At 44.5% G+C, this 129215-nt stretch overlaps 3 protein-coding genes across 11 annotated transcripts; 2 read left to right on the top strand and 1 right to left on the bottom strand.

Moving 5' to 3' along the window:
* Window positions 1-43244: 43244 nt before the first annotated feature.
* On the bottom strand, window positions 43245-66501 carry Trip13 (thyroid hormone receptor interactor 13). The gene is made up of 13 exons (XM_034523431.2): window positions 66212-66501; window positions 65081-65246; window positions 60060-60189; window positions 57671-57726; window positions 57045-57135; window positions 55320-55392; window positions 51137-51200; window positions 50362-50448; window positions 50008-50114; window positions 48479-48632; window positions 46236-46348; window positions 45263-45332; window positions 43245-44141 (listed from the first exon to the last, which is right to left on the bottom strand). The coding sequence occupies exons 1-13, from the start codon at window positions 66301-66303 to the stop codon at window positions 44046-44048; spliced, it is 1299 nt and encodes a 432-aa protein (XP_034379322.1). The 5' UTR covers window positions 66304-66501; the 3' UTR covers window positions 43245-44045.
* Window positions 66502-66511: 10 nt separating this feature from the next.
* Brd9 (bromodomain containing 9) lies at window positions 66512-90326 on the top strand. 4 transcript variants are annotated; one of them, XM_034523429.2, is made up of 16 exons: window positions 66512-66672; window positions 67216-67430; window positions 67638-67770; window positions 68868-68928; window positions 69294-69438; window positions 70571-70681; window positions 71319-71431; window positions 73393-73525; window positions 76147-76222; window positions 77561-77656; window positions 80144-80276; window positions 81563-81674; window positions 84115-84153; window positions 85017-85119; window positions 87180-87347; window positions 89676-90326. In XM_034523429.2, the coding sequence occupies exons 1-16, from the start codon at window positions 66621-66623 to the stop codon at window positions 89774-89776; spliced, it is 1791 nt and encodes a 596-aa protein (XP_034379320.1). In that variant the 5' UTR covers window positions 66512-66620; the 3' UTR covers window positions 89777-90326. The 4 variants fall into 4 exon arrangements, with proteins under 4 accessions (XP_034379320.1, XP_034379319.1, XP_034379321.1 ...); XM_034523428.2 differs by having other exon boundaries at window positions 71316-71431; XM_034523430.2 differs by having other exon boundaries at window positions 71256-71431.
* Window position 90327: 1 nt separating this feature from the next.
* LOC117723957 (palmitoyltransferase ZDHHC11-like) lies at window positions 90328-121595 on the top strand. 6 transcript variants are annotated; one of them, XR_013105109.1, is made up of 10 exons: window positions 90328-90444; window positions 94876-95097; window positions 103211-103389; window positions 104116-104217; window positions 107632-107756; window positions 109599-109805; window positions 113298-113465; window positions 116209-116249; window positions 120616-120708; window positions 121238-121595. XR_013105109.1 is itself a non-coding variant. In XM_076916319.1 (10 exons), exons 1-9 carry the CDS (start codon window positions 90370-90372, stop codon window positions 120704-120706), a joined length of 1104 nt encoding a protein of 367 aa, XP_076772434.1. In that variant the 5' UTR covers window positions 90328-90369; the 3' UTR covers window positions 120707-120708; window positions 121238-121595. The 6 variants fall into 6 exon arrangements, 5 of the variants coding, with proteins under 5 accessions (XP_076772434.1, XP_076772433.1, XP_076772436.1 ...); XM_076916319.1 differs by having other exon boundaries at window positions 109650-109805; window positions 113298-113410; XM_076916318.1 differs by having other exon boundaries at window positions 113298-113410.
* Window positions 121596-129215: the final 7620 nt, after the last annotated feature.

The raw sequence follows: 129215 nt of genomic DNA, 5'->3' as shown, positions 1-129215 counted from the left end.
CTCCCTGGGACCCTGGATTTTAAATGTCCAACTGTCCTTTGAAATGCTTACATGGTATCACAGAGAACACCTCCTACCCCACCTCCAAGGCTTCTCAGGAACCATTTATCAGCTGCCTCCAGGAGGGGATCCAGAACAGCCTACTTTTTACCCAAGGGGAAAAATAAATGTGTTCTACACTCCACCCTCTGAGCCATCAGCTGTCCCCAAATCCATTAGACCCACCAGCGCCCCTAGTGGTCAGTGCAGCTGCACCACAGAGCATATTCTTTACCTCTCAGCTTAGGAAGTATTCTTCTGCAGAGTAGATTCCTGCACAAGTATATCCTCTTAAACAGAAGGCCAGGCCACTCCTTGCCAACACCTTAGTATCTCCAGTCTTTACCAGGAAGATCTGGAGTCCTCCATTCAACCTCAGCTCTTTAGGACCAGGTCATCAAGGACACTCAGTGTGACTGTTCAGTCCTGACTCTGTGCCCTTGCAAGTGTTTCACTCCTCAGAGGACTTTTTCTGAGATCTAGACCTAGACCTTGTCAGGCTCCTGGTCCCGTCAGCACTCATGGAACTATTCACAGTTCTCCTGTCTCACTACACAGCAGTATCTAGTGCCACAGAGGCCTGCTCAGTGCCCAGCAAAGAGCCAAGTTGAAGTGGAAAATTGTCCTACTTCTGTATGTTATGAGACAATTCGAAGACCCCTCTCCACTCCCTTGGCCTTCCCCCTCTGTTCCTGGGACCTTCCCAGATCCATTCTGAATCTAGGTCTGTGCTCTACGGTCAGTTAAGATAGTCCCTGTCTCTCAGACCTGCAATCCCATCTCCTTTTCTGCAAAGAAACAGAGGCTCTTGAGGCTTGGGACCTTGTCTCACTCACTTTCAGAGGCTGGAGGAGCTAGAAAGACTGAGTGCATACAAGGCATTCTGGAGGGTGATGAAAAGGGAGGGAACCAAGAAGGAAGGAGGGATGGAGGGGGATTGACGGATAGGCCATGGGTTCTCTGATTTGGTGAAGGGTCAGGCAGAAAGCAGGCTGCGGTGGAGCCTGAGGCCATGGTCATGTCTGGTGTTACTGCTGAGGTAGCTGGGGCTGCTGTCGCTGTGGTTACTGGACATGCTTGAAGGAAGAGTTTTCAGTTAGTGTCCTGGCTCTGATGTTCCAGAAACCCCAGGACCCTGGCTGGCTTTTAGCTGACCAAAGACACAGAGTTGTGGAAACTTGTACCTAGGGTTCCACAGAAGGACCCACAGCTGGGAGACTGGGACTGAACTGGCTCCCAGCATGTCAACTCAACCCCAGAGGCTTCTTCCTTTCTGTGCCCTCATATGGAAATGATACTGGCCTCATAAAAGACCCAGGTTCTTATTTCAAATTATGAAACAAACATTCTCCTCAGATAATACCATGTGGAGCCATGGTGAGGTTTTGAATTCCAGCTTCAAGGGGAACCTAAAATTAGTTCTAAGCCATAGCGTGTAAGTTTGTAATAAATCGGGGGTCATGCTCTGCTGCCAATTAAAAGTAACTGTTGGATCCGTTTCTTCAAATTATTTGAATTTATGCTCTTCAGAAACCCTTAAGTTGTGAACAAAAGTATAAGCTTCAAAAATAATTAATGCAATTTAGTAACAATAAATAAACTTCAAAGTCTTGAAGAAAGAAAAAAAAAAAAAAAACCCAGTACTTCTTCATCAAAGCAGAAAAAACAACCACGCTTCCAGCTCCGATTTGGAGCCGGCAAATGCCTGGTGATTTTGTCTCGAGGGAAGGGATTGCGAAAGATTGTGGAATGAGGGCGTGTGGGCCTTGTTCAATGTCATTTTTTCCCCTGGACAATGAAACATTGTCATCAGCAGACAGACACCTTGTTCCATAAAATGTCCTCAGCTCTAGTTTTCTAAAAGAGAAAGGCATGTTCTTCTACAAATCTACCCTTGGACCTCCCAACATTTAGCAAAGCTGCCCTTCAAACTTTTGTTTTAACTGTTGCTACTTTTCAAAGCAACCAGCTTCTCTGCTTTTAGAACTTTCTAGTAAACTTCAGCTCAGAGCCTTTTGATTGACAACCATGCCTCCCTTGGCTGCCTTTGGAAACTGAAAACAAAAGATTCTCCAACCCGAGGAGTTTGTTAAAACACACGAAGATTAGTATGGGGTGTTTATTGGCTTGAACTTCATAGAGGTGGCAACCTCCTCATCCTGTCTTGCATCTTCCCACTATTCTAGAGGTAATTTTATGTGTATAAATAAGAGCATTGTCCTATTTCTTTTGGTGACATCTGGCACCAAAACCACCCAGTTTCAGGCCCTCAGGATGTCTATCTTCCCGACTTCTTTTTCCGGCCACAAATATGACTGCACAAAGCTGACCAAATATCCTCCATGGAGTCTCCAGAGAGGAGAATAATGGAGCCTTTCTTGGAAATTCTTATGTGTGAGCCCCTGACTGGAGGCCATTCTTTCTGTGTGTCTCCATGACACCAACACATGAAGTCGACTGAGGCAAAAATTGAATCATTGCCCCATTGTGTGTCTGTGAAGGGCTGAGTAACTGGAGTGTCTGCCCTGGTGGGAGGTGATATCACTTTAGCTAAGTTCTGTCTGGACAGGCATTCCCTTGGCAGAACATAGATCAGCTTCTCTCTCTTCACTGCAGCTCAGGGTGCCATGAACCTGGGGGCCTTGGCACCCTGATACTCCAGGAAAGCTGTGCTTCTCCAAGTCACTCAAGAAAATGGACAGCTAAGCAGATCTCAGAATCTGTGCCTGAACCCTGCAAGCCCATCCTTGCCAGGCAGAAGTGTGGTGTTCTCCTGTGAAGGAGATAGGAGTACACTGAGTTTGAAGACCCAATTCCAGTTCACTATGACTGGGAGGTTCCAACAGTGCCATAAATCCACCTTTCTCTGCCTCTTGTCCTTGCCATTCATCTACCCATCTTCATCCATGAATCTATTGATCCAGCCATACCACCAGCACTTAATGAGTCCCAGCAGTATGCAGTCACTATGGACTGAGAACTTGAGTTTGCCTGTTTCTGCTTTAAGAGACCCAGAAACCGAGGAAAGGCGAAAGTGACAGAGGATAACAGGGTCCCTTGCAGCCTTTATGGATCCAATGACTCCCTTCCCCAGTCTTCTGGGATTGGGACACCAGCAGAAATGCTGTCACTACCCATATCCCAGCATGATTGCTGGCCCTTATCACCTCTTTTCCAAGCAACCTGCTGAGCAGACAGGGGAACCAAAATTTGATTCCTTTATAGACATTTTTTTTTTTTATGCCAAGGAGACCTGAATGATTCTCTGCCAGCCAACTTTATTTCCAAATTGAAACAACTTAAAAGTTGACAAAAATAGGCAGTCAAGGTCTGTGTACATGTTTGTGTACATGTTTATGCATGTATGGGCATGCCCATGTGTACTCATGCTTGTATATGCCTGAGTATGCATATGACTTGGTATGTGCTTAGGGAGTGTGTCTGTATGTGTGGTGAGCGGGTGAGTGCATGTTTTTTATGTCTGTATTTGTGTAAACTTGTGTTGCACATGTGTACAGTTTTATAGTAAACCTACAGTGTTGTTTTTATGAGACTTTCCTCTGAGGCCCACTTGGTAAAGTCCTTGACTTAAAGGCACGAGGACCTGTGTTTTTGTGGCAAATATTTGTTATCTCAGTGCTGGGGAGGTTCAAATGGGTAGATCCTTGGGGCTCACTGGTCAGTCTACCCAGACAGAATGGGGAACTCCCAGCCAAGTGAGAGACTGTGTTTCAAAACACAAGGTGGATGGCTCCTGAGAAATGACATCTGAGGCTGACTTTTGGTGTGAGCAAACACACAAGCATGCACGTGCGCACACATACATGCACACACACATACACACTCATGCACACACATGCACAGGTGTACATCTAGACTTCATCTTTTTTCTTCAGAGCAGTGATCATAAGGGTGGGATGTTCTGAACCTTGAGCTTTTTGACCCCAATTTACATTAATTGCTTGGATATAGTTCCTTGGTGGCCCAACACTGGGGCCACAGACCCTATTGTTCACCTAGACATATGGAGCCTTCAAGACTCCTTAGCCTCTGCACTCATTTGACTTTGGGACTTCTGAGACCCTTGGTGCCCTGTGTTTCCACTGATGCTGCCCATCAGTATAGGCCCCTCTGCCTTCATTTATTTCACTGGGATCATGAAAGATCATCAGTGTTCTAAAAGCACAGAGGGGTTACTGGTATTAAGAGAGCATTGGGAGCTTACAGCAGAGATGGAGCAGAATCTGGGGTCTCAGGTCCTCATGTAAGACTGTCTCCCATCTCAGTTATAGCTCTTCCCTTCCTGCTCTGCTCTTTATATGGGGACACCTGGTTCAGAGGGAAACTCACTCTCTTCCACATCCTCCTTTTACTCTTGGCAGGCAGGGGTTCCCCTTTCACCTAGGAGAACCATGGGAACTTCCCCTGGACTCTTCAGGCCCAGTGTTGTGGCAATCATAGACAAAGTCCCCATGGCATCATCACTTGGCTGCATTCTAGAAAGTAACTCCCTGCACCCCATCAAGCTTGGTCTCAGACAATGGTCACCCATTTCTTGCTTTCAGTTTCCACACGGAGTCTGTAAGTCAAGGGCATGGACCAGTCAGGTAAAAAGGACTGACTCTGTAGCCATTTTCAAAGTGATAGAGCAGCAGCAGACAACATAAGATATTTCATAATGCACTTCCTGAAGGAAGATCTCAGCAAACAGACTCATTCAGGCTCAGGGTGATCTTGAAGGAGAGGCAGGCTTGGGATCAGAACAGAGGGCTCAATATTCCAGAGGCCACAAATGCTGAGGCATGAGTAGAGACTTTGCTGTTTTGCTGGTAGGATGGAGGCATGTGTCCTGTACAAATAGAGGGAGTAGATATTTCATGAAGGATGATTACATGGGCCTGTGGAGATGGTCCACATCTACAAAGCTCCTTAGAGTTTCCCAGGAGCCTCCACCCTGACCTTGGACTCCTGAATCCCAGTGGTTCCAGTCAGGCAGTGAGAAAAGACTAAAAGCATCCTAAAGTAACAGAAAACTCCCAGAACTGAAGCATGCAGATGTCAGTAATATCGGTGGCTACACTTCCGTTTACAATCTGGGAAACTGGACTCTTGCAAAAGAGTGTGGGATTTTTATTCAATAATCATTTTAGACAGTCTCCAAAACCACAGGATGACTTTGTGCTGAACCTGAGGGTGGCAGCAGGGAAGGTTGAAGCCGGGTTGCCGACTCTCCAGCTCCCTCAGAGGGTATATTCTGTCCAAAGCTCTAGGCCTAGTCTCCTCCCAGTGACTAGTGGCAGCCTTGGCTCACATCGGTACCATCTTTCCCTCCCTGTATAGTACAAGGTAACCTTTAGCTCCAGTACCGTGAATTCCAAATCATCTGCTCAAACCTGAGGTCTTCAGACCCCCGTGAGCTTTAAATTCTAGTCAGAAGGTCAGAGGTGAGTTTCTCTCAGCAATGGGCTTCCCAACCTGGCAGGCACATCCATCCCGGAGAAAAGAAGACGGGAGTAGAGAAGCCAGCTACTGCCGTGAGTCACTGGCTTCTGCATAGCACTGTTTTTGGAGTCAGAGGATAGCAGGATCTTCTGGTTGGCTCTCTGGCCCTGCACATCATACTCGTGGCCATATAATTGTGAAGAATAATCACTGGGGAAAGTAGGGGAGGATATATGGATATTTTATCTATATCCCCTGGTCATAGACCAGTCCTACTTAGAAGTCTAGCCTGAGCTGGGCACATCTTTAATCTCAGCATTTGGGTAGCAGGGAGGCAGAAACAGGTGGGTCTCTGTGAGTTCCTGTATAGGCAGAGCTACAAACAACAAACAAACCAACCCTTCCATAGAGGATATGGATGCAGTTGGCAAGGACCTTAGCCCATTCCTTTTTACAGACCTCAGCACCCGATGCTACAGCTGCTTTATGTGACTCAGTAGACTGTGAAACGAGAAGGTGTTAACAGGTGCTAACATCTCCCTGTTCCTTTTTACCCCTTCCTGACTTCCTCTTCCCTTCCTTCCGCCATGGCTCCCTCTCTCCCTCTCTCCTTTCCTGTGACTGGGCATCCTCTAGACCAGGCAACTTGCCAAGGAGGAGCTACTTCTGTATCTCAAGACGCCCCGGTCACTACCAGCAGCTAATGCCAGCATCATTCTAGAGGGAGCTGGGGGTGGGGTTGGAGATTCCCTGCTCCAAGTGGAGAACAGCAGGCAGCCAGAAGTGACTTCAATAACTGTGAAGGACTCTGGGTCTGAATCCCTCAGCTGAGTCGTTCTTGAGGCCGGAGCTAGCAATTGCGCTTGGCAACCGAAGAAAATAGCCATGTACATTACTATTTATTAAATAATAAAATGTTTATTTGCTAAATAAGAACTGAACTCATCTTTCAGAACTGCTCCAAGAAGTCCAGCTAAAAGTCCCACCTGCATGACCCAATCCAATAGTTTTGCCACAGCAGTTCACCCTGCCCCTAGTTCATAGGTAGGAGACAAAAGGCTTGGGAATATGTGCACAGTCATGTGGCTGGGTTTAGAGTCCTACCTTTTCATCCTAAGTCTGTGTTTGTGTGACTGTGTCCTGGGAAGGGTAGGCAGCCCCATTGGCCTTTCTCAGTGGCTGTTTGTATCCCATCTCATATCACAGCATATCCCCTTGAGTGTGGTAAGGGCTGCCCCTTTACACATGGGCCCAGGCTTCTGAAAAGTGCGCCGCCTGCTATGCCCACATGTACTGCCTTTGTGGTACAGCCCTGTCTGGTGTGGAATGTACAGGGTGACTAGAGGTGGCACCCACACTCATCCAGGGTCCCAAAGCTCTACCAGTTCTTTGTAAGCCTCCTGGCCTGTTGTGCACTTCCCCTGCTCACAAGATGACATGGCTCCCTGATCTGTTTTTCCTTGCTCTGTCCTGTTCTTTGGGATTTGCTAAGCCCTGTGAATATGCAGTGTGTGTGTGTGTGTGTGTGTGTGTGTGTGTGTGTGTGTGTGTGTTGCAGCTCACTGTCCTGAGCCCAAGCCACCATATGGCCCTCACTAGTGTGTCAGTAGCCATTCATGGGTACTTTGCAAGCCTAGTGGGCCTGTATCGTGTACTCCAAAGTCAAGGCTGACAGGTGAGGAGAGGGAGAAGCTGCCCAAACCATAGTCTGGAAGATGCAGGATTTTCACAACTGTGATGTATTGGCCTGCTCGCTTCTCAGGTTGCTGTATTGCTCATGTGGTTATTCTCTTCAGTTTTCAAATACCAATAATCAGCACGGTGAATCTTTATTACCTCTTATGCATTTCTTTCCATGATTATTTGTATTATTGTTTGCTCCAATTGTTTTATTTGCCTCTTGCATAGAGTCCGAGACCTGACTGAATTGCCGTGACCTGAGGCCCTCGGGGTATAGAATAATGTGAGCTGGAAGTTGAAGATATGGTATCCACAAAATCAACTACACATGAACACAAGTCAAGTTTGCAGCTCGGTTGATTTTATGGCAGTGTAATCTTCTCACAGAACTGGAGAGGAGCAGGCTTTGTAGGGTAATTCCACTCCAAAAGCAGAGGTTCCTGGCTCCTCCAGAGCCTCCTGACTGTATGGTGCCACCCACTGTCATCACATGAGGAAAGAAGAAGGACTGTGTTGGTTGGCTGCTGTCAAATGTTTATAACCACTTGAGCCCCACAAGGCCAGGCGTGTGCACTTGGACTGTGTTGCAAATGTTCTGAGCTGGTCTGTGGACATTATTTGGAGCCATACTCTGTTCTACATGCCACCATTACCTTGACTGGTGAAACAACAGGGTCAGATTTGTAGAGCAGCTGGAACCTGTAAGTCCAAGAAGTCAAAGTTGGGTTGTCCTGTCACAAAGCAGTGGGAGGACACCCTAGGAGATTAGGACTGTCCCACTCATACTGTGAAACAGACTGATGTCTCTAGCTTTCATCAAACACCTGCATAAAGATGGGTAGAGCCACCTGATGCAGCTCGTGGGATTCTCAAGCTGCACTGAGTAAACACTAGTGTAATCTAGGGCACAGCCCAGGGGTCCTGGAGCTGCCACAATCCAGGTTCTGCTCTTGTTCTTGTTCCTCGATTTGCATGAACGGTAACTTCCTAGAAAGGCCCCTTCACAGCATGGGCTGCTTTGAAGGAGATGAACTCAGGTGGTCTCTGGTTTTATTAGGAGTATGGAACAGAGCCTGGGCTCTGCTTTTCAGCTTTTTCCATAAGGGAAACATTTCCATCTGCTTTGTTCTTGCCGCGGTGTGTAATGAGAACCTTATGTCTGACTGGCTGGGCTGCTTTTGTCTGGACACACTGGTCAGGGAGTAGCCATCTCCAGAAGGGCCTTACTTGGGACCAGGCCAGAGCTTCAGGCATCTGGACTTTTTCCCTGTCCCATGACAACTCTTTTCCCTCTGGGAGTTTAGAAGTGGGAAGCTCAGAGAACAGCCGCCCTCTATTCAGGCAGGGGATGTCAAGATGCTGGTCCATGTTGTTGGGTGTGCCATATGTGGCAAGAGAGCAGGATGCTGTCTGGATGGAGTGACTAGTGGACTGTATAGGGTCAGGGGTAGTTCTAGAGAGGAACTATGTCCAAAAGCAACTAGCCACTATGGCTCAGACAGGAAAGAGGATGTGAGTCACCCCTCAACAGGTAAGGTAACCAATGTCTCCATGAGATGTGGTTGTCAAGAGAGGTAGTCTGGGTTTCTAATGGTTTGATCAGGTGGGTAGACACACTCTTAAGGTTTCCTCACCTTCTGACTCTACTAGAAAATAAGGCATAAATTCAAATGTCAAATGTGTCTAGAACAGTGGTTTTCAACCTGGGGCTTGAACGACCCTTTTATGGGCTCACTTAAAGCCATCAGAAAACACAGAATTTTAAATTATGATTTATAACAGCAAGATTACAGTTATGAAGTCTCAACATAAAATAATTTTAAGGTTTGGGGGTCACCACAACATGAGGACCTAAATTAAAGTGTGGCAGCATTGGGAAAGTTGAGAAGCACTGCTCTGGAAGCTAGATTAAAGGTGCAGAGAAGGCTTCCTGGAGACTAACCCTCACACAGAACAGTGCTGATATAGGAGTATGATATTATGGTCTGGATCCCAACATCTCAGATGAAGCTAAGGACAAGGAGCCAGGGGAGAAGGTGACTATGGGTGGGCTTATGGCAAATTCTTGAAACAGAGGGGTGTCTGCTTGGCTCCATGAAATGAAACAACAGCCACACTGTTTAGTTATTTTAAAATGACATGAGACAAGTCTCATAGGCAGAGTACAGTTAGGACCCAAAGTACTCATTTCTCTGATTTGAAGGGCAGATCAGAACTGAGGGCAGCTGCAGATACAGATAGACGTAGCTGTTCTCAAAACAGGAGCTGTCATTGAAGGGTAGAGGTAGATAGCTAACCCTTCAGCTACCACCTGCTCCTGATAAGGGAAAAGGGGCCTTGGCAGTTTACCCTTCCTCTGCAGGAGGGATATGATACGATCCCAGCTTGCCATGGAGGTCTGTATTCACATGAGCTCAGATGAAACTAGAAATTCTTGCTTGAGGAAGGCAGGAAGGAAGACCCCAACACAGAGAGTACTAGGATACCCCAGTTTGAATCTGTGTCCAGGCCTGTGAAGACAGGAGTGGGCATCAGAGACTTAGGCAAAATCCTGTACCTACAGGTTTGCTGGCCAAGAGGGTACATGAAATATGGGTACCAAGGAGGCCTAGGGAGTGTGGCTGCCGGCAGCCTACCCTTGGACCTAGGTGTGACCTATACATGGCCTACAGCTACATTCTGGGGACTTCATCAGGAAGTTGGTGGTGGATGGTCTACAGTAGAAGGGTTTAACCCAAGGGATGGACCTATACAGTAGTTCTTCTGTACATGGCAATAGAGGCTTGGATGAAAGACAGGATAATCAGCTCAATAGAGTCCCATATACCCCATGTCTGGCTGACTTGGAGCCGCAGGGGAACTTCTGACTCTTCCTGTTATATTGCTTCTAGTACCTGTGGCCTGGTTGTTCAGCCGTCCTTCTGACACTGTCCTGGTGGATACATCCAGTCTTATTTAGTTACATGATGCCCATAATGTCCCTAAAGGGACCCATTTATCTAGTAGGAGAAGCTAAGGTCAGAGAAATCTGCTTTATAGGCAGAAGCTCTGAAGCCAGGGAAGGCCACAAGAAAGGCTGCTTGATATCCTAACCTCACACCGCACACTGGAGAAGACTTTTACTGCTTCCATCTCTGGATGTGTGATGGATGACCATAACATGGTTACCTGATGTATAGGGCTGGTCAGATGGTTAAGTGCTGCCCTTGGTAAAATGCCTGGCTCAATACTCTAGAACACTTCTCCCTCCCTGTCTTAGTCAGGGTTTCTACTCCTGCACAAACTTCATGACCAAGATGTAAGTTGGGGAGGAAAGGGTTTATTCAGCTTACACTTCCACATTGCTGTTCCTCACCAAAGGAAGTCAGGACTGGAACTCAAGCAGGTCAGGAAGCAGGAGCTGATGCAGAAGCCATGGAGGGATGTTACTATACTGGCTTGCTTCTCCTGGCTTGCTCAGTTTGATTTCTTATAGAACCCAAGACTACCAGCCTAGGGATGGTGCTACCCACAAGAGGCCCTCACTCCTTGATCACTAATTGAGAAAATGCCTTACAGCTGGATCTCATGGAGACATTTTCTCAACTGAAGCTCTTTTCTCTGTGATAACTCCAGCTTGTGTGAAGTTGACACAAAACCAGCCAGTACACTCCCCAATACTGAAGCTTTTTTGTCCAGCAATTACATTTATCTAAGTAAATTAAGTCTAGTCTATGTCATTTCCCCCAGTTGAGTCACCTGTTCATGGAGAAGGATAGAATATAGACCATCGTTGGCCTTTGGGCACAGTACATGAGTTAGGTAGCAGTTGTGACTTGTCCCCTATATCCTGAATATAATACCCTTCAGATAGAAATGCTATTTGGGCACCAGAGGAGCTGAGATTACACTGGTTATGCTTCTGATCACTGACACCCAGAAAGACTTCCTTGTGGCACAAGACACCTGGAGCCATGTTGCCAAGGTCAGAACACCCTAAGTCATAACTGGAGCTGCTCAGACTTCAGCTACAGAGCTAAGCATGTACCTGCATCTATTTGGTTTACTTCATCATGAGTTTGGGTTTGTATTAAAGGGAATGTAACACCATCCTTGGCTCTGTAGTCCTTGTCTACAAAGGGGCATATGTGCCTGATGGAGAGCAGACTCTTATGTTCCCAGCAGCTGGGAAATCTCCTCCATGCCTAGTCAAGCCAGCTGTTGAGAATAGCAAGTAGAAAGGGCCTTATCAAGAAGGTTCCAGAAAACATAGAATAGTTGTTTTTCTATTGTACAATGCCCTCCTCCACGGAAAAGAAACTGTGTAGCCCACAGGAAGATGTTGAGTCCTTGGACCTTGGGTGGCTGGGATGTGATGAACTTTTGTGGTCTCCAAGGGATACCACCATGGTGTCACCCAGGTTAAGCAAGGGTGCCTGTCAAAGGAAGGCTCAGAGAAAGACAAACAGGTGATCCTGCTCCAAACTGTGGGAAGCTTCAACAGGGCTTTGCTCATTCATTGCCCTGGTAAGCTGAGCCAGCCACCTCCATGTTATTTGTTTCTTTATAAGCCCTGAGCCTGGATACAATGGCTTACACCACAGTTTTTACCTAAAGAAGCTCACTGCAAGAAGAGTGTCAGAGTCCCTAGGAACACATCATGCAGCTCTATGACCAGCCCCCTGATTTATATTCCAAACGGGGGTTTCCTTCGTGGACCAATACCTCAGTCCTGGTTAGAGCTAAAGCAACCACACAGAGCTGAGGTATATAGTTTGTGAGCTGGGCCCTACTTCATTGCCCTTCAGAGATGAGGCAGAGGCTGACAGAAAGGGATGAGATAAATAGGCTTGGTGAAGCATCTTGGAAATGTCTAGCACAACTGTGGCTGAACTTGGATGGTGTAGGTAGCACAGAAGTCTGCTAGCCACTGCAGGTCTGGCCTGGGCTAAACAGTGGTTGGAGAGGGTAGGGTAAATTAGCAGCAATCACAAGAAACTATAATACATCCAGGATGACCTGAGGTCACCCAGGACACATGCCACAGCCCCTTTGAGAAAAGAACAGAATCCAAACAGTTGTTTGATCCTATAGTTTATAATGACAAATCAGACTAGCAAAAGTTGCCAAATTAGGTTGACACAGGGTGCCTGTCAAAGAAAGACCCAGAGAAAGACAAATGAGTGACCCTGCTCCAAACTACACAGAGCCTCATCAGAGATTATTGATAATCCCAGAGCAAGTGGAGGTGATAGCCAACATCTTAAAACCATCATCTGAGGGGTAAGATACTGAACAAGAGATCCAGGGAAAACTTGACAGTACTCTAGGGGGTCTCTTGGACCTGAGGTGAGATCAGCCCCAGGCTGCCTCAAGAGTGGGCATCATAGGACCAGAAACTTGTCTCATTTGGGGAATCTGACAGGCACCACAGCTCCATCATTTCATTCTAAGATGCCACAGAAAAGAGGTATTGTACAGCCCCCAAATAAATGGAAAACATTCCAAGAATCTCAGCATCGTAGTTGTGTTTTCTCTTGGCTTTGCAACAGTTTAAGGAATGTGTAATTATGAAATGCCATTGCACTGGCTGTGGGGGTACTGTTTGAAGGGACGGCAGGGTACAGTGGAGCCCCTCATTCTCCCAGGTCACAGTGCTGTGGATATTTTGCCTCAATGGCCACAGGCATCAGCATCTTCAAAATACGAAGAGCTGGATCCACGTACTTGGTGCTTGCTAGGAACAGATGATGATGGCTCTTCCTCCATGATGCCCACCCATGCCCTCTGGGCACCTCATCCCACCGTATTACCTGTGGTCCTGAGCCAAGACTGGCAGACCTCAGCACTGCTGAGTTTCAGTTGGGGTGGGCAGAGCTTGTTCCAAAAGATCTTGTGTCTTTACAGGCAAGTCCAGAGAGTGTGTGGGTCTCTCCTGCTGGAGCTCTGGGATGCCCCTTCAGAGGCAGCTTCTCAGGTTTGTGTCCCAGATGTGGCTGCTGGAGTGAGGTTAAGCTCCTCAGCTGGTTTATCTCCTATCCCTCCTAAGCCCTGACATCACCTCAGCTTGGCCTAACAAGAGCAACCGTGGGACCCAAGTTTCCATCCATGGTCACTGAGAGGGACCCACTGTTCAGATGGAAAAGTGAAGATGCAAAAAAAAAAAAAAAAAGAATGGAGCACAAAAGGCACTTTGTAACTGTGTCCATCTGAGTGGGTTACTAAGGCTGAGGGCTGCAGTAAAGGCATAGAAAGACCTACTTCCTGGGGCCCACATTCACAAAGGGAAGAAGGAAAGCACATGACCACCCTAATAGACACAAGCCCACATCTGGGAACACTCAGCTTTCATTCATGAAAAAAAAAAAAAAACAACCCTCAGCAGACTAAGAATAGAAAGGAATTTCCTTAGCTGAATACAAGTCTCTTCAAAAGACCTTCAGCAAGCACAGTATTAAGTGGAGGAACAGCAAACATTCCCATGTGACCAGGACATGGTCAGGGTGGCTTCCTTCTGACATTTCCAGAAAGGCTGCTGTGACTGTCATCTTAGTCAGAGAGGTGGTGGGGAAAGCATAGGAGGGCCCTGATGTCACATACTGGGAAAGATAGAGAGAAAACCATTTTTTTGAAAGTGGTATCAGTATGCAAATTAAGAAGATGAAGACAGCTAGAGGAAATAATAAGTGTGAGAAAAATAGATTACATGATGGAAAATCTAAATGAATTCACAGCCCAGTTGTACATGATCCAGTACCGCCTCCCTTGAAGACTGCTGGATTCCACCCACACACTCACCATGGAGTCTTTATGCCAGTGACCAGTGGTGCAGAAATCCCCAGAACTATGGCCAGGAAGCATTGGGGATTCAGGGACCCTATTGAGGTAATACTTAACATTTTCAGAGGCAACAAGGAACAGTAAATGAGCTGGGAAGATGGCTCAGGAGGTAAAGAAACTTACTACAAAAGGCTGGAGTGTGCTCTCCAGGACCACATAAAGGTCTAAGTAGAGAACCAACTCCATAAAGTTGTCCTTTGGTCTATAAACACACACACACACACACACACACACACACACACACACACACACACACACGTACGTACGTGCACACACTCTATGGCATGTGCATGCCCCTCTTCCACACCACTTACACATACAATGAATATATGTAAAGTTTAGAAAGAAGTAGCAGTAGCCAGGTGTGGTGGTTCACACCTTTGAATTCTAGCATTTGGGAAGCAGAGGCAGCCAGTGGATTTCTGTGAGTTCAAGGCCAGGAGGAGGAGGAAGAAGAAAAGGAAACTTAAACTCAACTTCCAAGTCACAACACCGGCCTTGGTATCCATGCATATAGAAGCAGATGTAGTTTTGACTCCATCCTGGAACAGCGCCCCATTGTGGTAGGGGCTGAAAGTACACTCATTGTGATCCATCTTACAGAACCTTCCAGCATGTCCAGCAGCATGGTAGAGACAGGGTACTCAGGGTCTTTAAGGCAGGTGCCTCTATGTTGGCAGGTGATCCCTCCATAGAAATTAGTGGCAGTTTTACAGTTCATTCCTCAGTGCCCAGGAGGACATAGGCACAGGAAGCCCCTTTCTCCTGGCATTTCTTTGGCAGGGACTGGAGAAACAAGGATCTTTTAGATCTTCACAGTCTTTGTCTGAATTATTGGTTATGTCTAAGCAACAATTCTCTTGGGGAAAACCCTTGCACATAGAATTGTTTTGGCAAGAATTCAAGAGACACCTGGTACTTTTTTTTTTTAATGGCAAAATGAATACTGGTACCTCAAGTCACTGCAGGACTAGGCACATCCTTTCCCACTGAGACCAGACAAGACAGCCCAGTTAGGAGACCAGGATCCACAGGCAGGCAACAGAGTCAGGTCAAGCCTTGTCTGTAGTTCTTGGAGGACCCATATGAAGACCTAGCTGGACATCTGCTACATTTGTGTGAGGGGCCTAGGTCCAGCCTTTGTTCTTTGGTAGTTCAGTCTCTGGGAGCCTCCGAGGGTCCAGGTTAGTTGACTCTGTTGGGTCTTCTGGTGGAGTTCTTATGCCCTCCAGGTTCCTCAATCCTTCCCTCAACTCTTCCACAAGACTTTCTGAGCTGCTGTGGGGAGCCTTTCAGAGAATAGTTATGCTAAGCTCCTGTCTGCAAACATAACAGACTATCATTAATAGTATCAGGAATTGGTTCTTGTCCATGGTATAAGAAGGTACATGTGTGTCTGTCCTCAAGAGTATTCTGGTGTGAACTGTGACTTGGAGATTGATGAATGTGGATCCCAGTCATGACTACGTAGTGCCATGAGTCAGGATGTTCTTGGGGCTTACTTCTGTGACCATGCACCTAGACTCCTTGGAGACCACTGCGAACTCAACTTTGATGAATGTGCCAGTTAGACACATCTCCATGGAGACATGTGTGGATGGAAGAAACAACTACCACTGTGTCTGCATGGGGAGTGGATTCACACTGTGAGACCTTGATGCCTCTTTGTTGGTCAAAGCCTTGACACAATGATACAACATGTGAAGATACTGTTAGCAGCTATATTTGTCACTGCTGGCCTGGATACACAGGTGTCCGGTGTGAGACAGACATAAATGAATGCAGTAGTAATCCATGCCAATTTTGGGTGTGTGTGTGCCAAGCTATCCTTAGAGGATCAATAGGGACACATTGCAGACCTGCCTTCCTCCTTCAACTACCTTGGAGCCTAAGGCTATATTTGTACCTGTCAGCCTGGATTCATAGACAGGAGCCTAGCATAACTGCTCTCTGGGAGGCTCCACCTAGCAGCTGACTGAAACAAATGCAGAGACTCACAGCCACATGTTAGACTGAGCTCAGGAAGTCTTGTGGAAGAGTTGGGGGAAGGATTGAGGGACCTAGAAGGCATAGGAACTCCACAAGAAGACGAACAGAGTCAACAAATCTGAACTCTTGGAGGCTCCCAGAGACTGAACCACCAAACAAAGAACAAAGGCTGGACCTAGGCCTCTCACACAAATGTAGCAGATGTGCAGCATGGTCTTCATGTGGGTCCCCCAAGAACTAGAGACAAGGCTTGACCTGACTCTGTTGCCTGCCTGTGGATCCCCTAACTGGGCTGTCTTGTCTCAGTTGGAAAGGATGTGCCTAGTCCTGCAGTGACTTGAGGTGCCAGAGTGGGTTTGTTCCCTGAGAGGGACCTCTCTGCTCTCAGAGGTGAAGGAGGAAGAAGGGGCCCTGTGAGGGGGGACTGATAGGAAGGGCAGCAGTGATTGGGTTGTAAAGTAAATAAGTAAAATAATGGGAAAAAGAACTTAAACACAAAAGATACACAAATCTCAATGTTATAAAGACAGTCACACAACTCTCACCCTAATAACCATTGTTATAAAACTTGACAAATGACTGTAATGTCCATAAGATGAGGGTAAGCCCCAGGAGGAAAGCAATGTGACTGATTGAGACTAGGCTACCTCAAAAGAATAGCACAAAGAGACTTAAACAGGCAAATGTGCAAAAGGACTGAAGTGAGGGTGAGACAGAGACATGTCCCCCAGGCAGTGGCAGATAATGGGTCATGCTAGGGACAGATTTTACAATGACAACTGTGAGAAAGTTAGTCATCTGCTAATAAAAAAAAAAAAAAAAACACCAAAGTTGTGTTTCTACTTCTTACTATAGATATAATAAAGACCCAAAGGATACATAATGAATTAAATAAATTAGAGATGTCATGGAGTGAAACATTATGTTTCTCAGAGGAATTTCATAACTCAAAAATGTACAAACCATCAAGGAAGGATGAATACACTCAGTCTCATGAAAATTAAGGCAGTAATGCACATCCAAAGACATCGCAGGCTCTGAGGAGACAGCTCAAGCGAATATGAGGACCTGAGTTCAATCCCCAGCACTCACATTAGAAATAAATAAATAAATAAACAGCTGAGCATAGTGTCCTGTGCTTATACTTCCAAGCACTGGGGAGGCAGAGACAGACAGGAGGATGTCTGGGGATTACTGGCCATCCAGTATAGCCTCAAGGCAGCTTGGTGGCTTCAATGACTGTGGCCCTGATAGGCTCATATATTTTGGTAACCAGTTGGTGAACTGTTTGGGAAGAACTAGGAGGTGTGGCCTTTGATATGTTTTGTAAAACCAATGATATATTTTGTAGAATACAGTATGGTGCTGTGGGAGGGGGTGCCTCTGTGGGCCCATGTTGAGGCATCCCTCCCCCCTGAGAGCCATGAGACCGGTCTAGTATAGAATGAAGTTTATTTGGGTGCATGGGAATGGGGGTTGAGAAGGGAGTATAGGCAGAAAAAGAGAGAGGGGGGAGGAGAAGAAAAAGAAAGAGAAGGAGGAGGAGGAGGAGGAGAAGCAGCCAGCTGGGAACACGTGGTGGGGTTCAATAGTTTGTATATGCTCGGCCCATGGAGTGGCACTATTAGAAGGTGTGGAACTGTTGGAGTAGGTGTGACCTTGTTGGAGTAGGTGTTTCACTGTGGATGTGGCTTTGAGGCCCTCATTCTAACTGCCTGGAGGTCAGTATTCTGCTGGCAGCCTTCAGATGAAGATGTAGAACTCTCAATTCTTCTGGCACCATGCCTGTCTGGATGCTGCCATATTCTTGCCTTGATGATAATGGACTGAACCTCTGAACCTGTAAGCCAGCCCCAATTAAATGTTGTCCTTATAAGACTTGCCTTGGTCATGATGTTTGTTCACAACACCTAAGAGAGAAGTTGGAACCAGGGACTGGGGTATTGCTGTGATAGGCCTGACCATGCTTTTGTTTGGAAGGATGTGGATTTTGGGACTTTGGATTTGGAAAGCCATGGAATACTTTAAATGGGGCTTAATGGGCTATCCTAGTAGGACTATGGAAGACTTTGTTGCTGTGTGTGACTTGAATTGTGCAGACTTGGCCCAAGAGGTTTCAGTGGAGAATTTCAATATGTGGGCTAGAGACTGTTTTTGAAGTATTTTGATGAAGAATGTGGCTACTCTTTGCCCTTGTCTGAAGTGTCTTCCTGAGGCTAAGGTGAAAAGATTCAGATTAATTGCATTGACAAAAGAAGTCTCAGAAATACTGATCATAGACTTTGTTCTTTGGTTAAGTCTCATGAAGAACATTTTAAACAAGCATAGCAAGTTGAGAAAGGAAAAATATAAAATATATGATTTGACTATTAAATATATGGAAGTGAAATGGAGCTGAATCCTGCATTCAAGGGTATTAAACTGAATTAAGGGAGTAGTGACCTTGGGGCAAGATCCCACCCAGCTAAATTTAGGTCCAGGTATGGTAGTACAAGCCTTTAATCCCCGGAGGCAAAGACAAGCAGATCTCTGAGTTCAAGGCCAACCTAGAATAGAGCACGTTCTAGGTGAAGAAAAACTTAAATCCAGGCTTGGTGGACTATACCTTTAATACCAGTGCTTAGGAGACAGGCACGCAGCTCTCTGAGTTAAAGTCAGTCTACAGAGAAAGGTCCAGGACAGCCAAGCTTACGAAGTGAATGAGTTGGAAAACAGAAAGCTTGTGATAGTGTAATAGAACAAGGGGGTCCATGTTCCAACCCCAGGAAGCAGCAGAACTCTGCAGCTTTAGTCATGTGGCTCTGGCTTTAGAGTCCAGAATAGAAGGGACAACTGGGACAATTGATGCTGCTTGACTAGAGCTAAGAAATTAGTGGTGATTAAGAAGAGACCAGCACCACTGGGGTGAAATCTTGTGGGAACTATTTTCTGAGAGCACAAAGAAGAGCTGTGTTCCAGAAATAGCCAAGGTTGGACCTCATGCTGCAGCTGTACTTGGTAATGTGTAAGAGTCATCCAGGTGGTACTGGTTTTGAAGGCATGAAGGGGTCATGAAGAGCAGCTGAGGTTTGGCAGTGTGAGAGGGCATGGAAGGCCATTGGTGAAGGTGCAGCCTCAGTTGCAGTTGATGGCCCAGGACCGAATGGGTCATGCAAAGCATTCGAGGCTTGGCACCATGAATGGAGCCTATGAGAGGCTATTGGTGAAGCCTAGTTGCAGCACAAGACCCCAGCATATTGGAGATGCCAGTGCCATGGGATGATCACCAAGAACAGCAGTGGCAGTGAAGTGGATCAACTTAAGAGTGCTACAGAAGGCAGAGCTGGAGAAGTGATGCCAACCCTTTGGAGGATGCTGGAAGATCATGTGTGGATCACAGACATTGAAACAAGCAGCTGTAACATTGAAATTGTCTTGGAGACTCCAAGATGTTAAAGATGCCAGAGCCGTGGGCTATCTGCTGAGGAAAGCTGCTAACAGGGAGTGGAACCAGCCCAGGAGAAAGAAGTTTGTTGCAGTCAACAAAGATGTAAAAGGAGTTCGAGGCTGGGCAGTGGTGGCGCACGCCTTTAGTCCCAGCACTTGGGAGGCAGAGGCAGGCAGATTTCTGAGTTCAAGGCCAGCCAAAAAAGGAGTTGGAGATGTGAAGACGCCTTTGACATCAGCCATGGAGATGCAGAGTTTGGAGTTGCCCAGCTGGTTTCCTGTCTTGCTTTGGGAATTACAGTTAAGAGATTGAATCAATCTCAGAAGAGACTTAGAACTTTGGACTTTTAACATTGTTGAGACTACTATAGACTATGGGGACTTATGAAGTTGGACTAAATGTATTTTTTTATTTTGATACGTGTAGGTAGGTATGGCCCCCATAGAATCACTATGTTTGAACAAGTCTATGTGGGCCAAGGAGTGGAATGTGATGGTTTGTATATGGTTGGTCCAGGGAGTAGCACTATTAGAAGGTGTGGCCCTGTTGGAGTAGGTGTGTCAGTGTGGTTGAGGGCTTTAAGACCCTCACCTAGCTGCCTGGAAGCCAGAATTCTGCTAGCAGCCTTCAGATGAGGATGTAGAACTCTCAGCATCTCCTGCACCATTTCTGTCTGGATGTTGTTATGCTCCTACCATGATGATACTGGACTAAACCTCTGAACCTGTAAGCTTGCCCCAATTAAATGTTGTCCTTATTTGAGTTTGCCTTGGTCATGGTGTCTGTCTGTTCACAGCAGTAAAATCCCAACTAAGATGGGGTGGGGTAGGAAGAAGGAGAGAGAAGGAGAAAGGAGAGAGGGAGGGAGGGAGGGGCAGAGAGAGAGAGAGAGAGAGAGAGAGAGAGAGAGACAGAGAGAGAGAGAGAGAGAGAGAGAGAGAGAGAGAGAGAGAGAGAGAGAGAACGTGAAGAGAGGCCAAACAGCCCTCTTTATAGCCAGTCAGGCCTACCTGGCTGTTGCTAGGCAACTGTTGAATGGAGCCTAGAAGGAATGCTAACATGCTAACAGCCTTGTTGGAGAAGGTGTGTCACTGGGAGAAGGTTTCAAAAGCCCATGCCAGGCTCAGCCTCCCTTCATCCACCCCACCACTTCTGCTTATGGATCAGATGATAGATAGATAGATAGATAGATAGATAGATAGATAGATAGATAGATAATGTAAGCTCTCAGCTACTGTTCCAGTGCCATCTCTACCTGCCTGCTGCCATGCTCTCTGCCATGATAGTCATGGGCTCACCCTCTGAAACGGTAAACCCCAATAAACTCTTTCTTCTATAAGCCTTTACAGCAACAGAAAAGTAATGATGTCAAAAATTAAAGAAGGATAGAGGAGGTTGGAGAGACTAGTCAGTGGTTAGGAACCCTGGCTTCTCATCCTGAGGACCCAATAGAAGCAGTAATTTAAAACTTCTCAACCAAAACAAACAAATAAAACCAAACTAATGAACAACACACACACCAACAAACATACAAACAAATCCACAGGGCCAAATGAATTCAGAGCAGTCCTCCAAGAAGAAATAATACCAATACTTCTCAAATTATTTTTCAATTTAGAAACTGAAGGGACATTTCCTAATACTTTTTATGAAGTTACTATTATCCTGATACCCAAACCATACAAAAATCTAACAAAAGAGCATTATAGACCCCATATCTCTTATGATCATAGATGCAAAAATTCTCAATAAAATACTTGCAAATTGAATTTTAAAAACACAGCAAAAGGTTATCCACTGAGGTCAAGTTGGCTTCATCCCAGAGATATGGGGTGATTCAACATAAATAAACAAATAAATAAATGCAATCTACCACATAAACAGACTGAAAGACAAAACAAATAAAGGAAAAGCCAAATGATCATTTCATTAGAAGCAGAAAACACCTTTGACAAAATCCAACATCCACTCATGATAAAAGTAAGTCCTGGAGAGAGCTCGGACTAATGGCACACACCTTTGACCTCAGCATTCTTGGGGAAGAGGCAGAGGCAGACAGATTTTTGTGAGTTTAAGGCTAGCTTAGTCTACATAGTGAGTTCCACATCCAGGGCTATGTAGAGGGACCTTGTCTCAATTTCTTTTCTTTTCTTTTCTTTTTTAACTTAAGCCCACAGCCAACATCATCTTAAATGGAGAAAAACTCAAAGCATTTTGATTAAAATTGGGAACAAGGCAGATGTCCACTCTCCGCATACATAGTCAATATAGCACTAGTGCAGCTGAAAGAGATAAGGCAATACAGAAAGGGAAAGAAGATGTCAATCTATCTTTATTTGCAGATGATATAATTTTACACATAAAAGGGCTTAAACACTTCAGCAGAAAAGTCTACAACTGATAAAAAACACTTTTGGTTAGCCGGGCAGTGGTGGCACACGCCTTTAATCCCAGCACTTGGAAGGCAGAGGTGGGTGGATTTCTGAGTTCAAGGCCAGCATGGTCTACAGAGTGAGTTCCAGGACAGCCAGGGCTACACAGAGAAACCCTGTCTCAAAAAAAAAAAAAAAAAAAAAAAAGAAGGAAGGAAGGAAGGAAGGAAGGAAGGAAGGAAGGAAGAAAGAAAGAAAGAAAGAAAGAAAGAAAGAAAGAAAGAAAAAGAAATGGAATTTCAGGCTGGAGAAATGGCTCAGTGGTTAAGAGCACTGACTCTTCTTCCTGGGGTCCTAAGTTCAATTCCCAGCAACCACATGGTGGCTCACAACCATCTGTCATGGGATCTGATGCCCTCTTCTGGTGTGTCTGAAGACAGCTACAGTGTATTCGTATACATTAAATAAAATTTTAAAAATAAAAAGAAATGGGATTTCATGAAACTAAAAGGCTTCTGTATAACAAAGAACGTCACCATTAGAGCAAAGTCCATCCTCTCCTTAAAAGAACAGTCCCTTATTGAAGACTACAAAGGTAAGAGAAGAGACCACACTTACTTAGAGCAGCCCATCTATTTGCTGGGATCAGTTACCAGGCTGCTTTGTCAACCGATGACATAGTGACCTCTTAGCTATGCCTGATGGCTTCAGTGTGGCCAGGTGTGATCTGGACCAGGGATTTGGATTTGGATCTGGGATCTTGTTTTAATGAAACTGATGTGATCATGTGGGCAGTCTGAAGCAGGTTTTCCAGCAGAGCCTTTCACTGCACAGTTCAGACGGGGACACTGGTAAAGTGAGGCTGGGGCATGGCCAGAGTGGTCTACTTTTGGGACTTCTATTGGGCTTGGCTCAGAGATGCTAGTTGGCTTCCCAGATAGAAGGATAGCTGTAAGTTGTCTCTCTAAGGGTGGAGCTGGACTACTGGGAACAGAAAAGGGAGTCTGGGCTATCTGCTGAGCTCTAGAGCTCTAGAAGGTAGTTCTGGCCAGTTCGTCTGAAGATCAGTTCCAAGGGTGAGCCCCAGACTTGGCCAAAGTCTGTTCTTTCTCCATCTTTCCCTGTGTTATAGTCTCTAACCTCTGTAGGATCACACTCCTTTACAAGTTCAACTGATGATACAGTGACAGACATCACAGCCACCCTCATACTATTGCCAATCTGAGAAGGAACAGTGCTCCCACTAGAGGCTAATAATGGAAGTAGACAGCCCTGTACTAAGCTTACTTGACACTGTTGCTTAGGGAGAGCCTTTTGTGCATTCTTCTTAGTGGTGAAAGAAAAGCTAGGAAGATCTCCAAGCAGTGCTGAGGAGCCATGGGAGACCTCTCCTTTACTGGGGAAAAGGGGGGAGGGGAGAGGGAAGGAGAGAGGGAGGGACTGGGAGGAGAGAAAGATGTAAAGTGAATAAACAACTTAGTCAATTAAAAAAAAGAAAGAGAAGAGAGTTATTTGTCTCACAATTCTGGTTTACAGTCCAGCATTGCAGTGGAGTCAAGGCAAAGAAACTTGAAGCAACAGTCAAGATCAGAGCAGAGAGCAATGAATTAACACACTCATCCTGACACTCAGCTCGCCCCCTCTTCTTCCGTACAGAGTCCAGCCCATGAAATGGTGCAGCTCACATCAGGATGGTCTTCTACCCTGAGAAGAAAGGAAGTAAGAACTCAATGGGGTTGTAGGGAGGTGATCAGAGAGCAGAGGAAGAGGAGAAAGAAGAGCCTAGATCAAGGAAACATGGCCGTGTGTTTCATACATTCTCTTCGTCAGGGTCTGTAGTGGGCATAGAGCTCTGTCCTTAGAGACTTACCCATTTGCTCCAGACAGTCCTTCACAGCTCTAGCTTGAGTGGTCTTGCTACGTGTTAGGGTCAGTCACTTGCCTTTGAGTGGTCCAAAAAATGTACTTAAACATTTTGTGAACAGGGTTGGGTTCTTTCCTTTAAGTGGCTAGTTCCCTGAAAAAGGGTACTTCTGATGAACACAATTCCTTTTATGGACTGCCCCACTACACTGCCTTTCACCTTTGCCTTTCACCAAGCTGTCCCACACTGTAACTACTGAGAAGCCCAGACTACTACTTAGGGACTAGCCAACTTCTTCATTTCCACTTAAAAATACAACTTTACTTTTTGGCTGTGTCAGTTCTGAATTGTCTTCTGCTTTGTCCAGACACTGAGAAGAGGCAGAGTTACTGGGGACAGTGTTGCCCCTGCCTAAGTGCACTGCTCATACCCCAGGAACTCAAAATGGTGAAGGGGAAATGACTTCTTTTACAAATGCACACAGTGGTCAAGAATGTTTGGTCCTTACAGGAGTCACAGAAACTCTTAGATCCCATATTCAGACTCCAGCCGCAGATGGGTGTGAGACTGGGCCGTTTCAGCTTGTGGTTTGTCTCTAGCACCTCACCCCTAGCTCTTGTCTTTGGTTTGGGTTCTGAAAGCCTGGCTCAGGGTGTCCAGGGAATGAAGAAAGGTAGACCCATAAAACATACAGAAAAGTTAGGATGGGTGTTTTGGGCTCTCAGATAGAGAAAACAGCATCCCAGAAGTTCAGCATATTTATTATATACAGTTGAACAGGGAGGCAGGGTTACTGCATATAGATAAACAAAGAGGCAGAGGTTTGTATGTAGTTGAACAAGGAAGCAGGGTTGGCTAACTTGTAGGAGCAGTTTCTGTAGGTGCAGAGTCTTCAGGGGATGGCTATAGTGGACATTTTCTGCATACATTATCAACACTCAAACCTAGATCAGAAGGCTTTGCCATCCCCCCCCCCCAGGCTTATCTGGGGAAGGTTCTGCCACCCCCAAGGGTCTAAAACATTAGGGTCCTTGACGTGACTAAGTCTGTGTCAACAACACAATTCATGAAAGACTTCACTTGGTCTCCACAAGTTCTCACACTCACAAGACTAAAATTTGCCACAATGGGCAAAGAGCTAGAAGAAGTGGAGGAGAAATGAAGAGACAGACATGATTGGGGGTTTCTGGGAGGAGTTTTGCACATGGACTGTGAGTCATTCTGAAGGTCTCTCCTAAAATCAAGAATATGAGAGTAGCATCCCATTTGCCCAGGGAAGACCCTGGAGGCCTTTCCCTGCATCTTATATATTGGGTAGTAGCCTCTCACAGCAATAAGAATACCTGAACTGGTTCCTCCTCATATCATACTATGGACTGTGCCAGACCTGGGAGCACTGTCTCCCTGAGAAAGATGGCATGGCTATCAGTCAGCCTGGAGAGACAGCTGCAGAAGACTTTAAGAATGTGTATTTAAGACTTATCAAACGTACACAGACACAGGGAGCAGAGGAAACAGTGGCTGGGTCTTGCCTAAAGCCACAGTATGCTGGGTAGCTGTGATAGCACATTCCTAGAAGCATTGCCAACCAGCGAGAAAGGGTGTCTTCTGCATCCCCATCCTGAAGAAATGAAAGCCAGACCAGAGCCTGTCTTACCTCAGGAAAGTCTGCCACCTCAATGATGCAAACAATGTTTATTTTCTAGAGACTGGGGGGTGGGGGTGAATTCTGAAGACAGGCAATAGGAGAAGCATCCAAAGAAAAGGTGGTCACAGTGGAAGGACTCAGGGTCAGTCACAGAGTGGTACCAATTTCAAGGTCTAAAGAGATGACAAGCTTGGGAAGAGCATCTTCTCTGTAACTCATAACAAGTTTATGGGCCAAGTGAGCTTCTGTCATTGTAGTCACCTTCCTGGGAGTCTGATGTCCAAGGTCTACTTGTTCGTCTTTATGTGGTTCAAGGCTAGCATTGTTTCCAGGTTACCAAAAGAAGTAAAATATCAGTTTCCTATGTAGGGTACCATACTCTCACACACGCCTCTTCTCAAGGCCTTCTAGAAAAGGAGATTCAATAAAACGTAGTAGCTTGCAATGAAAGTCCTTCAAAACAGCAGACAGGATACTACTATCTGTTGACTAAGGAAACAGAGTCCATGAGCGTCAGAGGTTAAAAAAAATAAATAAATGGGCACCACGTGCTTTTAGACATGTAAAAGAGACTTGAAAGTAGTTTAAAGCCAGCTGAACCTGAAAAGCAAAACCAGGAAATTAAGCAATAATTGAAACTTAAGTCAGTGAGAGGTTAAGTATTATATTAAACACAAGACAAGAACTTGAGATCCACAGGAAGTCATGAAGAAACCATCTGGAATGAAGCCCAGAGGAAAAGCAGAGTGACAGTGATGTTCAGGACCAGAGCCCTCAGAAAGAAATGAGAGGGAGACTGACAGCTCAAGGCTCCCAAAGTAGACTGAGTCTACAGCTCCCAACAGAAGAATCCTCCCGGGTAAAATGAGAAGGACTCTGTCCTAGAATATCCAGCCAAATGGAGTCCTGGCTGGCTGTGGGGCAGCTGACTTCAGAGAGTAGGCACAAGTATGCATCAGGCTGCAGAAACACACTCGAAGGAGGACAACATAAAGATATTGTGATACAGCTAAGCAGTGGGGCTAACACAAGAGCCACCATACGGGAAGAGCTGAAAGGGTACTGTTGACAGAGAACCAGGATGAGGCATCCTGGGAGTGGAGGGAAGAAAATAGAGAAGGTGTGAGCCAAGCTAACAAATGGTACAAGTGAAAGTGTAATGCCTGGTGGGGTCATCAGACCGCACTGCATGGGACTGACAGACAGGCCATTTAGTCATTAGGATTATACCTCAGAGGAGCTCCTACAGAGCAGTCAGCATATGTAACTTCCTTTTGAGTTAGTAAAAGGCACAATGTGAAAAATCCCTAAAGGAGAAGACTGTACCATGAGAGGCAAGTGTCATGTAAGGGGACTGACTGGAACCTTGGGGCTACAGTCCAAAGCAATGGTCACATCCACATAGGATCCAGGGGCAGAGGAAAAAAATAAGCGAAAAGAATGATATGGAAAAACTAATAACCAGCTAGTTTTTAGGATAAGAATAAGACTAGATTGACTAGATGTATGGACCACCGAGGAGACCGATAAAGGTCCTCACCACAACCTCTGTAGGAAAGCTTCAGAGATCGTGGTCTGGGAGAAGAAAGCACACTATCCAAGGAATGTAGGTGGAGATCAGAGTCAGGTGAGCAGAGCCATCTTCACCATGGACTTTACACAAGCTACTCCATAGCTTAGACACAGGGATGCTATAGGCACCCTGGGGCATGAGCCTCATGGACACACAGAAACCCCATGTGAGGAATGCTAGTCGTGTAGAAACTGAGAAGCTGATAGGAAAAAGTCCAAATGTGAACCCAAAGCTAGGGCGACAGAACAACAAGGGTGAATGCATCCTTTCACATATCCTGGAGGAAGTGAGGTCCAACATGAAAGCAGAAAATGCCATCAGGAAGGCAGAACATGAGGTCTTCCCACAAGGGATTACCTGTAAGCCCTAATGCTTGACTATATCAGAAGGAAGAGCCTGAGTGTGCTGAAGACCATCCCTGAGACCTGTGGCAAGCATAAGGCTTCCAGAAGAAATTCTGGACACTTCTGTCCTAAGAAGATAAGATGGTTTCCCAGGTGCTCAAAATTGTCAGCAAATAGAGGCCTTGGTGGCGTTGGTATTGAATGGAGTTATTGCCTTTTGCATCTTTGTGTTTGAATTATTAAGACCAGGAGGATGTTGGTGTGGATGGTTCTGTCTCTCAAGCCCTATGCTAGCCTTGGAATGGCTCTTTCTCTGTACAATTGTCCCTTTCAGTGTGATGCTGTAGTGCTGTTTTAACTGTCACTAGTAGAATATTCGGAATCACAGTAACAGAGAAATCTAGAAACAGGGTTTATGTAGGGATCGATGGGACCATACTCATCCAGGTGGACAGACATGCTGCCCTGCATGTTTTCTGAAGTATCTCCCTCAGGTCATCAGTGAGGTCAAAGATCAGCCACGATTCCATTATTTGGATGCAACATCCTCAGGAAAGGAGTCAGCAAGTCTTTGAAGGGTCAAAGCAATGTTCTTCTCTGGGTCAGATGCAGAACTCACTGTAAGTGGTTCCAGTACACCATCTGTCTATAGCAGTGTCTTGGCTTGTGCTTGGCAACACCTGCCTTCTTGGGGACCCTGATGACAGAAGCACTGAGTTCTGTCAGTAGGCAGCAATTCCATTTCCCACAAAGAGGAGTTGAAGAGTCTTACTGGTAGTTATCGACAGTGTAAGATCAAAGCTTTTGATCATTTAAAATTGACAGCTAGCCGGGCAGTGGTGGCGCACACCTTTAATCCCAGCACTTGGGAGGCAGAGGCAGGTGGATTTCTGAGTTCGAGGCCAGCCTGGTCTACAGAGTGAGTCCAGGACAGCCAGGACTACACAGAGAAACCCTGTCTCGAAACAACAACAACAACAACAACAACAACATAAAATTGACAGCTTGTTGTTTGTTGGCTGGAAGTTCAGATCCCAACAATTAAACTCTCTTCTTTCCTGTAAACAATGAGCTCTTCCTCTCTGGAGGAGGGAGAAGTGAAAATACAAAGACAGCATTAGTATGGTTCCACATGGAATGGAGGCTGCCCTGTCATTGGTCGCTAGCTTCTTGTCAGAAGTCCTGCTTCCCCTTGCACATTCAACTTCTCTGCTAGGCCAAGTTCAGGAACAGCTTCCTTTTCACCCTAAAGTTTGAGCCAAACAAAACTAGCCAGAATACTTGGCAGTTTTTCTCCCAAAGTAAAATATAAGCAAAAGCTCAGCAAAAAGTAGATCCCTACTCTGAGTCAGCACTGGGTCCATGAGTTGGCTTTCTGTTGGCACTCATGTGCTCTGACTTTCTTGGGCACAGAAGACTTGAATTCTGATCATTCAAAGTCAAGAGCCACCCAAGCCACGTTCCCCACTGGCAACACACTGTAGCCAGAGGTGGAGGCAGGTTCTCTCAGCCCACAGAGGGGCTGGGAAGGATGGATAAATGGTAACCATTGTCCTGTCGTTGTCTGAGCATCGCTGTTGATGCTTAGATCAGCCGGGAAAGTGGCTAACAAGGCCTCAGCCATGCAGCCTGGATGATCCCATATATACACAGTCACCATGTGCAAGCACTGGAAGTACTCAGCACACTATGGCAGGCTATCCTTTTACTTCTGAAGAGGGGGAATGTGGCTGAAATACTTCAGACTCAGGACACAGGACCAGCGTGAGTGCGGTGGTAGTACTGTAAGGCCCCCACGAAGGGAGGACCTCACCCAAGCTTCAGGAATTCTTGGCCACCCATTAACTCACAAGACACCGAACTTGATGTAATCAGCATGAGGTATATTTCAATCAACATGTTGAGGTCAAGACCTGTAGCCCACGCAGGGGCAATGGGGTCTGACCCCGGGGCTTTGGAGACAGAGAGAATTTAAAGCCAAAAACCACAACTCGGGGGGGGGGGGGAACTGCAACCCAGGGGGAGTAAAGGAGAGCTATTGGAGAGTACCTGTGGAAAGTCCCAGTCCATTATTCAGTTTGTGACAGGGTACAAGGAACAGTCATGGGGAACATTTTATATAGGCTATTCTCTAAGAGCCTATTCGTAACCAACCATCTATCTTGTGGTCAGCCAAGTTCCTGAAACACAGAGCTCACGACCAAGCTGATCTGCACTCTTGGTTCTGCTCAGTCTGTTAGGAGTTTTTGAAATTTTTTAACCCCTTCAGTACTATCTCACATCCAACACCTCACTACAAACCTAGATACAGACACATGAGGCCCAAGAGACTCTGGTCTACACTGAGACCATCAGAAAAGAAAATGAATGGAGCTAATTGGCAGGTTATTGTCCATTTCTACACTCAGCCACCCTCCCAAAGAGACCCCAGAAGCCCCCTATGGAAAAGACCTTTTTGATGGAGTGTGGCCTGTCTCCAAACTGAGTGTGACCTAAAGTTTCCAGAAAAGAGCCATATCTATACTTATTATTGTACAAGAACGACTAATTAATTTAGGATTTTGGGACTGTGGAAAGTTGAAATACTGAAGACATTACAGCAGTGATTCTCAACCTGTGAACTGCTACTCCTTTGGGGGTTGAAGAACCCTTTCATGGGGGTCACATACTCAGATATCCTGCACATCATGTATTTATATTATGATTCATAATAGTAGCAAAATCACAGTTATAAAATAGCAATGAAAATACTCTTATGGTTGGGGGTCACCACAACGTGAAGGATTGTATTAGGACAGTTGAGAACCACTAATCTAGAGCAAAATTATATTGGGCACCCTTTAGTCTCCTTCATTGTTCACTACTGTGTCAGATACAATATCCTTTGATTATCAAGTAAAATCTTTTGAAATGTAGTATCTCAATAGTTGACTAGCTTCTACCAATGTCATCATTGCTCAAAGATCAGAATGTCATCAGATAATGTGAGTCCTATAGCTGACTTCCTTTGCCAACCTTTCCAACCTGATGCTTCCAGCAGCATATTTGAAAAAGACCTTGATTTATGACTTTTAAACAATTCTATAAGCATAAAAACTGTAGAGAAAAAAATAAGGCTGGGGATCCCAGGGTTCCTCCCGCCATGCTGTGGGTAGTCGGCTGGGAGGCTGGGAACTCTCTGGGTTCCTCTAGTTGGAAGTTGGGCATGGCTGCTCATTAACTAAAAGCCTCTCCCCGGCTCCTCACGGTTCCTCATGGCGGTGCGGCCCCAACACACGAGGAAGTCCTTGGGTTTCCAAAACCGGTTTCTTCACATGGCGGACGGTGGATGGATCTGATGCATACCCCCTCAAACCCAGGATCGAGTTAAAAGGGGGAGGGGGAAAAGGGGGAAGGGGCTGGGGAGGAATGTTTAATTGACTCCACCTCTGGCCTTCAGGTACCTCATTAGTATGTAAATCTCTCTAGGGCCTGTTCACGCCCTCCACCTGTGTAGGTGACTGAAGGGTGAAGGTGGAATGGAGATTAGACCTCCTGTTAGGCCTGACAAAAAACTTGGCAAAATTGGTGGTATGTGGGTTTATTGGGGAGGGCAATCTGAATTTATGTTCTTGGGTCATGATTATTTCTGTTTGGCTCAAGAATTAACTCTTCTTTCAGGTAAAAGCTGTGTTTTGCATCAACATGGGTGATCTGCTTTAAAAGAGAGTTGGGCCATGAGCTTTGCTGATGTTTCAGTTCCTGAAGTCCACACCCTGTCCTCAAGACCCACGACTAGTTGATGTAAAACTGTTTGCAGATGGCTTGCTGTTTTAATTCTGAGGAGCAGCTTCTCTTAAAGTGTGGGATCAAGAAGCCTTCTATGTTCTTTCATGACACCATGTGAAGGAGTTAAGACTATGGTGAGTTCACAGCACTTAGAAATTGCAAATGTGATAGCCTCACTTCCGGATGGTCTCATTCTAAGAAGTAGGAGGTGAAATTCCGTGGGAGGAAATACCAAAGGCAAGACTTTTTTTTTTTAATCAGCAAGGAGCAACTGTTAAAAATCACTGACCTTCTTTTAGCCCCTCTCAAATCTCCTACTGTCCTGATTTGGCACATGGGTGTTCCACTGTGCCATCAGAACTCCTTATGAAGGTTCCTATGCTTCTGGAAGCTTTAATGGAAAAAAAACACATGTGTGTTTGACCTGGTCATTTGCCTTTTGTCACCTGAGACTGTGTGTATAAGTAAGTACACCTGTAGGTGAATGTGCTAGTGGCATTCCCTCCCAGACACAGAAGACATGAGAAGTTCACACTCAACAAGTTCTACTTCTACTTATAGTTTTAAAGTGAATATTCACTTCTAGACACGACTGACATTAGCCAGCACTCTCTCCAGCCCCAGACAAAGCTTCTTCTAAGTAGTTCTCAACCTTCCTAATGCTGTGACCCTTTAATATAGTTCTTCATGTACTGGCGACTCCTACTCATAAAATTATCTTTGTTACTACTTCATAGCTGTAATTTTGCTGCTGTTATGAATAGTAATGCAAATATCTGATGTGGAAGATATCTGAATATGTGACCCCTGTGAAGTGGTTCTTCAACCTCCAAAGGGGTTGTGACCCCTCAGGTTTGACCTACCCTTCTAAGCATAGGAACATGAATTCTGTACTTCTTAGGTGGCTACTGGCAGAATGAAATGTAAAATATCGCTGGGCAGTGGTGGCACATGCCTTTAATCCCAGCACTTGGGAGGCAGAGGCAGGCGGATTTCTGAGTTTGAGGCCAGCCTGGTCTACAGAGTGAGTTCCAGGACAGCCAGGGCTCTACAGTGAAACCCTGTCTCAAAAAACAAACAAACAAACAAACAAACAAATAAACAAACAAAACAACACAACAATAACAACAAAAAAGTAAAATATCCCAGAAGAGGTTGATTGTTTAAACACATTTTTAAAAACTAACAAATCAATGTAAAATGTAGTAACATTAGAAGGACTCACTAGCAGCTAAGCCAATTTGAGGCAGTTTCTGTCCCACAAGAAGCCAGCTGCCACTCTGGCACCCTGTAAATGAGCACTTGTCTTTGCAGACTGAAGGAGTATATGCAGCAGCTAGGAGGAAGGGGAGGGAACTGAAGCTAGGCCTGTTTTTGAGCAGAAGCTAGGTCTGTTGCTAACATGCAGAGTGAACACAGGCTGGCCATGGTATGGGATATATTCCATACATGGGATAAGTGGGAAACCTCAAAGTCACTGGTGGCACCTGCTGTACTCACCATGGGATATATAGTCCTGATTATGTCATTTCCTCTGGGTGGCCAATGGGAACTCCACTGGGAAATCAGAGTCAACAGAGAACTACAAGAGGTTTGTATCAGATCCTAGTGAAGTGAACGTCAGGGCTATCAAGCACCCTAAGACCCAGGTTCTGTGATCACATTTCAGGTAAGGCCAAAGGAATTATCAGTTTAATCTTCATGCTAAACTGTCCTTGGTGATGAATGAAGAGAATGTGGAGACATCAGGGCCCAGCTATGCAACCGCTAGAGGAATGAAAGGCAGAGAGAGGAAGGCAAGGTGTGTCACTGGGGAACACTTGGACACCAGAAATGAGAGCAAGAAGTAAGGTGTAGTGGCACAGACCTGTAATCCCAGCACTCAGGAGGTAGAGGCAGGATAACAGTGAGTTTAAGGCCAGTCTGGGACTGCATACCAAGTTCCAAGGCAGTCATTGGTACATAACAATCTCCTGTCTCAAAACAAACAAACAAACAAACAAACAAACAAACAAACAAACAAGGCAAAGATAAGAGGAACCAATGAATTGCCTCGTGCCTTCCTGAAGCTAGGAACACTGTGATTCCCTGAAGCCAAGAGAGAGACAAAACAAACACCCTTCTACCTAGCAACGGTTCTCAAATGCAAAAACTCCTTTCACTTGAGAAATATGGTAGAGGACCTTCCCCAAGTTTTAGTAGGGTCTTTCACAATTCAGTGTGGAAGCTCAACCTTAGGCATTTCTGGCTTCCTAATGTCCTAGCTGTGTGGATTGCACAAGTCCCTTAAGAGCTAGTGATGTCCCTGACCAGCTGGTGTGAATTCTGGGCTCCTGAGTGAGGTGTAAATAACAGACAGGGAAGAGTCAGAGGCAAACTTAATCCACCAGGATGATACGCCATCCAGAGGAAAGCCCATGCAGATAGATGCTCTTGTATCCTAGTGCTAGTGCTGCTGAGTTGTCACTCTGGGGGCAGCTTGGGATTGTCTAGAAAAGCTATTGTGATTATGGTTAAGGAGTTGAGGGAAACATGAAGATAATGGAAATAAAACCTTACTAAGAAAGAACAAAATAGAACTTTAGAAGATATATGTGTGTGTGTGTGTGTGTGTGTGTGTGTGTGTGTATTACTATTGCTAATATTATATATAAGCAATATTATATAATATTTGCAATACTAAAAGCTCTCTACATAGCTTCGCATTAGCCACATGGAAGACAAGCTTGGTAAACTTTGCAGCAGAAAAATAGCAACAAGTGAGTGGTGCCTTGAGAGAAAAGGATGGATCTTGAAGTCTCAAAGCCTAACCCCAGTGATATGTTTTCTCCAACAAGGCCTATTCTAACAAGACCACGTCTCCTAGTTTTTGCAATCCTTTCACACAGTTCCCCTCTCTAGTGACTAAGCATTCAAATATATGCACCTATGGGGGACAAATAACCATACAACATTTTTGTCTTATCATCTGAGTTATTCTTTATGGCTAGATAACTTTGCTGCCTGAATTATAACTTACAATTCACACTTAGACAAAACCTGGGTTGCCTTCATGATGAAACCTTTCTTTCTTTATAATCTTCTCTTTTTAATTGGTGGAGTTATCATTTTTACTGAAAAACCATTCATTCTTCTTCACTTGAGTCATAACCAATGAACAGAAAACATGTCATCACCACTGATGACTAAAAGCCTTTCTCAGACACCCAAATCATTGCTTATGACTAGAACATTTTCTCCCCTCATCTGAATTTGTTTTTCAACTAAAACTGTTCTCTTCAGCCATCTTTATGACTGAAGAATTTTCATATTTTTATCACCCAGAAAACATCTTAGTCACTCTATTGTATTGCTGTAGAGACACCATGACCAAGGCAACTCTTAGAAAACACTTAACTGGGGACTTGCTTGTAGTCTCAGAGGTTTAGACCCATGTGAGCAGGTGCTAGAATAGTCAATTAGAGCTATATTGTGACCCATAGGCAGAGAGAGAGAGAGAGAGAGAGAGAGAGAGAGAGAGAGAGACACTAGATAGGACTGGCATTGGCTTCTGAAATCTCAAAACCCACCTCCAGTGACACACTTTCTCCAACAAGGCTACACCCACTAAGCCTTATAATCCTTTCATACAGTTCTGAAACCACCACAATAGGTTTGTTGTATCATGAAGACCTTCATCTGATTTGAGAGTCTTGTGTTCTCTGCTAGTAACTAGTCTAAAATCAGAAACTTCATAAACTCTATAGCCCCCGCCCCCAGCAGGGATCAGAGGCTCAAAACTCCACTAATGAATATTCTACTGGGCCAAAAGGAGACTAATTCACCGTTGTCCCTGCTGAGAGGTGGTGCTCTGGACCAAGAAGAGACCAGATGAGTATTAAAACTGTTGATACAGTGGGTGGGACATATTGGCCATGCATATGCTTATTTAGATGAAGGGACTGGTGGTTGTAACTGAGTTGAAAGAAATGTTGAGGGAGGTTTACAAGGGACCATGAGGGTAAAGGGGCAGAGGAGTGAGTCTGTGGGCACAAGCCAACTATCAACAGATCAAGATGGACTGAGTTTTCCTCTAAGAGGCAGTACACTCAAGACCTTATGCAACCCAAGAACTCTCACGTTTGTCTAGAAACTCTGAGGCTGTTAAAATGTCCCACCTCTAACACAAGAAACAAGGTTAACCTCACCACAACTCCACAGGGATCTGTTGGATGCCATGAAGAAGTGAGGAGCTCCCTGCTGAGACATGTGGGCACCAGCATCTCCCAGTAGGTCAGCATGGCCAGGGGGCAGAGCTGTGAAGCATAGCTAAAGACAGCCATGGGGGCTTTCAGGGATAGAGGGACTTGAGGGGGCACCCCTGGCCTCAGTATACAACTGGGATCAAGTTATCTAATTCTGCAATGCTGCCGTGGGAAGTTTTGAAATGACTTCCTAGGATGGTACACAGGTACATACAAGGGATGTGAGAAGCAGGAAGGTGATAATTCTTTTGGCTAAGAGTACAGGATCTTTCTAACACACCATCCTACCACTTCAGAAAAGAGGTAGGGTGACCTAGTCCTACACTACTATGTCCTGGGATCTGTGGCCCCTGATCTACAGGTCAAATCTTATCTGGCTGAATGGTAACCATGTTCAATTACGGCTTGCAAGGAGCACTTACACTGTTCCCGAGTCAGTAGACTCCTGAGGCCACTTTACTACCCATCCCATTAAGGACAGACAGGAAAAGAAGGTTATTGATAAGCAGGGAGCTCCACAGGTGTTTCAGATCTACCTACCCTTCTCTACTGACCATTACTGGCTCTTCAGAAGCAGACCCCTTTTCAATTTTGATGGGATACCAGATTCTATGTGGAGGTTACAAAGTGATGCAGGGTATTCATTGCCTGTGGAACACTACAAGAGCCAGGCGCATTGTGTGAAGAAAACTGTGGGCAGTAACCTTGCAGAGGTCCTTGGGTAGGGTCAGGCTTTTGGCTGTTAGGTCCACACCAGCTCCATCACATTGCTACTTTACACTTGAAAGGTTATGTCTGTCCAGCAGGGTCAGAGAATGCTTGCAACAGCTTGTAAAGAGCTCAGGCTGGATCCTGTGCGGGATCCGGGTCTCTGGTCAGCCTACCTTCTTGGCAGGATCCTCTGCTCTTCTATAGCAATTTCTTCCAAATAGAAATAGTTTCTACTAGGGGGAGGAAGGAAGTTCACAAGCAGGATGCTCAGGCAATTTACAAGAGTCCCAGATTCATTACTGAGTTTATATAAACAGTGGGCAATTGCTAGTGGGAGGAGACTCTGTAGTGGGGCTTTCTGCAAACTGCTCAAGAAACTCTGGTGATAACAGTTTTCATAAATTGCCAGCCATAATGGAGTGGGGCTTTATTTTTCTGCAAATGATTCCCCAAAACACTGACTTCCCAAGCTGTACTTAGATGAAATAATTTCTTTCTGTCATCAGTACCTTATCTGACGTAAAAAGCTGTTTGTTCGTATCTCTCAGGAAAACATCTCTATTATAACATATAGATGACCATACACATCCTTGCACTGAACACACAGGACCAGGAGGAAAGGGCTGCTGCAGCTGATGGAGGGTTGAGAAAAACTCCACTGACAATGCTCACCACTTCTTCCGTGGTCCTGTCCTGATTTGCAGGATGATATTACCCTCTACTGGTCTGAGAGGGAACTGTCACATCAAGATGGTCAGCCCCTAGTTACCCAGAGGGGCTTTTCCTTATCTGTGCCTTACTATCTCTTGTCTTGTCTTTGGCTCTTCCGGCTGGGTACTCTCCATTCCATACGCTCACATCCCAACTTCTCTCTTCCTCCTTAGCTCTCAATCTCTTTACCCGAACACTTGCATGTTGAATATCTTAGTAGTAGGAAGATGGTCCTTGCCCACTCTAGCTCCAAATCGTGAAGTATAGAACAACCCTCCTTCACTCCTTCCTGACCTTTGTGCCTTCAGATAATGTGTCTACTCATTATCTTAGGTTGTCCACAGGATTAGAGTACATCATAAGGCGAGAGTGGGAAATAGAGGGGCCAGTAGCAAGTCAACATCGGGATGAGGTCCCAGCCACACACATAAGAAATGATATGTCCCTCCATGCATGATCTGCATTTGCACAGGTTACCTCCAGCGTCTCTATAGATCACAGCTGTTAACCTACAGTCATTAGGTATCTGCCCATCAGCGCAGGTATTCCTCTAATTCATTTTCAGGAAATTTCCTTGACTTGCCAGGTAGAAGCAATCACTCTCAACACTGTTGGGCTTATGTTAGAGCTAGTCCTTATGGACCTATCCTCAGGGCAAGGAAGAGCAGCTCAGGAGTCCTCGACCTCTACTGGGCTGCTGTCCTGGTTCTGAGGTGTTAATCTAGAATGGCCACTAGAGTTAGGATGCCTGGACATCAGTGAAGGCATAGAGGCAAAGAAGAGTCTTGGAAGGAACTTATTTTAAAAGGCATCAGTATCTATGGGCTATACTGAGAGCTTAAGTTACAGGAAGTATAATGGGATGAGGGCCTGGCCCCAGTCACCTCCCCAGATACTTACCAGACTCAACAATAGTACTAAGAAAAAAGAGGAACCAACTGCAGATTGGCACCTTACTCCCCAGCCCACAATTTGTCTGCCTCTCCAAAAGCCTGCTTCCACAATCAGGACAATCAGGTGAGAAACCCGTGCCCTAATTCCTCGTCTGCTGGGACTCCAGCAAGCCCAGCAGCTGTGAGGCCTGCCCCGGTCTTTCAGAGTTCCATCTTCCTTCTGGTCTTTAACGAGGAAATAAAACAGTTCCCTAAAGAAATACAGGAAAACAGGATCAAACAGGTGAGGGAAACAGACAAAACTGTCCAAGATCTAAAAATGGAAACAGAAGCAATAAACAAAATACAAATGGAAACAACCCTGGAAATGGAAAACCCAGGAACAGGAACAAGAACTAAAGACAAAAGGATCACCAACAGAATACAGGAGATGGAAAAAACAATTTCAGGAGTAGAAGACGCAATAGAAGAAATTGATAACATTGGTCAAAGAAAACAACAAATCTAAAAAGTTTCTAACACAAAACACAAAGGAAATTTGGAACACATATGCAGCAGATGTGCAGCTCAGGCTCCATGTGGGCCCCCAACAACTGCAGCAGAGGCTCTCCCTAAAGCTGCAGTCTTACTGTGTTATATCTGTTCCCCAACAGGGCTGCCTCGTCTGGCCTCAGTGGGAGAGGATGCTCCTAATCTGACAGACACTTGATATGTCAGGGTTAGGGGAATATCCAGGGGGCCCCACCTTCTCAGAGGAAGAAAGGAGGAGGATGGGGGAGTGTCTCTGTGAGAGGGGGACTAGGAGTGGGGAGAGCGTTTGGGATGTAAATTAATAAATAGTAAAAATGGGGGGGGGAAATATCTTGGAGAGATCAGGGATTCAAGGCACATACCTAAACACAATAAAGGCAATATACAGCAAGCTGATAGCCAACATCAAATTAAATGAAAAAAAAAAAAAAAACTTGAACCAATCCCATTAAAATTAAAGACAAGGTTCTCCAGTCTCTCCCTATCTACTCAATATGGTACTTGAAGTTTTAGCTAAAGCAGTAAGACAACAAAAGGGGGCCAAGGTGATACAGATTGGAAAGGAAGAAGTTGAAGTATCACTATTCACAGATATGATAGTATATAAATGACCCCCAGTATTCTACCAGAGAACTCCTACAGTTGATAAAGAACTTCAGCAACGTGGCTAGATACAAAATTAACTCAAGGAAATCAGTAGCTCTCCTTTATACAAACGATAAATGGGCTGAGAAAGAAATTAAAAAATAACACCCTTCACAATAGTCACAAATAATAACATTAATCAAGCAAGCGAAAGACTTGTATGGTAAGAACTTCAAGTCCCTGAAGAAAGACATTGAGGAAGATATCAGAAGATGGAAAGATCTCCCATGCTTATGGACTGGAAGGATTAACATAGTGAAAATGGTCATCTTACCAAAAGTTATCTACAGATTCAATGCAATTCCCATCAAAATCCCAACACAATTCTTTACAGACCTTGAAAGAGCAATTATCAACTTCATATGGAAAAACAAAAAACCAGGGTTAGATAAAACAATTCTGAATAATAAAAGAACTTTTGGAGGAATCACCATCCCTGATCTTTAGCTGTACTATAGAACAATAGTGATAAAAACTCCATGGTATTGATATAGAAACAGACACATTAATCAGTGGAATAGAATTGAAGACCTGGAAATAAACCCACCCACCTATAGACACTTGATTTTTGACAAAGAAGCCAAAACCATTCTATGGAAAAAAAAAGAAAGCATTTTCAACAACTAGTACTGGTCTCATGATGAAGAATGCAAATATATCCATATTTATCACCTTGCACAAAACTCAAGTCCAAGTGGATCAAAAACTTCATCATACAACCAGATACACTAAATCTAATAAAAGATAAAGTGGGAGATAGCCTTGAACGCAATGGTAGAGCAGACAATTTCCTGAAGAGAACACCAATGATTCAGGCTCTAAGACCAACAATTGATAAATGGGACCTCATGAAACTGAAAGGCTTCTGTAAGGCAAAGAACACTGTCAATAGGACAAAATGGCAGCTTATTGATTGGGAAAAGATATTAACTAACCCTATATTCAACAAAGGAATAATATCCAAAATATATAAAGAACTCAAGAAGTTGACTCCAACAAACCAAATAACCCAATTATAAAATGGAGTACAAAGCTAAACAGAGAATTCTCAACAGAGGAATCTTGAATGGCTGAGAAACACCTAAAAGAAATGTTCAATGTCCTTAATCAGGAGGGAAATGCAAATCAAAACAACCCTGAGATTCCATCTTACACCAGTCAGAATAGCTAAGATCAAAAAACCAGGGACAGCAAATGCTGTCAAGGATGTGGAGCAAGGGAAACACTCCTATGTTGCTGGTGGGAGTGCAAACTTGTATAATCACTCTGGAAATCTTGCAGTTTCTCAGAAAATTGAAACTAGTTCTACCTGAAGACCCAGCTTTCCCACTTTTGGGCATATACTTAAAAGATGCTCCACCATGCCACAAGGACATGTGTTCCACTATTCCATTGTTCACAGCAATCATGATAGCCAGAAATTGAAAACAAACTAGATGTTCCTCAACCAAAGAATGGATAAAGAAAATGTGGTTCATTTACACAACAGAATACTATTTAACTATTAAAGACAGGGACATCATGAATTTTGCAGGCGAATGGATGAAACAAGGAAATATCATTCTGAGTGAGATAATCTAGACCCAAAAGGATATATATCATATGTACTCACTGATAAGGGAATATTAGTCATAAAATACACAACACACACACTACACTACACAAACCCAGCGAAACTAACCAAGAAGGCCCAAGTGAGGATGTTTGAATCTCACTCAGAGTGGGAATAAAATAGTCACAGGAGGCAGAGGGAGGATGGGTGAGAGAGGGGATGAAAAGGGGAATGGGGGACCAGGATCAAGTCTGGGGAAACAGGAGAGTGCCAGAAGGCCAGGAAAATGAATGGACATGTGCAGCTGCCGGAGGTGGGGGAGGGGGCATCTCTAGGAAGTGGTAGAGACCAGGGATGGGAAAAGCTCCCAGGGGTCAATGTGGGTGACCTTAGCTGAGATTCGTAGCAGTGGGGATATGGAATCTGAAGAGGGCACCTCCTGCAGCCAGGCAAGACTCCCAGTGGAGAGATAACACCAACCCACTCACAAACTTTCTACCCAAAATGTTCCTTGGCTGTCTTGCTTGGCTTCAGTGAGAGAGGATATGCCTAATCTGACAGACTTGATATGCCAGGGTTGGAGGGATGGGGTGGGGGTGGGGATGGTGGGGGGGTCCCCACCCTCTCAGAGGAGGAGGGGGACAGGAGAGGGACTCTCTGAGAGAGGACAAGGGAGTTATTGGGATGTAAAAAGATTAATAATAATAATAATAATAATAATAATAATAATAATAATGAAAAAAGAACCATCAGTCCTTTCTGCATTAGAACCTGCCTATGCTGGTTATCCAGACATGGCTGACATTCATTATATCCTGGCACTCAAAATACACTCACATCTGGCACAGACCCTTACAGATACACAAAAATAAACTTTTGAAAGATCAGAATCCAAATAATGTACTGTAATAAGGCCAAGTCTAAAAGCAGTAGGCAGAGATAATAAACACTGAGATTTGCACTGATGAGGGGAAACCAAAAGGATTCTGTAATCTACCTGTTGGTCTGTACCTCTGGATTCTACCCAGGTTCAACCTGCTTCTTCAGCAGGTTGCTGGTTCATGTTTCTCAAGTAGGGTTTTGGAATACACACACACACACACACACACACACACACACACACACACACACACACATCCTCAATATAGCAAAGTGCACTAGGTTTTAATACTCAAGAAACTCAAAGGTCTGTGAAATGTTGTCTTATAGGCATGGCATAGTCATGACACTCACAAATTCACAGCAGCTGAGATTGCCTGCAGAAGGTCTGTATAAGACTAGGGCCCTGAACATTCAGTTATGGATGGAGAAGGAGCTCAGAGCTCATCCTTGCCCAGACCTAATGACAACCAATGGCTGTTGAGGAAGAAGTCTTGTCTTCAGTGGTATGGACATTGATGAGTCAGTCAAGCCTTACACCTATGCCCTTAAAGGTGGCCTGCTGTGAGTACCCAGCCCTGTCACCTGAGGCCATGACACAGGCAACAACATAACCAAGAGGAGTACTGGTGAGAATCTAATATTGATGGTGTAGCAGACGCCAGAGGCCTTGAACCAGACCAATGACTCATTGCAGTGAACATTTGCAAATAAAGATGTGTGGACAAAAGGGTAATCTGTTGACACTCTATAGCTTCTATGAAGAGAGGTTTTCTAGGTTTTATTTATTTATTTATTTTCTTTTGGGGGGGTTGCAAGGATGGCAAGATAGGTGGGACTAGGGTGCATGAAGTCAAACTTACACAGAATCAGTAATAAGCTTTATTTTTATTATTATTATTATTATTATTATTATTATTATTATTTTTTTTTTTTTTTTAAAAGCACTTACTAGTCAAGAAAATCAGAGTCCAGATCCTAGGACCCACATAACAAACCTGACAGTCCATACATTCCTGTAACATCAGATCTAAGACAGGAGATAGGAGGACTTCTAGCCAGCCTAAGAAAACACCAAGACACTGGTGGTGCACGCCTTTAATCCCAGCACTTGGGAGGCAGAGGCAGGTGGATTTCTGAGTTCAAGGCCAGTCTGGTCTGCAGAGTGAGTTCCATGACAGCCAGAGCTATACAGAGAAATTCTGTCTCGAAAACAAAACAAAAACCAAAACAAAACAAAATCTAGGGAACCTAGAAATGATGGCTCATTCCTGTGGTCCTAGCACTCAGGAAGCAGAGGCCAGCCTGGTCTACATTCTGAGTTCCAAGCCAACCAAATCTACATAGTGAGACCATCTCAAAAACCAAAACCTAGATATAAAAGTCCAGGGTAGCCTGCTTTGGTTTACCCTTGATTTTTGTTGTTCCTCCTTTTGATTTCCTAATATTTTATGAAAAGTTTTGTATATTTATGAGAATGGCTGAAGTTTTCTGTATTTTTGTATCAAGACTATGCTATTTTTTTGAACTGACAAATTTTTTTCATGAATTTGTATAGAATTCTTGTTAACCTTTTTTCCTTCTTTCCAGTTTGTTAGAGATAACTCATAAAGTAAGGGAATGGTTTAGACACTTCTTTTGCAAGTACATGAATGAGAACAGTCAGAACAACAAAGGACAAATTTATTCCAAAAAGGGGAATAAATACTGGGAATCATGAAACCGCGTGGGTCAGATGAAAACCCTGAAAGCACAGATCAATAGGAAGGATGCATAGAGAGAAGCAGGAAGTGGCCCACGACTCCAGCCATAGCCCTGTCCCTAGCTTCAAAAGAGGAAGTAAAGCCAAGCACACTTGGGAGTCAAGGAATCAAAGAGCAGGGCTCTGCTTTCAATGCCCTGTAACAGGAGGCAGAGTTTAGTAGTTAGGCAGTAGCCATGGCCTGAGGTGTCTCAGAAGTACTACCCTCAAACCTGCTTGGCAGAGTGGGTGAGCTCCTGCCAATGATACAACTGTACCATGAGCTCTTGTGAACACAATTCTGTGTGAATATGCCAGTCGTTAGTAAAACTCACAGCACTTGACGCAGACGTTAGAATAAAAATAAGAGCATTCTGAAAACAAGTTTAATATTACAAAAAGTTCTATGACAAAGGCAGCATTCCATTTAAAAGTGTATTCATGTACAAAGTATTAATGACAAACTACTTTTAGCAGAAGATGAAGTAAAACATGGTATTCTGTGAGATGTAACACATAGTGACTTATTTTATATTTGGTAACATGAATTTTCAATTGAAATAGAAGTAAAATTACTGGAGAAACAAAACACATATTGCCTGATTCACTTGACCATAGAAAGTACTCACTGCTCCTGTGAACACAGTATCTGATCACGACCAAAGAAGTCTTTATCTTCTTATCTGCAATCTTTTTCTCAGTTTCTGTACCATAGGAACTTGTCTTTCTCACCCATTACATAGCATCTTGTGCTAACCAGAGCAGACTCATGCCAGAAAGTAACTGCTCGCTTCTAGCTTGAGCAAAGACTCTATCTTTCAATGCTGTAACGGCGTTACCAAGCATCCCTCTCATTCTACGATAGCTGTTTCGGTCTCCCTTTATTTTAAACAAATTTTAACATCTTGTGTCTGACAGGCTAGAGTCAGGATGGGGCTTCACAGATGCAAACAGATTGGAATTGTCTTTTAAAAACAGTGAAAAAGATAGGCAGTTCCCTTTTAAATGTGCATTGTAAAATAACACAAACATAGTCCTTTTGACAAAGTTTGCACACCCATCTGTCTGGCCTGCAGACCTACATGGCTTAGTGTAATTTCTGATGCACACTGTGAGGTAGACAGTATCACCTCCTACTTGTCCATTGAAAACCATAGATATGGATGTCTGGGATCAATTATAAGCTGAAAGTTTCTTTTTCTCCTCAAACTGTTTGTCCACTGCCAGAGACAGGGCCTGGAGGAATCCCTCGATGGTGACGCTGGGAGCCTGAAAAGAAATGACCATTACTGAGTGGACCTGTGCTTTAGTAGGGCTACGTGACAGTTACCATCTATACATTTGTGGAATTAGGAAGAGGCACAGTTCTATGTAGGAGAGACAAGACCAGGACCTCTCAGGACCACAGCAGGGAACCCAGATGTGGTTTGTAAAAGATGTAATCCACTGTTTCCTAGGCAGGGGAGACCAGCACTCATCCCTGTGAAGCTGTTGGGAACAGAACATGGGGCCTCAAACTCTGGCATTTTGGAACTCTTTGCAAAGAGCTCACTGTGAGGTCTAACACTGATGCTGTACAACTGAGAATTACTATAGAGCTCAACACCGAGCTCTCCCTTTTGTGTCAAAGCACTCATAATAGCAGGGCCCTACTGAAGGCCACACCTACACAGCAGGTGTACATACCACTGGCCCTGCAGAATACCAGGATTTAAGAGAACTGTGTGGCTGATGGGCTTGTGCTGGGGCCTGGTCCTGGGCAGCTAAAGGAGTGATTCCAGGTCATCACTGAGTGTGAGCAGAACCAGGCTCCTGGGGCACGGGTACCGAGGAGGAGGAGATGGGCTCTAGACACAAGTTCCCCGATGTACGATGGTACATGTATACCTGCGAGCATTGCATATGTATAGGTGTGCACGTATGAGCAGACACCTACAAGAGTCATTTCTTCCCAAGTACCTGCTGTGTCTATGACGGACAGTATTGTCATCTTGACAGAGTCTAAAGTCACCTGGGAGACAGGTTTCTGGGCATGTCTTTAGAGAATATCCCAATGACATCAATTGTGGTAAGAAGACCTGGCCATTGTGGTAGCATCACTTCTTGGTTGGGGGTCCTGAACTGTATAAATGGGAAAGGGAACTGTGCAGCACCATCTATTTATTATTCATTCTCTGCCTCTTGACTGTGGACCAGCAGTTTCAAGTTCCTGCTGCTTTGACTTCTACCCCATGATGGTCTGTAGTCTTGAACTGTGAGCTAGAATAAACTTTCTCCATTAAGTTGTAAATAATGTTTTACCACAGCAACTGGAAAAGAAACGAAGACACTATCCCAGAATCCTGTGAGCAGTGTAAGTGAGGGACTACACAGGGCAAAGGGAAGCTTACCTGGATGTAGAGTGCATGAGCCAGGAAAGGGAGTTTCCTCAAGACCCGGCCACTGAGGCCCTCACTCTTCCTGTATGAAAATAATCATATTCATAGATATCAACTTCATATACAAATGTACACAATTCAGAGATGATTTTCCTGTTTATGGTGAAGCAAAACTCAAAGGCTGGCCAAGGCAACCCAAAAGCATAAGCTTCTGTGTGACCCTGGGTACAGTCTTGGCCTCAAAGACTGTTGTCCTCTCTCTACCCCAACATGATTTGTCATCTTTGGTTCCTGCTCCAAGTGAGACTATAGGGCCAAGTTCCCACTGAAGAGCATCAGGTGTGGAGCAGAACATGGTGGCACAAAGCTGCCAGCAGAATCCACAACCAGGTCACTATGTCTTAAATTTTTACAGAAATCTCTGAACTGTATTCCTTCTTATTGATTTAACAACATGGCATTCTTCATGTTAGCCTTTCACTCAAAATCTTACACATGTTCCATGGCTTCCGAATAAAGTCCAAATTGGCCAGAAAGTGCAGTTCATAGCATGGTTGTTCTGCTTCTCCAGCATATCACACTGATCTGTGGGAAATACTCCATTTCCCACATATTGCCAACACACTGCCCAGAAGCCTCCTGATGTTCTGCAACTCTAAGTCACTTCCCTTCTACGAGCTGTAGGCCCCTGCTGCCCTTGTCAGCTACTCATGTCTACTTTTGCAGTGCCTGGATAGCTCACCTCCAGAGCCTTCTCTGGCCTACAAAGAAAATCACAATACCTAGTTACCTCAGCAAGTGATTTTTCTCGGGTAAAAAATAATACCAGGCAGGGTATAGTGGCACATGCTTTTAATCCCAGCACTCTGAGAGTTCAAGTCCAGCCTGATCTACAAAACAAGTCCAAGACAGCCAGGGCTTGTTAAACAGAGGAACCCTCTCTTGAAAAAAAACAAAACAAAACAAAAAAGACATCAGTTTATACCTTGAAATTTCACTCAAAAGGAGGCTCAGCTTTGATACATTATTTTCAATGAAGCCAATCATTTCTAGCTCTCGAAGGGTCAACAGCTGCTGACGAGGATATATGATCTGGCACTGGGGGACAAAAGCAGCACAGTTATGACAGAATCCACATAACACAAAGTAGATGAACCATGAGCAAAAGGACTAGTACTTCTAGGGTGATCACAGACTGTCATGACTTACCTAAGTCCAAAACAATCACTCAAATACAGGCACTAGAACACAGCTCTGCATACTTTAATGTTCTTTCCCAACATACCCGTGTTTCTTCAAAGATCAGTGTGCAGATAGTTAAGCATGGCTCAGAGCCAGCAGCCAGCCAGATGCTGAGCTTTTGGCCAAGGTATTTCTTGGCTTCATGTCAGGGCTGGGGAAATGGGTAGGGGGCTGTGATGGGTGGTATTAAGCAAGCTGCTGCCTTAGTTCTATGTGTCAAACCTGGAGAAGCAGAACTGGATTGCAGAGCCAGGACCACAGCTGTCCTCAAAAGAAGACTCTCAGCCTGTTCTTCAAGGATGACTAGTTTATTAGAATGACAGATAAGGCAGGAGGTCCCTGGAGCTCTCCCTTACAGATTAGAGGCTTTGTCAAGTTGCTGCACTAAGCCTTCAGAATGGCACTGACTGCTTCCACAGAGCCTTTCTATGTATACTTTGGAGGTTTGTGGGTAAAAAAGGAAAGAGGTTTCTGTATATGTATATGTGGTGTGCATGCATGTATATGCGTGATCAGTATATATTCGGCCAGATGCTGATATCTTAATGGCTTTCCATCTTGCAGGAAAAAAGGCAAGATCTTTCTCTTGAACCCAGAGCTTGCAAATTTGACTAGTTAGCTAGTAGGCTAGTTAGCTAGTAGGCTAGTTAGTTAGTAGGCTAGTTGACTAGTTAGCTAGTAGGCTTCCTCCAAGGATCCCATCTCCATCTCCTAACTCCTGGGAGTATAGGCAGGTTTGTCACATTTATGTGGGTACTGGGAACCTGAGCTTTAGTCCTCATGCTTGGCTGGCAGGCAATTTATCCAATAAATCATCTCCCAAACTCTAAATTTTTCAGAAAATGACTAAAGCAAGAAACTGGTTTCCGCTACCTCCAAAACCTGTACCTCTAAGCTAAACCTCAGAACACTCTAGATTCATGGTACAAGTGACAAATGTACCATTATGAGGGCTGAAAACACATCAAAGGTGTCTTTGACCTCTAACACACCCAGCTTCCTCACTGGACCTGCATCATGATACGTTCTTTGGTGGTGAAGAAGCTTCACATAGGTGCCCCACACCCACTGCAGCTAGGATAAGTTGCCAATGCCAGAACAATGTTAACTTGAGCACCCTGACTGGGCTCCTGGCTGAGCTAGCTCCCTATTCCTGTCCAAAAGTGACCAAGCTATTCTTGGTAAGAACAGCAGGGCCCACTATCTTATGAAGTGTCAGGCATTGGCTACAGGACCCATTGAGGATAACTGCACTCTGTGGGCAGGGAACAATTCCACTACAGCAACTATTATAAATCTCTACTTGTTGGCTTGCTTGGTTACTGCCCAAGTTCCTTACATTCTATACTCAAAAGAATGTTCTTGCAGCATGAACTATCAGATGCAGTCTGAGGACCACAGCTCTCAGTCAGTCATAGGTCTGTAAACTTCAGTTACTGTAACTTTCAGTCTGATGGTATTCTGAAAACTCTGGCCTTCAGTCAGTGTACTCTGTGAAGCAAGACTTTCATTGTTCTTTGTTTTCATTGTTTCATTGTTTTCATTGTTCTTTTGACCAGATTAAGAGACTGGTCACTTTTATAGTCTTCCTGCTGGCTTAGAACAAGGATGTGTATAACAGTCTGCCTACAGCCCTCTCACTAACCTTCTACACACTGATACCTCAAATACTGAAAAGTGTTAATCACAGAGTACCAGAAGAACAGAAACATTGTTAAGAGTATGGCACAATGACATATATGTATAAAAGTGCTATACAAAACCATTATTTTACAGGCTTATTCAATTTTTTTTTAACTCTTAAAGGAAATAAAAATCAAAAATACTGAGCCAGCAGGCATAATCTAGATATAACATAACTATAATTTACAAAGTGAGAAGCCTATAATAAAATGCCAATTAGAACTAGTATATATTAAGCTATCCCAATTAACTACTAACATGTAGAAATATAGTAATAGTCAGGAGTGAAATAAACAAAGGTACCTTCATCAATTCTTCTAAACAAGACTGGTAGATTCGGAAGATGGCTGCTGCAGAGGGTGGGCCAATATATTGCTTGATGTCAGCTCTATCCACAAAAGCCACATCAATCTTCTCGGTGATGTTGGAAGTGGTCAGAATCACCACATTGGAATGCCTGTTGTAATGAATAAGAAAGAACTAGGCACAAGTGCACCAGTCCTGCCAGTGCAAAGTCAGAGAGTCCTCTGAGGGGGGAGTGAGGATGATTACAGGAAAGACAGAAAGAATATACAAGAGACAGGTATGGAGGGCTGCTCGGTTAATAACCATGCCAGCTACAAGTGTATTTCTCATAGCCTTCTTATACTTCAGTACCGTGGGAGGCAAAGCCACACAAGCTAACAGAAACAATTTCCTAAAATATACACAAGATATTTGTTTCTATCCCCTCAAACCTCTGTTCTTTCCACCAAGGTCAACAGACTCTTCAGCTCCTAGCCTTGAGCCTCAGGTGCACCTCCTCTTATCCTTCCAAGCCTCAGCAGGTTGGGAAATCTGCCAATAGGCCCTGACCTGCCTTGACTCTGCCTGGCAGGCAGACCTTTTCTCTCTCTTTTTCTCTTCTTCAGAAGTGGCAAACAGCTCCCAACACACAATGTGCTTTAAAGATTCAGTTCTGTTCTGCCCTATTTGGGAGGCACATGGTAGGAGGGACAGTCGGTCCATGAGTAGAAGGGCCTAGCTAGCTTTATTTTGGTGGCTGTGCTTTATGCCAGAGTAACCTTCCAATACAGCCTTTATATCCTGAGAGCCCTGACCTCTTAGTCAGGCTCTCCCGGCTTGTAACAGGTCTATGTTCAACAGATACTCCCAAAACATCTGCGTCTGGAAAGTTGTGGTATATTCTACTGGACTTGTTGACTCACCTACTTGAGCTTTGGGGAAGATCTTACTTTGTGCAATACTCCTGACCACCTTATCTACAGCCTTAGTGAGGAACTTGAGGCAATGGAGACTATCAGCCTTAAGCTTAATACAGGCAAAAGGGACACTATGGGGTAGTGGCCTTCTGACCCACAACACCTTTTAACTAATGAGAAGAAGATGATGACTGCCTCTTCTGGTGGCGGGGGCTGGGGTGGGGGGTGGGGAGGGGAGACAACCAACATAATGAGGTACTCCAGGCAGGCAGGTGGGAAGCCCATCAGGGCAAAAGGGGACCCCAGGAGTGCAGAGCCTGTCAGTATGAGGTAGAAAGCTGATCGTTCAACACAGGACCTAGGTAAGAATGGTTTGAGGCTTAGTGTTTCTCTGGTCTATTATTGGAATCTGGCATTCAGAACTGGGAGTGATGCTGGAAAATAGAGTGGTGATGGCTTCAGACAGGCTGTGGAAGGCGCCTTCCTTGGAGACTGTAGGGAGACACTGGCAGCAAAAGCCAAGGTGAGGGAAATGATTATAAAGTCATCAAGCTGCTGGAGAGCAACTTTAAGGTTATGTGCTCATCATGTTTCTCCATCATACTCATGCACTATTTATCCCAGTGTTACCTTTTAATCTGATCAATCTGAGTCAACACAGCATTGACTACACGGATAGCATCTGATGGCTCTGCACCTGCACGGCAAGCATTTCGAGCAGCTGTAAGACTCTCCACCTGTGGGGACAGAGTAACAGGTCAAAAGGAAGAGTGCCTGGCACTTCACAGGCAATTAAGGATTGTGTCAATTGATTGAATGAAAAGTATGTGTCTATGTGTGTTGCTGCTCCTAGAAGCTCAATGCATGGGGTGCTAGGAACAGAACCATAGAAAGAGCTTGCAACACAGCAGACCAAGTGAGAGGGATCAGGCAGTAATAGCAAGAGGCAATTCAGGCAAAGACTGACTTTCTTTGAGTGCCTACCTCATCAATCAGAACAAACACCAGAGCTTCTTTATCATCAATCAAGTCCTGAATCTTCTGGAACATTTTAGTTACCAACTTGCCACTCTAAAACCAAAGTACTCTTATTAGTGGTGCTAATTTGTAGTCAATTGATACAGCAGCACAAAAGCATCACAACTGTGGTCACCTCTCTGATGAACCCTCAGAAAACTCCCAACATGAGACAAGATCTAGAGCTGCTCTAGAGATTAGCACAAATGCTACTGCATTCTTGGATGTGGATATCTGAGACTGCATCTGTTGTTGCTCGGGGAGACAGAGTGCAACAAGGCAAACCACTGATAGCAATACAGAAACTGATGAGGGAAAACGACAGGCACTCTGCTCCCAGTTGCCTGTACACTGCCTTAATACCTTCCTAAGAGCAGACTGAGATGAGATGCTTGGACACACAGGCTTTCAGGACTCAGGTCCACCCACAACATCGAACTGGGGTAGTTCAGATCCAGAGTACAAGAGCATGAAGGCTTCTTGGCAAAAGGGCAGTCTAAATGAGACCAGAGAATCTGGTACTTGTTGAATGTCTTGTGCGTGTCTTGCCCTACTCAATCAGAGGTCTGGTATATGACCTTGAAGGGTTTCCTCTAGCTCTAGAGTCCATATCTGACCATAGTTAGGTATTTCACCTACCTCTTTCCAGAAGCGTCTGTGTTTGCAATGTTTGGTCTAGACAGAAGACACTGTTTTCCAATTATGTCTGACAATATCAACAATTAAAACATTTAATACTTACTTCTGAAAACCACTTAGAAAATAGGCTGTGGCTGTTTATTTCAATCAACTGGCCATATCGGTACCTAAGATGATGAGAGGAGAGGTAAGGAAACTATGCCTTTGACACTGCATTCCTCCACTGCCCACAGTCTGAGACCGACCCCCATTCCTAACAATATGCAGCTCCATATAATTAATAATTGTAGAAAACCTAATAGGATGTAACTACCAGGTCCAGATAAAAGTAAATCAAGTTTTCCCATTGGAATCAAGTAGCAAAAACTCTCATTTTAATCTGCTTATAACTTTTATTTCCAATATAGTGAATAAAATAAAAAGCATCAAGAAATTTTGGCAGTATCTACACAGTTGTTTTTCCTTCCACAAACCCCAAAGTGGTGTGACAATGCCTTTTCCTACTCAAATCTTGGGATGCTTAAAGGGTCAAAACTCACTAATGCTCTTAATCAGAGAAAGTCTAAAATGGCACCGCCCTCTGCCCAGAAATAGCACACACTGAGCCTCACTATGCAAGAGGAGAGAACAGGCTCCTAGGACATATCTCCCCCAATACCCACCCCCCCCAACACTGCCACCCCCGTTTCAAACAGTTTATATAGCTCTGGCTGTCTTAGAACTCTATGAAGATCAGGCTTTATAGTTCTCAGGTCATGGGTCCACAGAAGAATTTCTTGCTTTTAAAAAGCACCAGTAGCATTCCATTTTGAAACCAGAGCACGGATTACTTTTACTGCTTACAAAGTATAGAGAAGGGCGTTAAAAACAACACGGCAAAGGGATGGCAAAGAGACTGAGGTAACTATTAAGAAAAATTAATTATAAAACATATTTAACAGAGTAGAAGAAAAAATAATTTACATATAAATTATTTATGTGTATGTATATATGTATATGCCACTTCTAACTTACAGGATAAACACAAATTCCCACATTTCTCTAAGTGAAAGTTAGATTTCTTATAAGAATATTTTGCCTCTTTGGTATGCTAGGAAACTTGCCTTTGGAGGCCTTTAAAGAAAAGATGTAATTTAATCTATTAGAATAGGGCCAAGTTGCTAAATATAACTGGTGAAAATAAAGTATTCTCTGTTTGTAAACATACTGAGACACTTCTAAAGAAACAATGTAGACATATACCAGTGTATCTCATAGGAGTCCTGCTTCACACTGGAGTAGTAGAAGCCAAACATACATTATTTTTGGCAATGAAAAATTGGACAAGATCAAAAACAGTGACATTTTTGTTGAATTTTGTTGAGGATTTTGTTGAATAGACGGGGAAGAAAGTGACTCCCAAGGGAAATGCTCTAAAAGCGACGACCCTGGCTGTCCATCAGGCCTCTTCCAACTATAAACTAAGGGAAGCTAGACACTGTGGAGCTGAGGAAATCAAGGCTAGTTTTGAGGAGAGGTATCTGTAGTTGAAAAGGCTACAGACCTAGCCAGATTTCAAAGTTAAGATGTAAAACTCTAGATCCTTTAAACACAGTGTTAAGTATTTACGTAAAAAACACCCAAAACGCTGAATTTGGTTTTTCATTATTGTGACCCTATACTTGACAAGACACAAGTTAAGGGAGGAGGGCATTATTTTGCTCGTAGTTCTAAGGTACACAGTCCATCAAGGTAGAAGAGGCAGGATGGCAGGAGTGGCTTTGCCCACAGCATCAACTACAAGCAGAGAAACAAGGCTACCTGTCAGCTGGCTTTCTCTTCCCTTTCTAGTCAGATCGGGTCACTAGCTTAAGGGTGTCACCTAAATTTAGGGCATGCTTTCCTTTCTTTGTTAAACTTCTCTAGAAACTCCCTCAAAGACAGACGGACACTTATCTTCTAAGTGATTTCAATTCCATTCAGATGGACAATGAAGACAGCACACATGCCAGGAGGAAGAACCAAGTGGCCCGAAAACAGAAGAGAAGTCAGACAACAGAGATAACAATGCAAGTGATAGGTAAGAACATTCTTTTTAAAAAGCCATATAAATTGATTCAGGACTTTAACAACATGTAAAAGAAGGAAGAACACAAAGAAGAACCAAAAGAAATCTTTAAGAGAAAGAAAACATTGTGAGAAAAAAAAAAAGAACTAAATAAATGATTGAGAATAATCTAGACACTACAAAAAAATATATGAACTTAAGGATGTAGCAAGAGAAACTATTTAAAATTAAGTACAGATTTTTTTTTTAAACTGAAAAAAGAGGAGCTGGAGAGATGGTTAAGAGGTTAAGATCACTGACTGCTCTTCCAGAGACCTGGGTCTGATTCTCAGCACCCACATGGCTGCTCACAACCATCTGAAACTCCAGTTCCCTAGGATCTGATGTCCTCTTTTGGCTTCTCTGGGTACCAGGCACACATATGGTGCATAGATATACACAGAGGCAAAACATGTATACACATTAAAATAAAGTAAAGCACATTTTAAAGTAAAAAGCTGAAATAAAAGGGTAAAGTACATGGATGGTTTGTGCACAACACAGCAAGCAGTCTCACATGCTGAAGAATAGATTCCCATGTAATAAGTCATCATCAGATGGTCATCAGATGTGAGGAGAACCAAGACCTCAGACAGACAGAACTCAAGGAAGGACAGATAATGTAGGGTCCAGCATGGCCTTAGTAAGAGTGAAATGATATGAACCCTGGGACAGGGTCAGTAGGCGTGGACCTCCATGAGTACTGATGGCTGCTGTATAAGACTTGTTTGTATAATAATGCACATTATTTTCACATTCCTCAAGAGAAATGTCCTCCCTGTTAAAGTTAATGACTCCATGGTAATAATCAGAAACAGCAAGAATATGGGAGGCAAGGGTGTGGTTAGTGTCTCAGCACAATGGTAACCGACCGGGCCTTCCAGACCGCCCTTAAGGCCGTGAAAAACAATTCTAAAAGCATGAGTTTGAAACTATATAATTTCTCAACTGTGCAAAAATATAAGGATGCAATATGAATGATATGAGGGGCTTCACAAATTTAAAGTAACAAAGGCAGCAGCACTATGAGCCAGCTCAGGAAGACACTAAAGGAGACAAAGAGATTTAGTGAGTGGTGTTCACAAGGCAAGGTTCTACCCAGCTAAGCTTTCTTAATGCTTATAAATGCAGGCAGATTTTTGCGTTCAAGGTCAGCCAGGTAATCTCAGGACAAGGTCACACCCAGATAAATTAACAAAGGCAGGCAGATCTCTGAATTCTTTTGCAACCTTACAGAAAGAAAAAAAAAAAATGTTTTTGTTGTTCTTTTCCTAAGAGTCAAAGGGTCCTGGAAGGGTGATTTGTGGGATGGTCAAGAGGGAACCTGGATTAAATAACTGAATTGATATGTAAATGTAAAAACTGGACTTTTGGTCTCCACAGATAGCAGTTCTTTTTTTTTAGAATTTTTTTCCTCTAGTGAGAGCTCTTCAAGAATTTATTCTAACAGGATTTCTGATTTTAGTTGGAGTGTACACAGCTCTTTAGAATGTTTTCTAGCAGCTATCTAGAGAAGCCTGTCTGAAGACACAGCTCTTTTAGAATTTTTTTTTTTTTTTTGGCTTTCTGATTTTGATTGGAAAACTCAAGAATTACTTTTAGAACTTTTTAAAACAGTATTTCTGACCTCATCAGAAGACTCAAGAATTTTTTATAGCAGTTTTTCTGACTTTGGTCAGAAAGCTTTTAGAATTTTTACTAGCAGAGAGCAGAAACCTAGCTGTCTCAACCAGAGAGTCTGGAAAGCCATCTCAGCAGGACATAGGCTTGGACCCATGATCTGACTTTGAGTCATTTGTTTTCACCACTCTCAGACACTTCATCTCTCAGGAACCCCTCTCCAAGCCGAGGCTGGTCGGTGGCAAGATAAGACAACAGGGACATCAACGTCCTTTTCCTACTAAATGATAAAAATACATGGACAGAAAACCTGCTCAATATCTAGACCTGTCTGTCACCCATGAGCATGACACCAGGAGCAGAGAAACCTTTATTTTAGTACACATGCTGTTGGACAGTGCGAGGCTGCCACCATTAGCCTCAAGGATACTTTACAAGACTGAATCAAACATGAGACCATGCTGGGTACAGAGGCATAAACTGATCTACTCCCAAGGAGAGGAACTCATGAATCATGACTGAAAATAAATGTCGCAACTCCTGTGCCTGCTTCTTTCCTCTCTGTTGTCACCAAAGTTACCTGCTTGACAGTCTGATGGTCAGTTTCTGGGCTAATGCTTTACAAAGGGATGTTTTTCCAGTACCCGGAGGACCTGTAATAGCCAAGGAAATATATTCAAGCCAGTGCTATATATATTACTTTTAAGCAGAGTTAAGTACTATTACTGTTCTTACTGTAAGTATTAATTGTTAAGTTATAGCTTAAAAGCTCTAGGGTCTCACCATGTAGCCCCGATTGGACTTCTCTAATATGAGCTCTCCTGTTTCTGGTCTCCTAGCTGACATACTGCTTTCTGGCTCTGAATTCTCTAGGCATACTGAATACACACATCTGGTCTACATCTTGGTGACAGCAGCCCTTGTCTCCACACTTCCTTTATGAAGCGCACAGTCATCAAGGCAGGTTACAAAGGCCAAGTACAGCTTTCTTGGTAAATGAAGGTACAAAACCACTCCTGCAGTGGTATCTTTTACTACAAGTAATGCAAAGGTGGCCTGTACCCCACGTTAGACCAGAACACCAGAACAACATTTACACCTGGAATGCCACATAGATTCATTTGTTAAAGGTCTGGTCTTTAACAGGTGAAGTGTGGTTTTAGGTCACTGGGGTATGTACCTCAAGGGGACTGAAATAGCACAGACAACTGGTAATGGACTGACCCTCTAAATATGAACCACATCCATAGACATTTGTTTTCTTCTTTGAGACAAGGACTCTCTATGAAGCCAGGGTTGGCCTCAAACTTTAGATATCTGCCAGCTTCTTCTGCCTCTAAGGGCTGAGATTAAAGGTCTACTCTACCAGCCAGTTCTCTCTCTCTCTCTCTCTCTCTCTCTCTCTCAAAGATTTACTTACATTTTATATATGTGAGTATTTGGTTTTTACCCTGCATGGAAATGTAACCCGTGCAAGCAGGACCTTCACAGGGCATAAGAGGTTTTATCAGGTCCCCAAGAACTAGAGTTATAGATGGTTTTGAGTTACCATGTGGGTGCTGGGACTTGAACCCCAGGCTTCTGCAAGAGCAAGAGTTCTCCGAAACTACTTAGCCATCTCTCCAGCTCCTTAAATGATACTTCTTAAAAGATGTTGGGCAATCTGATATTCATAATTGGTATAACCAGGGTAATTAACACAGACTTCTTTGCTACAATGTGGGTGTTGTCTTTTTCTGATGTTTTGAGACAGGATTCCTCTGTGTAACAATTCTGGATGTTCTGGAGCTTGAACTCACAGAGATCTGCCTGCCGCTCAAGTGCTGGGATTAAAGGCGTGGCCACCACCGCCTGGCTGTGGGTGTTGTCTCTATACAGCTCCATCTCTACACAGCAATGGGAGTGGGAGCAAATCAACAATTTCCTTTATAAAGGACCTGACAGAATTTCTTTAAAAACAGGGCTCCTGTAGTTCACTCTCATGAAATGAAGCAGGAACCATTACAAAGAAAAGAAAGTAGATGTGTTTATTCTAAGCAATTATGTTCAGTTGGGAAAATAGGCAATCATTTAATATAAGAATAGTCAGAAGGAGGCAAACAAGTTGCCCCCAAGAGAAAGTCAGCTAACAAATTTGCCAGACCTTAATGAACCTAATTAGCTTCACATATATGGAACATTCAAGAACAATTCTGACTCCTTCAGAGAAGAAAGGGCTATAACATTGTAGAAGGAATAGATATAAATTATTACAAGTCATTTCTAGGCCATTCTTTTTTGTCACATGGAAATCCGCCCACCTTACCATGCAGCAGTACCACCCGGTTCCAGGTGATAAGGTTGCTGTCCACATTCTTGTCTGAGAACAGTAAGGTGGTCATCACATAATCAAGAAGCTAATGGGAAAAAGCAGAAAGGCAGATCAGGCACCTGCAAGGCAAAGGTTTCCAAAAGCCTGCTATGAAGGCCTGCACCTCCTGACATTCAGAGACTATCTCCCATCAGTTGCTCATGTTCTAGAAGGCACCTTTAAAAGGTAAGAAGATAAAATCCTGGTTGGTACCATTCTAAGAGGAAAAACAATCATTACTTTTACTTAGAACCACAACATACACTAAGATGTCCAAAGTACTTATCAGATAAAAACAACAAAGGAGGTAGTGGGGTATGCATATAACACATCTGTCAGAAGCCTGAGAAGGTGGCTTCCAGATGCCAAGTGGCAGTTTCCTAGTATGCCCTCAATAGGGCTAGTCTCTGACCATTTTCCACTGAAAGGATCAGTTCTATGCTGGGGAACCTCTGATGGATTGGCACTCAGATGTGGGCCACTAGTAGACAAGATTTCCAAAAACCCTCCTGAATCACAAGACACAGCAAGGCTAGAGAGCAAGACAATAAGTATATTCTGAAAAAAGTACAGCAACTTACATGCGATTTGACCTCCACATCATACACGAGGCTATCCCAAAGCCCATGAAATTCAGCTGTCAAAGAGAAGATAAAAAGCCCAATTTTAGGAAGAATTTGAGACCAATGCTTTCCAACTGCAGATCAAGACTGATACAGAAAGTGGTTTATCTTTTTACCCAAAGCTCAACTTTTCTTAAAAGTAAAGATCTAAGATAAATGCCAGCCAAATAATTTTGACAGATAAGTGAAATAAAAGGATTCTTCTTACCAGTCTGGTAGCTCAAGGGGAAGGAGGAGGATCACAAGTTCAAGGCCTGTTAGGGTTAAGAGTGAGTTCAAGAACAGCCTGGGTGAAACTCTCTCACAAACAAACAATAAAGACCTGGCATGAAGCTCAGAGGTAGGCTGCTTATGAGGTAGTTAATGTGAAGCCTTGAGTTCAATCCCCAATGTAAGAGAGAAAATGAACTACTCTGCATGTTTGGGGACTGGTGCTTTTACAAATGAATTCTCCCTATCCTCCAGGTTAGCTGTCACAGTGCTGGAGGCTCTATGCATGATACTGCGAGAAAGTTAGCAACAGTTTTACACAGCTGTTAACCCTGGAAGCTACAATAAGTTCTGACTGGCCTGGCAAGATATGTCCATTGGTGCACTAGTGGACTATATGTTATAGGAGTAACTAACCACTTTCTGATTGTGTTTAAAGCTCAAACCACAGGATTGAACTCAATTCTAGTATCATTAACTGGACTAAAACTCCATGGCTGACTAGGTCTTAGGCCTAGGGGAGAAACCTAATATTATTTGTTAAGTAGACACAGTAATAAACTCCCCCTAACCCTCACCCCGAGTTCTTTTACACTCAGAGATTAGTGTATCTTTTGACCCTCATGAGAGAAGCCTCTTTTTGTAATTGATATAACTGCCATACAGAGGGAGACAACAGATCTAGGTGGAGAATAAGAGACTGTGGAGTTCTTAGCTCTAAATGTGACATCTATATCATATGGTACCCTCAGGCTTAGGGATCATCAAGGAAGTGAAAACAATTTTAAGAGCTAGAATTAGTGGATGTTGCAGCCTAACAGAATTAGTTGGATGTGGCTTGTGAAGTTCCACCTCTATCTCAGAATTAGTGCAATTGATGGCTGCTAGGTGAAGGAGAATCAGTTTTCTTCAGGGTTGCAGGCCCTGGAAGGCTAAATGTGCTCCAGCAAATGCAGCACCAAGTGGATCCAGTGGGCTTATGAAAAACAACAACAACAACAACAACAACAACAACAACAACAACAACAACAACAACAACAAAAAGCCACACATGCACAAGTGGTGGTGAGGATAGAGGTGGAATTAGAGGGAGGGGAACGGAGCTGAGCCCATCAAAAACCATCATCGGCACATATGAAATATCCATGCACTAAAATGTTTTCCAGGAAAAGTTCATTGTTTAATAGTTTCAGTTTTGCCATTTCTGTTACATCCTCTTGTTTTCTCTGGGTTTATTGTTTTTCACCAGTTTTGTGTCTCTAGATAAAAAAGTCTAGGTCTAAGATATTTATTTCAATTGCAAGCCTATAAATTTCCTTTTTGGGCTAATGTATTTCCATAAATAGTGGTGTACTGTATTTTTGTTTTCACTGAACACTGCAATTTCTATTTCATCTTAGACTTGCCTTTAAGTTATTATTTAAGTGTGTTTTAAACAATCGAAAAACAAATTGTAGAAACATAAAACTTGGTGACTGAATTAATAATTCCTGGCTACTACCTGTTGGGACCCAGTAGCAAAGTCCTCAGAGAAGCACTGTCATAGCAGGCAAGGACTGCCCGGTAGAGGAGACAAACTGAGTAGGTGTTGTAGAAATTTTTAATCCCAACCCAAGGTTTTTGACCCACCTTTGACCATTTAGTTTTCAGATAAAAGACACACACACACAACCTTTATATTAATAATAAAATAAGCTTTAAACAGTTCCAACAGGCACTTGACATCCTTAGTCAGACACAATGAGGTGTTTGTCTAAAGGAACAACAGTCTAAGTTCATATGGCCATGAAGAGAACAGGCTTCCTCTGCCACCCTTCCCTTCCACAATATGGTACTTTGCCTTGCTAAAGGCACAAAGCAATGGAGCCACTATTTCATGAATTAAAACTGTAAGCCAAAATAAACTCTTCTTATTAGCTAATTGTCTCAAGCATTTATTATAGTAATAGAAAGCCAACAGAGTGAGATTCTTTTAATTTATTTCAAAAGGGATAAAGCATCCTAAAATCTTACAAAACCAAAGAACCAAATCTTCTCACTAAGAGGCATAGAATACCTCAGTTATGTCTTAAGCTTTTGATTTATGCATTCTTTGGCTGCCTCCCTCTGCCTCTACCCTACTGTCAGGATCCTGTACCTGCAGGCAGAACCCAGTGACTCGCTGCAATTATATTTTCTGTTTCTTCATCCAAATTTTCACTGCTGGGGCCTTCTTCATTCAGCTGGAAGATGTGAAGTGCAATGGCGCATGCACTCAGATCAATGGGCTGTTGATGAAGTAAAGAGAAAACACATCAGTGCAACTCAGAGCACTCCTTCTTTACTTGTAGTACATATATGCCGAAGTCCAAAAGAAAGATCGAGGCATACTGTTATTAAAAAATAGTTCTCAGATTAGATGAAAAGTCTAGCATTTCTTTTCTGATTTAGGATTAGCTCTTAAGGTATTTATCCATTTCTCACCTTCGGGCGGGCTCTTGACACCATGCCAACCCTGAAAACAGGGTTTTGGTATGTAGGACTGGCTTCCTGGAATGCTTTATGAAGACCAGGCTGCCTTAAACTCAGAGATGGGACTGCTTCTGCCTCACAAGCTCTGGGATTAAAGAGATGTGCTCTACCATTCCCAACACAACTAATAGTCACATGATTTTCTTTTTTTTCTTTTTTCTTTTTTTTTTTTTTTTTTTTGGTTTTTCGAGACAGGGTTTCTCTGTGTAGCCCTGGCTGTCCTGGAGCTCACTCTGTAGACCAGGCTGGCCTCGAACTCAGAAATCCGCCTGCCTCTGCCTCCCAAGTGCTGGGATTAAAGGCGTGCGCCACCACTCCCGGCACATGATTTTCTTTTCTTTCTTTTTTTTGCCATTGTGAAGTTAACAATTGAGAAAAATACCAACATTTACATAAAGAAGAAAGTTCTCTACAACCAAACTCAGAGGTAATACAGTCATTTGAGTGGGTTTGAGTAGAAATGGCTTTCAATACATCCATACTTTCCTTTCTATTTCTTTTCCCAGTAGGCCATGTTTATGTCTGTTCTTCATTTAGAATGGCCAAATATCTTGTTTCCTCCCCAAAATCAGAGTAGGATTCCTAGTTTCAAAATGAGAAATAAAGTGCAATTTCACCATGACATCATGTCAAGGCACAGGATACATGCATTGTGACTGATGACTTTAGCCTTGACCAAGGGAATGCTGTCACTTATGTCCACTGAGAAATTAGTGTCTTTCCTTTTCTAGTTTACCAGTTCTGTGTTACCTCGTTTGAAGAGGGATACTAAAGAAGGTCCAAAGATGAGGACTTAGGTAGGTGGATTTAAATGCTACCTCGTGAAGGGAAGCTACAAGATTTACGAAGAATATCTGCATCTTTCCCTCGCTTATTTATCATTTACTTGTATCACTAGGGACTTCACATTGTCTTGGGTAATGACTTAAAACTACAGTAGTTACTGTAAGAGTCATTGTTCTAGATTTGGATCCTGGGAGAAAGTTTAGATTGGCTTGTTTTCTTGTGACACATCCTTAACTTTTTGCTTAAATCAATGTTCTGTCACTATAAGAAAACTCAACTAATTTTGTAATTTGTCTGCCAACTTTAGATTTAACTATGTAGCCAAAAAACCTAAGTATTTATCACTAGATTACATCCAGGGCGTATCAGTAAGAAGCTGAGCTTCCACCCCCTCATTCTATCAACAAGACAGTCATTATGAGAAGGACCCAGTAGGTCCACAGAGCCTGGAACATCCACTTCATCAAACAGCAGCAAAGTGTCTCGAATGGACTACTCTTCCCTTCCTCCCCCCCCCCCCCCCATTCAAAGTGGCCTAATGGAGGCTCGGTCTTACACTTCGTTTAGAGGTAAATAGGCTATGCCAACTGTGCCCCCTTTTTGGGATAAAGGCCATGGAGCTATGATGAAAGAGATCTTCGTTTTAACTTTAGACTTTTAAATTACAATGTGAGCCTGTGCTCCACTTTATCATCTCATATCAATAACCAGAAAAATAATATAAACTAGAGAGTAAACAAATATGAACACTGAGGTGAATGGAGTTCATGCTACTATAGTCTTATAAAATGGCCTATCTGCCATTATATAACTGTTTTTATCATATAGTCTTCAAAGCTATTTTGTTACTAACCTCATTTTTCCCTTAAATCCCTACAGCTATAATTCATTGGACTGGCAATTTTTTATTTAAATGATCATGCTGTGTTTTCCTTGTGACTGTATATAGAGATAGCAATAATTGTGTTTTGGGTCTTGTCTTCTCTGAGACCTTTATAATGAACCAGATTATGGTCATGACTCCTCTGAAACTGAGGAAAAGACAAGACCAGAGAATTTCTAAGCTTTGGGTAGTTGTTTGACAAAGAGATATTATAGAATATTTGGTTTCCATCTAAGTGACTGAAGTGCAATTCAGAGAACTTTAGTATGACAAAAGCACATAAAAAGAGAATATGGTCTGTGATATATTCTAATGCAACATAATTATTAATAATTAATTAGTAATAGCTCCTTTAAGGATCTGAGATATTTTAAGTAATTTAATGGATGTACTGATCTCTTGACCATGGCTCAGCTCCCAGACTAAGTGCTTGGTAAAAGTGATGCTGTAGACTGCAGGGGTTTGGAAACCACACATGGTTGTCTACCTGGGCCTTTATCTACTTATCATAGCTTGGAGACACTAAAAAAAATAAGACTGATTTTACTATGTGTACGAGTGTTTTGTTTCCATGTATATATACACACACACCTTGCATGTATGTGGGTCCCTGTGAAGTTAGAAGAGGGCATCAGGTCCCTAAACTCAAGTTTTGGATGGTTGTGAACAATCATGTGGGTGTTGGGAACTGAACCTGTGTTTTCTGCAAAAGCAACAAGTGGTCTAAACTTTGGGCCATCTCTCCAGCACAGCTTGGAGATGTTTTTCCATTAGTAAGTAATCTATTTCTTTTCTAATGGTGATATCATATTTGTTGTACATGTATCAAATCTATTTCATCAATCATATTTGATAGATAAACTCAGAATGTTGGCTAGCAACAATGTGCAACACACATTTATTCATATGTACAGAACTACCTCATTATCAGGTAAGAAAAATTCTTGTAAGTAGCTCTGTAGTCAGGTTGTTGGAGCTTTTCAGATTACCCTAAAAATGAAACTGTGGTAGTATGCCTTCCACAGCAGCACTGATGAACTCCATCCCAACAGTGCCTAAGTCCCAGCCAAATAAAGGACATCATATTTTAGTATTGATACAAGTGGACAACTGTCTTAACAAATGAATGACGTCTAGTCATGCAGTCATGACTGGCCTAGAATTCCCTACGTAAACGAGGCAGGCCTTGAACTCACAGAAATTCGCCCACCTCTACCTACTGAGTGCTGAGATTACAGGCAGGTACCATCACACATGGCAGAAATAAAATTTTAGGCCTAAGGCTCATGTTTCAAAATAAAATTCCTATTTTCTTTTTTTTCTTTTTCTTTTTTTTGGTTTTTCGAGACAGGGTTTCTCTGTATAGCCCAGGCTGTCCTGGAACTCACTCTGTAGACCAGGCTGGCCTTGAATTCAGAAATCTACCTGCCTCTACCTCCCAAGTTCTGGGATTAAAGGCGTGTGCCACCAGTGCCCAGCTTCTATTTTATTTCTATTTATGTATTTATTTTCTTTCTAAAATACTTAACTCAGGACCTTAAAATGTAAATGTAACGGGGGGGGGGGGAGGGTTCTTCCGTTCCTTTTACCCCCAAGTAACTATGCCTTTTCTAGCCCATTTTAGTGCCCAACTAAAGGACACGGAGACTTAATAAAATTGTTAACAAGCTGCAAGCACTAATAGTAGCTAGGCAGATACTATGCTATTCTGACTAGACCATGCTGGCCTGCTTACTTCTTAGCCATGTATTGTAGCATTGCCTGTCAAGTTGGTCTTGCCCTGGCTGTTCCTAATCATCTATCCTCTCCTCATGGTGAATCCTCCTGGTCCTTTTCCTCTTCCTTTCTGCTCCTCTCTCTTCCTTTTGCTTGGAATCCCCTAACTGGGATTGGAAGTCCTGCCCTATTCTATTCTGTCCAGCTATAGGCTGAATCAGCTCTTTATTAACTAATCAGAAGTGACAGAAAAGAATTTTTTCACATCACCGAGACAGAAGCTCCAAGTATCGTGACAAAGCCAAAGACCAGACTGTAACCAGATCTGGGCACAGCAATCAGCATCTGAATACACAGTACATAAAACTATCCCTCAACAACCTGGTGCAAACTAGACAAGAGGTTTATCACTAGCAGCTACATTCCCAGCCCTCAAAATCATTTCACTGTGAAAGCAAGAACCATATAGTGCTCACTGAAGCTTCTTCCTTAGGGATACGCTTCCAAGTGTTTTTGTTCTAGTGAAAGACCGTCCTAGTATACCGACACTGTTAACACAAAGCTCCCAAGTTCCCATAAATGTGATCAGAAGATAGTGATCAAGTCAATCTGTATGCAAGATGAGATGACGAGCTTCCATAAAACAGACAGACTATAGCATTTCCGACTTCCACATAATCTACTGTCCTAATACACTCCCAAGCACAACACGGACAGAATGGCATTCAGGTACTCAGGCACAGCTTGGAATTCTATAGCTCTATATTCCAACTGTGAAATTCTAATTCCTATTTGTTCCTGGTTCTGTAAAGAGCATCCTGACACATAGTGTCCCTACTCTAGCACCTAGCTCTAGGACACAGAGCTAAAACTTATCTAGCTACTGTTAGCAATCAGATATCAGGGACCCAACCGCAGCAGGATAAGTCAACACTAGCTGCCAAGATGCTACACATTCCTACCTTTGCCACTAGTCACATACCTTCCTATGCACATGTGCTATATCCCCTTGTAAAAGGCAGTCCCTCCTCTCTGTGCTTTTCCCTCTCCCCCTTCACCCAGAAGCAGCCTCTGGATTCTCCCTCACTATTAAACCTCCCATGTGATATCTGTTACATAAAGTGACTTTATGGAATCTGTTGCTTAGATCATAACAGCCATCAAAACCAACAGATAGGTAAATAACCCAATATCAATGTCAATATTAGTTATAAATTACCGTATACTCCCTAAGGGCTCAGTTACCATCATTAGGAATTTACCTGAGGGTCTTTAGCCTTTAATTCTGTGTCAACAATAGACACCGACTGAACATTTCTGGTTAGAAAAGGCTCATCAAACTCAGTCCATACGTAATCTCCAAATACAATATTATGCCTGTTGAGCAGTTTGTAAACACTCATCTTTATATCTTCTTTTTTTGCAGTGCTAGAAAGATAAATAAAACATACAAAAAATAATCTTAGTTAAGAAAAAACACTAAAGTATAGCCAGGTCTGGCTGTAATTTCAGAATGCAGGGAGCTGAGACAGAAGAACTTGTTTCAAACACAGATATGCTCGCTCTCTAGCTCTCTCTCCCTATCTCAGAACTTACACATACACAAGAAAGTCACTAGTCAAGATCAGGTTTGGCAGTGTACTGTCTTGGGATCAACTGTAGGGACCCAGGCCTACAGTCACACTATCAACCACCCTCAGGCTCCCAATTAGAAAAAGGAGGTGCCACTAGTTTTTGACATACTATTATGAAAATTAATAAAAATTCAGTGTTTGGGATAAGCCTGAAACATAATGAGCATTCAATCCATGTTAGCAGCCCTTTTAAGGAAAACCTGAAAATGCATAGCTGTAGGGTCTAACCTGGAGTACATACGTAATCTCTGTAACAGGAAATCTGCCACCAGATTCGGGCTTAGCAAACGAAATACTTATTCACCTCCTTGCTCTACTGACACTGCACTTTCTTGCACCCCTAATTGACTAGATCACCTCTGTCGCTCAGCAGGTGCTGTCATGGTGGTCATCATATCACTCATTGTTAGGCTGTGCTCCATGTCAAGTCAGTTGACATGAGAGCTGTGGTGTCCTCCCAGATAGTATGGGACGGTGGTAGGGTCTGGATAGGATATGCAGCAATGTAAGAGGTGAAACTCAAAGAGTAACGTGTGGTGGGACGGAGGGCAAAGTTTTGGATCATGCTATTAGGGTCAACTGACGTGGGGCGGAGTCGTGTCCGGTCATATTTGGTGGGTTAATGTCAGGCTGCTCCGGTCGTGAGAAGTGGGGCCGTGCTGAGGGGTGGGATCCTAAGAGTTGGGGTAAGGTCGTGTCATTCGGAGCCACGCGTGGTGGGATCGCGCCCCACATGGTCGGGCTCCGTGTATAGCTTACCTTCCGCTGCGCTGCAGAACCTCCACATGGACCGCGGGCGACTCCGCAACACAGGGAAGCGCTTGCTTCAGGTCGCCCACTGCCTCGTCCATGGCGCCGCCTCCCGGAGCCGAGGGAATGCGGCCGGAGTGAGGCCGAGGACGTCTCCCTGCGCCCTGTGGGGCAGCCTTCTCAGCTGTAGGAGGATCCACCTTGACTAAGTGCCGGCGAAAAGCACTTCCGCCGCCCGAGCGGCGCGGCGCCTCACAACCCGCCCCGCCCCGCCCCGTCGAGCTTCGAATCTGCCGCGCTTTGCGCACCGCCCGACCCTGACCCGGAAGCACTCGGCGAAGGCGAAGGAGCCACTTCCGACTGGCGCAGGTCGGGCTACGGGCAGCCGCTTCTCACCGGATCCCGTACTACCTCAGCCATGGGCAAGAAGCACAAGAAGCACAAGGCGGAATGGCGCTCGTCGTACGAAGGTGCGGAGCCCACGGACACGATCTAGGTTGCGGGTACTGGCGGGAGAAGGCGTTCCAGGGGAAGGGCGTGGTCTGCACTGGGCGGGGTTGTGGAGGAGGTGCCTGAGACGGGCGGGGTCCCGTGAGAAGGAGGAGCTTAGAGCCAGGTCTTGGACAGTCGTAGGAGGGGGCGGGGTTAGGTCTGAGAAAGTGCATTTGTTGTGAAGAAGCCATAGGCTTCGTTTTGGGTCTTGTAGCCACTACGTACCTCCTCTCTGGTACCAGAAAGACCCGAATCAAAAGGAGGGCTTCCGTGAAGGAATTGGGGGTCTTGGGTCTCAGGTCTGGCTGTTTTACTTTCTTCTGGTAGGGAGGACCCTCAGAAAATCCTCAGTGGTGATTCTGTGGTTTGAAAGAGAGGACTGAACACAGTTCTGTCAGTTTGAGATTACATCTTTCCCCGTGGTTTTAACAACTCCTTGCTGTCTAGACTCACCCACAGGGGTGCAGTATTTCTCCTCAGCATTTTTTTTTTTGCAAGTTTGACCTATGGTCCGTGTGCAGATTATACAGACACGCCACTGGAGAAGCCTCTGAAGCTGGTGCTCAAGGTGGGAGGAAGCGAAGTGACAGAGCTCTCAGGATCTGGCCACGACTCCAGCTACTATGATGATCGGTCAGACCATGAACGGGAGAGACACAGAGAAAAGAAGAAGAAAAAGAAGAAGAAGTCAGAGAAGGAAAAGCACCTCGATGAGGAGGAGAGAAGGAAGCGCAAGGTAAAAGTTCAATGGCATAATGATGCCTGGCTATATCTGGGCCATCGCCACCGTCCTGGGCTTCCAGGGTATCTTCAGGTGATGCCTGTCCAGTGTCAGGAATGGATCTTCTTCCCAGTCTGGGGAAGGCAGAGATGTACAGGGCCTGCAGTACCAATCTAAAAGACCTCTGGCTGTTCTGTGCCCTTTGTTCTTTGATACTTACAGGAAGAGAAGAAACGGAAGCGGGAGAAGGAACACTGTGACTCAGAAGGGGAGGCCGATGCCTTCGACCCTGGGAAGAAGGTGGAGGTGGAGCCACCCCCTGATAGACCAGTGAGAGCATGCCGAACACAGCCAGGCAAGACCCTGTCCCTGCACATGAGTTTCCTACCTTGTCCATAGCATGGTTATCTAGTTGTTGGGTACATTTCACAAGCTAAAAATGGGTACGTTTTCTTGAAGACTGGTAAAACAGACATGTTGATGCCAGAGACTAACCTTATGTGTTCTGCAAAACCTACTGTATTTTTATTTGGTTGGTTAGTTGCTTTTTTGTTGCCGTTGTTTCTATTTTTTGCTTCCTTGATACAGGGCTTCTTTATGTAGCCCTGGCTGTTCCGGAACTAGCTCTGTAAGCCTGGCTGGCCTTGAGCTCAGAGATCTGCCTCCTGAGTATAAGATTAAAGTCATGTGCCACCACTGCTCAGTTTATCTATAGTATTTTTAATCTGGTTAAAGTTTACCATTTTTTAGTCTAGAAGTTTAGCTTTATCTGCTTTACAATTCCAAACAGCACCATCAGGTTGGTGCCACTACATCACTCACATAAGAAACACATATATTTTGGAAACATGGGTAATCTTCCTTGGGAAGAAGAGACCCCAACACAGGCACTCATGATAGGTCTGAGTTACTTAAAGTGACCTCAAGATGGCATGTTGGAAGCTTGAGGTCTTTGGTAAGTTTCTGACCTGAGCAGCCGCTGCCAGGGATGACATTTCAGCTGGAATCTCAGTCTTGGCTTTTGGATTCCCTGGCTCCTAGCCTTCTTGTATAGAACTCCAGACTTCTGTGTTTAAAAGGCAAGAATGTCTTCTCCCACATGGAGAGAAACTGAGGAGGCTGAGTGTTGGAACATAGATCATCAGGAAAGCTAATACTAGAATAAGTTACCATGTGATTGTCTGTGCAGGCAGTAATTTTTCTCTTTTGAATGTCATCCTTTGAGTGTGGATTTGACAACCCCTGAACTGGAAAAGCCTGATAGGTTTTGAGATATGCTGTGTGTCCCTTTGCCAGCCTGCCTGTGTAGGGAGCTGCACCCAAGTTCTCAATTCTCATTGAGGCTTCAAATGCCGAGAAGTTTAACACACAGATGAATATGGACCTTTCTAATGAAGGAAATGAAGTCTTGCTGTTTGATTTTATTCCCTTGCTTTCTCTTTATAAACTCAGCTGAGAATGAGAGCACACCCATCCAGAGGCTTCTGGAGCACTTCCTCCGCCAGCTACAGAGGTAACCCCGTGTCCCACCTGTCGTCTAGCCGGGTGTGGGCAGCCTGGGTGCAGGTTACTACATTAGGGCCAGGGAGCTCGTACGCTGCATTCCTCCCCCTTGTTTCCCATCTGAAGTTAGTGTGCTGCTTCCTCCAGAGCATTGCCTGTCATGGGTAGAGCTGGGTGGGATGGTGTCAGGTTTTTTGTATGTAAAATATGTGTTACAACCTTAAAAAGGCATACATGTTTTTCCACTGAACTTTTAAGAAGCCAACTTAAATTTTAGCCAGTTATATAAATCTTTGGATTGTAAAAATTTTTATGTCACTTAGAAATTTAGACTTTAGAATTTTCTTTTCACTTTGAAGCTATTTTTGCTTTCAGAAAAGATCCTCATGGGTTCTTTGCTTTCCCTGTCACGGATGCAATCGCTCCTGGGTATTCAATGATAATAAAACATCCCATGGACTTTGGCACGATGAAAGACAAGATTGTGGCTAACGAATATAAATCAGTCACAGAATTTAAGGTAAATGAGTTTTACTTTCCAAAATAATGTTTGTAAAACTGTGTGTGCAAGCATGGTCCTGCGTGTGGGTGTGCTCGTGCCCTCTCACACAGTGAACACTGTGTACTTGAAGTCATTTTTGTTTGACTTTTATAATTCTGACAGATGTATTTATTTTGCTTTGCTCGCTTGTGTGTATGTGTACCACATGTGTGCTTGGTGCCTTCGGAGGTCAGAAGAAGACACTGAATCTCCTGGAACTCTAGTTACATATAATTGTGAGCCACTGTGTCAGTGCTGTGGAATCAAACCTGAGTCCTCTGCAAGAGCAACAAGCGTTCTTAACTGCTGAGTTATGTCTCTAGCACCCTCAGGTAGTTTTTAGTCGCAAGTGTTTGCAGAGGACTGTTCTGGGTAGGTGACTGTTTGCTAGTGTTAAAGGAGAACTGGAAGCTGGATTGGATGGTGTGTGCTGCTATGAATGTGTTCCTTTCTTCTGTTGAAGTTTCTGTCCTGGCACAGGCAGGACTTGTTTCTGTGGGCAACAGTGTGTCTAATTTGACTTGGTTTGAAAGTGTTTTTAGAAGCATGGTTTTCCTAATTCTTAGTTTTTCCTGTACTAATTGTGTATTTTCATTTTTTGTTACTTTTGGAATTTTTTTTTTTTTTAATCTCTTGGCTTCTTTTCTTTTAGTCCTTTGCTTCTTGATTTTGGCTCTGTGAGTTACAAATTACTTAGTAGCTTGGCGGGCAGGAAGAATGAGTGCATGATGACAGGTTAGTGTTTTGGGAGGAGCATCATCACATCATCCTTAGTGTTGGAAAAGTTTGATTTTCTGTTTTTCATGTTCCTACAAGATAGGAAGAAAGGCTGGAGGAGAGAAGGGATCTTAGAATATTTGTACAATCTCTCATAAAATTACATATTAATAGACACAAGGAAATTGGAGACTTTGACCAGCTTTTCACTGGGAGATTCCTCGTGCACATAAAACCTCGTAGAGCATTATGAAAATTTCTCTTGAGTTATTAAAAATCAGTCTTCCCAAGTATGCTTTTTGCCGAATTTCATTCTTTCTCTTTGGCATCATTTGCCAAGAATGGAGACCTTTGCTATTAATTATGTGGCAAATTACTTGTTTCTTCTTCTTAGGCAGATTTCAAATTAATGTGCGATAATGCGATGACGTACAATAGACCAGACACCGTGTACTACAAATTAGCCAAGAAGATCCTGCACGCGGGCTTTAAGATGATGAGCAAAGTAAGAAACCCACTAGAGCAATGGCACTGAGCTGAAGTCTTCTAACTCTCTGTGCCTAACAGGCTCACAATGAATGACACTTCATCCATCCGCCACACCCAGGTGCCAACCCCTGCTCTAGACTGCCCTATCCTCCAGGCACTGCCCCCGTCTGCACCTTCACACAGCTTAGAGGTGCCATTATATGGGGCTGACGAAAAGTTCTGGATCTAGGGTCAGTCTTGTTGGATCACAGCCAGCCCTGTGGTTTTTGCTTTGTGGGGCAGCCTCACTGACCCTCGGCACTACAAGCTTACCCTTTGGTCATTCCAAGTGGCTGCCTAGATCTGTACCGTAAACCAGGCTGTATGAGCCACATATTGGCAAGGGATACTTGCTGGGCTCCACCATTCCCTCACCACCATCTCTGGGCCATACCTTGAATGCTGAGCCCTCGCAACCATTCCCGCTGCAGCGTCTGGGAAGGTGGCGATTAGGCCAGGTGAGGCCGTGGCCATCCCATGCCATCCCATCGTCACGGCTCCGTGGCTGAGGGAGAGGTAAAGTCCTGCTGCTCTGTCCTTTCTGATTCTAGGAGCGGCTGTTAGCTTTGAAGCGCAGCATGTCGTTTATGCAGGACATGGATTTCTCTCAGCAGGCAGCTCTCCTGGGCAGTGAAGACCCAGCAGTTGAGGAACCTGTTCCTGAGGTTGTCCCAGTACAAGTAGAAACTACCAAGAAATCCAAAAAGCCGAGTAGAGAAGTTATCAGGTAAGGCTCTTTGGGAGGCGTTTGCTTGTGGAGCTGCTGGCTACAAGCAGGACTTCGGTGCTTTGCCCAAGCAAGGGCAAAGGGAACCTGTGGAGCATCTCAGCCTGGATGGAGGAACATGGTCTCTAAGGATTCCTAAAGTTCCACGAAGCCCCTTGGTGTGTAGCCCAGGGGACCTTGAACTGGATGCCGTCCTGGCACTGGAACTCTAGAGGAAGTGGCCACCCTGTTCTGCTTGCCCTAAGAGTGAAGTGATTGTATCACATAGGTGATACAGCCTATCACTTGTGTATGTTTGCAGACTCTGGATCCTTCAGGGCAGTTCTGTGGGGTAAGATAGCCACCCATCACATGCTCTCATGCTACTATCACAACTCATACTATTAATAAATGTGAGATGTAAGGGGACTAAGACCACCCTCCTGTGTGCCAGCACAAGCCCTGGGATCGATCCACAGGCCCATGAAGTTATCCCTGCAGTGCATTTTGCTAGCTTGTCATTACTGTATGAAATACTTCTACTTGCTAATCTTCATTCCTTTAGTATGTGCCCACCATACATACCACCTGGTAATGACCTGTGTCCTTACCTGTGCAGAGCACAGTTGCAGTAAGTCCACTCATGAGACGGTGTCTGTAAGCTGACTTCTGTAGTGCTATAGGGAGATGGGTAGCCTGGTGGTGAGCATCAGGAAGGGCAGGGTGCTTCAGACATAGCTCCCTGAAGCTTTGTTCCTGTTCATCAGGCCACAGTTAATTAAGGGACCTTCAGAGGCCTTATGTATATCTCACACCAGAGGGGTTACAGAGTGCCCCCTTGTCTCATGGGTGCTGAGCACTGAGACAGAATTGGTGTTACCCCTTCAGTAGCAGACCCCAAGGAGCATTTAAGCAACCGTAGGAAGTTGGAGCCCCGTGTGGTTTCTTTCCTGTCACTGTCTAGCATGTGGCTGCCCTGCCTGTGGTTTGAACTCTATTGGGTGACTCACCTGAGTAGCTCAGAATGAAATGATGAGTCCTGTACAAGGGATGGTTGGGAGGTCTCAGCTGTATTTGTACCATATACCTCTCTTTGGGTCTGTGACCAACCTGTGGCCGTGTAAGGTTGAGAGAAAGCCACATTCTCCCAAGGCAGGCTCCTCTCAGCAGACAGCTCTCTCTGATGCACTGCCCATTGTCCTCTCTAGGGACACCTGCTGCCATCTGTTCCCTTAGGTTCCTTCAGCCCTACAAGTTGCCTTGGATTCCCCAAGTTTCTAGCTAGTGGCCTTGTCACTAAAATTCTGCCCTCATCTGTGGGTTCTGTGGCTTTTAGATAGAATGAATAGTTGTGCAGTTTTTTTCTGCATTCCCAGACTTCAAAGTCCATCAAATGCTACAGATCATGTGGACCTGTCAGTGCCATTGCTGTGGCACTCTGGTGAGGGACATTTTTATCCTGTGCTGGACTTTCAGGGAGCAGCTGTGGCTGTTATAGGGCCATCTTCTTGTTGCAACATTTCTGTTGCATTCTGCCAGGGCAGAGAGGAGCCTGTGTGCCTGTTTCTACTGCCTGCAGGGGACAGGCTATGCCACAGTGCCTGCACTTCTCACTTTGAGTTAGAACTATTCCTCCATGGGGAACCCAGGGCTTCCTGACTTCCAGAAGCTCACCCTTACTGCAAATGTGACACAGAATAGAGGAGACTGTGTCCTGTTTCCTTTCTTACCTATGCAATTTCTGTCACTTTTTCTGTTGGTAAGAAGACTTAAAAGTGTTTCTCTGAGAAGGAGTTCTATTTGATTTGCACTTTTTTACTTCAGGTAAAGATCATGATTGTAACATGTAGGAATGCCACGAGAAGTGGAAGGATTAAACCCCACCCAGTGTTGCCTCTGCAGGGGAACTATTCATAAAAGCGACTACTGTTGGAAAGCAACAGGCTGGGCCTGTGATGACACTTGGTTTTCATGCCTTACAGCTGCATGTTTGAGCCTGAAGGGAATGCCTGCAGCCTGACAGACAGCACGGCAGAGGAGCATGTGCTAGCCCTGGTAGAGCACGCAGCTGATGAGGCTCGGGACAGGATTAACCGGTTTCTCCCAGGTGGCAAGGTAGTATCTGTGGCCCTCCCCTGAAGGCCATGTCATTTGGCCTCAGACAGTCAAGTCTTTGCAACTAGGTACCACCACCAAAACTGGGAGTATTACTGTCTGGCCAGAGTATCTCTGGGTTCCAGGGGTTCAGGCCAGAGTCAGATCAGCTCTTTGGTTGTCTTGGCCTTATTTCCTCAGAAGGGTCTGGGATCACTATGCTGGCAGGACCACCATAAACTTGGAATATGGTATGTCCCCACTACATCCAGCTTGGGTTGGGGCCACTTCTGACTGACCCTGTTGCTTTAAAAGGCCCTAATAGCCAGGATTCCCTAAAAGTAAAGCCTACTTCATAGTTAAGTACTCACAGGGGTGATGTTAGCATTCCACTTCTTTGTTCATCTGTGGCTCTCTCCTTCTTGTGAGCCATTCATAGATGATTGCTGGATGTCTTAATGCAGCTGTCTACAGTCCCAGCCACAGCAGAGAGATCCACCCATCTATTGCCTGCTTCTCTGTAGAGCAAGGCGCTGCCACTCTCAGGGCGCCTTTTCTAGTACAAGTTGATGTAGTGCATGTTAAAATGAGCCTCCACTGGACCTGACATAATCTAAATCTTACTATCTCAATGTAAGGTCCATCTTAACAGTAACTAGGACTTTACATTCCTTCTCATATCAAGTCTTCAAAATGTGCATTACGTTTTAAATACTGAACATAGAAATGGCAACATTTTGGACCCTCCAATTATAGGACATGCCTTAAGCTAGTTAAAGGTATGGCTCAGTGGTAGAGCTCTTGCCTAGCCCAAGGAAGGCTATATGATCCCTCCTTAGCATTGCAAAATATCCAGAATTAAACAGGAACCCATAAACACCTTAAGGTTAGTTTTGCCTGTTTGTTTGCTTTTGTAAATATGCCTATTAGAAAGCTCAGCATTAGCCGTATATAGCTTGCAGGCAGTTTATGCTCCTGCTGTGTTCCACCTCTGAAATTAGCTATTTCTCTGGAGAGCCTGGTTCCTTCAGTGGTAAACCTTATTTAGAAATGGATATTGTCTTAGTTAGGGTTTCTGTTGCTGTGATGAAGCAGTGATCATAAAACATGTTGGGGAGGAAAGGGTTTATTTGGCTTGTACTTCATCATCAATGGAAGTCAGAACAGGAACTCAAAACAGGACAGGGACCTGATGCAGAGGCAATGGAGGGGTACTGCTTACTGGCTTGTCCCCTGTCTCAGGGTTTTACTGCTGTGAACAGACACCATGACCAAGGCAACTCTTAAAAGAACAACTTTAATTGGGGCTGACTTACAGGTTCAGAGGTTCAGTCCATTGTCAGTCCATTGTCATCAAGGTGGGAGCAGGGCAGCATCCACGCAGGCATGGTGTAGGAGGAGCTGAGAGTTCTACATCTTCATCTGAAGGCTGCTAGGACAAGACTAGCTTCCAGGCAGCTAGAATGAGGGTCTTAAAGCCCACGCCCACAGCGACACACCTACTCAAATAAGACCTATCTACACCAACAAGGCCACACTTCCTAATAGTGCTACTCCCTGGGCCGAGCATATACAAACCATCAGACTCCCGAGATCGCCAGCCCAGGGATGATCCTACCTGCCATGGGCTGAGCCCTCCCACATTGACACGGTTTTTTTGGAGACAGGATTTCTGTGTGTAGCCCTGGCTGTTCTGTAAATAGGTCTGTAGACCAGACTAGCCTTGAACTTACAGAGATCAGCCTGCCTCTGCCTTCCAAATGCAGGGACTAAAGGCCTGTGCCACCACTTCCCAGCTACAGCTGGATCTTACGGAGGTGTTTTCTCAATTGAGGTTCCCTCCTTTCAGTTAACAGTAGCTTGTGTCAAGTTGACACAAAACTAACCATGACAGATATGCATGTGGTGGGTAAAAGACTGTCAAGTGGAGGCAGGAAATGTACCTGTGTATGTACACAGTATAATTATATTGATAACTGTGTTTGTGTATACTGAAATCTTTGCTGTCTGGTGAAACTTCCAGTTCCCTCCAATATCTCAGGCCACTTCAAATCGCTTTTTAGTGTATAGTACTGCATTGAGAAGCCTGGCCCTAGTCCCCTAGGTATATTGTTGCTGCCCTCTTTCCAGGATCTGCACATGTCCACCTTCCACACCCTGACATACTGTCCTTGCATAAGACTGCAGGTGACTGGAAATGGTCAGGCCTTTTGTGGTAGTTTTTTAGTGGAGTCATGTTTCTACTTGTCTTAGAGACGGAGTCATAGACCACTGTAGAGTGGTGTGATGCTTTTACTCAGATTGTCAGTCTTCAATCTCATTTTGTTCTGGTGGATGGATGGTTTTTAAATATTTGCTTCTGGGTCAAGGCTTTTATTTCAGAAACTCTTTGGAAGGGGTCATGTGCCTCAGCAGTGCTTTGACAGTGTGTGTCTGTGTCTGTCTGTCTGTCTCCTTGGTCACAGTCAGATATATTTAATCATGAACAATTGGCCCCAGTCACAAGCAGGCCATTCTTTAGTCCTTGGGCATGTGAGAGGGAGTCTCTGGTACTTTCTCATGGAGAAACTGGTGGAGCATGTCACATGTCTCTAGTAGATGTTACTACTGGGGGATGACACTTGGCTGCTACTTCCTTGCAGATGGGGTACCTGAAGAAGCTTGGAGATGGAAGTCTACTCTACAGTGTGGTGAATGCAACTGAGCCTGATGCTGACGGTGGGTGCTCTGTGCAGGGCCTCAATGCTTGCACGTTGTCTTCTGAACTCTGTGTATACTCTGAGATGCAGAGTATGTATCACACATTCACATGTCACCACTACTAGTAATGAGACTGCAGAACAGTTGCCTGGCTTTCATGTGCACAGTGGAGCCTGTGTTATGTAAGGAGCTAGGATGTCATCAGGCCTGTATTGGGTTTCTCTAAGAATGTATTGTGTGGTACATTCTTAAGGGCTGAATGTCACTGATGATGTAGGAAGGTTTTGTCTTGAGTTCTGCCAGCACTCCTTCCTCATGGCCCATATGCTGACCTGCACACTTGAAGCTCAGAAATATTCTGAAAGGAAGGTTAGATGATCATGTCAGGGCATCTCTTAGTTGGAAACATGAATGCTATCAGTGCACCAGCCTGGAAGGGTATTTCATGCACTGAAACATCTTGAGAAGGTAGCAGCTTTGCCTGTGAATGACTGCCTGGGACTGCAGCATGCCTACAGACACACTTGGAGAGGTGGGACATGGTGGATGTCTCTTTTCCTGCTTTGCCTGAATTTCTCCTGAACAGGCAGACATCTCCCTCAGCTCTTGAGCTTCTAAACATGCTTGTACGTAGCCCTCTGTCATCAGGGTTGTTTAATTTTTTCTAGTGTGTACAGGATGGACACTCTGATTTTAACTGTTAACTCAGTGTTAACTGAGTGAGCAGTTTGCAAAGGTGAAGGTATTACTGGCATGATAGCCCCAGACATGATAAAGAGTGTGTGTGTATGTGTGTATGTGTATGCACATCTGTGTATGTGTGTGAGTGTGCGTGCATGTGTGTGTGTGGCTAAAGGGACAACATTTGTTAAGCATCATCTCCTTGTTCCTTTTTTGAGAAAAGGTCTCTCATGGTCTTGAACTCGTAGGGTAGGCAGTCAGATGGTGAGACCCAGCAATCTTCTTATTTCTACTTCCCCAACACTGGGATTAGAAGCATGCACCATTGTGTCTCATTGTTATTATTATTTTCTTAATAGGAATTTGGGGGATTGAACTCAGAAGCTCATGCTTACAAGGCAAACACTTTGCCAATTGAATCATCTATCTGTCTAGCTCCAGACATGATTTTTTTTCATGGTGTTGATGTCAAGGCAATTACAGAATCAAAATTGAAATGGTGTTAGTTTTAAGAATTATATTTTGCTTTTGCAAAATCAGTTTTAAGTGGATATTGTAGCATGCCCATGCACCACTCCTCTGTGTTTGAGGAGCTATAGAGAAGTTGCTCATCACTGAGCAACTGAGCTGTGGCCAAGCCCTCCTGATGGTTCCCTCTCTCCTGTGTCTCTGCAGAGGAGGAGACACACCCTGTGGACCTGAGTTCACTGTCTAGCAAGTTGCTCCCAGGTTTTACAACACTGGGTTTCAAAGATGAAAGAAGAAATAAAGGTAAGCACAGTGACTGGTGGGAACCCTCGAGCTGAGGGTGGCTGGGCTTCCTCCATGACTTTCTTCACCATTTTGTTACTGTGTCTAGAATCAGTTTAGTTAGCTACTTTTTTTTTGTTTTGTTTTTTGTTTTTGTTTTTTTTTTTTGTTTTTTGTTTTGTTTTGTTTTGTTTTTCGAGACAGGGTTTCTCTGTATAGTCTTGTCCTGGAACTCACTCTGTAGACCAGGCTGGCCTCGAACTCAGAAATCCGCCTGCCTCCGCCTCTGCCTCCCAAGTGCTGGGATTAAAGGCGTGCGCCACCACTGCCCAGATTAGTTAGCTACTTAACCAACATTCCAAATGCTGTTCCCCTCCTGGTCCCCCCTTTACAGAGTCCCTCCCCCATTTCCCTCCCCTTTGCCTCTGAGAGGGTGCCCCTCCCTCCCCATGTCTCCCTATCCTGGTGTATCAAGACTGCAGGATTCAGATTTCTAAGACAAATGAAGTTTAGATCCTTTAAAGTAGGTGGAATAAAGTCATACTTGGTGGACTGTCCCCACTGAAGGTGAGTTCAGACTGTGCTCACAAGCTTCCTCTCACAGGCTGCCATTCCCTCCCTTCACAGGAGTCTTAGTTCAGGATCCTGCCGGTTCTTATGGAGGGCTTCATTTCTTACATCAGACTTAATCTTAACTATTATCAGGGTGATGCTGCTGCCTAGCAGCCAAGAGACCTAGACAGGGTGGTTGTGGGTGGCATGGCCTGAGAGAGGGGCAGGTACATTTGTGTTTGTGATGGTCTACATTTATAATGGGTCTTCTGGTGTGTTTGGAATGTGTGGTTGTACATATGTGGTAATATGTGTGCTTGTGTGCTTATAGTGCTTGCTTTGACCTGTTCATGTGTTTTAGTACATATGTGTGTCCGAAGACTTGCTTTGGTGTATGCATATCTATATGTGCACAGGTATGCACTTTAGGACTGAAGAACATTCAAGCCCATGCTTCTTTGTGGAGCTGAAAGAAATAGCACTTCTTTCTTCTCGGAGGCACAGTAGCCATCCTGGTCTGAACCTAGATTTGCCTTGATGACATTTCTTCTGTGTTTACTCAACTACAGGCAATATAATGAAATGCCCATTCTAAGGGGAACATACTTAGAATTGGCGTTTCACTGCCTGTCTGTAGTTATTCTGGCTTGAGTGGTGGGACGGGGCAGGGTGAACATGGGGTTGTCCTTTTCTGTGTCATTGCTTCGTTTCTTCTGGAGAAACAGCTCAGGATCACCTCCACACCATAGCCTTTGACCGTGTTTCCTTATCCCCTTCAGTCACGCACAACTTCTGCTTTTTTGACATTTCTTCTTGGTACAGGGAGGCTTGGAGCCTCACTAGAGGAAATTTTCTTTTTGGAATGATATTTCCTACATCTCTGAGTATTAGAGACTGTATTGGTTGGTTTTATGTGTCAACTTGACACAAGCTAGAGTCATCAGAAAGGAGCCTGCCTCCCTTGAGGAAATGCCTTCATGAGATCCAGCTGTAAGGCATTTATTTTCTCAGTTAGTGATCATTGGGTAGGGCCCAGCCATTTGTGGGTGGTGCCATCCCTGAACTGGTGGTCCTGGGTTCTGTCAAAAGCAAGCTGAGCAAGCCATGGGAAGCATGGCATTAAGCAGCACTTCTCCATGGTCTCTGCATCAGTTTCTGTAATTTTCCTGTCCTGCTTGAGCTCTTGTTCTGACTTCTTCCTGTAATGGCCTACGATCTGGAAGTAAGCCAAAAACCAAAACCAATCCTTTTCTTGCCAACTTGCTGTTTGGTCATGGTGTTTCATCACAGCAGTAAGACAGAGACCGACCTGCATTTGGACCTTCTGTGATGTGTGATCTACCCACATCTTCCCTTATCTCAGCCCCTCCCTTGATAGTGTTCACACTTTGCTTTTGAGATGTTGCTTGTGTTTGGTTCTCAGCTCAGCAGTTTTGTCCTCAGTAAGCATTGATTACAGGGAAGAGTGCTTGCAGCTGTTGTCCAACAGGAGAGAGAAGCAGTGCTGTAGCAGAGCACAAGACATGGCATGCTTGCCACCATAGTGGATGTCAGTGGAGGTTGAGAAACATTGAGCCATGTAGACATAACCTGGTTTATGGTTATAACCCTGGGCAAGAGAGTATCCTGTGTGGGCTCAGTTCCTGATTCTGCCAGAGGGGGTTCATGAATTAGCTGGACCCAAGAACCACTTCTACTTGTCCAAGTTCATCTCTACCCAAGGGTCAGTCTTTGCTTTGTAGCCCTTGGCCCATAGGTGTGAAATAGAGTGCTGAGTAGGTACTGCAGTTACCCATGGGCAGTTTCTGCTGCTGTGTTTGTGTTCAAACAGGAAGGAAAAAAGGAAGAACCAGGCATGGGCCCAGGTTGTGATCACCTGGAAGGAAAAATGGCTCTGGCCATGCTGGGTGTGCATTGAGCATGACTCTGACCTGGTCTCTGCTTCCCTCTCTTCAGTCACATTCCTCTCCAGTGCCAGCACTGCACTTTCAATGCAGAACAACTCTGTGTTCGGGGACCTGAAGTCAGATGAGATGGAGCTTCTGTATTCTGCCTATGGAGATGAGACTGGTGTGCAATGCGCACTGAGGTAAGTCAGGTCACACAAATATGTGAGAGCTGTTCCCTGGTAAGTAGCTTGGCCCTGCTGAGAGCTCTGAGAAGTACAGCACTGGCAGTAAGGTGGTGTCAGCACAAATTCCAGTACTATTTGCCATTGTCCACACCTCTGCCATAGACTTACCTTGCAGTTCAGCACAATTTGAAGAAGGCAGTGATCCAGACTAGCATAAATGTATGTGTGTTTAGCAAACAGGGTATACTTACAAGGAGTTCTTTTTCACAATTGTTTTGAGATATATTTCCTAGTGACTGTTAGTCAGCTGGAGCCACAGTAATCAAGTTCCAACACCAAGGCCTCGCTGTGCTGAAAACTGGTGGTCTGAGGCCCAGGTTTTGGCAATCTTGGTTTTATACAGACACTATCTTCTCTCCTGTCTTCACACAGCCTTTCCTCTATCCTGATCTCCTCTTATTATAACACTAGTCAAATTGGATCAGCAACTACCGTACAGACCTCTTTTCACCTTAATCAGTTCTCAAAAGTCTCCAAATACAGTCACAATCTCAGGTGCCAAGGTGAGGACTAAAACTGATGAACTTGGGTGGAGTGAGGTAGGATGGCGGAGGCAAAATTCATGACAGAGCCTGGGATGCAGCCTTAAAACTACAATTGTGAAGCTAGAGAGATGGCTGTCAAGATCTGCTGTCTGTACACATGGCCAGGTATCACAGATGATGGCTTGTATTTTGTCAGTGACTGGTTTATCTAGGATTAGCTCTGGGCCTTGCTTGTCTCGCTGAAGAGTCTTCAGGATATAGGAGCCTTAGGCTATCCTTGATGCTTTATTCTATGGGATTTTTGTTCTCTGACTACATTTTAAATCTTACTGATTTTTAACGTAATATATTCATATGGTTCAGAAATCAAAGTGTACCAAAAGGTGTGCCCTGAGTCTTACCCCTGTTGCTCCATATGTGCCCACTCACCACATGTTTCCTGCTGCTACACTTCTGGATGTTGGACTCTCAGGTGTAGACAGCCCTCTTTAGAGATTAACGAGTGTATCTTCTGATTTTATATGGATCTATGTACCTGCTTATTGCCTTTTGTTTTGTCTTTAATTTTCCTGGAGATTTTTTTTTCCATGAACCTCTTTGAAAATTGTTAGAGAACCATCAATCCAATGCCTCACACATATATGGGAAGCTCCCAGAGGACTTCTGGAATCAGCATCATTGTCACTGTTGGGGGCAAGTCTTGAAATTGGAACATGATGCTTTTTCAGTGCCTTCCATCACACAGTTCCCCTCTAGCCTGCAGGAATTTGTGAAGGATGCTGGAAGCTACAGCAAGAAGATGGTAGATGACCTCCTGGACCAAATCACAGGTGGCGATCACTCCAGGATGATCTTCCAGCTGAAGCAGGTGGGATTTGCAGTTGGTGAGCCCTTTTAGGCACAGGCCCTGGTCCTGAGCTTGGGGCTGCTCCTGTGCAGAGCACTCATCCAGCCCACTAGAGTCCAGGGAGATGGGCTCTTGGGGTCATTGCTGCCTGTTCTTGGCGCACTAAGCTTTAAAAGTTCTGCCGTTAAGAGCTGTCTTTTAAAACAAAGTTTGGCAGTTCCTTGTCATGTCTTCCATAACCAATGCCCATGTTCCTTTCGCTGACATCATCATCATTCCTCCTGGAGAGTGTGCTATTTTCCTACAACACAGATGTGAAGGCTGAGCTTGTCTCAGCTCTTGTATGTCTTTGCCTTTACCTTCCAAACTTGTCTTTTCTTGGCATTCGTCTAGATGGACTTTTCTTTCTACTCTAACAAAGACTAACATTAGTTGTTTCTAAGGAAGCATCTGTGGCCCTTTGTGTCTTTACTTCTGTTTGTGATGTCTGTCAGGGTTGACACTAGGCTTGTTACACTGTAGCCTGAGGCCAGTTCAGACCCACAGTATGTATATTCACAAGCCAGAGATGTGTTTATGTTCAAATTAGACAGGTGTGTACAATGCTTTCCTGCTGGACAGTGCTGGTAAGATTATTTCTCCAATACTAGGGATCAAATGCAGGACTTTTTACATTCTAGACAAGTGTTCTACCATGGAGGCACACCGCAGTCCAAGGATGAGTAGATTTGTATTTGTGCGCGCGCGTGTGTGTGCGTGTGCGTGTGCGTGTGCGTGTGCGTGTGCGTGTGCGTGTGTGTGTGTGTGTGTGTGTGTGTGTGTGTGTGGTGCATATGGATGCCAGAGACCAACTGCAAACATTGTTCCTTAGGTAAGGGTCTCGCTGATCTGGAGCTAGCTGGGTGGGCTAGGCTGGCTGAGTCCATCTTTCCATCTTACTGCCTCTGCTAGATAGAACTACAAGTGCACACCATACCCAGCATTTGTGTGGGTGTTCTCGGGCTCCAACTCAGGTCCTCATGCCTATGAAGCAAGTACTGTACCAATTGAGCTACTTCTCAAATTCCAAAGATTTTGTTTTCTTCATTTGAAGAGCATTGATCTTCATTTTGGCAGGAAGTTGTTACTTGTGACCTTTGGTCTAGGACAGGCATCATTCCAAGGCTGTGTGACCATAATGCTAAAGAGTGGTGTTGCTGGGTCTCTTCTCATGGCCAAAGTTTTCTAGAAGGTCTCTGCTCTGGCTAGGTGGAGTTCAAAAAGTATGTCCGCACTAGCTCTGAGACTGTTTTGGCCCATGGCTTCCATAGCTCTTGGTCTGGCCTGGTAGCTTCCTCTTTGTCTAAAGAGATGGGCATAGAAATCTCGTGTTTCATCGAGACTTCAGCCCTGCCAGCCATGTGCTTGGCTTCTGTTCTGGCTGTCATCTTTTACTTGTGTTTCTTCCCAGGCCATTTATTTAAAGCCTTTTCCTTACTGCTTTGTAGATGGGCAATGCCTGGTGTACATAAAAAGACGATGGAAAATTTTGAGAATCAGTTCTCCCATTGTGGGTTCCAGGGCTGAGCTCAGATTGTCAGGCTTGAGCAGCAGGTGCTTTTACTTGATGAGGTATCTTGCTGGCCCAGCATATTGCTGTTTTTACCCAAACTTTGTCTGGTATGGGCAAGAAATTGCTCCCTCTGGTCCTGAAATGAGCTTGTGCTGTTGGTGAATTCTGAATTCATTGTCTAAGGATGAACTCTGTCATTAGGGTTGAATAATTTTATGCACTCAGCAGCAGTTAAAAATGGCACTGAGTACTCAAGATATAATGTTAGAGGAACCATCTGCAAGGAACAGATGGTAAAATAAAGGCTATGTTTCTAATTAAAAGTTGGTGAAAATAATTACATAAGTAAATCTCAGAAACACTGGGACCAAATTCATGGGTGTGGAAGTACACACTGAATGACCCTTTTTGAGGAATGTGCACAAAAGAAGGGTGTTTTTAAGGTCATGTTCTTACCAGCGCACAGGGTGAAGGTACATGCAGTTCATCCCATTTCAGTAATGGAATAGATGTCACCACTACCTCTGTCATACCACATCCTGTCTCAGGTACTTGGTCATGTTCCAGGCTAAACAACTAGGTCTGCTTTTCTCAGGCTGCCCATTTTGGTTTGTTTTAAGCATTCACTCTGATGTAAATTTGGAGATCTTCTTATCCTCCTTCACCCCAACCCCAGCCTGGTGTTTGAGCACTTGGCTGTTACAGGGTAAGTTGACCAGTCATGGTCGACCTTGACTGCTACCTGCAAAGAGCCTCTTATAAACACCCTGCTTCCGCCATGAACGTAGGGAGGCTTCAATGAGCAGACCCACAGACAGTGAAAAAGCCACTATTAGTGTCATGTGAGTGAATTATCCGTAGTGTAAAATTACATTGGAAAAACCTGTTTCCTGTCTTGTTACTTTTCAGAGGAGGAGCATCCCCATGAGACCTGCAGATGAGATGAAGGTGGGTTTCCCAAGCATGTGAATAGAAGCCCAGCTTTGGGGTTTGTGTGGTAGTGGTCATTAGCCATTGCAGTGAGTGGCTGGACAGCCTCCTGTTTTTGTTCTGGCTGCTTGTTTCTAATGAGGGACTTCAGTGGCACTGCTCTTCTCTTGTTTACGTATGTTGGTGACCTGAACAGAGGGCTGTAATTTTCTAAGCCTAGAAACAAGTTCAAAGCAGTCAGCTAGGCACTGTCCTCAAGGAGGGTGGGGACCCTTTTCCCTGTGTGACTTGACATGGTTGGCAGCACTATGGGCTTGTGCTGTAATGTTTTCTCACTGGGCAGCAGTGACCTGTATACCTGAAATGATCAATCATGGGGTTGAGTCTCAGATTACAGGGAATACTCTAAGGCCTCAGTATGGGGACATGACAGCAGTGGGCAGAACTCCAGAGGCCTGGGGAACTGTAGTATCACCCTTTCTGAGAGAGAAAGCTTTGGTTTTGGAATCTGCTGTATTGCTTCTGCAAGTGTGGTGGTGGGCCCTTGAGTTCCATGTGTCTCCTTGGTCTCCTGTGGCCTGCCTCCCATATTCCCATAGTGCTAATGATTTCCCTAAGAAGTTAGCAAAAGTCATTTGTTCCTAGTAGAGAGGAGAGCTGTCAGAGGTGTGCTGATCTGAGTAGGTCTCTGGACATGGATTTGCACTTCCATTAATAAGCTTTGATCCCGTGTTCCTTGGGGTGCAGCCACTAGAACAGTGTTTGTTCATGTCACTTACTGAGAGGTGGCCTTAACTCTAGCACATCCTGTTGACTTGCATAGCCTGCAGTAGCTGACGTTTGTGTTGTCTGTTAGTTGATATTTTTCTCATCTTCTGCAGGTTGGGGACCCACTGGGAGATAGTGGTGGCCCTGTTCTGGACTTCATGTCAATGAAACAGTATCCTGATGTCTCCCTGGACGTGTCCATGCTCAGCTCTCTTGGTGAGGCATCCAGGGCACGACTGCATGTGGCTTCTCACATAGATTCCATCCCTCCCTGTGATGTGAGATGTCATAAGAAAGCATCATTTGGTTTATCTGTGTTTCATGGGTTGCCTTGGCAAATAACACAACCCAGGAGAACCTGTGGGGACTCAAAACTTACCACTAGTCAGAACAGGAAACACTCTGGGGCTGTGGTTAGGGCCTAAACTGTACCCTCACCATATGGGATCAGATGCTGTCTCCAAGGGACAATGTCAGAACTAGAGGAAGAGGACACTCAGTTGATGTGTGCTGGTTGCCCTGTGAGTTAAAAACCCAATTGAGCCTGTCAGAAGTATTGTGCAACTTAGTGATGAAGGGCTTGCTTAGCATGAACAGTGCCCTGGGTTCCATCCCTTTTACCAAAAATACCAAAACCAATTAAAACCCCAAACTAAACAAACCACCAACAAAAGCATTGGTTTGTAAGAGACTAGGAAATAAAAGTGTATGTATGTTTTCTTCAAAGATTCCCTTGGTCAGACTGTCCCATTTGGACCGAAGTGACTTCTGTCACTGATCTCAGACAGGTCTTGGTGCGTGCCACTCTGAAGAGTAGCTTCAAATAGCCCTGACCATGTGTGTGTGTCCTTGTGCCTTTCTGACTTGAAGCTGTAACTGGTAGCTGAGACACTTCGGTGCCGATCTTGTACATGGGGTGTCAGCCATGTGTCAGCATGCTCATGACCTGAAGGGTGAGCCCTCTCTCTACTGGTAGGAAATGTCTTCCATGAGGTGTGTAGTGTCTTCCGTCACATAAAATTGATGACAGCCAGGAGCCTTGATAATGTTTTGTGTTGTGTCCCTTTCTTCTTTTGTGTATAACTGTTCTCCCCTGGGGCAATGCCTGTAGACATCTGAAGTTATTACATGGAGAGGATGCACATCTTACAGTGTAGATGACCCCAGAGTCATCAGTGTCAGGCTGAGAAAGTAGATTTTTATGAACATTATAAAGGTAACGGCAAAGTCTGTCCAGCCTCACACTGCCTTTGGTTGAAGTATTTTTAGGTAATTTGTGTTTAATATAGTTTTTAGGGATTGGGCTCAGATCTTTCATCTTCCTAGTCATTGTCTTTTGTCAGCTCTGTTTTAGTTCCCAAGACACCCCAGATGCCAAGACCTGCTGAGACTCAGGGATAGGGTCTTTTATGACAAAACCCAAAACAGTCACTGGAGAAAGAAGGCACAAAAGGGAAAATCCAAAAGGAACCAGCACCTGGGTTTTGATTGGGTTGGGGCTGTTTAGGGCCCACTATGTGCACACCTCCTGGTTTGGCCTGTGCTGGTTCCGGACCCCATGGGGGTAGATAGGCTCATACTCTGCATATGCATAGTGTCAGTTAGTGGTGGGGTTCCCTGCCTCCCTGAAATACAACCTGAATGCTAGCCTTCCTGAGGACAGTGGCCCAGGCTGCTTAGTGCATTTTCCTGCAGACAGACCACCTTTGTCTTGGCACTTGTAAGAGTTTTCTTTTCTTTACAACTTTTTAGAAGTTTCTGATATTATTAAGAAACTCCATAATCTTCTGGCTCTTACAGTCTTTCTGCCTCCTCTTCCATAATGTTCTGAGGCCACTCTTAGTACAGGGCAGAGGGGAGCTCCTGGCTGCTGGCTAAGCTGTGTCCTTTTCACAGTTCAGGGTAGTGCTTTGCTGAGACAAGTCAACACTGGGTCCTAGTTGTTTGGGAGCTGGATGGATGGAGACCCAGCTCAGTGAGCTTATTTGCACACTCTCTGTCTGTGTTCTCTGTTTAAGGCGGTAGGCCAGCATCAGACACATACTTTCTGTTGACAAAGTTGCCCATAGTGTTGGTGCATTAGGTGGCTGAGATTCAACGTAGCATTCTGCTTGAATGAAAGATACTGGGTCTGCTTCCTTCCCTACCATCAGCCCTGAGCTGTCATTAAATTACGTTCCCTCTGCTATGAACGCCATCAGCAGTGACCTTTCAGACAGTTGTGTGTCTGGTCTGCTGACTGCATTTACCCGCATTACATCATTTTTGTCTCATAGGGAAAGTGAAGAAGGAGCTGGACCATGAGGATAGCCACTTGAACTTGGATGAGACAGCCAGGCTCCTGCAGGACTTGCATGAAGCACAAGCAGAGCGAGGAGGCTCCCGGCCATCTTCCAACCTTAGCTCTCTGTCTACCGCCTCTGAGAGGGAGCAGCACCCTCCAGGTAGGGGCCTCACACAGGTGAGGTTAGGTTAGCCTGCACTGGGTGGGGGACCAGGCCCAAAGGGCCAAGACGGTGGACTTGACACAGGGGTTTATTCTGGGAGGTTTCTACACCTTTGTGCATTCCTGGGGGCTAGAATATTTGTTTGGGATATAGATTTGTTGACACGTGCCCTTTGCCATTCCACATTTTATTCCTTGGCTCTATCAACCAATGAAGTATTCATTTTCTACCAGGAGAACATTAACCATCCCTGGGGAGGGGTTTCCATGTTTAAGGAGAGATGAGACTCACCATGGACACCCTGACTGAGATCCTAGCTGTGTGTAGCTTAGTGACCCAGTGAGTTTATGGGAGTTATTTATAGGAGCCTAAGTAAGTCGTTCATCTTTGTCTTCTTCCGTGATGTTCCTAAGCCTTAGAATAAGTGATATGATTATTTTTTTCCATCTGTGACTGAGCATGGGACCACCATGACACATCAACAGTCCTTTATTCTTAAGAACTGAGGCAAACAGTAGTGCTCCATGGGCATGAACACACATGTCTCAAAGGCAGATTAACAGGCATCTCATATGCATTTAACAAAACGGTAGTAGTTACTTCCCTACTGAGGCCTGTGGCTTCCCCAGCCCCTGCTTTTGCCCTGGATTACAGTACTGTATGTAAATTTCTTCCTGTGTTAATTCAATCAGAAAGTGGGTTGTTGGATATAAAAGTCCACTATTCTATCACTGAGTACACCTTGCATGGTGTCTTAGTTACTGTTGTATTGATGTGAGGAGACACCATGACCATGGCAATTTATAAAATGAACCATTTAAAGTGCCAGACATGGTAGTATACACTTTTAATCCCAGCACCCAGGAGGCAGAGGCAGGTGGATCTCTGTGTGTTCAAGGCTACTAGTGAGTTCCAGGATAGCCAGAGCTACATCAGAGACCCTGTTGTAGGAAATAAAAAAATAAATAAATAAAAAAGCATTTAATTGGGGTCTTGCAGTTTCAGAGGATTAGTTTACACTCATCATTGTGGGGAGTCTGGTGGTGGTACAGTCATGGCGCTGGATCTTAGAACTTACTAACATAGCTAAGAACTTACATCTTCACACACAGACAGCAGGCTGGAAGATAGAGACACTGGGGCTGGCATGGGCTTTTGAAACCTCAGCCCCCAGTGACATACCTCCTCCAACAGGGCCACACTTCCTAATCCTTTGCACACGTTCCACTGACTGAGGAGCGAATACTTAAATATGTGAGCCTATGGGTACCATTCTCATTCACACTATACTCTTAGCATGTATAGACTGACAGGATCTATAGCCAATCAGCCAAGCAGAGCTGTTGATGGCAGAATGTTTGCAGCAAACTGTGCGTGTGTGGTGGTGGGATGTCTAGAGATAATTACCATCTCTACAACACGCTCAGTCTTTCCATTGAGGTTTTATCACTTACATCTTCTGTCAACTGTTGCTCAACTTTAAAGCTCTCCAGCAGCTCACTGCATAGCATTTGACTTTCTGTTAGTTTTTTTCCTCTGAACTCTGGCTTGACACAAATCACAAATCTTACCCTATTTGCCTTTGAGTGACCTGAACAGACAAGAGTCTGCTTTTCCTTTTTCTCATCACCTCTTGATTGCTTTTACATTTTAAAATTTACATGCTGACATAAGCCATTTACATCAGCAGAGCCTTCTCTTCCCGTATGGGTCACATCCCATCACGGGACTCGGTAAAGCCTCTACAGCCTCACATCAATCCTAAGACCTCTGCTCGACCGACCTCTTGACGTTCCTGTGAACACCTCACTATTTATTTAGTCGGGTGACTGAACCAAACCCTGCCTCTTTCTTCAGTAATGTCTTTCTTTTCTCTGTGGTCTTCCAGTCACTGATATTTGAGGGAACATCAGCTCGGGATAACCAAGGCTACCTATTACATGGAATGAATAAGGCCTTTAACTACTTGCCGTGGCCTCCGCTGCCTTTAGGAACGACTTCCTTCCCCTAGCCTCCACTGCCATTTGTCTTTTGACACAGAGTCCTGAAGCACTCTGTGTACAGAATGAATCCTGATGTCTTCAAAGGAAGCCTGGTTGCAACTGCCAGAAGAAAAACTAGTTTTTATGATCACCTTGTGATCAGGGTATCAAGCAAAGTAGAGCCCAAGGAGGTTGCAGGCATCCATAATTCAGATTGGGGTGTGAATGCACCTCTGTCTGGTGCCAGGGGGACATCGGTCTTTGTAGATATCAGTCACAGATGTTGGGTTCATGAGCTTTGCAGTTCTGTATGCTTAAATGCCATGTTCTTTCAAACTTACAGGAAGTCCTTCTCGCCTTAGTGTTGGGGATCAGCCGGATGTCACCCATGACCCTTATGAATTCCTTCAGTCTCCAGAACCTGCAGTTCCTGCCAAGAACTAACTTGTGGGTTTTCCAGATGTTTTATTTTATTTTTCTACATTTTATTTGATACAGTTTTTGTCACAAGACAGAAACTTTTGTCTCATCCTCTCTGGCATGTAGCAGCCTGAGGAAGATGGCGGCTTGTCATGTCTGCAGCAGAGGCCCAGTAGCACCGAATGGTGTCCAGTAAGTTCTGAGCAGTGGCAATAGAACATAAATGGGTTGTAATCAAATGGCTCAGTTCTGTGTCTCCTGAGCACCAGAAGCCCAGCCTGTTTATGATAATGTGCACATAGTCATTCTACATGAGTTTTGCACAGCCTTCCTGCAGTTCTCAAAGGAGAGCCTGCAGAACAGGCCTTCAGAGGGTACCTTCTGTTTTTCTATTTGGTCTCTGAGCCAGAGGATGGAATTGTCGCCCTGACAAATAATGAACCACCCCACCTTTTAGAATTAAGTATTCAGAGTCATAAAATGTTTTAAAACTGGATGTATGTGCTGAGTACCTGTTTGTATTTGCAAAAATACATGAACGCAGGTCCTAATAAAGAGATGCCTAAGGTGGTAACTCCGTATGATCATCCTGTCTGCTTTGATGGTGGGGCCACCTGATGTATCCTATAGACCAACTGGGCATCTTGCTCCTCATTGGGAATAAAGATGCAAAGAAGACCTGGCCTTCACAGGTGAGCTGCAGTGGAAGTTCAGTTGTGAGGGGAGAAGGGCTGCGGCTAGGGGGCTATAGTAGGTGGCATGCTCTGCACAGGCAAGCAGGGCGGAAAGCAGCAGGGCTACGGAAGTCTGAGATTTGCCACAGTCATTGGCAAAGGATAGAACATCTCACAACTGGTAAAGCATTAGTAAGTGATTGCAGCTAATTCTGGTCTGAGCCAGGAGCAGCACTCAGGAAAAACTGCCTGTTTCCTGGGACTACTATGTCTTGGTCTTGACACTACCACCTCCCATTTCAGGCTAATTTAGCTCTGGGCCACTGCCCCGACTGGGAGGGAAACTGGGAAGGTTGATTCTGGGTCTGCAGCATCATGGAGATGCACTGTGCTGCACCAGCCTGCAGGAGGCTCTCAAGCCTAGGCAATTATACAGCATGTCTGAGTGGACGCCTCCTAGGAACAGAGCTTTTCTCCAGGGCCTGTTTCTCACTGGTACACTGCCCTAGGTCTTCTACACATAGCCAAGGTGAATGGGAGCCTGGGCCAGCAAAGGGCATTTGGGCCGTGCTCTGGGGGATCCATTTTTGTGATTCCCATAGTGGGAGGACTATACATGAGCCTTGGGAGATGCTATTGCTTCTTGGCCCTCAGCCTGAGGTACACAGGCACATGGGCTGTTTTTGACAGTTGATCATCCAGCTACCATTTCAGAAAAAAGGAAGAAAGCTTTACCCAGTGCCTTCACTGTTGAAAGACCTTATATCTTTTTTTTTTTTTTTTTTTTTTTTTTTCGAGACAGGGTTTCTCTGTGTAGTTTTGGCTGTCCTGGAACTCTGTAGACCAGGCTGGCCTCGAACTCAGAAATCCACCTGCCTCTGCCTCTCAAGTGCTGGGATTACAGGCATACGCCACCACTGCCCGGCTGAAAGACCTTATATCTTTAATTTGGTGAAATTTACTGCATAAACTTAAACCATTTGCCATTTAAATTATATAATTCATTCACTACATTTCTATTATTATTCAGCCACTACACCCATTACGTTTTAGAACATCACCCTGTAAAGAAACTCCATGCTCACTGAGGTCACCAGTTAATTCTCTGGATTTGCCAATTCTGGGTATTAGCCTTAGTAGGATTTCATATTTTCCTTTTACTGTTACATCTTGGAGGCCAGCCTCACTTAGGTGACTTCTCCTCACCAGACACTGTAGCCTTCCTTGGCCACTGTTCAATACTGGGTACTGGGGAGGTCCTGGAGGCCAGACATTTCCTGGCCAAACCAGAAACACACAACAGCTGATTGGGTGAGGTAGGCTTGAATCTTCAACCTCACTGTCTGGATGTCACCCATGGGCTTGTCCAGTACCCACTTCTCACTCTGGGGAAACTACCAACACCTCAGGAAAGAAAGAGGTGAGGTCAAAACGTAAGATAGTTGAAAGCCACTTTGCATCTCTTTAGACTGGAATGTATATACATCACAGGTCAAACGAGAGGCCTGTGTGCAGGTAAAGGTTTGTATAGGCATGTATGTGTGCAGGTGAGGATTGCACAGGTGGAGGTATGTACAACTGTGTGTGCAGAAGAGGGTATGTGAATGTAAAGTATATGTGCAGGTGAGAGGTGTGCAGATGAAGTGTGCACGTGGACTATTTAGAGGTGGGATGTACAGGTGAAGATGTGCAGTCAGGCATACGACATAGGGTGACTGTTTCCAAATCCTCAGAAGGAAAGAAGAGTCAACACTGGCACCACCTTTTGATCTAACATGAGGACCAGCCACTGCAGACCTTAGCAAATACTGGCCAAACTTCAGGGTTCAGCAGGAGGCAGTAGTTTTCATTAAGAATGAGAAAGTTTTACCAAGACTACTCATGTCCAGCCCTGCAGAGATGTCATGAATATCTGGAGGAATACTGAGAACCACACAATAATGGTGCGAGGGGAGATGCATTCTGGGAGGCTTGCTGTCACCTGTCAAGAGTCCAGCAATACATGTGGGACCTAGGAGAACATGATGTGACTCAACACTCCAGCCCCAGACTGTCCAGAGCAGACATTCTGAATCCCAACATACCAGGCTGCCCTTCCCTCCAGTCAAACTCTACCATGCTCTTACTCCTCTACCTAGTGTCTTTAGTATGTTTCATTCTCTTAATCACATGCTCCCTGCACACTCTGGACAGCAGATTCACGTTAGACTGTAAACCCTGGGCTTTCAGCAGAGCAACTATCACAACATCCTGCCTGCAGGTGACTTTCTAGTGGTGATGCATGCCACCATAGGGACTGTGAATGGAAAGAGATGTATTCTGTCTATCCTATCTCAGTCCCAGGAATGCATTCCCAGTTAGCCCACTCTGGGAGCACCCATGTCATCTTGGAAGCCCACAAATAGGACCTAAACATTTCTTAAGCTAAAATTTGAAATGTTGAGGGAGAAAACTTCAGTAGTATTGTATTTGGAAATTCTCAGGAGAGAATGGGGCTTCATCAACTCACTGCTCAGCATCCATAGTCTAGGAAGTGTTACTTGGCCATCCAGACCGTGGCCACCTTAGAGAAGCAGTCTGCAGGGTAGTTTGTCAGGCTTAGAGTTTTGTGTTTCTCTATGAAGCATGTGCACCTCAGCTTCTACAGAAAAACCCTTGGAGATCAAGTGTAAAGAAATTGGAGTTGGCAGTGCATATCAGAGAGGCCCACACACAAGCCAGTGGCCTTCATTTAATAGACTGCAATAGTTTTTCTAGTTAAAACTCATGTAAAGCAAATTCAGTCTCTTCAGTGGGTGGTGAAGCTGAATTCTGCCTTTTAAAGTCCACACCTGTGGGAACCAACTGGCCCCATTTCCATCCTATCTATGCTACCCACTGGTCTGATACCTCTGTTATGTCTCACAGCCAGCAGTAGTCAGTCTCCTTGGTTCCAGGGGCCATGGCTTTATGAGCTGTGGAACCTTCCTTTGCGAGGTGTTCCGTATCCGCTTTGTTCATAGGAACACCCAACCACTGTTTAACATGTCAGCACTGAGCAAGAAGTGCCTGACCTGTGCTGCTCAATCTGATGAGGGAGGTAAGAACACAGAGTAGACATTCACCAAAGGCAGTAAGTAATGTTTCATCTCATAACTCCCTGGGTGAGAGCTTCACAGTGGAGACTCAGCCCATTGGAGACGCCAGCTATCATATAACCTGTTTGGTTTCTTAGAGCTGGCAAGATTTCTGTCTCAGGAACCTCTCCATGGGTACATACAACGAGAGACTCAAGACTGGGAAGGCTCCTCCTGAGAAATAAGGGCACTGATAGGAAATCATGAACAGGATGGGGAACAGCAGGGTTGAACAGTTCAAAGAATATATGCACCTAAGGCTGCATATAGAGAATTCATGGCTGCGAGTAACATGTAAGAAGTTCTGGGAGTGTTAGCTGTAGCTGTGTTAGTAGTCATGGCAGGATCCTATACTGACGCCTACCGTGAAGAATATAGAAGCAAGAGAACTGAGCCAAATAATCACAGACACTAGAAGCTCCCAGCACCACTGACTCTTGAATCTAAAATCACAATTCAAAGCGTACCAGAGTCACACACATCCTTAGTCAAGTTTTGAGAGGATCAATTATGCTATTATGAAATGAGTAAATGAAGAAACTCCAGACAGTGGGGTGTAACTCTGAGGGAGTCAAGCCAGAGTATTAACAGGTATCATGAGCAAAATATAGACAGAGACAGGCAGAGGAGATAGTTTGGGAAGCCAGGGAGCAAAAAGGAGGATGCCAGGGGACCTAAGAATTGTGTGGTGCGTGCGTATGATGTAAGGAGTGGTGTTTTCTGTGTATTGTGGAGCTGTATGTTCTATGTGTGGTGTGTAGCTTTGTGTGATATGTATATTCCCACATAGCAACTATCAATGCTAAACTTTGGAACTGGTAGGAAGATGTGTGTGTGTGTGTGTGTGTGGGGGTCATCTTGTTGGCTCACTGCCAGGTCCCTTTTCTTGTACCATGCTCTTCTTGTCCTGGGCCCTTTCTCTTAGTGCTCTCCCTCCACAGCAGCACCTTTCTAGGAGGAAGTGTAGTGGGAGGTAGGGTTCTATGAAAATAGATGCATTTGGGTTCTTATATAAGAAGGCCTCAGTGTTCTCTTTATGTCTTTTCTAATATTTGTCATTTGAACATTTGGGGTAGAATTGTGTCATGGAGAGAAGTGGTACTCTAGCAGATCTGACCTAACCAAGGGATCTATTCATGAATATCTGTTCTCACAGAGGTGTAGGATAGACATACTCAGCCTTGTGCCCACTATCTTGGGAGCTGCAAACCTACCTGTCATGATAGGGCTCTCCTGCCAGATATCAGCTTCGGGCCCAGGTTCTGGTGACCCCCCTGACAATGACAAGTGGTATGCCCAGGAATAGACAGCATTGTGCCTTTTTGTCTCTCAGATGAACATCTGTGGCATCAACCAGAACCGGGTCCTCCCAGAAACCCAGGAAAACAATGTGAAGAAGCACCAACCACGCCCTCTGTCTAGGGTGAATGGCTGGTCAACACCCCTCCACTCCTTTCAAGCACTATCCTGGACCACCTACTTCACCATGTCCATTGTCACCTTTGGGATCTTCATCCCCTTTCTGCCAACTACCTGGAAACATGCTGCCAATATTGTATCCTTTGTACTAGAAGGGTGGGCTCCTGGGCTATGTGTCTCTTGGAAGGGGGAGGGCTTCTGAAGGTCTTCAAGAGAACTGGTCCTGAGCCCTACTATACCTATGCAGTGGGCTCTGTCTCTGCCTAGACTACTTTTTCCTGTGGCGCTGAAGTCAGCCCTGTGACCCCACATTGCCTGATAGAAGGTGCTCTTGCTATTGTGAATGTTAGAATTCTGCTAGATACAGGACCCTGGAAGTGGTGACCCAAGGGAAGAGAAGCAGCTATAGACTACAGTCACATCTTTCTTACAGTGTACAAAGAGGCCCTTCTCTGTTGACTCACAGAGTAGCGAAATCAATAAGAAAGGGCTTCAGAGGCATATACTTGGCCATCACTGACCCACGGCCTGCCAGCGTGCTTGGATAGCTCTATAGCGTCCATTCCTAACACATGGAAAGTGTACAGGAGCCCTGCACCTGGACAGGCCTTTAGAGATGGTTCCCCAGGGCAATGGGAAGACCTGTATCCATACTCACTTCTTTATGGCATGGTGTATATCAGGGTGGGCGTCTGATCAAGGAGACCAGGCCCTTAGGGGTAAGTCCATTTAGAGCCAGTACCAAGCTGGTGCAAAGTGGACCTCCGCTTAGAAAACCGCATCTACAAGCCATAGACGAGGACTAGGTGGCATTTATCTTAGTGAGGACATACTCTGGGTGTAGTCTCTACAGGGGACTTTGCTTTGCAGGTCTTAGGAGTTAGGGGAACTAGGCATATGTGGTGGAAGGAGACCTTGCAGGACACAAGACTGAGTGAGTGTTGAAGAGCCAGGGCAAGTACTGCCACATCTTGGGGGTCTGTTTTGCAGAGACTGGATACATTAGTATCTCAAAGTCACCCACTTCAGCAGTTAGAACTGACAAGTCTTTCATTTTTCACATGCATGTTAAGGGTTGCATCTTTTAAAAAAAAAACCTCTCAGATGTTGGAACCTATCACATGTAAATGCTGTGGTGTATAACAGCCTGGCTCTTATGCTCATAACCACTATGCTATTATCTTCCTGGAAAAGCACACTCATCTTCTAATATCCCTATTGCCAGCACCACAATTTTCTTTATTATTTTGCAGTGAGTACTGGGGATTGAACCCAGGGCACTTATTGTACCATAACTTGTAATTGCAGCACCGTGAAGCTTCCCAGAGTGTGGTACCTCTAGGTCTTTGGTTGAAGAAACTGGAGCAGAGTATCTCCCAGTTCAGCTGTGGCTGGTTCTTTTCTACATAGTGGTAGAGACTTCTTTGTGGGAAGGCTTTTGAGAATGAATTCAATGTAACAGGTAAAAAGTTATTCAGGTTTCCTGCTTCATCTTATGTTCATTTTAGTAAGGTATGTTTCTCTTGAAATTTGAGGATTCTAAAATGTCAAATTTCTTAGAATAAAGTTATTCACAATATTGCCTATGCTTTTCATTTTATCTCTGAAGGATATAGTTTGTTTTTGTTTTTTGGGGGGACGGATTTTCTATATAGTCCAATATGGCTGTGAACTTGTGATCCTCCAGGTTCAGACTAAGTGTTAGAATTAGGTGTGTATTATATTCAGCAAATATAGTAACATCTTCATTGGCTGCCTGTTTGCCTTCCTCTCTCCCTCCCTCCCCTCCCCTGCCTTCCCTCCCTACCTCCTTCTTTTCTTCCTTCCTTCCTTTCCTCCCTCCCTCCACACCCATCCTCTTTCTTTTTACCTGAAATTGGATCTTTCTATGTGACCCAGGCTCACTGTGAACACCCAGTCCTCTTGCTTCAGCCTCTCCAGTGCTGGGATTTCAGGTGTGAATGACCACTCTGGCTTTCTTGTAGAGTCACCTTTACCGTTTGCCACTTTTCTCTGCTGTTGGCCTCTTTCTATCTTTAATTTTCCAGCTTTTATTTTTATTATTCCTTCTTTCAACTAACATTGGGATTCTCACCTTTAAGTGGAGATGCAGGTCACTGGCTTCCTCAACATATATTTAGAGTTATGCTACTATATTTTCCCTGAAAGTTTGAGCCCTGTTCTGGGTAGTTTTGTCAATTTGACACAAGCTAGAGTAATTTTGGAGAGGGAAACTTAATTGAGAAAAATGCCTCCATAGTATTGGCCCATAGGCAAGTCTGTATGTCATTTTCTTTAGTGATAATTGACGTGGGAGAGCCCAGCTCATTGTGGACAATGCCTTCCTTGGACCAGGTTGTCCTGGATGGTATAAGACAGCAAACTGAACAAGCCATAGTAAGCAAGACAATAAACAGTGTTCCTCTATGGCTTCTGCTTCAGTTCCTGCCCCCAGGTTCCTGTCCTGCTGGAGTTCCTGCCCCGACTTCCCTCAGTGATGGACTATTACCTGGAAATGTACAATGAAATAAACCCTTTGTTCCCCAAGTTGCTTTGGTCATGATGTTTTTATCACAGCAATAGAAATCACAACTAAGAAGGTCCCCCATTGCCTGTATTCCCAGAGCAGGCCAACACCAGTTGCTCATGTAGTCTTGCTAGTGATAGGAGACTTATTTTTAGAGATAAACCAAAGATGCCTGTGGCAGGTACACTGTGAGCCCACAGACATCCTGGCAATGTGCAACCCTGGAAATACATATCCTGGGACACACATCATGGAATACACACCCTGGATGCTTACATCCCAGGTACATTTATCCTGAGCACATATACATCCCAGTATGCACATCACAGGCACACATGCATTCTGGGAAGACTTCCTCCATCCTGTACATGCATCCTGGGCACACACACACATTCCAGGCATATATACACATATCCAAGATATACACGCTCTGGGGAAATGTACATCCCAAAGCACACTTGTAAACAAGACTCTCCCACACACAACCCTGGTACATGCACCCTGGGTATGCACACATCTCAGGCACATCTATCTCAGACATGTGAACCCTGGACACACTTTTACTCAATTGGTCTTACAACATCAAGTCTTGTCTATGAGAGACAGGCCGAGGGTGGCCTGCAGGCATCAACTACAGGTGCAGTGAAAACCTTCAGATCTCTGCCCCGCCCTCATGCCCAGGATTCAAACAGGCAGCAGCACCCTCTTCCAAAAGGAGTCTTTGCTATAAAGCCCAGGTTCTATCCAGTTAACCAGAACAGAGTGGGCATTTGAACTGTGTGAGACTAAGCCATGTGGAAGTTCAAATGTCCACAAGGGAGGGGGACAAAAAGATGTAGCTGCCTGTGTCATGCTATTCAAATATACAGTACTCCACCAACCTTCTTCTCTTCTCATCAGGGTGACAGGTTCCAACTCTGATCTCACTATACCAAGTATGAAGCCCACAAACCTAGCTGTACCCTTCTTGGTCCTCCAGAATCTCCAGACCTTGTTGTTGGCCTACTGAGCCTCCATTGTATCCTGACACCCAGGCCCTCTGCTCTCCAATAGCATCTGTCTGGGGTAGTCTCCTTTAACCAAGAGTCCTCAGCCCCCTAGGTCTGCAGAGTTGAAAACCAATGCCATCAGTTCCTGTGTGCTTTTTATTATAGGCGGTTGGCCTCCTGGGCCTGCAACCATAATGAGGGATACGAGATGATACTGAAGTCATCATCCCATAGCTCAATGCCCCACTTCTGACTATGCAACACCAGACACAGCACCCTCACTAAATGCCTTAGCATGGACATAAAACAGGCAATAGTTCAACAATTTCTAACATCTCTCAAATGTCCTTTATACAAGTTTTTAAAACCCAGAGTCTAGTCAGCTCTAAGTCTTGAATGTAGGGAGAGAACCTCTCAGTCTCCTTATTGGAGCATGGCGGTTGCCAGTCTGAGCCTGGCTGTAGCATTTCTGAGATGTTAGGTAGCCTGTGGCCTGTCAGGTTGACCAGGAAGTTTCAGCAAGAGTATGATACAGGTGTTAGCACAACCCACTGCCATTAGGGGGTAGTACCTGTGGGAGCCTAGCTACAGTCAGTGCTAAATCTCTAGATCTGCCATTCTTCCTGAACTTGTCCACCTATGCCCTGTAAAGGAGGGATCTCTTCCCTGCTCCCTGCTTTCCATCTTGCTTTCTTTCATATCTTTCCATCAGTACTGTGGAATAATGTGTGTGAGACATATGGCTGTCCTAAAAGAGCTACCCAAGGTGTCTTGGGTGAGAGATGATGTATTTCTCTTAGTTCTGGGGTAGCAGTCTAAAATGAAACTGACCCAGGGCCACATTCTCCCAAAAAAACCACTGGGTAGTACTCTGTTACCTGGCACTGCCTTGTCCTGGGAATGCAGTCTTCTCCTGGTGTTGGTTCATCTTCTGCCTTGGGAATTCAGTCTCCTGTGTTTCCCATAAAAATGTTTAGTATGTGTGTGTTCTGTTCACCATAGCATGTATGTGGAGTTCAGAGGACAACATTCTTTTCTTTTTTTCTATTTATTTATTCACTTAACACCCCGATTGCAGCTGCCCCTCTCCTCCCAGCACCCCACAACCCTCCCCACAACCCTCCCCTTCTCCTCCAAGAAGGAGGAGAATCCCCCCCCCCCCAGGGTACCAACCCACCCTGGCACATCAAGTCACTGCAGGACCCAGCACTTCCTCTCCTACTGGGGCCAGACAAGGCAGCCTAGAACGGGATTCACAGGCAGGCAACACCATCAGTGACAGCTCTCTACCCCGTCCCTGTAGAGGACAAATTTCAGGAGTCAGTTCTCTCTTTCTCTACCACAGGATCTGGGTTGTCAGGCTTCCAGAGGAAGCTCTTTGAACTGCTGAATCACCTTGTTGGTCTCCAGTTGCCATTTTCATAAGGTCTGTGGTCACAGTGGATCAGATTGTTCCCAGTGGCCTCCTTTACCTGGTTTGTGATGACTCTTGTTTTGCAAATGAGGTCTGCAAACTTTGGTGCCAGGACGTGGATATGCTTAGGAGACACACACTGTCTGATAATCACTGCTTTCTTCTCTTTATTCCTAACATGGCCCTGTTTGACCCTGGATCTTTTCTGGTGGTTTTGTGTTTGCTGCAGTGGGTCATTCCTGCCACATACCCAGATGCCTCAGCTCCATTTCTCCCCAGAGCCCTGTTAAACCCACTTGGTAGCTCAGTCTCAGCTGTTGTCCAGAGACACTGGAGCTCCTTCAGCGTCCTTCCTTGGCTTTTCAGGTCAGGTTATTGCCTCTGAAATTCTTTTATTAGCCTGACTATATTGGCATTATGCTCAAACGAGCAGTGCTTAGTACTAGCCACTAGAGGGCAGCAGCATCACTTGGCACTTGCTAGGCACCATGAGGGGCTGGGAAGTGAGGGGCTGGGTTAGAAGAACTAAGACTTTCTGTGGAGAGGATCTGAGAAAACCCTGAGGCCAGAGAAAAGCCTGAAGATCCTTCTTGTGGTTCAGATGAGAAAGGGCACACCAGGCTGGTGGCTTGTGAGGGTCCCGTTGTCAGGAGTGACTCCTTTCCTGGAGACAAGGGAATAGATAACAAACACAGTTTAGCCAACAGGACCCACGGTGCAATATCAAACCTTTAGCCCAGAAATCTTTTTTTGAGTCCTGTGTTGTGCCAAGGCAATGTGAACTGAGGAGGGGCATCAAGCATGTCTTAGGCTGTTGTTGTAGCTCAGCCGCAGAATTTGCCCTGGAGGAATCATGAGTCCAGACAGTACCAGAATGTTGGCTCCTCCTGAGCCTCCCCTCTTCCTGCGGAAACAGGACAAGGGAGAGGTCACTAGTTCGAGGAGGCTGAGGAGGGTGGTGTCCTGAGCTGGCGCCCTTCCTTTGTTTGTTTACTAAACACAGATTGTTGCTAGGGAATGTTCCAGCCAGCTGTGGTTCTCATAGGCAACCCACATGGAAACTTCCAGAGGGAGTTGGAGGGAGGCCCTCATGGAGGACGCCTCACCCTGCTTCTTTCGTATTTAGCTATCCACTGAGACAAGGCTCTAGAGAAGACAGGGGCAGATCCTGAAGAAGTTTTTCTTCTGGGCTCTTCCTTGGGAATGTCACCCTGGTGTGTGGTAAGAAGTGACCAGCCATGTCATCTGAGACAAAATATAGTATAGTAAGGTCACCAGCATGATTCCTATGGGTGACAGGGATATCATTGGGTGGTTAAAAAAAATTGCTGGCAAAGTGTTCCTGGACAAGCTTTGCACAGGAGAATGTGATAAAAGACGCTCTGTAACTTTGTCTTTTGTAGGAGAGTTCCATGTCCTAGAGGGACAGATTGAAGGTTGTATCTGACATCTGAGTCCCTTTTGTGACAGATAAATGCTTTTAGGGTGGCCTCCTGGTACTCCATGTGATGACTGGGGACTGACTGTCCTTTAGGGTCTGTTTGGCAGGTTTAGGTTCAAGGGAACCTGGCTCAGTTGTACCCTGAGAACTACTTTGCAGCCATAACCCCCCTCCCCACTATGATTGGACTGTATCCTAGGAGTCCCCAACAGTATGGGTATGGATGCTGGCGGTTTGGAGAAGATGTGCGGGTATCACGAGGTGTGGTCACAGAGGGCCTGGGCGTTTGACCTCAGCCTTACCTCATTTGCTCCTCAAAATGCCTCTTGGGCTTTCTACCTGCCTACTGGTTTCTATTAGAACAGACCTGTTCTAGTGTTACAGGGAACACTAGAGTCGGCACCCAGGCAGTATAAGACTCCCCATGTCCTTGTCCCTTACCCACCAATGTCCCAGGCTCTGAACATGCTCCTTACTACCTGTCACCATGAGGGAAGCACATCAGCCCTCAAATTAGCTTCAAGGAGTGGGAACAGCTACTGGACCATGTTCTTGTCACAGTAGTATCAACAGTTGTGAGTAACCCTGTGCCCAGCCCCACTGGCTTATACCATATCTGCAATCTGTTTTACAATAGAACAGGTAGTATAAGCCTCTTCTGCCACACACACACATCCAGTCCTGCACCAGCTCCTACTCTGGTCCTCCTGGAATATAGCTTTCTGTCTTCCTCACAGTCACTTCTCTGTGCTCTGAACCTGCTTCTCAGTCCTGTGTTCATGCCCAGAATCCTGCATACTGGCCAGTTCATGCTGGAAGATGAGGTGAGCAAGACAGGGTCCGCACCAGGGTTTGGGTCAGCATACAGGCCTCTTGCAGGCTTATCCTACATCATTGATTCTTTTGGGACCTTCATTAGGGTTCTTCCACAACACATGTCGTCCACAAAATCCAACCCTAGCATGCAGGATGGCTTTGGAAATCAGCACTACAACCAGGCCAACAACCCTGAGCTCTTAGAAGGACTGGGAAAAAGGGTTTCTTGTTAAGTGTCCATGTCCTGTTACAATCTCTGCAGAGTCTCTTGTGTATGCCTATGGCCTTTCTCTTGCCTGGACACAAAGTAGCCTGCCTGCTGGCACAAGCTTAGGCTGTAGGGCATGGGACTTTGTTGGCTTCCTTTAGAGATGCTGTAAATGCTGGTCTATCTGGCCCAGAAATCAGGGCAAGAGAGGGGAGTTTCTGTAACTGATAACTCTTTTTGTATATTATCCCAGGGACAGGAGGAGAGACGGAGGGGACAAAGACCTTTTTCTTGTGGTCATGTAGGCTTAGATGGGCAAAGTCCAAAGGTACCTGAGAGTCTCATGATCCCTGAAGCTCTAACTCAAGCTGAGATTGGAGACTACCCTCCAACTGCTGCCTAACCTTCATGTTTCTGGTGAACATAGCTTTCTCCTGTATTGTGGCCAACAGTAACTCTATTGCTAATGGAACCCACATATATTGCATGGTCTGGCCTGGCCTAGTCCCACTTGTATCCTAGGTCTTTCCTATCTGGGAAACACCTGCCACCAGGTGAACCACTTTGGGCCTCTGAAGCTATCATCAAGGTATAAACTACTCCTTTTGAAGGCTTTTCCTTGTCCCTGGCCACATAAGACATTTCAGGGCTTGTGCACACTGTGACCAGTAGTTAGCTGGCTTGTCTGACTCTCCAAAGTGAGTGACTCTATGGGATATGTCCTCAGATGCTGCAGACATCAACGACTAGGAGTCCCAGGGTCTTTCCTTAGTCTCTGACACTGTCTGTCACATTGGGAGACGCTTTTTACCATGTCAGCCAGGCTCAGGGCTATGTGTTCCTTGACATCCCAGGTGATGGGTGGGGTGTTCATATTCCACCTCATCGTGCACTTGATCGCAATAACCATCGATCCAGCTGACAACAATGTCCGACTCAAAAAGGACTACATGAAGCCTATGCCGACCTTCGACAGGTCCAAACACGCACATGTGATTCAGAACCAGTATTGCCACCTGTGTGAGGTTACCGTGTGAGTGGAGTAGGAGTTTGGGTATAGAGTCCTGCTGACCCGTGGCCCCACAGTTGCCCAGATGAGCCTGGTGTTGCTGGGCACTAGCTTTTTGTTGCATTCCATGGAGGGCTCAGTCACATACTCACAGCCTCCTAGTGGGCCACACTATATTGCCCCATAGGCTGACAGTCCTACCTCCCGGTTCCCAATAACTCTCTCCCTTGGTGTGAAGAGCTGCAGTCTGTTGCCCAGTGGTGTCTTTCTCAGGTCATCTTGTATACGTAGGCCCTTCTTTGTGGTGGTGGGTGGGGCAAGCATTCTACTTCCTTGTGGTTTTTCTGATAAACCTCACATTTCTAATTGGGGAGGAGGGAAGGCAATTTCAACTGATGCCTGGTGAGGTCCAAAGTCTCCAGAACCTGAGCAGGGCAGCACACTAACTTGGCTACAGGAAAGGGCTCTGTAGGCACTGGGTGAGCTACCAGCCTTCAACTCCTAGATAGAACTTTCAGTCTCCCATCTAGCAAACAAGCCTACTTACAGGGAAGTCCTGGGTCTACCTTCCAGGAACAACACCCATGGGCACAGGCTCATCTCTCTGCCCAAGATGGCCTTGTCTTTGCTACAGACTTCTAGTTCCCCACTGTCTTCAGATGGAGACCCCACCCACCATTTCATGATAGATACATAGTTCCCATGGTGCATTTGGGGCTAACAAGCTGTTTCTCTCCATTTCTTTTCCAGGAGCAAAAAAGCCAAACATTGCAGCTCCTGCAACAAATGTATCTCTGGCTTTGACCACCACTGCAAATGGCTGAACAACTGTGTGGGCAGGAGAAACTACTGGTGAGGCACTTTTAGGGTCAAGGCTGTGACCTAGGGGAGGGACCTGTGGCCCTGGGATTCCTAGGAATAAGTGGCAGGTGATGGAGTGGAGGGGCCCATAGACTCTGGGAAACAACACAGGGAAAGGATGACCTTTGGGCCATGTCTGTTTCCAACTATGGCGGAGCTTAGTGCTTGTGGCTGCCAGGTTTGATATGTGTTTGGTGGGGCTGTTCCTAAACATGTGGGTCAAGTTCAAACTCACAAAGTCCATAACTAGGGTGCTCATCATGAATAGTAGGTCAAGCCTGGTCTAGCCTTCTAAACTTACTTCAAGACCTTCTCAATATCATGGCCATCAATCCAAGAACAGTGGCTAGACCCTTGAGCATAGGAGTAAGCATCTAGGCCATCTTAAGGCATTACTCTGCTTGTGAATGCAGAATCCAGAGAGCTTCTGGGCACCAGGTCAGGGTACTCAGCTTTCCTAATGCTGTGAAGCTTTAATACAGTTCCTCATGCTGTGGTGACCCCCAACCATAAAATTATTTTAACTGCTACTTCATAACTGTAATTTTGCTACTGTTATGAATAGTAATGTAAATATTTTTGGAGATAGAGGTTTGCCAAAGGAGTTTTGACACACAGGTTGAAAACTACTGGCCTAGGTTGTCCATCAGCCTTATGAGTCCCGAAGATGAACAGGATATAGTAGCCCCTTACACCAACCCTGTTCCTTCCCCTGCCCTGACAACACATTGGGCTATGATGTCTCTGCCATCCACCCAGGGAACAACTACTGTTACTAGGCATCCCAGTGTGGCCTTCAAGTGATCGCCATGGTTCTGGAATTGACTGGATTAGCCAGGAGATCCTTGCCCACTGTCCCTTTGAGAGCCTCATACTGCCTGGTTACAGAGAAATGAGATTTTTTTTTTTCTGTCTAACCAAGCAGTTTCTGGGAAGGTAAATTGGAATAGATGAAGTGTGGTCTGCTGTTGCGGCCTGAGCTGCCCCGCGTTTGGGGCCAAGATGTCGGGGACTGCTCTATCAATGTTGGGAACTGCACTGCCAAACGCCTTGGGGGCTAAGTTGTTAGAGCCTGCACTGCCCTAAGCTGCTCCGGTCTGTGGGTCAGGGTTCAGCAAGAGAGAGAGTGAAGACAGACATGAGGAATGGAGACCAGACAGAGTGTGATTCAATCCCGTTTATTCTTGAGTCTCTCTTCTTCTCTCTCCAAGTCCCAAGTCTTGAGTTCCTAGTCCCTAGTGCCTCCAAGTTCCAAGTTACTTCTTCCAAGTGCTAAGTGCCTAATGTCTAATTCCAAGTTCTTCCTCCAAGTGCCAAGTGCCTAATACCTAATAATCATTGCCTGTCTTGAGTCTCAAGTGCCTACTACTTAATAATAATTTCTTCTGAGTTCTCTAGTCCAAGTGTCTTCTTCCTCAATGCCTAATTCCTACTCCAAGTTGTACTCCAAGTTGTACTCTCTAACCTAATTCCTAGTTCCAAGTTGTACTCAACTCTTCTGTCTGCCTCTCACCTTTTATATGTCTCACTTCTAAGCCACGCCTCTGAGTCACACCTTTAAGTCATGCCCTTAGGGCTTATCTCTAAATCTGATCTCTAAGTCACGCCCTTAAGTCTCTGCTCTAAATCACAGCTTTAAGTCTCACACACCCAAGGGAAGATCCTGGGTATCTAAAGCAAGATGTTATCAGAGTGTGCTCAGCTGTTGTAGGCTATTGTAATCAAGTCTCTTATCAGGGTATATGGCTCAAGATGGCTGCAAGGATGATAGCCGCCTTCTGTCGGCTCCCCACAGTCTGCCCATGAGTGGGGAGAGGGCAGAAGAAAGCACACTTGCTGTGGCATTGAGATATGGCCTTTGCGTGCCAAAATTGGGGTCAAGGGAAGATCAGAGGGTGATAGAGGTACCACTCATTCTCACTAGTTAGCACTGATTCTTAGCATCTTCACTTTCTGTCCCCTCATTCTCCAGGGCCCAAGAAAGCATAAGTGGGGGAAATGGCATTAAAAAAACACAATTTAAACATTTTTATTTGTAGTTCATGTATGTGGATGTTTTGTCTACTTTTATGTCTGGGCACCTCTTACTCCCAGAGACTAGAAGAGGGCATCATATCCCCCTGGAACTGGAGTTACAAATAGTTGTGAACCACCACGTACATACTGGGAATTGAACCCTGGTCCTCTGGAAGAGCAGTCAGTGATCTTAACCACTGAGCCATCTCTCTTGACCGTCAATGGCATTTTGATATAATTTGACCCCAGAGTTGAATAGAAGCCCATGTCTCACAGTCCTAATAAACAGGAAGCCATATGGATATTGCAGAATGGGGTACAATAAAGGCTGGAGAAGCTCAACACAGTGCATGGGAAGGCAGTGAATGAAAAAGATGCTCAACACAGTGCATGGGAAGGCAGTGAATGAAAAAGATGCTCAACACAGTGCATGGGAAGGCAGTGAATGAAAAAGAAGGAGGAGGAGGGAAGAGGAAGAAAGAGGAAGAAGATGAGGGGGAGGAGAAGAAGAAGAATGGAAGAGAACAGGAAGAGGGAAAAGAAGAAGAAGAAGAAGAAGAAGAAGAAGAAGAAGAAGAAGGAGGAGGAGGAGGAGGAGGAGGAGGAGGAGGAGGAGGAGGAGGAGGAAGAGGAGGAGGAGGAAGAGGAGGAGGAGGAGGAGAAGGAGGAGAAGGAGGAGAAGGAGGAGAAGGAGAAGGAGAAGGAAGGAGGAGGAGAAGGAGAAGGAAGGAGGAGGAGAAGGAGAAGAAAAAAAAGAACAACAACAACAACAACAATGAGGAGGAGGAGGAGGAAGAGAACAAGAAGGAGAGCAAAAAGAGGGGGAACAAGGAGAATAAGAAGGCTAACAAGGAGGAGAAGGACAAAGAGAAGGAGGAGGAGGAGGAGGAAAAAGAGGAAGAGGAGGAGGAACAGCATCAATAAGAACAAGAACAAAACCAAAGACGACAATGACGTTGACAACAACAACAAGAACAACAAACCAAGAAAGGCTTTGATTCCTGAGTAGCCATGATTAGAACACACTTGCTGGAAGATGTTCTGTCCACCTAGGTATTAGTCTGCCATCTCGGGGATTGACTTTTCCTATTGGGTGCGAATGACACTCTTGTGTAGACTGCAGTATAGAAGGACATGAGGGCTCAGGTAGAAGACTATGGGAAATGTGGAGCTGTATAATCATGGGCCAGAATCAGCCTAGAGTATGTGAAGGACATAGGAGAAAGAACACAAGAAGGAAGGGCGGAGAAGACACCAGTAGACTTTGGGTTCTGTGCTTCCACATTACCACACCAGACCTGTGTGTTGATCTCATGTACTCAGCTGGGTGTTAGTCTGTGCTAACTAACCTCTGACTTGCTCATCTCTGAGAAGTATTCTCTCATGCAGGTTCTTCTTCTGCTCTGTGGCCTCAGCTGCAGTTGGGCTTCTTGGTCTGATGATTATCTTGTTGTACATCTTCATCCAGTATTTTGTCAACCCTGATGAGCTTCGCACGGATCCTCTATATAAAGGTACCCATCTGATGCTCAGGGACTGCTACTGCCTGGTTCCCATGTGCCAAGCATTAGGCTTCCAGACCTCATCTCAACCCATATATATTCCCTCACTCTCCAGTTGACCTGAGACCAGGGATTAGAGTGATGTAAACCCTGACCTTTCAATCAGTCTTGGGCACCTAGAAAGTGGATTATTTAGCAGTGCTCGGTGGAGAAGGTAGGTGCCTATCTTGTAGGAGACAACTATTTGTGGACAGGAACAGAAGAAAGTGAAGCTATTATATGTCTAGCTGCAAATTCTGAGGAGAAGCCCAGTGATTCTATCATTAAATAGGTTCAGAAGTCCAAGCCCATGACATAAATGTTTGAAACAAGCAAGAAGGAAAGGGATTGGGTTGAACATGGCCACCAAAATGTGTCCTGTCCTAGACATGAGATGCCACATTATTTGAAAAGAAGTGTCTCTGTGGATATGGTTAGGAATTCTGAGCTAAGAAGCTCATATTAGGCCCCTCATGTGCCCAAATCCAATGCCAATGTCTTCAGGAGAAACAAGAGGAAATACAGACTTGCAAAGGACCTATGGAGGTAGGACTCATAAGCTGGACAATATGACCACAAGCCCAGGAGCACTCAGAGCAGGAAGAGGACAGAAGGGGCATTTTCTAGAACCACAGAAAAGATGCTCTGATTTCAGGCTTGTGGCTTACAGATACGAGAGGATTACTGCATAGCCTAAGTGCCACCAGCTTATGAGCACTTGCTACAAAAGCCCCAAGATACTGGCACAGGTGACTGAAGTGGGATGTTCTTTGCTGGTTATCATATGGGCCAGGGGGTGTCACCCCACCTCCTCTCCAAGCATCATAGTCATCTACCCAAGCCCTGCTACAGGAGAGGTTAGGACCTGTGTGCCACTTGTCTTGAGGCATTCCTGGAGCCAACATGACAGAATGTTATTTTAAGAAAGAGCTTTGTGAGATCCATGTAGAAGGACCTCAGCTTCTGTATTCCCTGTAACTACTTGGGACTTCTTGGTACTCTCTAGCATGCTCTGAAAACCACCAAAATGGCCCCTTCATTAATAATGCTATTACATTTCCCTAAACAATTGCCATGCTGAGCAAGTAGAGAAAGGTAAAGGAAAGAAAAAGGAAGGGAATAGAGAAAATCAGAGTATGGTGACCCAGCTGGGATCACTGACCATGACATCAGATGTGGTGCAGAGAAGTGAAGCACATCTCTCCTAGGAGTAGACTTGTGATTCTTTGAGTATGAGTGGAGGTCACTTCCCGGTTTGCCATTCCAGGACCCTACAGAGTCCATGGCCTGAATTCAGCACCTTGTGGTCTAAAGTTCACCATGCCATCACTGAGTAAGGGACATCTGTGAGTTGGCATCCAGCGGCCCAGCCCACAAAGCAGCATATAGTATTCTCTTTTCAGAGTGCACCATTCTAGAATGTGATAAGGGTCAACATATTTGGGCTTGGAGTCTGATCCTCCACTGGTCTTCATACAGCTTTGGAAACCCCATATCCATAGTCTTGATCTTGAGGGCCGTAGTGAACAGTGTTTAAGAAATGTACCAAGAGGGCTCGGTCTTCACTGATGTCTGTGAGGTGATTTGATCTGAAATAAAGGTCAAGGCTTTGGAGAAAGGGAAGAGAGGAGCTGGCTCTGCAACCCAGTATTCAGGAACTTCTATCATCTTGAATACATAAAGTGGGAATCATCATAGTGCTAGCCACAGCCACTGGGCCCATAGAATAGGGCAAACCCAGGGCAAAACCCATCCCTTGGCTGGCTGTCCTCACTCACCCTAGCAAGTGCTATCCCTCTGCTTACCTGACCATAGGTGCTGCAGTTTGGATAGGTGCTGGATGGACATATCTCTCTGTCTTCATAGAGATCAGCTCTGAGAACATATGGCTGCTGTTCCTCTCACTGTGGCCTGTGCCTGTGAAGACCCCAGTGGTCCTTTCCATCGTGGTGTTGGTACTGCTGCTAGACGTTGCCAGCTTTGTGCTGCTCGGGCACCTGTTCCTCTTCCATGTCTACCTGAGTATGTACCTCTCCAGTCTTGCCACTTGAGTTCTCCTGTCTTGAGGCAGACAGTGCCTTGGGAATCCTTGCCAGAAATGAGTTCATAGAAAAAGGACAGACTACAGGAAAGAGAGACCAAATGAAGGCCAGAAAGTCCAGCAAGGAGCTGAACTCATGTTCAGAAGTCCACAGAAAGCACAGGAGACATTAAAATATACAGAGATAAGGGAATATGACTATTATACACGAATAGGACACTAGGAGCAGCAGGATTTAGGAAAGCAACAATCAGAAATTATAACAATGAAACTTAAGCTCAGAGGACTGCTTTCCCTCATCCAAAGAGGAGACTCTGTATCCACAAATGTGTATCAGACACCTTTTATGCTATTATGACCATCTCCCTAAGAAAGTGTTGAGTTAGAGCCACCTCTTCTGTACACATGGTTTCTGCTGTAGGGAGACTTCTTTGGTCTCTTACAATGGTAGGCCTGGCTACTACTGCAGTGTGGGTTTCCTCCAGCTTCACTTATCCAGACCTTAATGGTGGTACAGACCCTGCCTGAGGCTGTGATAACAGTATCTAATGGAGTGCTAGCCTTCTCCCATGGAAAACCTCACTTATGACCAATGGTTCTTACTAGCAGCATTGCCATAAACCTAAAGAACATGCTTCTTAGCCTACAAGTATGTTCAACACACACTCCTGACTTCAGCATTGTTGATGACTTGAGACTTAGATTCTTCTTCTCCTCGTTCTCCTCCTTCTTCTCCTCTTCCTCCTTCTCTTCTTCTTCCTCCTCTTCCTCCTTCCTTCTCCTCTTCTTCTTTCTTTTCCTCCCCCTCCTCCTCTTCCTCCTTTTTCCTTTTTCTCACTCATCTTTCTCCCTCTTCTTCTTCCAAGTATAGTGAAGACCCATGGATTGAATCTTGTTGCTTTAATTTGAAGTTATATTTTTAGGTTGTATATAGGAATGACCTGGTTCATTTATATTTATGTGTGTTTGGTTGTATTTGTAGAGTGGGAGAGAACCAATCCTCAAACTTATTTCAGCTGAGCCTATGTTTCAACAGAACACCATGTGCTAGTTTATCAGTAACAAATCTAGGAGGGCACCTCACATTCTCTGTGACTTAGACACTCAGAATGATGTATCTTTTGGGTTACTTTTAAAGCTCTCCATTACTTTTATAAATAGGAATTAAAAAACATTATTTCTAAGCTTATCTAGAAATTTTTTCTCATGTCTAAATGCTTTCAGATTTATCAGTAATGCCATCTTTCCTAGCATTTGACCTCATGTAGAACACATTTCCTTTTTTATCTAATGTCTCTCCCTATCTCTCAGAGTTAGGTCTAGTCCCTGGTGTCACGCCAGTTCTCCCTACAGAACCTATACCCATAGTCCCTGAAGATTACAGGTTCATACTGCCCAGGAACACAAATTTGGTGTTAGCCACTTTCCCTTTCTACTTTAATAGCAAGGACTTTGTGCCTAACGTGCCAACCCAAGGTAAGGAGGAGCAATTTTGCATCTGTGGATGAGGTCTGGAGTCATTCCCATTCTGGTAGAGAGGGGTCAATGACATTGAAGCACATTGTGTGGACATCACTTTACTGAGACATGTCAAAGTGTACTGCAGGTGATACCACATCTGCTATGCCACACCCTGGAGAACAAGTCAGGGGCAGCTAGTCACTGAGAAATGCTGCCACCACTGTTCATAATGACACTCGGGATGGGCTCACGGGGCTGAGAGCAGGACAAGTTATAACCAGTGGCAGCTGGACCTGGTGTGATACTAAGGATAGGGTTGTTCAGTATGAGGAGACTAGAAAGTATTCCTCTGAGAGGGAAGAGCTAGAGTCAGGCTGAACATGCTGAGTTTAGACACCAAGTATTTCCAGGGCATATTGGTTATTGTTAATTATTAGTAAGCCTGCCCCAAACTGTAGCTCTCACTCGTCACTGTAGGGCCAGGGTAAACACAGCTTAACTGAGTCCTCTTTAGGCCACTCACATTGGGATTCAGATTCCTCTTCTAAACTCTCTGAAAGATGACTGGCAGATGTAGCTTCTCTGAGTCACTGATCTACCACTTTGCTCTGATGATTCTTGATGGACTGACTGCAAAGTGCTTCACAACAGTGACTGGCTTCATGGAAGGAGCAGCTGGGCAGTAGAATACTCTGGCTGTAGATAAGGCTCACTGAAAGTTTAGTCTGTAGATCTAGCCTACACCCAAGGAATGAATCTCAAGCACTCATATGGATGGCCTTCTATCAGATACCACTTTAAAGATGGGCTGGAGATTTGAGGGCTCAATGTCCAGTAGGTATGGGAAGCTGAAGCTCCTGCAATGAAGGGATGAGAGAGAGTGTGGTCATGCTGGGTGAGGAACAATGTGTTGAATCCAGTGGAGAAAGGGCAGAATCTATAAATTGCCAGAGCTAGCTGTTGGTACCTAAAGGACATACAGGGACATAACCCATCCTTGGACATGCTCATCAACTGGCTTCCTTCCCTGGGAAGAGGTAATGTTTTAATAAGAATGTAAGGAAGTGGAGGCCCACAGGTTTACTCTGACATAGATGCTGGGAGCTAACGAGACTTGTTGGTTCACAGCTGGGTGGGCCTAGGGAGATCCATCATTCTTAATAGCATAAAGCCAAATTCTGTAGGACCTTTGGGGAATGAGGTAGCCCACCTCAACTGCTACTTGAGCTACAGATAGGAAGATTGGGTGGCCCTGTAGCTCCTGAAAAATACTTGTAAACCATCTTCCCCCATGTAAGTTGGTTTTGAAAAGGCAGACCCCTCCCTGGAAGTGTGGGGCGGAGATAGACACTTACAACTCTTTTCTCAAAAAACACATTAGATCTTCTTGAAGTAACCCAAATTGCTTCTGCTAGGTGTGATTGCCAAAGCCCCAGCCTGTGCTGGAGTTGCTTGCCATGTCTCGCATTTGTTGGCAGCCCTGTGCACTCTGCGTAAGAACACCTAGGGTGAAGTGGCTGCATGGGTTGGAGGAAGCAGGCATAGGGTGAATAGACTGTAGGGTAAGCTCAGGGGTCCATTACTTCTACCAGCAGGACTTCTGTTGCCCCGAGGTAGATGATAGGCTTCCATAAACCTTGGACAACGTAGCCTTTCCTGAGTCTGCTCTCCTAGAGCCATCTCAGGAGGTTCTGGAGCAGTCTGTCATGATGCAGAAAGAAGGGGACCCATGAGAGGCACCATAGTCCAACCCCTCTGCAATACCAAATCTCTACACTAAATTAGATGCTGTGTCGTGGGCAATAGGGAACAGTTAGGTCCTGTCCTGCATAAAATATGCAGGAGCATTGCTTGTCTGGCCTGATATACCTGGTCCTCCTCCTCTTCTTGGGACATGTAAGGCAGGACAGTTATTCCCTGGCAAGGTGGACTGCACATTGCACATGAGATTCTGTACGATATTTTGCATGTCTGCTGGGTGACCCTGTCCTTTCCTGCTCTCCCCTTTGTAGTTGGTAAGAACCTGAGCACATTTGACTACATGATGAAGATCCGATACCAGAAGAATCCACATCTACCAGAGAAGAAAGAGCTACCTCTACAGAAGAAGGGGAGCCTTCCTCAGGTGTGCCTGTCCCTTCATATCATGCTCATGGAAGGGCTGAGGCCAATGTGTGGAGGTACCCTAGAACTTCCAGCTTTGTACTGATATCACTGCTGATACTGTCCTGAGACTCATTGGGAGTGTGTGGTATAGTGTGGTCTGTATATGTGTAGTACTTAGTGTGTCTGTTGTGTAGTGTATAATGTGTACATGCATATGTGCAGTCTTTTCATGTATGGTGTTTCTTTGTGGTATGTAATGTAGATGATGCATGATGTAAGTGTAGTTTAACTGTGTCAATGTATGTGTGTCTATGTGTGACAATAATATATATATATATATATGCATATATGCTATGTATACAATATGTGATATATGTATATGGTATGTTATATGTTTTGTGGTGTGTGATGTTTCTGTGTAGTGTGTAGTGTTTATTTGGCATATGGTGCATTATGTGATATGTGTTTTGCTTGTAGGTTGTATGTGGTATGTGATGCATCTGTGTGGTATGTATCTATGAGTTGTGTTTGTGTGGTGTGTGATATATATGGTATGGGGTATGCCTGTGTTGTAAGTGGGGTGTATAGTGAGTTGTGTGTTAGGTCTGTGTGTGTGTGTCTGTGTGATGTACGCATGTGTACATGTATGGTATGTGAGGTGTTGTTGTGTTTGTGTGATGTTTCTATGTGGCATATAGTGTCTGGAGTATGGTATATGGTATGTGTGGTATGACTATATAGTGTGTGAAGTGTATTATGTATTTATGTGGTATGTCTGTGTGGTGTGTGGTGCACTATCTCTGTACCAATCACACTCTTGAGCAGGCATCATCCTGAGGATACAAAGCATACTTTGTGTTTTGTTTCTTTGTTTGTGCATGTGCCTGTGGTGTGTGTTCTTTTGTTTTTATTTTGTTTTTAAGAGACAGAAAGAACATTATGGGGAATCTGGGAGGGAGAGGAAAGATTATAATTAAAGTATATTGTATGAAATTCTCAAATAAATAAAAATAAAATAGAAACAAGAAGAGGAGGAGAGACAGGAGAAGAAAGAAAGAAGTCTCACACAAATTCGGATCACAGAGGCAGGAGGAACCCATTGAGTGACACCAGAATTAACTTAATACTAAAGCCAGACAATGTCAGCAAAAGAGAGGACTATAGTGAGCTAAAGATATTTGGGAAAACACAAGCAAAACACATGAAACACTGTCCAACCAACACATAATAGTAAATGCAGACATAGGATTGTACACCATGAGTAAGTGATGTTTATTCTAGAAATGCTTTTATTTAACATCTGTAAATCAATTATGTAATAATATAATGATAGAATAAAGGTCAAGAACTTATGATCCAGTCAACAACCCATACAGAAAATGAATGTGGACCATGTTCAAACCCCACTTTTGGTTAAAAGGAAAATACCCACAGCCCAAGAATAACATGAAAACTATGAAGATCTCTTTATTCTGTCACTTTCATGACAAAAGAGTGACCTTCTACCCTGAGCTGGGAATAGGTGAGGACATCCACTCTTACTACCTTTGACATCATACTAATGCCAGCGCAATAATAGCTTAAGGTATACAGTGAACAACAGGAAACTGTTTATAGGCAACATAATTCTTTTAAAAAAATGTGTAAACTATTAGCTTGACAGCTTTACAATAGCCTTGTACCAGATAAATGAAATAAAGAGCCAGAATTACAGCTTTCATTTCTGATCAGCTTGTGTTAGAAAAGATAGCGAGGTTAATTGGGAAGATGGCTTCCCTGGCTGGTCCTGAGCTGAATATAGCCAAGGCTGAAAATCATTTTGAGTTCTTTATCCTGGCAAAACACCCAAAACACCCAAAGCCAACCACAGGTCTAAGTTTGAGAAATCTTGTGACCTCAAACAGTGGAATCAATGTCTAGATAAATGAGACAATGAAGTTTATGAAACGTAAAATTTTATTTTCAAAACTGTCATTAAGAAAATGAAATACGCAGCCGGCAGTGGTGGGCAGCCGGGCAGTGGTGGCACACGCCTTTAATCCCAGCACTTGGGAGGCAGAGGCAGGCGGATTTCTGAGTTCTAGGCCAGACTGGTCTACAGCGTGAGTTCCAGGACAGCTAGGACTACACAGAGAAACCCTGTCTCGAAAAACAAAAAAACAAAAAAAACCCCCAAAAAACCAAAAAACAAAACAAACAAACCAAAAAAACCCAAAAAAATACAAAAAAACAAAAACAAACAAACAAACAAAAAAAAGAAAATGAAATATAAGCCATTGTCAAAGTGTTTCTAAAGCACACACTTGTACCAAAATACTAACAGATTTCAAATGAAACGGACCTGAATCTGATCAAATCCTTCACTAAGGAGAATATGGATATCAAGGAAGACTGTGGAAGATGGTAGACATTTGCTGAGACCACTATAAGTTACTCACAAACCCACCAGCTTACCTCCATCAAAATGTCTGACAGAATCGTGTTAGTGACAAAGCAGAGGGACCAGAAGGCTTACCCCAAGGAGCAGAAGGTGAAATGGAAATATAAATTCACCAGTAGTGAGTGCAGTAGGTGGTCCTTAGAAAGCTGCATAAATATTACGACCTGGCTAGCTGTCAGGCCCTCTCCCACCCAGCCATGGGGAAAGGAAAACACATGTGTACATAAACATGTTTCTGAGGAAGAGAATTGTCCTCTGAATGTCCTTCCTAGGTGCTGTCTCTCAAAACTGCAGACAGGCTCTAGTTGTGAAAGTCAGGCAGGAAGCCTGCATAAGTAGTTTCTTCTCTCAGCTGTGTACTTTCTTTTGCTCCACAGGAAAAGAGTAACAGCTTGACCTGGCCTAAGTCCCCGCCCAGGTGAGTGGCAGTCTCCTGGTGGTATTTTATCTGAAAAAAAAAAAAAAAATGGCTTGAAGGGCTTTAGAAAATAGTTCATCTGTGGTGTGATGTTTTAAATGACGGAATGGCATAGCATAAAACACAGTTGTTTCTCTCAACTTACTGACATTCATAGCGGTTTATGTGGCTGTACAAACTGACAAGTTTCCTTCACAACTCTGCTATCATTGGTAAGCATAAAATAAAACTGCTTTGTGTGTGTGTATTCACTCATGTGTGTATGTACATGTGCACAGAGGCCAGAGATTGATTGATGTCTTCCTTGATAGCTTCCCATTTTGCTTTTTGCAAGTCAGTATCTCCATTTCTTTGTCTCTCTCTTTCTTCCCCACCCACAGCCCACCAGGTGCTTGCTGACTTAGCTAGATTGGCAGGTCAGGGAACTCCAGGGATCCTTCTGTCTCTACTTTCCCAGTGCTGGGATTACAGGCACGAGTTACCACATCTAGCTTTTTACATGTGTGCCAGAGATGAAATTCATACTCATGTTTGCAGGGCAAGTGCTTTACCCACTAAGCTGTTTGCTTGGTTCTGTCTGCTTATTTTCCTGCATCCGTGTATACGTGGGAAGCTGTGTACCCGTCACCCTCTAACAGTGTCTGGCTTAGATGATAAGATCCTAAGAGTCAGATTTTGTCACCAAATTCATTCTTGAGTCAAGGAGGTATTGAGTAAGAATGCTCCCAAGAGATAGCTCTGCCTAAGAGCAACGTACATGCTACCAGAACCAGAAGTCCAATGTCCTTGGCCTCAACACAAAGGAGAGACTCCTGTTTTATAGTGTACTCTGTTCTCATGTTTTTATATAGCCAAGAAAAGTTGTAGCAGAGACGTGGTTACAGAGTAACAGAACGTCCCACCTTGGCTTTCTGCTGTGCTTTCTCTCCTCATCACAGGATAAGTACAAATGCTGGTGTATTTTAAGCAGTTAACACACAAAGCCTTTTTTTCGGGTTTATGGGAGTTATGTTTGACCATCTCGGTTCTGTCACCTCTAGGGCCTGTTAATACAAATTAAAGAAAAAAAAATTAGACATTCACTGGAGCCTCTTCAGACAGACACACATATACATATCCCTATCTAGCCCTCCATCATGGTCCCTCAGCCAAGACATAGCAGGTGATACAGGGGTCTGCTGAGAAGGTTAGAAACAGTCTGTTCTAAGTCAGCGAGGTCTGTCCTTATAGGTCAGTGCCCTGTACAGGGCTGTCCTAGATTAGCATTGAGGTTTTTCTAGTTGCTTCCCTGATGGCCAAGCCTTGGAGTGGAGGTGGGGCTCTGTCATAAGCACAGGAGGCTGTTCTTCTGAAGGGAAAGTCATGGCCTCTCCATGGAAAGTACAAAGAGGTGATAGCCCAGAGGTAGGGACAAAATAGAAAACAGAAAAGAGGCTCTCCATTCCTTTCCTCTCCATTTGGTAGAGGAAAGATATATTCTCTGTGATTTTCTGAGAATTAGGTCTCTTTGGGGGCCCACAAGGCACAGGCTGGTGATGGATTTTGCCAATGTCCCGTTCTCCACATAAGTCAGTCAGATAGCATCACTGGGCTCCCTCTTGCCAATTTAATTGTCACGGATTATCAGATAACACTCACATGGTGGACAGGAAGATTTAATGCTTACTTGATTCTTAGACATTAAAACTGATACTCTTTATTGCTCAACTTTTCACAAGAGCCACCCATTAAATAAAAATATTCATGTCCCCTCTTAATAACATGCCAAGGTAACTGTTTGAATACAGCATGTAGCCCTGGCAGGTTTTAAAGCCACTATGTATCCAAGGTCATCCTTAGCTACATGGTGCCTTCGAGATTTGCTTGGATTACAGAGTAAGGTCCTGTCTCAAAAAAACAGAACAACAACACAGATTCATCCTATAATATATAGGGCTGGAGAGATGACCCAATGGGTAAGAGCACTACTGATCTTAAAGAGAACCTGGGTTCTAAACATAGCGGAGGGTTCACACTTCATTCATGCAAATACTGAATGCTTTAGGCTTTTCCATTCATTGGTCAGAGAGGATAGCTTATTCTGGGAAGGAATCATTTTCTTTTAAATAACTATTTCTTTTCTGAATTGGTTTCTTAGAAACTTGATTGGCAGTACTATTGTGTAGCCAAACCACTGTGAATGTCGGTTTGAAATATCACCTAATCCTGTAAGCAGACTTCCAGAGTGTTTCTTTTTGTTTCTCTTCCTGTCATGCTGGCAGAAACCTAACAGAGCTCTACTCTAAATTCCCAAACACTTCATTTTGTTTCTGACTACCAAGTGAATGCATATTATAGATAAAAATCTAAATGGCAAATTTTCTAAGTAAGCCTAAAAGTCCTCTTACCCAGGTCTCCTGCCCACCAGGAGCCTGGCTGGCATTTCCACGGTCTTTCTTTTTAGTTCTCTCTCATCAGATATTTCATCTTCTGTTTAATCAAACTGTAATCATACCTGTCTCACTCTTGGGACCTACTTCTTAAACTCCACATTTTTTGTCAACATGGTTAAAAGAAAACTAACCATGTTCTGTGGGTATAAATGACTTCATCTTTGCGGTATATACGTGCCTCATTTCTGAAATATTACTTTTACTTTATAGTATTTGTTCTTTTTCAGTATGGTGATGCATTCGCCTTGTATTGGAAAGTCCATTGTGTGTATGTTTGACAGACCACAGGGCACAGTCACAACTCTCAAAATGCAATGCTCGATATAATACTACCTGATCTTTTGTACCACACTCAGCAGGGCTCCAGGGACTTGGATCTGATGGGGGTGGTGAGGTAATGAAAAAAAGACAAACAGGCAGGTACACAGAGAGCTGGCATCAGGTGGCCTGGGCTCTCTTCTGGAGAAACTGCACCCCAGAGGCTCAGCATGTGTATTACATAGAATTGGACAAATAGGTGGAGTTATTGCATACAGCTAGTTAAGGGGACAGGGTTACTACATACAGATAATAAAGAGGCAGAGTTTATGATATACATGTGGATCAAGGGTACAGATTTAGCTAATATCAGTGAGAGATGCCTCCATGGGATGAGGCATGGTATTCTTCATGCCATAATCATCCAGGAGGGAGAAAGCTATAGTGGACATATTCTTCATACACCGTCAACATATGTGCTCGGTCCCCTGAGGAACACTTTGACATCCCTCTGAACCTCATTCTATAGAGAAGCTAGGGTCCTTATCATGACTGGCTTGTGTCAACACACACTTTCAACCAGGACTTGAAACACTCCAGGGTTTCTTGAGTTCTTATACTTTCAGATACAGAAACTGTTTCTATGACAGCCTATCAGTGTGTATGTAGATAATAAACAGACACTGGTCTGCTTTGGTGTGCATCACAGCCCAAGTTTCAGAGAGCACGGTTGTTGACTTTGTCCTATGTGATACTGAACTAGTCATAAGTACAAGCAAGTGTCCATGGCCTATAGTCTCGATCACAGGTATTGCTTAGTGGGAATTCCAGCCCCCGACCTCACAGAGCACTTTTTCTAATGGTTGTTAGACTATGTAGTGGGACTATTTCCTTTGGCACCTGTATCTGTGGTAAAATATTCCATGAAATAGACGGGTAGAGATAGGGAGCAAACAGGAACAAAGACTTCGATTTCACATAGGAAGAATGTTCTTGTCTGATTTTGAGGGAGTTCCGGTCAGCTGCTGCCTGCCATGTGGCTTGAATTGGTTTTCTGGTGCTGCAGAAGACATTAGCACAAGCTCATTGTCTCCACTCACAGCTGGGCTCTCCAGTGTCCCATTGCCTCTTATCGGTCAACATTACCCAGAGGGGTTGAGGAAGAGTCTGGCTAAGTGCTTTCAGGAAGCTTCTGGAATTCACTTTTCAAGAGATTCCTGATTTTGCCCTTGTCACTGTAGGCAGCATAGCAGCAATGTTGTTCTCATGTGTTGAGTCTCTGAGTTCTTCTGCCTTCTTCTAGCTTAATGTGACTAGCATTAGCAGTCACTGGATATTCCAGGCCAGCCTCCTACATTACATTACATTGGATCTGCTGCAAGAAACTCCTATAAGTTGGAGATGTGGGGTGCATGTGGTATGACCTTTTATCCACTTGCAAACACTGGGGATTAGACTTGGCAAAATAGGGTCTGACACAGGGCCCAAGCAGGGTGAGGATGCACCTTTCTGCACATAGCACTGACTAGAAGTCAGGGTCCATCACACTAGAATATAATCATTGTTCCCTGTTGTGCAGTACACATTGCTATTGCTCCAAGATGCTGGAATCTGAAATTCTTTGGCTTCAATGATGGGGTCTTTCTTAAGCTGATGTGTCTCTCTTTCCTCTTTAGAATGGAGACCCCGAGGTTCCTGCTGCCTACTTTTTCGACGCAGTCAAATATGTGTTTCATGGTTCCACCTCCAAAGACTCTGCCACAGTGAAGGTGAATAGCGAGTGCTGCCTGGGCCTCTAGGACACAGGCCTAAATCACCTGTAGATCCACAGTTCCCACAACCTGAGGAAAGAGCAATGCATTGAGCTTCTGCCTGGCTGATACTGATACAGTTATGGAATGGTACTCAGATGAAATTTGCAATTTTAAAATTTTAAACTTTTGTTCCTACAAAAGTGAGAACTAGAAGGAAAATTGGAGGGACAGAAATTCTTAATCATGAGGTGTCTGGGGGACAAGAAGAAGCAGGGGTGGGGAATGAAGTACAGAAATGAAACTACTCAAATGGAAGCAGCATTTAGACATGTCAGTGAGGTGCACTGAAGACTACAGTTATAACATACACTGAGGTTTTGTTTTGTTTTTACAAGATTTACAGTTAAGTGTTGAAAACAGATGGTTAAGTGGCCAGTAATGTTCCCTGACATGATGGCACGATTTAGAAGACTTTGGTTTTGCTGTGGTACCAAATTAATACTAGAAACCATACTTCTAATTTGGAATTTTGGTCTCTTCCTAGGCTAGTGGCAAGGACGAGCCCCTCTCTCATGATGGAAGTATCAATGTGTCAGCCCTAGATCACAAGGAGACCCTTCTACTCTGTGGTGTGTGATGCTGCCGAGCCATGATCTTCAGTAGAATATGTGTATTATGTGTATTTTGGACTTAAGATATTTTCAATTTATGATGAGTTCCTCAGAATGCAAACCCCATTGTCATTCAAGAATCATCTATATAGAAGAATGTTAGCAATGATAGAACCTAGGTGTTAAGTACATATGCATTTTCACTTTCAAATTTTCTAGATGTTTGAAAATTTTCACAATAAAATATTGATGTATGACTTGGTAAAAATAAACATGGCAAAAGTTCATGTATTATGTTGTGTGTAATGTGGTTTGTAGTGTGTAATGCGTGCATGATTGTTTTGTGTGATATGTTGTCTACGGTACCGATAGCATCTTCTGTATCCGTGTAGGATGTGGAATGTTGTTAATACATCCAGCCTCATAAATCATAAATCTCTATCTGGTTCTAAATCTTTCCAAGTTAACCATATCTCTGTGACACAAGGTGCTTTACAAGGCAACGAACACAAATTATCATTGCAGGTTCAACAAAACATAGAAAATCTTGTCTATAATAGGAAACCAAACTGTCGATTTGAATTTTTCACCCAGTGAAAATTCTGGCTTAATGACTTGACTCGTGAGTTACACAAAACAAAAATTTAAGTAATGATACTTTCATAACGGCCTTTTCAGGATGTGGAAAAGAAATGAAAATACTCCAGCTCATTCTGTTTTCGTTTGACACAAAGACTCTGTTATGTCATAAAAAGCACCCTAAGTCAGTATTTTTTTCATGAAAATACCAATGGAAAGCTGGGTTTGGTTAAGGCCACAAAGACAAACCGCTGAGAATGTGGTGAATGTGGAAAACCCACCTCCGCAGGTTTCCCTGAGTGTGTGTGTGGTGAGCAGGAAACCCTCAGCTGAGTGAACATTACAGGGGTGTCATGAGTGGAAGGGTCATGTGCTTCTTACCATACCCTTCCCCTGCACTCCACACCCTCCCTGTATTGTGGTTAGTCTCACACACCTGAGCTTTGTCAGGGTGTTGTAGGCACAGTGACCCCATCGTTTCCAGGTCACCCTCCACAGACAGTTTTTCATGTTCAGTGGGACTGAAGTGCAGGTGTCTCAGGCTTGGTAGAAGAAGGTCACAATGACTTAAGACAGAAGAAACTTAACTTTCCATCTTTAACCCATTTGTGTTTTACGTGAATGGAAGCGTCAATGCTATTTCCACCTCTAACCTGATTTACATGAACAGAAACATCAGTGCTGTTGAAAAATGAATAAACTAGTATTATCATGATCCTGGCACCATAAATATAGTATTAAAAGCTATGGCAGATTAAAATTTATTACAGAAATATAGAATTGTCTTAAGATTCTAAAAAAACAATTATGAGGCCTGAGGATCCTTGATTTCAAGGTCAGCCTGTGTGGTTATGTAGAGAAAAGGGAGATTAGATTGGTTGGAGTTACAACCATCAGGGTGCACATTGTCAAAGAACAAAGTAACAGATATTTAAAAACCTTAATGAGACATTCCAACCCAACCATTAGGATGGTTACATGTTTTTACAAAATAATAAAGCCCAGAAAAATATCAAATATTGGTAGCAATGTAGAGAAACTGGAATTCTTGTGGCCTTGACTTGCATTCAGAATCATTCTGGCTACTATAAATTCCCATAATGCACTATAGGGTCAACGTCTCAGTTTTACCTTTAAAAAGCCTAAAGAACATTCAATAGGGATTATAGGAGATCTCCCATTTTAGCAATATTTGCGGTTCCAATCTATGAACTATAGACTGATGTCTCATTTTTCATAACAATGTGTGATGTTTTGTGTATGCTTGGCCCAGGGAGTGGCACTGTTGGGAGGTGTGGCCTTGTTGGAGTAGGTTTAGCCTTGCGGGTTTGGGCTTTAATATCTTTGTCCTAGCTACCTGGGAGCTAGTATTCTGCTAGCAGCCTTCAGATGAAGATGTTGAACTCTCAGCTCCTCCTGCACCATGCCTGCATGGATGCTGCCATGCTCCCACCTTGATGACAATGGACTGAACCTCTGAACCTGTAAGCCAGCCCCAATTAACTGTTGTTCTTATAAGACTTGCCTTGGTTATGGTATCTGTTCACAGCAGTAAAACCCTAACTAAGACACAATGATTTTTAGATTCTGTACAAATTTTGTACCAGTTTTGTTAAATTCATTGTCTTAAATGGTATTATGAGTTGAATGATTTTAGTTTTTTGACTTAATGTATGCAAATATGGTGTTCTATATACTATTTGATCTATAACCTTGCATTATTATCTGCTTCCCTAGTGTTGGGGTTAAAGGTGTAAACCACCACTGTACAGTGCTTTATTATTATTGTTTTTATTAATGTTTTAATATATTTTTGGATCATGTTGACTGGGGTAAAGGATAATTTTACTTTTTAATCTACACGCCTTCAGTTTGTATTGTAGTGGGAATGTACAGAAGAAAAGCTGTGTCATGGATTGTATCCATCCTCAGCTGTTAAGGTGGGTTCCACAGTGCTACTTGGGAAGGTAGGTAGAGAATATTCAGAGCTTACTGCTGTCACTGTGTTGGAATTCATTCATGAACAGGTATTAGGAAGATAATTTTTTATGAGTCTGTGGATGTCATGTAAGATGCTGATGAAACAGCTTGTGAGGCAGTATCTGAGGACAAGTATGGTGGGCAGGACCATACTTTGAGGAAAAAACAGGGATTATGGAAGCACAATGCTCACAGTCAGATAGCTGAGATGCTTCTTCTGGGGAAACTACAGGACAGATTTACAGAAACACCTATCTAGAAAAACCCTTCATGACACCAGCAAGTCCAGCTGTGGCCTGGAACCTGGAGGCCATAGTCACTGAGTGAAAGAAGGTGGTCAGGGACCCAGGCTTGGGTTTGTATCTAACCCTGTTGCTTAAGGTCCTCAGCTATTTCGGTTCACTTCTTCAGATGGCCCAGTTCTGGAGCTCCTGTGCTGGAGACTGGTGAGCATCGAAAATACTCATGGACTTGGGTGTCACAAAGACCTCACTCCAGGAATGACTGGGAAGTTATTGTCTATAACCTCAAGCTTCTGAAACTTCCCTGGGCTCCTTTTTCATCATCAGGAAATAAGGGGCTGTAACAGTCAATTTGAGAAATAGGTTGTGTGAGAGGACCAAAGAGGGATTGGGGATGCAGCTGCAGCTCCTCTCTTGTTTAGACTTTGGGCCAGAGAATGGGAATTGAAGTTCTTGGTTAGAGACAGACTCTGTGAACAACTTGCTTTTAAGTATCCTACATTAAAAAGAGAGATTTATTTATTTAATGTATATGAGTGCTCTATCTGTATGTACACCTGCATGCCAGAAGAGAGCTTCAGATCCCCATCATAGATGGTTGTGAGCCACCATGTGGTAGCTGGGCATTGAACTCAGGATCTTTGGAAGAGCAAATGGTGCTTTTAACCACTGAGACATCTCTCTAGACCCTACCCTCCATGTTTTAGCCACTTGTGATGGCTATTCTTGGTGGTCAACTTGACTACATCTGAAATTAACTAAAACCCAAGTGGCTGGATATACTTGTGAAGGATTGTTTTCTTAATTAAATCATTTGAAGTGGGAAGACCCACATTTAATTCAGATCTATTTAGGTTGGGAAGAGACCCCTTTAATCTGCCTATATAACAACATGGAAGAAAAAAGCTTATTCTTTTTGCCTATTTGCTCTTGCTCTCACTGGTAAGTTATATATACATATACACACACATACACATACATATACATCATGTATATATATATATATATATATATATATATATATATATATATATATATATACACATCATGTACCTATACACTGTATATAAGCCATTCTAATAAATACCACATATATACTCTATTCTATAGGTTCTGTTCCTCTAGAGAACCTTGACTAACACACTGCTTATCTTTGATAATGGAAAGTGTACTACCTGCTGCCTGGAGCTAGAGTGGGGTCCAGCATGGCATCAGTTTCTGTGACTTACCTTCTGAGACTTGTCCACTTTTTTCTAATGTGTTCCTTTTTCTCTTTTTCTTATACCTTAACATATACTCTCCAAAAGGAGACATAAATGTAATTCATTGTTACCTAATGTTATGAATTTTTTGAAAAATTGTACTTTTTACTTAATACCAAATTGCCAAAATGTCCTGTACTTGACATCCTGTGGTCCTTTTTCTTGATGGACACTGGGTATGGCCTCTGTATTATTGATATCAGAATATGCTGCCATGCCAGATGTGTGGAGGCTTCTCCTAGGTCTGTTCTTGGCAGTCAAACTGCTGGACTTCTGAATGTTCAGCTGTGCAAATGAGGCTGTTTTCTGAAGTTGTCCTGTAGGTTACACTCTGATAGTAACATGCAGAGCACTCTGATGATTTAGAACACTCCAGTCTTGCCAGTGTTGTGGATGGGTAACGCTAGCATTTCCTCCATCACTAATGAGGCTGAGCACATTTGTGTGTTTGAGATAGTTTCTATTATTATTATTACTATCATCATTATTATTATTACTATCATTATTATTATTTCACTTATTCACTTTGAATTCTGCTAACTGCTCCCTCCTGGTCACCCTCTCCCAAAATCCTTCCCCTTCCCTCCTCCCTTTCTCTTCTGAGTGGGTGGGGGCCCCCTTGGGTATCCTCCCACCGTGGCACATCAAGTCTCTGTGAGACTAGGTACATCCTCTCCCACTGAGGCCGGGCAAGGAGAAGAACATAAACTCTCTTACAGGCAACACCTTTTGGGATAGTCCCTGCTCTGAGACAGTTTCTTATGCTGCCCTGATGTTCTCACACTCAAACACAAATGCTGAGGCTATAGGAGTGTTCCACCACACCTGGCTTTCTTTAAGGATTCTGGATTACCTGAGACACACCCTTTGTCAGCTGGGTAAACTACAGGTGGAGTTTTTAGGTGTGGAACTCGATTGTTCTTTATTTAACACCACCCAACGGACCAGAGCCACAAGTGCCAGTACAGCCACCCCATCTTTGTCAGGGTTTCTATTCCTGCACAAACAATACAGAGCCACAAGTGCTAGTACAGCCATACCATCTTTGTCAGGGTTTCTATTCCTGCACAAACATCATGACCAAGATACAAGTTGGGGAGGAAAGGGTTTATACAGCTTACACTTCCACATTGCTGTTCATCACCAAAGGAAGTCAGGATTGGAACTTAAAGCAGGTTAGGATATAGGAGCTGATGCAGAGGCCATGAAGGGATGTTACTTACTGGCTTGCTTCCCCTGGCTTGCTCAGCTTGCTTTCTTATAGAACCCAAGACTACCAGCCCAGGGATGACACCACCTACAATGGGCCCTCCCATCCTTGATCAGTAATGGAGAAAATGCCTTACAGCTGGATCTCATGGGGGCATTTCCTCCACTGAAGCTCCTTTCTCTGTGATAACTCCAGCTTGTGTCAAGTTGACACAAAACCAGCCAGTATGCACACTTAAACTAACCTTATAGATAACACATTTTTGGTCTGATTAATATGTCTTTCTACTCAAATACCTGAAAGAACAACAGTGATTGTCTTTTGCAGGAATACTTAACGATATTTGCACTGTGGCATAAGCCCTTTCCCTATGGTCCATTTGAGCATAGGCTGTGAAGTAGGGATCTGACTCCCTCTGTACCCAATTTCCATCTTGTCCTGTTCCTTTCAGTGGATAGCCTTCCCCACTTCTGTTCCATCAGAGTGCACATACATACATGTGCAGTTCTGTTCCTATCCTCCTTGATCAATACCACTTCTCTGCCTGTCTCTCCCTGTTCTAGTCCTCCCGTAGTCTAAGCCTCCTAAAATTTGATAAGCAAGAATGTCTTCCAGGAGGGCCTCTACTCTCCAGTATTACTGTTCTAGTCTCTTTTCTCCACGGAGGCTCCCTTTCTCTTGTGCCCTAACAGCAGAGTCTCCTTGTTTCCCACGGGGTGGAAGAGGCTGTCTCTTAGATGTGCAGCCCTCACTAAATGCTCTGCACAGAGACAATGGGCCTCTACTCCCAAACCTGTGCTCAACTTCACATCTCAGCCCATCCATCATCCTTTATCCCTGACCCTGCTGTCACTATATCCCTAGGTCTGGACTGTTTCTTGCTTTCTGTGGCAAAGACGACTATCATTGGTTAAGGATCCACCTCTATTTGAAACCCTGTAACAGGGTCTTCATCTCTGAGCTTCAGCTTCTCCTCTTGTATTTCCCCTTCAGAAACACGCTTGGCATGTTCATCTGTTCTTTTTGCCTCCCTGACCCTGTGTCACCAGCATGATGTAGTGTTTGTGACTGTTTCTGGAAGTTTCTGCAAGGACTGTGAACAAGTGCATTAGAAATGCATAGTCAACTTCTCATATTGCAGAATTGTCTATTTCTCCCTTTGAATTCAAATTCATATTGAAGTAACATTATCTCTGCATTTAAATATTTTTTCTTGGGGTCTGGAGAGACAGCTCAGTGTTTAAGAGCATATACTTCTTTTACAGAGGACCCAAGTTCCTGGCACCCATGTCAGGACACTCATAACTATCTAAACTCTGGCTCCAGGGCATCCAATGTGCTTACTGGCTTGTTACTAATGACTTTCCTCTAGAACCCAGCATTACCACCAGCCCAGGGCCTTCCCCCATCAATCACTATTAAAATGCCCTAGAGGCTTGCCTACATACTGGATCTTATGGATGCATTTTCTTTAGAGAGGCTCCCTCCTCTCCAGTAACTCTAGCTTGTGTTGGCACAAAACTAGCCAGCAAAAACTGGCCACCTAAAATAAGAGCACACTCTTAATCTCCTTGCCACTTGTTTCCGGTTAAGAACTGTGAGGTACGACTGGACCACAAAGTGAGGTTTCAGTCCTCCCCTGTTCTGTTACTGTGGCTTTCTAAGGCAGAGCTAGTAGTTCCTGACCCTGCCACTCCATCTCAGAACCATCTTACAACATTTCAGAAACAAGCTGACAGGCAGGAAAGACATCACAAACTTTCTCACTCTGGATTTGGGTGCTACTGACTCCTTTGGCAGATGGGCATCTCTTCCCAGCTACATAACCTGAACATGTGAGCAAACCTGAGCTATATTCTAGAGAGAGAGAGAGACTTCAGTTTTGGGCTTTACAAATGCTCTGGGAAAATTCGAATTGGATAATCTACTTATCATCTAAGCCTAGAGAAAGAACAGACCTGTATCCAACCATCTCTCCTCAGACCTTTGAGCAGTGTGTGAGATATGCAACATGAGGTCTCCAGGAGGCAGGAATGAACATATTCAGAAGAGACAAGCTGAGAAGCTAATAAGCAGAAGTCAAAGTGGGAAGATATGAAAAGACTGGAAGACACTGAGCTCACAATAGCAAAACTGACACCTTCAGAGGATAGAAATAACACCACAGAAAATTGTCTCAGTGAGGCAGAGAATAACTTGGGAAGCAATAGCTTGAACTCACATGGAATGTTTTTTAAAATTATTTATTATTATTTAATGTATATGTAGCTGTCTTCAGACACACCAGAAGAGGGCATTGGGTTCCATTACAGATGGTTGTGAACCACCATGTGGTTGCTGGGAATTGAACTCAGGACCTCTGGAAGAGCAATCAGTGTTCTTAACTGCTGAGCCATCTCTCCAGCCCCACACGGAATGTTCATGGGACAACCACAAGCTGCTGCATCCTCTCTGTACTGCTGACTCTGTATTTCTGTGAGGTAGCTCAGTATTGTGGGCTGACAGGGCCAGACCCTTGTTTACAATATCTCTTGGCTGGCTACCACAGAAGCCATCCTCTTGCTGGCCACACCTTTGCCATCCTCTTGTGTGGCCAACAAAGAAACATGGGCTCGTGTGTGTGTGTGTGTGTGTGTGT

This window comes from Arvicanthis niloticus, chromosome 19 (assembly GCF_011762505.2).
Source record: "Arvicanthis niloticus isolate mArvNil1 chromosome 19, mArvNil1.pat.X, whole genome shotgun sequence".
Lineage (NCBI taxonomy): Eukaryota > Metazoa > Chordata > Mammalia > Rodentia > Muridae > Arvicanthis > Arvicanthis niloticus.
The sequence above is the reverse complement of the archived record's forward strand: the minus strand, read 5'-3'. Positions and strand labels throughout refer to the sequence as shown.

What these genes read in the sequence shown, in the direction of transcription:
- Trip13 (XM_034523431.2), bottom strand. Translation starts at nt 66,303, where the DNA reads ATGGACGAGGCAGTGGGCGACCTGAAGCAAGCGCTTCCCTGTGTTGCG. An exon ending in CCGGGTGGTACTGCTGCATG is followed by an intron (nt 55,393 to 57,044) that starts GTAAGGTGGGCG and finishes TGGCTATTACAG; the next exon opens with GTCCTCCGGGTACTGGAAAA. An exon ending in TTTCTAAGTGGTTTTCAGAA is followed by an intron (nt 50,449 to 51,136) that starts GTAAGTATTAAA and finishes CTTTGGTTTTAG; the next exon opens with AGTGGCAAGTTGGTAACTAA.
- Brd9 (XM_034523430.2), top strand. Translation starts at nt 66,621, where the DNA reads ATGGGCAAGAAGCACAAGAAGCACAAGGCGGAATGGCGCTCGTCGTAC. An exon ending in AGGAGAGAAGGAAGCGCAAG is followed by an intron (nt 67,431 to 67,637) that starts GTAAAAGTTCAA and finishes TGATACTTACAG; the next exon opens with GAAGAGAAGAAACGGAAGCG. An exon ending in TGATCTTCCAGCTGAAGCAG is followed by an intron (nt 81,675 to 84,114) that starts GTGGGATTTGCA and finishes GTTACTTTTCAG; the next exon opens with AGGAGGAGCATCCCCATGAG.
- LOC117723957 (XM_076916318.1), top strand. Translation starts at nt 90,370, where the DNA reads ATGTATCCTATAGACCAACTGGGCATCTTGCTCCTCATTGGGAATAAA. An exon ending in AGAAGGGGAGCCTTCCTCAG is followed by an intron (nt 113,411 to 116,208) that starts GTGTGCCTGTCC and finishes TTTGCTCCACAG; the next exon opens with GAAAAGAGTAACAGCTTGAC. An exon ending in TGGCCTAAGTCCCCGCCCAG is followed by an intron (nt 116,250 to 120,615) that starts GTGAGTGGCAGT and finishes TTTCCTCTTTAG; the next exon opens with AATGGAGACCCCGAGGTTCC.